Raw genomic sequence first — 108353 nt, forward strand, 5'->3', positions numbered from 1 at the left:
TGGCTCAGGCCTGTAATCCTAGCTACAGAGGAGGCTGAGATCTGAGGATCTTGATTCAGAACTAGCCTGGGGGATGGAAAGTCTGTGAGATCTTATCTCCAGTTAGCTAGCAGAAAAGCAGTAGTGTCCTGTGGCTCAAAGTGATAGAGTGCCAGCTTTGAGGGAGAGAGCGCCCAGACCATGTTCAAACCCCAGGACTGACAAGAAAAGAAGAAAGGAACATGGCTACTAGAAAAAAATAAAATACTAGCTGGATGTGCAGGTGGCTCACATCCGTATACTGGCTACTCAGGAGGAGGCTGAGATTTGAGGATTACAGTTCACAGCCAATCCAGGTAAACTGAGAGACTTATCTCCAATTAACCAACAAAAGGCTAGAGGAAACAGGTGTGTGGCTCAAGTGGTAGAATAACAGCTTTTATCCAAAAAAGTTAAGCAAGCTGGGCATCAGTGACTCACACTTGTATTCCTAGCTACTCATAAGGCTGAGATATGAGGATCACAGTTCAAAGCCAGCCAAGGCAGGAAAGTCTATGAGAATCATCTCAGATTAATCACCCAAAAGGCTGGTAGTGAATTTGTGGCTCAAGTGTTAGATCTCTTGAGCCCAAAAGCTTAGGGATTATGCTCTGGCCCTGAGTTCAAGCCCCAGGCCTAGTACCAAAAAAAAAAAAAAAAAAAAAAAAAAGCTACACACCAGGGGCTCATGCCTATAATCCTAGCAACTCAGGAGCCTGCAACTTAAAGATTGCAGTTCAAAGCCAGCCTGGGCAGGAAAGTCCATGCATGAGACTCTTACCTCCAATAAACCACCAAAAAATCCAAAAGTGGAGGTATGGCTCAAGTGGTAGAGTACTAAGTAACCTTGAGCAAAAGAAGCTTGGGGACAATGCCCAAGCCCTAAGTTCAAGACCAGCACCTGAAACAAAAATGGGTTTGAGGAATATGTCAAGCACTAGAGCCTTAAGTTCAAAGAAGCAAACAAAAGAACTGTCATTTACGTTTAAATATGATTCTCCTTTTTGCTTCCATAGCAATTTAACTGTAAAAGGGTTTTGTTTTGGTTTGGTTTTTTGGTGGTTTTGAAAGTGAAGTCAAGGGTGGATCACATCAGAATATCCTCGAGGTGGGCAGCTAGGATGGACTGGCAGAGACTGGCAGAGGCAGCGGAAAGAACCAGTCCTGTTCTCACCGGTGGGGACATACTCCACACCCCGGGAGCATGTTTCCTTGGACTTTGCAACGGCTTTTCAAAACAAACCAAAGAACAAGGCACAAAATGTTCCGAGGTTGCTTTTTATTCTAAGAATCCCATGTTGGCACCACAGCATCCCCCATACAAGAGCACCACGAGGATATTGGAGACCCCCTCCCTCCCAGGGATCCCCATTTCCCCAACCAGTCAATATGACTGAGTCTGCCATCAAGGACCGGCCTGGCCGTCCCAGAGTGGTCCCTCTGTGTCCTCAATTCCTCAGGCAGGCAAGAAGTGGGGTTCACACCATTTACCCTGGCATCCTATGCTTTCCCCAGGGACCATACCTCGCCCTGCAGTCCTGATCTCACAGAATATGCATAGCACCCCACTCAGATATAGGGGTTCTTCCCAGTCAAGGGCTTCTTTTCTGTCCACAAAGCTCCATGTGGCCCTTGCTAGATCCCCTTTGACCAGACACAGAGTGCTCAGAATCCTTGAGCCAAAGTCATGGTCATTGTCCTTCTCAGCCTGGGACCAGGCCCCAGTGGGAGGCTAAGAAGCTTCTGCATCCTCTGTGACTTGGATCAGCATGGTCGTTGCCTGCAGTGGGTAGTAGCGGCCCCGCCAGCCCTTCCAGAACATTCCCTTCTTACGCTGCTGCCGTTGATGGGGCATGGAATGGAAGTATTGGCCATTGAGGTTGGAGTGACCACAGGTGCCGAACCACCATCCACCTGCCGAGTCAGAGGACAGAGGACATGGTCAAGGCCCTGCATTCTACATGAAGAACAAAACTCTGGGAGTGATGGACAAACTGTTCCAAAGGACACCCAGATTGTGACAAAGTGGGGGGGAACATAGGGGGCCCTGGGTATCTCCCTAATCACAGGTAGTCAGCTTTTCTGCCTTGTGAACAGGGTAGTCTCACTGAAGATTCCTGGCCAGGCACAGTGCCTCACAACCTGTAATTCCAGCTACTTGGGAGGTGGAGATCAAAGGGATCATAATTCAAGGCCAGCTGGAGGAAAATGTTAGTGAGACCCTCACCTCAACCAATAAGTCAGACTGCCCACACCTAGCCCACCAGCCACATAGGAGGCTATAGATAGGAAGATCTTGTATCCAAGGCTGTATGTGGGCAAAAATGAGAGCCCCTACCGGAAAAATAACTAAAGGGAAAAAAAAAAGCTGTGGGCGTGGCTCGCTTCAGACCACAGATCAAACCCCCTCCTTTTTTTTTTGCAGGAAAAAAGAAAGAAAGAAAAGGGGGAGAAATAAAGTGATTTTATCTCTTCACAGAGCCAAAGCTTTGCCTCTGATTTTTATAAGAACCAGGTATGGGGCTGGGAATATGGCCTAGTGGCAAGAGTGCTTGCCTCCTATACATGAAGCTCTCAGTTCAATTCCCCAGCACCACATATATGGAAAACGGCCAGAAGGGGCGCTGTGACTCAAGTGGCAGAGTGCTAGCCTAGAGCAAAAAGAAGCCAGGGACAGTCCTCAGGCCCTGAGTCCAAGGCCCAGGACTGGCCAAAAAAAGAAAAAAAAGAAAAATAACCAGGTATGTTTCACCTTCGCCCCATCCCACAAATGTCTCCCTGAATTTTCCCAACAGCCTCACATAGCAAGTACCACCGTTCGACCCTTTTAAAGGCAAGACAAACTGATGCCAGAGATGTAATCAAGCAAAGATGTAATCAATCAAGCTTCACAGCTCCGTAAGAAGGTGAAGAGGGGACCTTAGGGTTGAAGACCAAGCTTGCTCACCAGAGAGGCTCTTGGCACAGTTCAGATCCCTTCGGAGGTCATGGTCCTGGTCCCATGTAGAGAAGGGCAGGGAGAGGCCATTGGGGGTGGCCACAGAGACGCCCAGCTCACTGGCTACAGGGGCAGTGAGCTGCAGGCTGTAGGCTGTGTCCTCGCCGCCCAGGTGGATGGGAAACCTGAGAGATTTGGCATTACCATCCCTGTCCTGAAGCTTCACAGTCAGGCGGCCACCTTGATCCCCAGTGATACAGTGCATTTTCTCCAGGCCCAGCCAGAAGTCGCCTGCAGGGGGAGATGCGGCCTAGTGAGGAGTGCTCTCCTCCCCAGACCCCTCCCTTCTTCCTCCCTGCCATTAACTCAGCCCTCATGCACCCACCTTGGAGGTCCCCAAAGCCATCCTTGTAGGCTTCCCAAGGCTGGTTGAAATCCACAGAGCCATCTTGGCGTCTCTGAATCACGGTCCAGCCCCCCTCTGTCCAGAGAAAGGTTCAGGGTCACCAGGAAATTCCCTCCTTAAAAGGGGATCACCTGGTGAATCTGTTGGCTCCCCAAACCTGAGATTCCCCTAAACCCATAGAATGGCAGGGAAAAGGGGCTGGAGAAAATCTGCAATGCCAGCCACAGGGATTAACTATAGAAAAGTCACTTATGGGGTTGAGCCCAGGGCCTTTGCACAAGTGTTCTACTCCTGTGCTATGTACAATTGCATTTTCTTTGTCGGTTGTAGGGCTTGAACTCAGGGCCTGGGTGCTGTCTCTGATCTCTTTTGGCTCAAGGTTAGAGCTCTTACCACTTTGAGCCACAGTTCTACTTCCGTTTTCTGGTGGTTAATTGGAGATAAGAGTGACATAAGAGTCTCTTGGGGACTTTTCTGCCCAAGTGGCTTCAACTGCAATCCTCAGATCTCAGCCTCCTGAGTAGCTAGGTTTACAGGCATGAGCCACCAAAGCCTGGCTACAACTACACTTTTTGTGTTTGCCGGTCCTGGGGCTTGAACTCAGAACCTGGGCACTGTCCCTGGGATTTTTTTGCTCAAGGCTAGCTCTCTACCTCTTGGGCTACAGCTCCACTTCCAGCAATTCTGGCACTTAATTAGAGATAAGAGTCTCACGGACTTTCCTGCCTGGGCTGACTTCAATCCATGATCCTCAGATCTCAGCTTCCTGAATAGCTAGGATTATACAGGCTTAAACCACTGGTACTGGGCTTGTGGCTGCATTTTAAAAGCAGCACCAGGATTGTACAAGGCAAGAAGGCTCTCTCCGTGAGCCAAAGCCTCCTACCTGAGGTCATCTCACAGTTGACCAGGAATGGTGGGGACCCCTGAGGCTGGATCTGGAAAAGTCCACTCTGCCGCTGGCCATCTTCAAAGAGCTCCTGGCAGTCCTTGGGCAGCCCTGAAAGCAGACAGAAGAGTTGATTGATGCAGGAGAGAAACCCCAGAGTCAGGAGACCGGCATGTTTGATGGCTGGGGAGGCAGTGAACAGTAGGTGAGAGGCAATCTCACTATCAGGACTCTGCCATCAATCTAGGCTCTTCTCTGACTCCCCATGGTCTTTGTTAATATAATCAACAAGGCACACTGAGGACTACTCTCCCTCCTCCCACATTGCACCTCCACTACCCCCTTTCTTTTGGGTCTAGTATCTAGGACTTGAACTCAGGGCCTAGGCTCTGTTCCTTTGCTGTTTTACTCAAGGCTAATGCTCCACCACTTGATCCACTGCTCCACTTCCAACTTTTTGCTGGTTAATTAATGAGACTCTGGAAAAGAGTCTCAAAGGTTTTCCTGCCTGGCTGGCTTCCAACCACAATCATCAGATCTCAGCCTCCTTAGTAGCTGGGATTATAGGCATGAACCACCGAGGCCGGCTATACCCCACCCTCACTGCACACTCAGGCTCTCTCCTATCTCCCCCGACCCTTCCTGAACCACAAGCCCTCCTGTCTTTATACATGCTGGTCACCTGTTCAGGAGTCTCTTTCCTCCTGTTTCTGGGTCCCAGCTTCTGATAGGATGCCTTTCCTTCCCCCCCTAGACCAAACTCTACTCAAGTTAAATTGGGGTGTCCCCCCTTTTCCCTCCCACCTAAAGGCCAGAGACACAAAGCAGCTCCCTCCCCAGCCACCCAGCCCCAGCCCCCCACCCTGGTCTTAGGCCATAGTAGGTGTCTTAATAAAAACTAGAAAGAAGGGAGCTGGGTAGGAGGAGGGGAGAGGGTGAGGCAAATGCTGAGCTTAGCACAAAGGACTTTGATTTATATAGTGGGGGGGGTGCTGATCGTGTCTGGGTGAGACTTGGGGTGACTAAGGCTCTGCCCTCACTGTGAGAAAGCTTAGGGAACAAGACTAGAGCAAGAAGGAGAGAAGGCAAGAAGGAACTTGATCTTGGCACTCAGGAAGAATCAGGAGGGCCCTTCCCCCCGACCTCTCCCCCAGCCCAGCAGGGAAAGTAGGGGAAAGGTGAGGGGGGAAAAAGGCGGGCGGGGGGGGGAACTCTCTACCAGTGAGTGTACCCCCCTTTCAGGAGGAGCCGGCTCTGAGCCTCAGGAAAACACTTTCCGGCTCCTCAAGCAGCTCCCCTTTTCCCTACTTCTCTCATCCTATCAGGACAGGCAGCTGGCCAAGCCACCAATGTGGTCAGCTTCACAGCCAGATGTTTGTATCCCTAGTTCTGAACTTTCCCCTACTTGGCTGGCCTAAGTCTGGGAGTCCCAAACCCTCACATCACCCTCCTTTGCTCCTCCATCATCTCTCCCAAGCCAAGACCTATGCCTGCTGCTCCCCCACCCCACCCCCAACTGCCCACTTCCCAGGATGATTACACATCTGCCTGTGGGGGAGGGGTGCATCCTAAAAAAAAAAAGCCTGCGGGGCTGGAAGCCAGCAACCAGCACTCCCTGGGTGTGAAGGGGGGGAGGGCAATCCAAACTTTCACCCAGTTGGCTGTGGACAGCCACAGATGGCGGGCGAGGTGACAGAGTAGACATGAACTTAGGGTAGGAACTGAGAACTTGTGTCAGATGGACACACATGCTACGGTTTGGGATGGGTGAGGGAGGACTTGGAATGTGCACAATAAAGGACCTAGAGATGCCAAAAAAAAAAAAAGGTTCATTCTATATGGGCATGTGTGTGCATGTGGATGTGCATGTGCAAATATATGTAGGATTGATAGGGACGTGGAGAACAGAAAGAGGATGAGGGCCCAAGAGTCTTGGATTTGTAAGATTTAAGTGTGAACCCTGGCAGATGCTGGTGGCTCCCACCTGTCATCCTAGCTATGCAAGAGACTAAGATCTGAGAATCTGGGTTCAAAGCCAGCAGGGGAAAGGAAAATTCATGAGAATCTTTATCTCCAACTAATCACCAAAAAGCTCAAGTGGTTCAAGTGGTAGAGTGCCTTGAATGGAAAAAGCTACATGACAGCACCCAGGCTCTAAGTCCAAGCCCTAGGACTGGGTACTGGGAGGTGGGTAGGGGGTGTCCCTCCCTTCATCCTCCCTAATATAGTTTAAGTTCTTCACTGTCCCATCCCAGCTTCAGCTAGTAAGGGAGAGATTTTCTGGGAAGAAAAGTGGGGTGTCCTAGCCAGAAAAGGTCAGGGCTAAGGGGGTTCTCCCCATTAGACCCTCACTGGTGAGCCCAAGAGACCTAAGGCAGGACTTCCCTCTGTCCCCTAAAGTGGGCCCCACAAGGAGAGGGGGACCAGGATGGAAAGTGGGAGGGGGTAAGTTGGTAACAAGGCTGGAGGACAGCAAAAAGATCAAACACTCACTGTGCAAGCTGGTGGCGTTGGGAGCTAGTCGAGAAGATTGGGCCATCTTGGGGAGCCTCTTTTTAGTGGTAGGCTGGGTCACTCCATTGTCTAGGTGATTGGGGGCCAGGAGGGCAATCTGAGCCAGGAGAAGAGGGTGGATGGGCATTAGATCGAATAGTTCTGGCTGCTGAGTTTAGATTTGTTTAGCTTGATGCCAACGGGGACAGGACCACAGGCCCAGCCTTGCCCGGCCTTGTCTGATCCTCCCCAGCGGGGCCGGGCCCAAGGTCGGGTACCTTGCTCTGCAGATGTTGGATTCTCAGGTGTTGTTTCTCCAGATGTCTTTGCTGCTGAGCCACTTTGAGGAACAGTTGCTGGATCCTGCCATTTTGAACTTTCAGCTGTGTCTGGGGAGGGGAGGAGGAAAACCAAAACTCACTGAGAACTTGGCCTCAGGTGTCCAGCCTCCCCATTCATCCTCCCCACTATCCATCCTTCCAAATGTCCATCCTTTTGAACCAAAGCAGAACCGGGAGAGCTCCAGGCGGGTCCCTCTCCCAGCCCTCCATCCACAGGCATGCAGGATTTCAGGCACAGCTGCACCCCGCAAATCCTCCTGGACCCCGCTCCTACCTGGAGATCGCGCAGGATTTCGGGAGCCACCTCGCCACCGATGGCGATGCCCGGACTATGGGGGTGCACGGGGGGTACCCCGGTCGTCTCGGATCCTCGGCAGGTCGGGCCGCAGGCGGCCAGGCGGCGCTCCAGGGCACCCAACTGCCTTCGGGTGTGCTCCACGTGTTCGTGCAGCCCGCGACCGAGCTGCAGGAGCCCATGAGCCAGCACGTTCATCTCCTCCCAGGACGCGAAGCGTGGGGACTCGGGCGGCTCCGGCAGCGGTGTCGAGCTGGCCTGGGCGCGCAGCAGCCCGGCGGTAGCTGCGCACAACATCAGGGCAGCGCCAGCTGTCGGGGAGCAGCGCATGACTTCAGAACACCTGGGCACCGGGGTGAGGGGAATCAGGGGGGAGGGGGACCTGATCGCTTCCAGATGCGACAAGGACGAGGACTGGACGAGCCCCGTGCAGCAGGGAAATCTGCTGGGGCGCAGATGGACGGAGAGGTCGGACAGATGAACAGATGGGAAAGACGGTGATCCCAAGCCTGCCGGGCTCAGCCTCCTCCACTGTGCCCGCGGCCCCCTTTTATAAACCGGGTGCGGGCTGGAGATTGGAGAGCAGGGGCGGGGCGCGGGCGGGACCGGGGCGGGGCGGGCCGCCGGGGGTGGGGTCGAGGCTGGTGGTTAGGTAGGGTGGGGGACTTCCAGGGGATGCAAAGCGGTCTCTCGCTCGCGCTCTCCCTCTCCAGGGGATGCAAAGCGCTCTCTCGCGCGCGCTCGCTCTCTCTAGCTCTCTCTCTCTCTCTCTCTCTCTCTCTCTCTCTCTCTCTCTCTCTCACACACACACACACACACACACACACACACACACACACACACACACAAATATCCGGGTTCCTCGAAGAACTGCCTGCAGCACCCTCCCCCTGCCCTGGGCGCCCCTATATCCAGTCCCCAAAGACAGGGTCGGGGGGGTGGGCAGCAGGAAAGGTCTCTACCTCCCCTCAGCGTGGTGGGGAGCTCCCCTAGGACTCCAACTCCCCTATTACTTTCCAGGGGTCGACAATCATTCGTTCACTCATTTATCACGCATTCATTTGTTCATTCCCTTATTCCTTTATTCACTCATTCATCTTGCATTCATTTGTTCATTCCTTCCCTTATTCATTCATTCATTTACTAGTGCATTCATTTATGCATGCATTCATTTATGCATGCATTCATTTATTCATTTACTGCTTCACACTTCCATTCATTCCACATAGAATTTTACCTCCCAACCCAGTTCCTAGTGGAATTCCCTGGATGTTGGGTGGAGACACCCCAGCACTCTGAGCTTGGAGCAGGGATAGCACTGGGACAAAAGAAGACCATGTGGTGGGCGCCGGTAACTCACACTTGTAAAGAAGTTGAGATCTGAGGAACTCATTTCCCCGACAACGGGAGACAACCCGGGACAACTAGGGCAGGACGGTCCTTAAGATTCTTATCTTCAATTAACCACTCAGAAAAAGCTGGAAGTGGAAGCGGTTCAACTGGAAGAGTGCTAAATTTGAGCACAAGAAGCTCAGGGACAGCACTTAGGATCTGAGTTCAACATGACATGAGACAACATGAATGAGACCTTGTTCTAAAGCTAAGCTTTTTTTTTTTTTTTCCTACACCTCCCTTCCCCCACCCACTCCCTTTTTACCCTGCCAGGAAGGGGAGTCTGGCCTAGAAAACCCTCTTGTCCGGAAGAACCACAGGACAGATTAACTGAAAAGAATAGTAATAATAATAAAAAAAATTAAGCCAGCAGAGTTGACTCAGCAGGCTGGAAGCCAGCAGCCAAGACTCAGGAATGTGAAAGTGCAGTCCCCAGTGGGGCCAAGACAGGCAGCCAGGAAGGGCAAGGAGAAAACCACTGGGAAGAGTAATGGTGACCAGCATCTGGACTTTCCACTCCCCAGTCTACCCTTGAGTGACAGACTATTTCAAGTCATATTAATCTCCAGCTCCCACCTCCTCCCACCCCGTAGTACCTCTTCCTAGGCTTCTGGCACTCAAGAAAAAAATGCTCAATGATTTTCTCAATCTACTGACATTTTATGTGTGCCATTCCTGGGGTTTGAATTAAGAATCTGGACACTGTCCCTTAACTGCTCAAGGCTGGTGCTTTTCCACTTGGTCCACAGCTTTACTTGTATCTTTTTAAGGATTAAGCAGGGATAAAAGTGTCCCATATTAGCTGGGTGTCAGTGGCTCACACCTGTAAGCCTAGCTACTCAGGAGGCTGAGATCTAAGGATCACGGTTCAAAGCCAGCCCAGGCAGGAAAGTCCTTGAGTCTCTTATCTCCAATTAGCCACCAGAAAACTGAAAGTGGTGTTGTGGCTCAAAGTGATAGAGTACTAGCCTTGAGCTGAAGAGCTCAAGGACAGTGCCCAAGACCAGAGTTCAAGCCCCATAAGCAATTGGGGAAAAAAACAACCAACCAACCAAAACTAAACAAAAAAACAAATGTTCCATACTATCCTGCCGAAGTGGCTTAGAACTATGATCCTCAGATCTCAGCCTCTTGAGGAGTTAGAATTACACGTGTGAGGGCTGGGGATATAGCCTAGTGGCAAGAGTGCTTGCCTCATATACATGAAGCCCTGGGTTCGATTCCCCAGCACCACATATACAGAAAATGGCCAGAAGTGGCGCTGTGACTCAAGTGGCAGAGTGCTAGCCTTGAGCGGGAAGAAGCCAGGGACAGTGCTCAGGCCCTGAGTCCAAGGCCCAGGACTGGCAAAAAAAAAAAAGAATTACACGTGTGAGACACTGGTGCCTGTCTTATTTATTTATTTATTTATTTATTTTTGGCAGTCCTGGGGCTTGGACTCAGGGCCTGAGCACTGTCCCTGGCTTCTTTTTGCTCAAGGCTAGCACTCTGCCACTTGAGCCACAGCGCCACTTCTGGCCATTTTCTGTATATGTGGTGCTGGGGAATCGAACCCAGGGCCTCATGTATATGAGGCAGGCACTCTTGCCACTAGGCCATATCTCCAGCCCGCCTGTCTTATTTTTTAAAGTGAGTATGACAAGATCAAGGGATTTCCTCCATATTATATCTCATGTATTTATATATTAACATTCATCAGAAGGAATAAGCTCTTTTTCCCTTTCCTAGTTCCTCCCCCCATCTCTATTTTGTTTATTTGTTTAGTTTTTGTTGACAGTCCTGGGGCATGGACTCAGAGCCTGAGCACTGTCCCTGGCTCCTTTTTGCTCAAGGCTAGCACTCAACCTCTTGAGCCACAGCACCTCTCTTGGCTTTTTTCTATATATGTGGGGCTGAGGAATCGAACCCAGGGCTTCATGTATACGTGGCGAGCACTCTACCACTAAGCCATATTCCCAGCCCCCATCTTCCTCTATTGACCACTTAGTGAGACTCCTTTTATTTTATTTTTTGTTAGATGTAGGGCTTGAACTCAGGGCCTGGGCGCTGTTTCTGAGCTCTTTTAGATCAGCTTCACTTTTGGTTTTTTCAGTAATCAATTGAAGATTAGAGTTTCACAGGGACTTTTCTGCCCAGGCTGGCTTCAAACCATGATTGTCAGATCTCAGCCTCCTGAGTAGCTAGGAGCCTGGCTCAGCCAGCACCTGGCTCAATGAGACTTCTTAGGCCATCTTCATCATACCTTGATGCAAGGTGATTTCATATGACTGAGGTAACTGTCTTTCATCACCAATCTATGGGCAGTTGAATGGAGACCAATTCCTGCCATCAGGAGACTTCAGCCTGGGGTGGGACATGGCCTAAGGAACCGGGCCTTTCTATCTCTAATCATGGAGGATTCTGGTGGGTGGATTAGGGGAAGAGGAACTGTCAGTACAGGAACTTCTTTTTTGTTTGTTTGTTTTGTTTTGTTTTTTTTTGGCCAGTCCTGGGGCTTGAACTCAGAGCCTGAGCACTGTCCCTGGCTTCTTTTTGCTCAAGGCTAGCACTCTACCACTTGAGCCACAGTGCCACTTCTGGCTTTTTCTATATATGTGCTGAGGAATTGAACCCAGGGCTCCATGTATACGAGGCAAGCACTTTACCTCTAGGCCATATTCCCAGCCCCAGGAACTTCTTACAATGAAAACACAGCAGCATATCAGCTCACACCTATAATCCCAGCATCCTGGCTACTCAGGAGTCTGAAATTTGAAGATTGTGGTGTGAAGCCAGTCCAGTCAGTAAAGTCCATGAGACTCTTATCTCCAATCACACACACACACACACACACACACACACACACACACACACACACACACGAGGCTATAAGTGAAGCTGTGGTTCAAGTGGTAAAATGCTAGCTAAACCTCAGGAACAGCGTGTAGGCCCTGAGTTCAAACCCCACAACTGGCACACACACACACACAAAAAGAAAAGGAAGAGCCAAGGGTTGAAGGTGTGGCTCAGTTGAAATAGCACTAGCCAATGAGTGAAAGCATCTTATACTAAGTTCCAGTTCTGGTCTGATCTAAAAAATGAAAACAAAGAGCCAGGGTCACCCCTGTAATCCTAGGTACTCAAATAGCTGAGATCTGAGGATCACAGCTCAAAATCAGCTCAGGAAGGAAAGTCTGTCAGACTCTTATCTTCAATTAGAGCTCTGGTTCAAGTGGTAAGGAGTGCCAGCCTTCAGTGAAAAGGCTAAGAGATGACACCCAGGTCCTGAGTTTAGGCCCCAGCTCTGGCACAGAAAGAAGGAAAGAATTAAAGAAAAGAGAAAGAAAAATGGATGGCTGTATGTGCGTACATCTGTGGGTCCATGCATGCCTACTTTCTCTTTCTGCCTGAGACATGAGAGACAGAGGGAGGGAGCACATTCACTCTTGCACACTCTGTTTTTGAGCCACTGAGGGTGTGTTGCACTTGGAATGTGTGCCTTGCCTTTTGGCCTTTTGCCCTTTCCTACCAACAAACCCCAGCTTACATAACTGCTGTCCACAGCTTCAGGAAACGGAACCCTGACTGAATGCTGTTATCTAATCTGTGGTACATATTCCAGTTTCATCTGTGCCCCAGTAGTGCCCTTTGTGGGTTCCTGGCCCATGTCAGAATCCCATCCAACTTTTTCTTTGGCTTTTTTTTTTTGTCAGTTGTGGGGCTTGAACTCGGGGCTTTGGTGTTGTCCTTGAGCCAATTTGTGCTCAAGGCGGGCACTCTACCCCTTGAGCCACAGCTCCATTTCCAGCTTTTTTGGTGGTTCCTCAGGGACTTTCCTGCCTAAGCTGGCTTTGAACCATGATCTCAGCCTCCTGAGTAGCTGGAATGACAGGTGTGAGCCACCTGTGCTCAGCTCTTCCCTGGCTCCTCAGGTATCTTCAGTTCTGCATTGTGCTTTGGGACAGTGACATTTCCAAAATGTACACACTGGTTGGTTGCAGAGCAGTTCTCCCTGTGTGTCTGTCTCTCTGATGTTCCTTCCCTCCTAGGCTTCCATCATTCATTTTTGGCTGGGATATTGTGTCCTTCTTGGTGCCTGATATTGAGAGTTACATGATGTCCCTTTGCCCATTCTTGGCAACACTCAACATGATCCTTTCAACCACATACTTTGACTCCCAAATGATGGGTGTTGTCACGGAGAAAGCACTAGCAGCTTGCCAGACACGGTGGGTCCAGTTTATAATCTTTGCCACTTGGGAAATAGAGATCAGAAGATCTTGGTTTAAGGCCATGATCAACAAAACCAAACTTGCCAGACTGCACCTCCACCAGTGTTTGGGCTCCATTATCCCAGCTGTGGTGGAAGCACCAATGGCTGGATGCAATGGCCTTTGCCTGTCATCCTAACAACCAAAGGCAAGCACAAATAGGAGCTCAGGCTGATGCAGGCATAATGTGAGAGTCTACTTTTTGAAAATAAGGAATGCAAGCTGGGTGCAAGTAGCTCACGCCTGTAATCCCAGATACTCAGGAGGCTGAGATCTGAGGATTGTCATTCGAAGCCAGCCAGGACAAGAAAGTCTGTGAGACTCTTTTATCTCCAATTAAGCACCAAAGAGCCAGAAGTAGGGCTCAGGTGGTAGAGTACTGGCTTTGAGCACAAAAGCTCAGACCAGCACCCAGGACCTGAGTCCAAGCCCCAGAACCATCACAAAATATCTATCTATCTATCATTATCATCATCTATCTGTATTTATATTTGGAAGTAGAAGGGCTGAGAGTGTGGCTCAAGTTGTAAGAGGCATGTCTCAATTAGAGGGGATGTGGCTCAAATGATAGGGGTACTGTTGGATTGGTGGTTCACGTGGAGGGGCATGGCTCAAGGAGTAGAGTGGGGCCCAAGTGATAAAGCCAAGCATGAACAAGGAAGCCAAGCAAGACCTTGAGTTCCTGAGTTCAAGCCAGGGTACCAATATATATATGAAAATAGAATATTTTATTAATGATCACCTTCAAGTTCAGTAAATGCAAATGTTTTTGTTTGACAAATAGACAAGTTTTTTGGCAGCTTTACTGAAGTATAATTGACATGCTATAATCTGTATATATTTCAAGTGCGCAGCTTAGTAAATGCTGACATATGTATTCTCTGTGAAATAATCGCCACAATTAAGATAAGTGATGGGGCTATCTCACCTAGAAGTTTTCTCATACTGCTTGAGAGCCTCTCCTCGCCCTTCCCTGCCTGCCAATGGCTCTGTAGATTACTTTTCATTTTTTAGAATATTATTATTATTTTTTGCCAATCCTGGGGCTTGGACTCAGGGCCTGAGCACTGTCCCTGAGCTTCCTTTTGTTCAAGGCTAGAACTCTACTGCTTGAGCCACAGTGCCCCCTGTGGCTTTTCCTATATATGTGGTGCTGAGGAGTTGAACCCAGGGCTTCATGTATGTAAGGCAAGCACTCTACTGCTAGGCCATATTACCAGCCATTTTTAGAATATTCTATGAACAGGTCATAGAGAGCTTCCACTTTTTTCCTGACTTCTTTTAACATGCTTATTTATTCCTGTTGGGGTGTGTACCAATAGTTCCTTTGCTTTTATTACTATATCAATAAATCTATCTATTTCTCTGTCATAAAAGACATTTGAGTTAATGATCATCTTTAGCTATGAGAAATAAAGGCGTCATGGGCATTCATATACAAGTTTGCCTTTGGATAACTTTTCACTTCTCTTGGGGAAGTATGTTTTTCAACTAATTTTATTATTGTTGTTGTTATTATTACTTTTGTATGTGTGTGCTGGTCCTTGGGCTTGACCTTAGGTCTTGGGTGCTGTCCCTGAGTTTTTTATTGCTCAAGGCTAGCACTCTACCACTTGAGCCACAGCTCCAATTTCAGCTTTCTTGATAGACCATTGAAGATAAGACTCTCACAAGGGTTGGGAATGGGGCTTAGTGGTAGAATGCTTGCCTAGCCTGCATGAAGCCCTGGGCTCAATTCCTCGGTACCACATAAACAGAATAAAACAGAAGTGGCATTGTGGCTCAGTGGTAGGGTGCTAGCCTTGAGCAAAAGAAGCTCTGGGACAGTGCCCAGGTTCTGAATTCAAGCTCGAGGACTGACCAAAAAAAAAAAAGTCCTATGAGCCAGGTCCTGGTGCTGGTGGCTCATGCCAGTAAACCTAGCTACTCAGGAGATGAGAGTTCAAAACTAGGCTGGGCAGGAAGTCCATTGTTGTGCCAAGTCGCGAAACCACCACCAAGAAGACCACCGAGACTCAGACATTCCAAAATGCAAAAGCAAGGCAAGGCTTTATTTAAGTGAGCTGCAACTCGGGCCTTGTCCTACCCACCAACACAGCGGAGGTTAGGAGGGAGCCCCGAGCTGTGATTACACAGGGCTTATAAAGGCAAAGAACAAGGTTACAACAATCAGCTGTTCAAGCAAGCAAGATTAGGACACAGGTACAAATCTGATTGGCTCAGGGTTCAATTCTAAAATGGGGCTCACATGGTAAAGTGGGGCCTGACTTCAAAGTCTGGCACTTCATCCATGAGATTTTTTTTTTTTTTTTTGCCAGTCCTGGGGCTTGGACTCAGGGCCTGAGCACTGTCCCTGGCTTCTTTTTGCTCAAGGCTAGCACTCTACCACTTGAGCCACAGTGCCACTTCTGGCCATTTTCTATATATGTGGTGCTGTGGAATTGAACCTAGGGCTTCATGTATGGGAGGCAAGCACTCTTGCCACTAGGCCATATTCCCAGCCTATCCATGAGATATTCTTATCTCCAACTAACCACCAGAAAACCTGAAGTGGTTCTGTGACTTACAGTGACAGAATGCTAGTTTTCACCTAAAAGGGCTCAGGGACAGTGCACAGGCCCTGAGTTCAAGGACCATGACTGACAAAATTTGAAAAAAGGCTCAGGGATTTTTCTGTCTGGTCTGGCTTCAAACCAGGATCCTCAGATCTCAGCCTCCGGAGCAGCTACAATTATAGACATGAGCATTGTTTATTTGTTTTGTTTTTGTTGCCAGTTGGGGCATGGACTCAGGGCCTGAGCACTGTCCCTGGCTTCTTTTTGCTCAAGGCTAGCACTCTACCTCTTGAGCCACAGTACCACTTCCGGCTTTTTTCTATATATGTGGTGCTCAGGAATTGAACCCAGGGCTTCATGTATACGAGGTGCGCACTTTACCACTAGGCCATATTCCCAGCCCCAGACATGAGCATTGTTAACCAACTTTTATTTTTTTGAGATGAGGTCTCATTGCACAACCTAGGCTGGCTTCAAATTCCTAGACTCAAATGATTTTCCGGGCTGGGAATATAGCCTAGTGGTAGAGTGCTTGCCTTGCATACATGAAGCCCTGGGTTCTATTTCTCAGCACTACATATATAGAAAAAGCTAAATGTGGTACTGTGGCTCAAGTGGTAGAGTGCTAGCCTTGAGCAAAAGAAGCTTAGGGACAGTGTACAGGCCCTGAGTTCAAGCCCCAGGACTGGCAAAAAAATTAAAATAAAATAAAATTATTTTCCTTGTCTCAGCCTCCTAACTAGCTGAAGCTACAGTGATGTACCACCACACCTTGCTATTTTATTATTGTACATTTCATTATTCAAATTCAGGGCTCATAAGTACCTAGGATTACAGACATGAGCCACCATCGCCCAGCTTCTACTGGCTTTTGGAGCTAGCTGTGGCTACCTAGCCCATGATAAACCTGGAGATCAAGATCTCCCTGCCTCACAGAAAGGAACTTCCTGAATAGAGTCCCAGGGGCACAACAGTTAGGGGAGAGACTCAATAAATGGGACTACTACAAAATAAAAAGTTTCTGCACAGGTAAGGACATAGCCACCAAACTAGAAAGACAGCCAACCATATGGGAAAGGATCTTTACCACCACAGCAACAGACAAAGGCCTAATATCTGTCATCTATAGAGAACTCAAAAAACTAAGCCCCTCCAAGCCCAGTAAACCAATTAGGAAATGGGCAAAGGAGCTAAAGAGAGACTTCACAAGAGAAGAGATAAAAATGGCAAAGAAACATATGAGGAAATGTTCAACATCCCTGGTAGTAAAGGAAATGCAAATAAAAACAACCCTGAGATACCACCTCACTCCAGTTAGAATGGCCTATACTCTGAACTCAGGCAACAACAAATGCTGGAGGGGGTGCGGGGAAAGAGGAATCCTCCATTGTTGGTGGGAGTGCAAATTAGTACAACCACTTTGGAGATCAGTATGGAGGTTTCTCAAAAAGCTCAACATAGACCCTATAGACCCTATGACCCAGCCATACCACTCCTAGGCATCTATCCTGAACAACAGGTCCCAAGATATCAAAAAGACATGTGCACTTCCATGTTTATCGCTGCACAATTCACAATAGCCAAAATATGGAAACAACCCACATGCCCCTCCACAGATGAATAGATCCAAAAAATATGGTACCTATACACAATGGAATACTACATAGCGATTAGAAATGGTGAAATATTGGTATTTACAGGGAAATGGTCAGAACTTGAACAAATAATGTTGAGCAAGACAAGCCTAGAACACAGAAAACAAAGGGGCATTGTCTCCTTGATATATGACTGTTAAGGTGGAGGGAGGGGGAGACAGTAGAGACCAGGTCTGCGAAATCAAAAACTTCTTGTCAAATGGTATTTCCCACAGGTTTGGGTCAGCGACCCAACATTATGTAACTAAAACCAAACAACTACTCAACATATAAAGGTCAAAAATAGACTTCTCAGTGGATCACAATAGCTCAAAAGCTATGTATGTACATTCATATAAGACTATTGTTGACATATTGTTAACTGTCAACATTACATTTAAAGCCCTAGGTGAATTTTCTTTGTTGTAGGCCACGTGGCTACTGTATATGTTCTTGGTACACTGTGTATTGTATATATGTCTACCTGACCTAGGGAAGGGAAAGAAAAACAGGGTGTAAGATATCACAAGAAATGTACACACTGCCCTACTATGTAACTGTACCCCTGTGCACAACACCTTGTCAAAATTTTTTGTTTAATTAATAAATTATAAAAAAAAAAAGATCTCCCTGCCTCCACCTTCCCAGCATCAAGATGACAGTCTGGTCATGAGAAATCTTGTATATTGTTATTTTGTGCACATATAATACTACCTGTAGGGCAAATTCCCTGAAGTGGGTCAAAGGGCATTCATACTTGTAATTCAGGCAAATGTTACCAAATCACCCTGCAAGGAAATTGGGCTATCACACACCAACACAGCCAGAATCTTGGCTCCAGCCCCCTCATAATTGTCACAACTATTTCATTAAGCATCTGGAGTCCTGCCAATCTGATAAGTGGAAAATGACATCTCACTCAATTTCTTTTTCCCGTTAGTCCTGGGGCTTGAACTCAGGCCCTGGGCACTGTCCCTGAGCTTCTTTTTTTTTTTTTTTTTTTTTGCCAGTCCTGGGCCTTGGACTCAGGGTCTGAGCACTGTCCCTGGCTTCTTCCTGCTCAAGGCTAGCACTCTGCCACTTGAGCCACAGCGCCGCTTCTGGCCGTTTTCTGTATATGTGGTGCTGGGGAATCGAACCTAGGGCCTCGTGTATCCGAGGCAGGCACTCTTGCCACTAGGCTATATCCCCAGCCCCCCTGAGCTTCTTTTGCTTGAGCCACAGCACCACTTCCACCTTTTTCTGTTTATGCGGTACTGAGAAATGGAACTCAGGCCTTCATGCATGCCAGGCAAGCACTCTTCCTCTAAGCCACATTCCCAGCCTCCTCACTCAGTTCTGATTTGCATCTAAATCCAAGATTACCTTTCCAAATATTGGATGGTCATTTTTATTTCTAGCTGTTAATGGTGTATTGTTCTTTTTCTTACTAAGATCCAGAATTTTTTTTTTGGGGGGGGGAAGATATAATTGTGATAGGAAATACAAGCATTTCATTCTTCAGTTTGTCATTTGTCTTCTCATTCTTTCTCCCTCTCCCTTTTACTCTTACCTTCCTCTCATTCTCCCTCTTTTTTTCTCCCCCCCTCTCCTCCACAGGATCTTGCTATGTAGCCCATTCTGGGCTAAAATCTGTCCTAGAATCTTTGACCCTCTTACCTCAGCCCTGTAGCTGAGATTACAGGGATGTGCTACCATGCCTGCATACCTCCATATCATAATGAGTCATACATCACCTCCATAATTAATGACTTGGTTTATGTTTGAGTGTGTATGTGTGTGTATGTGCACACATCTTGAACTCAGCTCTTACTTGGCTTTTTTGCTGAAGACACTTTTTTGCTCTACCACTTTAGCCACAGCTCCACTTCTGCACTTTTAGCTTTTTGTTGGTTAATTAGAAAAGAGTCTCATATACTTTTCTGCCTGGGCTGGCTTTGAATCACAATCCTCAGATCTCAGGATTTTAAAAAGCTACAGTACGGGCTGGGGATATGGCTTAGTGGGAAGAGTGCTTGCCTCATATACATGAAGCCCTGGGTTCAATTCCCCAGCACCACATATACAGAAAATGGCCAGAAGTGGTGCTGTGGCTCAAGTGGCAGAGTAGCCTTGAGCAAAAAGAAGCCAGGAACAGTGCTCAGGCCCTGAGTTCAAGCCCCAGAACTGGCCATAAATAAATAAATAAATAGCTATGGTTCCAGGTACGAAAAGTCCAAGGGACTTTTATCTCCAATTAATCAGCAAAAAAATCAGGCTGGAGGTATGGCTCAAGTGGTAGAATACCAGCCCACCAATCAAACAGTGCAAGGTGGAGGTCCTGAGTTCACGTGGGCCAAGTTAATTGTTTTTCAGCATACACTTCAGTGACATAAGGTACATTTTTTTTTCTACTGAAGGTATGTAAGAAGGGATCAAAAGAAAAAAATTATGCCAGCTGGGCATTAGTGGCTCCTGCCTGTAATCCTAGCTATTCAGGAGGCTGAGATCTGAGGATCTCAGTGCAAAGCCAGCCTGAGCAGGAAAGTCCTTGAGACTTTTATGTCCAATTAACTACCAAAAAGCCAGAAGGGTAGGTGTGACTCAGGTGGTAGAGCACTAGGTTTGAGCACAAAAGCTAAGTAGTTTTGTTAGTAGTTTTGACACTAAGTTCTTAGGAGTAATTGAGTTCTTAGAGCAGTAACTTTTATTAACTTCCTTGGAGTTTCCTAATTTCTTACAGTACACGTTGCTTTTACAGAAAATCAGAAATCACTTGGGGCAGGAAGGATTTGTCCTTGTTCCAAATTGTTTTTCTTACCTGGGTTTGGCTGGAGGAGAGGCGCCCTCTGGTGGCCGGTCGAGAACCGCGTGGGCGTGATACGCGCCTCTCGGCTTCTGTGAGACTGGGCTGTCCCTGCAGGAAGCCCTGGAGAAGGGGAATTCATTTGTCCAAAGTGGCAAGGACCCGAGTGGAAGTAGAAATAATTACCTACCCCTCTCTCTTCCTCTGTTAAGGCCATCTCATTTGTCTTACAGAAATTTATTCATCAAACATTAATCCCCCATGCCATTGTCTCACACCTGTAGTAGCTACTCAGGAGGCTGAGATTGGAGGATGGCAGTTCAAAGCCAGCCCCGGCAGGAAAAGTCCATGAGCCACAGTACCACTTCCGCTTTTCTGGTGGTTCATTGGAGATAAGAGTCTCACAGACTGTGGGGCCTGGGCTGACATTGAACCCTCAGATTTCAGCCTCCTGAGTAGCTAAGATTACAGGCCTGAGCCAAAGCACCTGGTCCTGTGATTCTTATCTACAATTGATTACCAAAAAGCCAGAAATGGAGCTGTGGCTGAAGTGATAGAGCACTAGCCTTGAGCAAAAAGCTCAAGGATGCAGGACCAGCACAAAAAATAACAAAAACTCAATACCAGTAGCTCATACCTGCAATCCTAGCTATTTAGGAGGCTGAGATCTGAAGGATCACAGTTTGAAGCCAACCATGGGAAGAAAAGTCCTTGGAGATTCCATCAGCAAAATAACCAGCAAAAAGCAGGACAGGAGGCATGGCTCAAGTCGTAGAGTGCCAGTTTGAGTTCAAACCCAGTACTATGAAAAAAGGGGAAAAAAAACTGGGGATATGAGTTGCTTGGCATTTGTGAGACCCTGATTCAATCCCCAGTACAAGTATCAATTTATTCGTTTTTTGTTTTTTGTTTGGCCAGTTGTGGGGCTTGAACTCAGGGCCTGAGCACTGTCCCTGTTCAAGGGTAGAACTCTACTACTTGAGCCACAGAGTCACTTCTGGTTTTTTCTACATATGTGGTGCTGAGGAATCAAACCAAGGGCTTCGTGTATGCGAGGCAAGCACTCTACCACTAGGCCACATTCCCAGACCCTACAAGTATCAACTGTCAACTGTTCAGAGCTGGACAAGGGTGCCAGGAAACTGAAAGGGTATGTCCCGGCCACCCAGGGGACCACATGGAGATAGTCACGGACAGGAGAAGAAGGTTTACAAGGAGGTTTATTAGTGGGACCATATCTTCCACAGGAGAGGGAACAACATGGCGTCTGCACCTTAGCCAAGTGGCAGCTTCTCTCTGGTGCTGAAGGGGAAGTAGATAGGTCTTAATGGTCTTAATGGTGAGGGGGAGTGGCTAATTCTAGGGCAGGGAGTTTAGGTGTGGGTGGATCTGGGAGCTAATGGGAGGAGCTGAGGACCTAAGGGGAGGAGGGGGGGGCGCAGAGGAGGGCATGCTAACATTCCCTCATTTGTTGTTTATTAATAACTGGGGAGGGATACCAGGCCAGGAGTATGGGTAGAGGTTGTTTCTTCTGGAGCTATTTCCTGCTGTAAAGGGGTGAAGTAGTCAGGGGTCCTTGATTCCTCGTTTGGCCGGGTACCATCCAAGAAGGGTTTGCTTGACAGTTTCGTTGGTAAAGGTCCTCATCATTTCCATGAGAATGGTTATCAAAGCTAATGGGTGTCATGGTCTCCTCTCTGGCTACCTCCTGCAGCTTGGGCACATCAAGGAGTCACTGGGGCTGAGGTCTTCAGGATCCAGATCTGCACTGGACAGAGCAGCGTAAGTGAAGCCTCCAGTTGCCCGTAGTAACAGGATGGCCTTGAACCGTAAGTTACCAGGTGGCATCCTGGGTGAGGGATGTTATCCTGTTAAAAGAGACTGTTGAAAAGGTCAGGCAAAAGGCTGACAAGTTTACAGGACCAGTTAACGTGAACTACATGGGAGAACACACCCTGGCCACAAGCCAGAAAAGTTCCATTTGAAGCATAAACCCAATTGTGGCCCATTACAAGGAAGGAGGAATAACTGGACTGGGGGCAGGGTGTGTTTAGGTTTTTTTTTTTTTTTTTTTTTTTTTACAGGGGCACCCGAGTAGTGGACTGGTTGGGTATAACCAGTCAAAGGCTAATATATAGGTATACAAATAGCAAGTAACAAAGACAAGAATGCAACTTTCTGTCCAGATGGAAAATGGACAGGTATGGACATTGGGTGAGTAAACAACTATTCCTCTTGATCTCCCGGCTCTGATTAATTTTGAAAGGGCAAGTTTAAATTGACTCCATTTAAGATTTGACTTCATCTCCTCTTACTCTTCTCCATGGTTCCTCGTTGTCAGGATTGACCTTGTCCTGAAGGTCTAGGTGCTCATTGCTTGGATAGCTTGTCCCAGTTGACATTCATGGGATTTGAACTCAAGGCCTGGGCACTGTCCCTGAGCACTTCTGTTCGAGGCTAGCACTCTATCACTTGAGCCACTTGGCTGGTTACTATGAGTCTCTTGAGCCAAGCTTTCAGTCTGGCTCTGCTGGTTAGTTGAGAGATGGAGTTTTAGAGGCATTTTTTTTTCTCCCAGGCTGAGTTTGAACTGATATCAAAGGAGTCTTAGCCATAAAACCCTTTTTATTTCCAATTAAAGCAGCAGGAGGACAGTAGGAGTAGAGCTTACCTACAACTTGTTGAGAATTGACCAAAAAATACTTGCCAGAGTTCTGCAATGACAAAACTCAGTAGAAGTGATAGGAGTCTTCAAACAACAACTGATTAGCACTTTAGAGTTCCTTGGGCTATTTAACCACTAGCATTGTGCCAAGAATCCAAACTTGGCACTTTTTGCTATTTACCAAAATGCATCTAACTGCAAAATAGCATAAAAACCAAATCATATCATTTAACATTACCAACAGGTAGAAGAGAACATAAATGAGTAATGAGAGGGCAACAGCTCAGGACAATGTAAAAGTCTCAGCTTCAGTGGATCTGAAGTGGCTTATGTCTTCCATCCTGAGTCAGCAGGCTTAGTTGGTCATGTGTGATGGAGGCTGGCAGGAGAGATGGGTTGGATGTGGGTAAGGCTGTAGTGGCATCTCTCAGAGTCCCTTGGATAGATTGTCACACCTCCTTCTGGGTTGCCTGCAAATTTCTACACAGACTGGTTAAAGACATTTGAAATCTCCCAGTATTCCCTGGTTGCTTACTCTGAGTACTCTGGCTTTTGTAGGCTTGTGCCCCAATGGTTAAAGCAGGGTAACAACTTTAAAAAAAGATCTATAATTCACACTTAGTCCTCATGTTCAAACCTTTTCCCAGTCACAAAATCCACACAAGGCTGGGGATATGGCCTAGTGGCAAGAGAGCTTGCCTCGTATACATGAAGCCCTGGGTTCAATTCCCCAGCACCACATATACAGAAAACAGCCACAAGTGGTGCTGGGGCTCGAGTGGCAGAGAGCTAGCCTTGAGCAAAAAAGAAGCCAGGGACAGTGCTCAGGCCCTGAGTCCAAGGTCCAGGACTGACAAAAAAAAAAAAAAAATCCACACAGACCAAAGGCCAACAATCAAGTCTGCTCTCTGCAGCAGCCACGACAGTTTCTGAGACATGGAGGGGGAAGACACCAATGCTATCCCAGTGCAAACCTGTGGCCACCAAACACAACTCTGATGCTTTTAACCTTGGAGTAAGAGTCACAGACAAGTCTTTTAACTTACTGCACACTTGAAGTCTCAGCTGCAACTCTGTCATGACAGGCCTGCTATAAACCTAACTCTAATCTTGGAAGTATACATAGTATTGAGTCTTTCAGTACTGAGCTACTTGAGGCAGGCAGAGCAGGAGCACTCTAGGCCTGTCAAAATCTTCACAGGAACACCACCAGTAATTCTTAGATATGGCTAGGCTGGACAGGCACCAGGAGACACCCACGCTGAGAAGGGTGCAGAATGCACTTCATTTGTTTCCTGAGCAATCTCCCATGCAAGAGAGACAGAATAAGGAATCACCAGTAGCGAAACCAGGCAGTTTGAGGACAGACTGTGGAGGCAACTTCCTGTAGCCATGGACCACCACAGTCAACGCAGCTAGCACACATGTTGACATGCATCCTGACTCACTATTAACTGCATCCTATTAAGCAAAATATCAATCCTAGGTCAGGAAAATCAAGGTCAGCTCCTACATTTGCACACTCATTCCAAAATGACTCTGTTTCCTTGATCTTAAAGAGTTTATGACAGCACAGGAAAGAAAATGGAGAAGCAAAATCTTAGTACCAAAGAATTGTCAGGATCAGATGTACACTTGACTTTTAACATAGATAGACATAAAGAATAACATGCTGGTTTTACATCAATGTACTTATGACATGTGCTACATATTTGAACCCTTTGGAGTTTTTCTTAGACACATTTGCTTGCACCCAAACATGATTAGTTTGGGTCTAAAACCAGGTTGGTTTTTTTTTCCTTTTGGCTTGGAGTCAGGTGACTGGAGTCAGGATTGCCTTCAGGCTGTTTATTGTGACTCCACCCACAGGCTGCCAGGATCAGTTTAACGCAAGACTTAAGTTAAAATAGTAATCAAAAGCAAGTAATTTTGAAACCATGATGCCAGTTTTTACATATTTTACTGACAGACAGATAGACACTTGTGCACAAGCTTTGGGGCATGCTTAGATTTTTTTTTTTTAATTGGCCATGTAAGTTTTCTGGAATTCCTGTGGCAAAATGACACTATTTTGCCCATATTTTAGAACCACATGGTCAGCTAGAAAACAAAAAAACTTTCCCAGCAAACAAAAATTTTCACAGATCATACGACGAGGAAATGCAGAAGCCACATTTTGAGAAACCAATTCAGCTCCAATGGGGAGGATGCTAGGACCAGAGAAGGTCCAGGAGACAGGAGACAGGCCACAAACAGAACACAGACACGTGGCATGATGTAAAGGCTGCAGAGCCGGCCAGAGCCTTAGCAGGCTCATAGCAAGACACCTTCACCTTTGCATATTTAAATTGGGGTGGGGGGGGGCAGGGTTACTATGAGCTTGAGTCTCCACATCCCTGCCAAGCCTCAAGCAATTTGGCACACTCATTACCTGGGAGGGGGGAGGACTCCACCTCCAAGAGTTTTTGGAACTTTGATGGAACTAAGATGGCACTTGTTATGTAGAGCCAGAGTGAAGAACCAGAGTAACTCCATATTGTACTAAGACCCCATTCTGTACCTGACTGACCTTACCAAAAGTCCTACCCCCAACCCCTCACTTCCTGGTAAAGACCATATCCAACTGTGAGTGTGATTTCCAGTAATTATGAGTGGAATTTTCAGTATCTAATCATGAGTGTGATTTCCAGTATTTGTGAGAGGGATTTCCAGTATCCAACTGTGAGTGCAATTTCCAATATCTAATCAAAACCCTGCAGCTGTGCACACATCCCCCCTTGCTACACCCCTATGGCTTAACCAATCAATTATTTTTGTTCATCAAACCATCATTTTTATTCTAAGAGAAATACATTAATATTGAAAATCAGTATTTTACAACTTACATTTCCCTTTGCCATTACATACAGCTCTCTTGTGACAAATGAAAAACAGTAACAACAACAATACTCTGAGGTAAATCAGATGGTGTTTTTTGGGAAAGCTGCGAAAGTCACTTTATTTTGGAATTAGTCTTTGCTTATTTATTGTGGTACTGGGGTTTTGAACTCAGGGCACTCTGGGCAGTCACTCCAATACTGAGCTGATACTCCAGCTCTTTTTTGCCCTGGTTATTTTTAGGACAGAGTCTTGACTCTACTTGGGCATATGTCTGGACAACAGTCTATTTTAGACTTCCTGTCACAGCTAGGATGACAGTGGGTACTACCATACCTAGCTGCTTCTGTTGAAATAAAGGCCTGGGGACTTTTCAGCCTGAGATAGCCTGGAACCATGATCCTGTTGATCTCACCTTCTCCTGCAGCTAGTATGACAGCAGTGGGTTGAGAAGGGGTTCTCATGAACTTTTTTGCCCAGGCTGGAGTCAAACTAAAATCCTCTTATTCTCAATCTCCCAGGTACTTAGGCACAGGCCATAAGGCTGAATTAGAATTTAGCCTTTAACTAAAACACAGCTTTGAAAAAGTATGTCATATTTAGTTAAAACAAATAGATACTTTTATTTTATTTTATTTTGGCCAGTCCTGGGCCTTGGACTCAGGGCCTGAGCACTGTCCCTGGCTTCCTTTTGCTCAAGGCTAGCACTCTGCCACTTGAGCCACAGCGCCACTTCTGGCCATTTTCTGTATATGTGGTGCTGGGGAATCGAACCCAGGGCCTCATGTATATGAGGCAAGCTCTCTTGCCACTAGGCCATATCCCCAGCCCCAAATAGATACTTTTACAAAGCATTAAGGTTAAGGTTATTAATGTGGAAAAAGGAGGCAATTATATATGCATAATTCTTGGAACTTTTATTACTGTAATGGCTTAAGTGTTTATATCTTCCCACTGCAAAACTTATTGGGACTTAGCCAGGTGCTGGTGGCTTACACCCAGAATCCTAGCTTCTCAGGATTGAGTAGAGACTGAGGAAATTGAATCTAAGGATCATGGTTCAAAGCCAGTCTGGGCATAAAAGCCCATGATACTTTTTATTTCCAATTAACCACCCCAAAGCTGGAAGTGGAGTTGTGGCTAAAGTAGAAGAGTGCTAGCCTTGAGCAAAAAAACTTAAGGACAGTACCCAGGCCCTGAATTCCAGTACCCGGACTTCTAAGATGTTGAGACCTAACTGCTTAGGCAATTTAACCAATCAATTTTAAATGTGTCGGTCCCTTGATCTGACCAATGAATCTTTCCAGATTCCTTCCCGCCACCAAAGGCACCAAACATGCTTTAGAATTATTTTTTTAAGTTTCCCGCGGTGTGTGTTGATTTGTTAAAAGATGCTATGATGTATGCTAAGTCCCTGCCTTCCCCAAAGAGGCTCAGGGCCTCTTAGCATCACCAGCGTGCTGAGTGCGTGGAGGACCGAGCTAGCTCGAAATAAATGCCTTTTTTGCTGCTTGCATTGGTCTTGGTTTCTGGAGGTCTTTCAGGGGATCCAAACTCGAGCATTTCAGTTAAAACCAATTCTGTTGTCCACCACGTGGCCAATGCTAGAGAAAGCTTAGGATTTAGCCAACAACAAGCAGAATTTAACAGAATCTCCAAGCTTAACAAACATCAATAACAAGAACAGAAAACCTTCCTTTGTGTCTTTCAAAGCAGATGTTAAACAAACATTGGTACCTTTGGAAACTGGTACCAGCCCATCACAAGCAGGAAGGCAGGCAGAGTTTAGAGTTTAGAGAAAGGCAGAGAGAGAGAGAGAGAGAGAGAGAGAGAGAGAGAGAGAGAGAGAGAGAGAGAGAGAGAGAATTCCATCTACCCATGCACTCATAGAAGTTATGTAAGTCCTGTAAAACATCAGGGGTCCAGTGTCCCATGAAGGGGCCACATGGAGTTCCAAATTTGATTGCATGAGGCTTAAGATTGGGCTCAAACTTGAGCAGTTTTCCTGAAGCATTTTAGACTGTCCCCAACCCTTGATGAGTGACCAGCAGAGCTGAACTAGAGATATCTACCAGTGTCCCAGTGGGGCTCTGTTCAGTTCACTCCAAAATGGAGTTGACTGTTAAGGAATAAACAGCTAATTGGAGTCATCACACCAACTGCTGATTCCCTTGACCTAGCCAGTGGTTTATGGTCCCTGGGAGTGGAGCTTGGAACTTGGTGCCAAGATTTCAGTCAGTGCAGCAGCCTGGTGGCCTTGGCCCAGTGGCCTTACAGAAAATCGGATCTGGCTAATGGTCTCTCACCCTGGTTGGAGGTTCAAATCCGTCATTGTTGTGGTGGATGGAAGCAGAGCTCTTGGTCAGGAGAAAGTTACCTCGGTGGTCCTCTGGGTGGGCTTAGGACAGCAGAATAGGTCCCCAGGGGGCAGCTTGGACCCCTCAGAAATGGGGGAGCAAATCCACTGGGGAACCTATCCCAGGTTTGACACCAATGAAAGGATATGTCCCAGCTATCCCAGGGGACCATGCAGAGATAGTCACAGACAGGAGAAGAAGGTTTATAAGGAGGTTTATTAGTGGGGCCATATCTCCCAAGGGAGAGGGAACAACATGGGGTCTGCACCTTATCCAGGTGGCAGCTTCTCTCTGGGGCTAAAGGGGAAGTAGGTAGGTCTTAATGGTGAGGGGGAGTGGCTAGTTCTAGGGCAGGGAGTCTAGGTGTGGGTGGATCTGGGGGCTAATGGGAGTAGTTGAAGACCTAAGGGCTGGGGGTGCTAACAAGGACAGCGGGACCACCTGAGAATGTGCAGTCTTCCATCACTAGTTGTGGGAAGCAAGGGATGAATTCAGCTCTTCAGGGTAGAAACTGACAGGACCAGAAACAGTTGCTTTTGGAGCCCATCAAGGGACTGGTGGGGACTCCTCTACCCTGATGCTGAGGCCTACAGGGCCCAAGCACAGCCTAAGCCTCTCCAGGGCAGCTGTGCATTCCTGAGAAGGGTGGGGGTGCTCAGGAGATTCCAGAAAGCCCTTCACATGGTGAAGAGGCTGAGAGCAGCTTTCAAGGGCTTTATGCGAATCGTGCAAAAGTTGGCAGCCCCTGGGTACCTCCTTCCCACTCTGGCCCTGGCCTAGCATAGGGTGGGAGAGAAGAGGATCATTTCTTGTCCTCCGCTGTAAGGTGTGAGGAAGGAACCCAGGAGGGAGGGCAGTGTTCTGCATCTCTTCTCACTCAGGCAAACTTCCGCCTCCCTGTTATGTCTCCCAGAGCCTTGCTAGGCTGGGACTGTCATATATGTGTATGTGTCTGTATGCCAGTCCTGGGGCTTGAACTCAAGGCCTGGGTGTTGTTTCTGAGCTCTTTTGTTCAAGGCTAGTGCTCTACTACTTGAACTAAAGCTCCACTTCTGGCTTTTTGTGGTTAATTGAAGATAAGAGTCTCATGGACTTTCTTGTCCAGGATGACTTCAAACCATGATCCTCAGATCTCAGCCTCTTGAGTAGCTAGGATTACAGACATGAGCCACCAATGCCCAACTATTTTACATTTTATTTTATTGCATTGGGTTGCATTTTTATTATTTTAAAATAGGGTCACACTATATAACCCAGGCTGGACTTGGGCTTGAAAACACTTGAGTGCTGAGATTACAGGTGTGTATCACCACACTAGGCTTAACTTGAGACAGTCTTTTATTTTTTAACATCTAAATCTTTATTAATGTGAGTTTTTTAAAAAAACAAAACAAACAAACCAAGCATCCATAGCAATGTGAGGATTTTGGCGGGGGTGCGGGGGGGAGAGGACATTAGAAGGAATTCTTCTCTACTGGTAGTAAAGTTCCAGGTTCATTCCATCATGGTTTCATAATCCCCCAGAGACACATGGTCCTTGAAAAATCGTGTACCATTTTTTAAGGACAATGTTGTTCCAACCGGTGCCAGTTTGGGCAGCAATCAATTTCTTAAGGTCTCGATGTTGTCATCGGTGTTTCACTTAACATGGACTTTCTTCCCCAGGCGGTCATTGCAAACAACCTCAATCATCCTGGTGGGAGCTCAAATCTCCTCAAACCTTCTCCGGACACAACAATCTCCTCACAGGAAACGCTTAAAGTCTCAAACTAAAGAAAATACTGGGGAACTGGAAGCTCCCTCCCCCTTTGTGTCCGGGCCATCCATGCTCTGCCAGTTCTTTAAGGTTCTGCTCCTGAAGTGGGCTTGAGGGAGTAGGCTTTATTTATGCCGCAGTCTGACTGTGCCCCTTAAGGGTGTATGTATTGGTACCTTGGTCCGTAGGATGGCCCATATTGGGAGGTAGTGGAAGCTTTAAGAGGCAAGGCCTACTGGAGGATGATTGGATCATTGGGAGTGCCTCACAGCAATCCTGACACAGTCTTGCAGGGTCACTAAAGAACCTCAAGCCCAGTGCCAGTAATTCATGCCTGTAATACTAGAAAAAATATAGCATAGCAAAAAACAAGACCGGAGGTATGGCTCAAGTAGAGTGCCAGCCTTGAGTGAAAATAGCTAAGGCACAGCATTCAGGCCCTGAGTTCAAGCCTAAGTACCAGTACAAAAGCAAAAAACAAAAATGAAAAAGAAAAGAAATTCAGGTGTGGTCTCTCAAGTCTATAATCACTACTACTCAGGAAGTAAAATTGGAGGGCAGGGCAAATCAAAGGTCAAGGTGGGCTGGGGATATGGCCTAGTGGCAAGAGTGCCTGCCTCATATACATGAGGCCCTGGGTTCGATTCCCCAGCACCACATATACAGAAAATGGCCAGAAGTGGCGCTGTGGCTCAAGTGGCAGAGTGCTAGCCTTGAGCAAAAAGAAGCCAGGGACAGTGCTCAGGCCCTAAGTCCAAGCCCCAGGACTGGCCAAAAAAAAAAAAAAAAGGTCAAGGTGTAATAACCTGTGGGGGCAGGGAAATCCCACCCCTCACTGTGTTATTGCCCAGGAACTAGGAGGGGGCATGGCATTAGGCTGTGTCAGGAATAAGGGAGGGGCAGCCTAGGACATCCCACCCCCACCCTCACAGCCAAGGTGGCACTTTTATTATTTGTTTTTGGCCAGTCCTGGGGCTTGGACTCAGGGCCTGAGCACTGTCCCTGGCTTCTTTTTGTTCAAGGCTAGCACTCTACCACTTGAACCACAGCGTCACTGCCGTTTTCTATATATGTGGTGCTGGGGAGTTGAACCCAGGGCTTCATGTATACGAGGCAAGCACTCTACCACTAGGTCATATTCCCAGCCCTGTAGCACTTTTAATTGGTCTGGACAGCCACACACTCCAAATTGGTCAGGCGATAGGAAGGGAACGAGGAGAGGAGATGTAGCATCTCTGTCAACGAGGAGAGAGGAGAGGAGGAGAAGAGCAGAGCAGGAGGAGGAGGAGAGAAGGCGAGTAAAGCGGAGTGGGAGCAGCTCGGCGAACAGGGCCAGCCCGAGGAACGGAAAGGAGCAGAAGCTGGCAGCTGCTGGAGGAGTGGGGTGGGGCCAGGTCGGCCAGAGGAGCAGTGGAGCCTACCCACCAGAGCCTGAAGCCTGAAGAGGAATCTGAAGCCTGAGGCCTAAGGGAGAGGCATAGGCCTGAGGAGGAGCTGGAAGTCTGAGGCCTGTGGGAGAGTCAAAAGCCTGAGGGAGAGGCCTAGGCCTGAGGAGGAGCTGGAAGCCTGAGGCCTGTGGGAGAGTCTGGAGCCTGAGGCCTGCAGAGAAACCTAAAGCCTTTGAGGAGGCTTGAGGCTTAAAGCCTGAGAAGAGGCGAGGCCTGCAGGAAGGAAGCTTGCTTCTCTGGAGGTTTGAAGGCTGAAGTAGTTGGAGATTAAGGAGTGGAGGTTCGGAGTTCAGGTCAGCACAGGTCTCAGGTCTGGGTTCTGGGTAGCTGCCCAGGACAAGGTAGTCACAGGCTAGCATTTGGAGATGGAAGGCTGCTCTGGTTCTGTGTTTTAGGTTGTAAATAAAATCCCTTTGTAAATAAAACCCCTTCCCACCTTCAGTTGTGCCTCAATGGATTATTCTCGCTCTCGGGATACAACAAAGGCAGTGCATGGGAAAAGTTTGAGAGGACAAAAATGTTTCCCATATCTGTCAGGCCATTGAGAGTAGGTCCATTTATGCTACATGTCTGCTGCCTTCGGCTGGTCTGGCTATACTGAAATTTCTGTATGAGCCTTAAGTGATGTAAATGTAAGAAAACTATTGACCAAGCAGGAAAAAGGTTCCTCATGCTTGACTTAAAATGAGTGTGATTACATGTGGTGGCTCATCCCAGGTATGTGGGAAGCATAAATAGGAGGATCACAGTCCAAAGCCATCCCAGGCAAAAAGCATGAGACCCTACCTGGAAAATAACCAAAGCAAAAAGGACTAGAGGCATATCTCAAATGGTGGAGTACCTACCTAGTAAAAGCAAGATATCACATATACAAAAAGGCACAGTAAAAAATAATGATAGAGGGGATGGGAATGTGGCCTAGTGGTAAAGTACTCACCTAGTATACATAAAGCCCTGGATTTGATTCCTCAGCATATATATGATTCCTCTACATATAAAGAAAAAGCCAGAAGTGGCACTGTGGCTCAAGTGGTAGAGTGCTAGCCTTGAGCAATAAGAAGCCCAGGGACAGTGTTCAGGCCCTGAGTTCAAGCCCCAGGACTGGTAGAAAACAAAAACAAACAAAAAATAATAATAGAATAGCTAGGTATTGCTAAATACCAGCGGTTCGTATCTGTAATAATGGCTACTCAAGAGGTTGAGCTCTGAAGCTCATGTTTCAAAGCTAGTCTGGGTAGGAAAGTCTGTGAGACTATCTCCATTTAACTACCAAGAAAACTGTAACTGGTGCTGTGGCTTCAAGGGGTTAGAATGCTTGAACAAAAATGCTCAGGATCTGGGTGCTGGTGGCCTATAATGCCTATAATCCTAGCTACTCAGGAGGGTGATATCTAAGGATCGTGGTTCAAAGCCAGCCCTGGCAGAAAAGTCTGTGAGACTCTTATCTCCAATTAAATTACGGAAAAAATCAACTAGAAAAAGCCAGAAGTGGCACTGTGGCTCAAGTGGTAGAGTGCTAGCCTTGAGCAAAAGGAGATCAGGGATAGTGCCCAGGCCCAGAGCTGAAGCGCAGGAATAGTGCCCAGGCTTTGAGTTCAAGCCTTAGAACTGGTACAAGAAAGAAAAGAAAGAAATAAAGCATCTGAGGTCTTCAAGCTGTAAGAATACATAGTTGCGCTCCCCAAAGTAGGGGGAAGAAAAGGTGGCCACGTGAGCAAAGTTTAGGAAGGCCATATGCAAAGGCCCAGTAGTGGGACAGACTGAAGTTCTTGTCAATTCATCCAGACTCTGGGAATTAAACTGTTAGTAACATGAGTCTCCTCGGAATGTACTGCGCAGAAAAATCTCTTGAATCCAGGCACTACCATCCCGGTCGGCTTCCTCCCCTTTTCAAACCCAAACTCCTTAGCCCTTAGCTGGACAACACTTGGCCACAGCTGGGACCCTCCCTGTAAGCCACGCCCATCTACAAGGCCACGCCCTCCCCACCCCGCCTTACCATAGGACAACTCGGAGAACTTCGGGCGTTGGTTGGTTGGCAGGGCCGTCCGTTCGGATCAAAGCATTGATAACCGGCCTCCAGAGCTTCGAGGGGGCGGGCTCCGGTGCCAGCGCAGCCGGGGCTGCCGCTTCAGGTACAGCACCAGCTTGCGGGGGGGGGGGGTGTCCTTTGGGGGTCTTGGGGGTGCTCGGGGCATGCACCCAGACAGGAGGAGAGTTAGGCACATCGCACATCCTGTCATTTTGCAGGTTCCGCTTGCTGCGACGGGGTGGACGCTGTGTCCTGCGGCCCGGACCCCCTCAAACCACGGAGCCCCCTAAGGTGGGTAGCAGGGCGAGAGGGGAGGTGTGGGGCTCTGGATTCAAGGGATCATCCCCCCGTTTTCCCCAAGAACCCCCCAGTACCTCAGCTGCCTATGGGACCCTTTCCCAGAGTCTCTCCGGAATCGCGGAGGGAACTAGGATCGTGCTGGTGCGGGGATGGGGCGGGCGGGGGGCGGGGTACGGAAACGGGGTTGGTGGGAGGGACGGACAGATGGACGGCCACCGGACCCGCGGACAATGGAGAGCGGATGGGACCGGCCCGGCGGCGCTTCCTGTAGGAAACAGCTCTGTCCCTGTGAAGCTGACCCGGTTGTGTGTTGGGGAAGGGGGTCGGTGCTCTGGTGCTCTGAGCTCGCCTCCTCCTCCTGCTGTCACCTACCCTCCGGCCGCCCCCTACGTCGTGGGTTCGAGGGTCTCATGCCAGCGTTTGGAGGTGCCACCACCCAGGCAGGCAGGCCCGCAGGTTCCCAGGACTGGGATGTGTTTTCTGATGGCACACAGCAATGCTTCCCAAAATAGGTCCAGGGGCGGACATGGGGGCGTGCGGCTTCGGCTCTGATGGCCTAATAAGGGGGTCTCAGGCTGAGGATCTGGATCCAGCACTGTCAGCCAGGGCCCGGGGCGAGGAGAGAAGAGGACACCTGCACGCCCTATCACTGGGAAGCTGGAGCCCCCTGGAGTGGTGGGCCTGGGTGTCCCCACACCCTCTGCACCCCCTGCATCAGGGAGACTGGCAAGGACTGACGAGTGCAGGCAGGGAGGGCCACACTCTGCTTGGGAGATGGAGATTCTTACTGTGTGTACTGATCCTGGGTCTTTAACTTGGGGCCTGGGCGCTGTCCCTGAGTTCTTTCCCACCCCTAAGGCTAGTGCTCTACCATTTGAGCCACAGCTCTACTTCTGGCTTTTTTTTTTTTTTTGTGGTCTCTCAGATGTGTCTGCCAGGTGGGCTTTGAACCAGGATCCTCAGATCTCAGCCTCCTGTATAGCTAGGATGTCAGGCACCAGCTACTCAGGCTGTGAAGAGGAATCTATGTAAAAAGTGGTCAAATATAAGTGGCCATTTGGGAACCTACACCACAAAGGCTCAAATCCTGCTTCTGCCAACTTTGATTGCTCTGTATGTGTCAGTTTCCCAACTGTACCACGGGGAAGGGAAAATGATAATAGGCCTGACCTTGGACAATTTAGCTAGGATATGTATACATACATATTTAAAGCTGCAATTAGCTCAGTGGCTCACGCTAATGCTCTTAGCTACCCAGAAATCAGGAGAATGGAGGTATAAGGCTAGCCCAGATAAGTTCACAAGACCCCAATCTCAACAGCAAAACCTTAGTATAGTGGTAGCCAGCCTGTCATCCCAGTCCCAGCCACTTGAGAAGTATAAAATAGAATGATACAGGTCTAGGCCAGCCCACACCCAAAAAGAGACTCTATTTGAAAACTAATGAACACAAAACAGAGATGGAGGCATGGCTTAACTGGTAGAGCACCTGCCTAGCAAGTGCAAGGCCCTGAGTTAAAGCTCCAGAACCCATCAAAATGGGCCTGGGAATATGACCTAGTGGTAGAGTGCTTATACATGAAGCCCTGGTTTCGATTCCTCAGCACCACATATATAGAAAAAGCCAGAAGTAGCACTGTGGCTCAAGTGGTAGAATGCTAGCCTTGAGCAAAAAGCAGCCAGGGACAGTGCTCAGGCCCTGAGTCTAAGACCCAGGACTGGAAAAAAAAAGTTAATATTCACTTATTCCTGGGGGGGAAATAAAAGGCAAAAGCAATACTTGTTATTTACCACCCTGAGGCCATTACAGAGCCCAAATCTGGCTATGGCTGCTTTGGCTAGTTCATGTCTTAGAGATGGCCCACAGCTGTTTTCTCCATGGCAGAGCTGATCTTGGTGGGATCTGGTCACCAGAGGAGGGGAATAAGTGGATCCAATCACACACTCTCTATGAGCCAGGCAGGTTCAGATCCCCTGTTTCAGGCTTTTTCCAAAACTCAGTTCTTCCCTGGCCATTTCCTGAAAACAAGTTTGGGGAAGCACTGGCTGTCCTGTTCTGTGCTGCCCTGCTGGCCAGCTCCTCACAGCCCTAGTGAGGAGACAGGAAGCAGCTGCCTTGGAGCCTGGAAGAGCTCCTGGCTGGCCTTGGGGTGGAGAAGGAAATGGCAAAGGTTCAGGTTGGACAGAGGTGGGGAGCAGAAGTGGGGGGAGGGTCCTCCCTCTCAAAGAGTAGAGGAAGTGACCACTGACCACTGAGCTGGCTAATGTGTGTCCAGACATGCAGGTGACCAGCATGGATGCAAGAGGCAGGAAGGGGTGGCTGGGATTGTGACCAGAAGCAGATGGGGCAGCGGGGCCCCAAGAGAGAGATGATGGATTGGGGCTGACTGATGGACAATGTGGGACAGGCAAATTGTGCATTTCTTGCAAGGGGTCGCCAGATACTAGGGAGAAGCAATCTGAGGGGCTTTCCCACAGTCTTTGGACTTCATGGCTCTGTGTCTTGGTTTTCTCCATCTGTAAAATGTGAACGTGAGTGGTAGTATTGCCCTTGCAGAACTGGAGGAAGGTTCATTTAATCAAGCACAGCAGGAAGTAACTCCTTTAAACCCATCTTTCCCTTCCAGTGCTCTCCCTTTCACTCTCTTCTTCCCTTCCCCCTCTCCTCTCTTCCTTCCCTTTGTGTCTTCCTCTTCTCTCTTCTTCTCCTCCCTTCCTCCCCTCCCTACATCCCTCTCCCTCTTGCTTCTTTTTTTTGGTCTCTGTCTCTCTTTATTCCCTCACCCCTCTCAATGCTATAGATAGATCCCAGGACATCCTGCATGCTAGGCAAGTGCTCTGTCACTTGAGCTACCACCCCTCCCCCCAGCCCTGAGTTCAAATGTTTGACTCTGCTATCACATTATTACACTATTCCATGTGACCCAGTCCCCCCCTCCCCTTTTCTTGCCAGTCCTGGGGCTTGAACTCAGGGTCTGAGCACTGTCCTGGCTTCTTTTTGCTCACGGCTAGCACTGTACCTCTTGAGCCACAGTGCCACTTCTGGCTTTTTCTGTTTATGTGGTGCTGAGGAATCAAACCCAGGGCTTCGTGTATGTCAGGCAAGCACTTTACTCCTAAGCCATATTCCCAACCTTCCATCACTTTCTTAGAGTCTCCATAATATCATTCAAGGAGTCATCCTGTCTTCCTCACAGCTGCAGCATTGGGTGCTTGTGGTTCCATTAATGGATGGATGGACAGATGGATGGATGGAGATTTTATATACACACACACGTGTGTGTGTATATATATATATATGTATTATATATATATTTGGTAGAACTGGGGTTTGAATTCCTTCTTCATGTCTGCTTAGATGGCACTGTATCACTTGAGCTATGCCTCCAGCCTTTTTTTTTTTTTTAATCAGTTATGGAGCTTGAACACAGGGCCTGCACACTGTCCCTGAACTCTTTATCACTTTGAGCCTCAACACCACTTCCAGCGCTTTTGGTGGTTCATTGAAGATAAGAGTCTCACGGACTTCCTTGCCCAGGCTGGCTTGGAACCTCCATCCTCAGATCTCAGCTTCCTGAGTAGTTGGGATTGCAGGCATGAGTCACCCACGCCCAGCTCCACCCTTGCTTCTTGCTGGTTATTTTGGAAATAAGAGTCTTGCAGACTTTTCTTCCCAGGCTGGCCTCAAACTATGATCTTCAGATCTCAGCCTCCTGAGTAAAGATTGCAGACATGAGCCAGAAGAACCCAGCTTCATTTACAAAGTCTCAGAAGATGAGGACAGTATCCTACGGCAGCCAACTAGAGACATTTCAGAAAGACGGGATTCGTTTATCCAGCCCCAAATTCCCCATCATTCTTGGAAGGGCCTCACAAAGGACTTTGGTTTAAGCAACCAATCAGAGGCACAATTCAACTTTGTTTTCATTTCCTTATGAAAAACAAAGTTCAAGAAATCCTGCTTTTTTGTTTATCCTTTTTTTGTTTATTGTTGGTGCTTTGCTTATTTGGGTCTCTTCTACCCTACTAATGAATTACTTTTCTAGCCTTTTGTTTTTTCAAAATAAAACAAGGGTTTTTTTTTTAAACTTTTTTTTTTTGTGGTATTGAGGCTTGAACTCAGTGCCCCGTGTTTCCTAGGTAGGCAATCTATCACTTTGAGCCCTTTTTTTTTTTTGCCAGTCCTGGGCCTTGGACTCAGGGCCTGAGCACTGTCCCTGGCTTCTTCCCGCTCAAGGCTAGCACTCTGCCACTTGAGCCACAGCGCCGCTTCTGGCCGTTTTCTGTATATGTGGTGCTGGGGAATCGAACCTAGGGCCTTGTGTATCCGAGGCAGGCACTCTTGCCACTAGGCTATATCCCCAGCCCCAACTTTGAGCCCATTTTTGCTTTTATTATTTTTCATATACGGTCTCATGTTTTTGCCCAGGCTGGCCTGGATTTTGATCCTCTTATTTGTAATTTCTGTGTAGCTAGAATGAAAGGGCTGTGGCTTTCCCCCCACCTCCACCCCACCCCCGATTTTTTTTTTTTTTTTTTTTTTTTGCCATTCCTTGGACTCAGAGCCTGAGCACTGTCCCTGGCTTCTTTTGTTCAAGGCCAGTACACTACCACTTGGGCCACAGCACAACTTCTGGTTTTTTCCATATATGTGGTATTGAGGAATTGAACCCAGGGCTTCATGTATGCGAGGCAAGCACTGAACCACTAGGCCATATTCCCAGCCCCCTACACCCAACTTTTAATGATTGGGATGGGGCTCTCAAAAATTATTCCCTGGCTGGCCTAGAATATTGATTTCCTCCTCTTGATATTACTTTCAGATGTAGCTGGGATTACAGGTGTGACCTACTGTCTTGCCTACATGAGGTTTATTGAACCCATGAAGAGCTTCTATCTTGTTTTTCTTAAAGCCCCACAGCTCACATGTTTATTTATTTTGCATTGAGGGCCTTGTGCACTTTGCTTGACTTTTTTTCTCAAGGCTGGTGCTCTACCACTTGAACCACAGCTCTATATACAGCTTTTTGGTGGTTAATGGAAGATAACAGTCTTGTGGGCTGGGCACTAGTGGCTCATACCTGTAGTCCTAGCTATTCAGGAAGCTGAGATCTGAGGATCTCAGTTCAAAGCCAACCCAATCAGTAAATTCCATGAAACTTTTATCTCTAATCACCAGAAAACAGGATGTGGCACTGTGGCTCAAAGTAATGCTAGACTTGAGCAAAAGAGCTCAGGGACAGCACCCAGGCCCAAGTTCAAGTCCCATGACCACAAAAAGATTTAAAAAAAAAAAAAGTCTTGGGAAGTAGAGCTGTGGCTCAGGTGATAGAGCACTATCTTTTTTTTTTTTTTTTGCCAGTCCTGGGGTTTGGACTTAGGGCCTGAGCACTGTCCCTGGCTTCTTTTTGCTCAAGGCTAGCACTCTGCCACTTGAGCCGCAGCACCACTTCTGGCCATTTTCTGTATATGTGGTGCTGGGGAATCGAACCAAGGGCTTCATGTATATGAGGCAAGCGCTCTTGCCACTAGGCCATATCCCCAGCTCTAGAGCACTATCCTTGAGCTGAAGAGCTCAGGGACAGCACCCAGTCCCAGAGTTCAAGCCCCAGCACTGAACTAAAACCCAACAACAACAACAAAAAAAAACCTGAGTCTTTAGGGCTGGGAATGTGGCTTAGTGGTAGAGTGCTTTGATTCCACGGCACCACGTACATAGAAAAAGCCAGAAGTGGTGCTGTGGCTCAAGTGATAGAGTTGCTGGCCTTGAGCAAAAAGAAGCCAGGATCAGTGCTCAGGCCCTGAGTCCAAGCCCCAGGACTGGCAAAGTAAAGAAAAGGTCTCATGGACTTTGCTGCCTGTACTAACTTTCACCCATGATCTTCCTGAATAGCTAGGATTGCAGGCTTGAGCCACAGTGCCCAGCTTATACTTGGGTTCTTTTTTTTTTTTTTTGCCAGTCCTGGGCCTTGAACTCGGGGCCTGAGCACTGTCCCTGGCTTCTTTTTGCTCAAGGCTAGCACTCTGCCACTTGAGCCACAGCGCCACTTCTGGCCGTTTTCTGTAAACGTGGTGCTGGGGAATCGAACCCAGGGCCTCATGTATACGAGGCAAGCACTCTTGCCACTCGGCCATATCCCCAGCCCCTAGTCTTGGGTTCTTGATTCTCTTCCTTTAATAGCTTTCCTGCTTCCTTCTGCCCAGGTTGGAACCTGGGAGTCTCTACGTTTATCCTAAGCTTCAAGGAGGGGGAAGGAGTGGGCCTGTGAGGAAGATGGATGAGTGTGAAGAGAAAAGCCAGAGGGACAGAGCTGGGACCTCCCACCTTTATTTCTCTGGGGGCTTTTTTTTTTTTTAGGGTGTGGCTGGCAGCTACTCCAAGAATCATGGCCAAGTTTGCTCTGAATCAGAATCTGCCCGGTGAGTGTGTAAAATGGGATGTGTATGTGCCCAGACCCACAGCTGGTGTGTACAGCCCAGCAATGCCTCCTCCTCCTCCTCTTTTCTTCTTTTTGTGCCAGCACTGAGGCTTGAACTCAGGACCTCACACTCATTTGGCTTTTCGGCCCAAGGCTGGTGTACTATCACCTGAACCACAGTTCTACTTCCAGTTATCTTTGCTGGTTAACTGAAGATAAGCCTCTTGGATTTGTCTGCCCAGGCTGGCTTTGAACCAGGATCCTGATATCTCAGCCTCCGGGTAGCTAGGATTACAGGCATAAGCACATAGCTACAGATATTTTTCTTTACTTCTGTTTTTTTTTTTTTTTTTTGTCCAGTCCTGGGATTTGATCTCAGGGCCTGGGTACTGTCCCTGAGCTTCTTGAACCACAGTGCCACTCTGACCTTTTATGTTTATGTGGTACTGAGGATTGAACCCAGGGCTTCATGTATGCTAGGCAAGCACTGTATCACAGAGCCATATTCCCAGCCTATTTTTCTTTTTTGTTTTTTGCCAGTCCTGGGCCTGAGCACTGTCCCTGGCTTTTTTATGCTCAAGGCTAGCACTCTGCCACTGAGCCACAGCGCCACTTCTGGCCGTTTTTATATATGTGGTGCTGGGATATCGAACCCAGGGCTTCATGTATGTAAGGCAAGCACTCGTGCCACTAGGCCATATTCCCAGCCCCCTATTTTTCTTATTGACTTCTATTTAGAAAAGTTCTTGGGTCTGGATAGATGCTCAATAAACGCACAATTGCATGCTTATTTGAGGGCAGATAGCTGTGAGGACTTGGTGGGTATGCATGTAGATATACATCGTGGGAGAAAGGGGATGGGATGCCTACTTCTGTCCCTTCTCTCTGAGGACTCCTGGGCCTGATGCGCCTTCCCCCCCACCATGTCACACCTGCAGAATTGGGCGGCCCTTACCTGTGCACGGTCCCCTCCGGGAGTGCCCGCAGCCAGAGCTCTCCTTACTCGGTGGAAACACCCTATGGTTTCCACTTGGACTTAGACTTCCTCAAGTACGTGGAGGAGCTGGAGCGCGGCTATGCGGCCCGCCGGGCACCAGCACTGCCGCCCCATCGCTGTCCCCGCGCGTCCCGGCGGGCCCTCGCGGGGGTGCGCAGCCCAGGAGCCTGGACCTCCAGCGAGTCCCTAGCCAGTGACGACGGAGCAGCTTTGGGTGCTCTCTCCCCACGGGCATCTCCAGGGCTCTTGTTGCCATCGCTGTCACCGAGCGCACTCGTGCGCAACCCACGAGTCGAGCGCACGCTGCTGGAGACCAGCCGGCGCCTGGAGCAGACGCAGGCTCACGAACGCGTGCTCAGCCCTTCCCGCTCGGCCCCGCGCAGCCCACGTGGGTCCCGCTGCGGAAGCCCCACCCCAAGCCCCGTCCCCGCCTCACCGGGCCCCACCCAACTGCAGCGAGTGCGCGAGCAAATGGCCTTAGCGCTGCGGCGCCTGCGCGAGCTCGAGGACCAAGCGCGCGCGCTGCCAGAGCTCCGGGAGCAGGTGCGCGCCCTGCGCGAGGAGAAAGCGCAGCTACTGGCCGTGCGCGCGCAGCAGTCAGAGCCTGACGGGGAAACCGAGGCACGCCCTGACAAGCTCGCCCAGCTGCGGCGGCTCACCGAACGTCTGGCCACCCCTGAGCGTGGAGTCCGCTCCAGGGCCAGCCTCCGGGCTGACAGCTCCGACGGGTTGGCTGCAAGACGCAGCGAGGGCTCGCTCCAAATCCTAGACGGGGCGGCCTTGATCCGCGATGGGGCGCCCCAGATCCAGGAGGCGGGCACCGAGGCTCTGTCCCAGACTCGAGAGACCGGTACACAGGCTGTGCCGGAGATCCGGGAGGCTGGCGTGGACGCCGTCCCTAATACCGTTGAGGCGGAAGCGTGGGTGACCGAAGCGCTGCTGGGGCAGCCCGAGACCACTGAGCGCGAGCTGGAGCTGCTGCGCGCCAGCCTGGAGCACCAGCGCGGGGTGAGCGAACTCCTCCGGAACCGATTGCAGGAGCTGGAGGAGGCCCACGAGGCGGCGGAGAATGAGGCCGGGCGGGCTGGGTCCCAGCCTCGTGAGGCCACCACCCAGACCCTCTGGGTTTGTGCCGAGAAGACCACGCAGACCGAGTCTCCCGCTGAGACCTCCTCTTTGGAGAACCTGCCTGGACCCACGCCTGGGCACAAGGTGGAGGCCCCCCCCGGTGAGTCCCTGACGTGCCACCCCATTAGATGAGCCCTGGTGAGCTGGCTGCAGGATTCAAACTCAGAGCCCACATCTGATCCCTGCCAGGCACCCTCAAATCCATCATGAAGAGGAGAGACGGTATGCCGGGTGCCCAGTCCAGCCCTGGACCCAAGAGCCTGAAGTTTGTGGGGATCTCCAACGGAAAGTGAGCAGATTTCCTCCTTTCCCAATGGCCACAGCTGTGGGGACATAGACGGGCAATTGGAATCCCAGTTGTTTCTCTGGTCGCCACATGCTCTAGGGCCGTCCTCAATCTCCTTGACTATAGAAGGGGGACAGTCACTCCACCCCTCGATGAGCCCCCTGAGGATGCTCAACAGATGCCCCTCACCCTGCCCTCAGGTATGAGAGTTCATCCAGTGAGGATGACAGCGATAGCGAAGAAGGCAACGCTGAACCCACCCAAAACAGTTCTTCCGACTCTGTGGAAGAGAACAGTGGGGAATCTGACTCAAGCACCCCCGGTCCTCCCAAGGAGGAGGATGCCAGGGACCCCGAGCCTGAAGCACAATCAGAGCCTCAGCCAGAGTCACAGGAGAGGTCAGTGGTTCCAGAAGCCTGTGGGGGAGGGGGGGGAAGGGAGGCTGCCCTCCTTTGGATCGCCCCAGCTTCCTCCGGAGCCTTGTCTCCCCCTCCGCAGGTGCGAGCTTAGCCCGCGGTTGAGGGAGGCGTGCATCGCTCTACATAGGCAACTGAGCCGGCACCGCGGAACCACCCGCAACGGCGTGAGTGTAGGGGAGCCCCTTTGTGGGGAAGGGGTCCCCACCAAGGCCTTTCCCTGCCTTAGGGGAGCGCACCCCATTCCTAGAATGTGAATTTCCAAGTTCAGGCGGTCCTGATCCCAGGCTTTCCAAAGCGGTCTCTGCCCTAGGGCAACCACAAATATTCCCTTGATTCCTACCCTCACCCCCTCAAAATAAAAAGGTGTACTCAGCCCAAAGCACCCCCCTCAAGGACTCCCATAGGGCAAGTACTCACTGCTTCCCCTGAGATCTCCCATGAATTGTTTCCTCTCTGAAAGGGGTGTGTGTGTGTGTGTGTGGCACCAAACACTCTGCCTGGGTTCCGGAGGTCCCCCCTACCACCAAGATACCCAAAGGGGCCTTCACCTCGCCCCCTAAATCAGCCATTCTGCCCTGGACCACCGTGGGCACCCTTGTCCCCCGGGCACCCTGCAGAGTGCCGTGCGTCTGGTGGCCCAGGAGTGGTTTCGAGTGTCCAGCCAGCGGTGCTCCCAGGCCGAGCCCGTTGCCAGGATGCTGCAAGGGGTGACAAGCCTGGGACCGGAGCTGCTGGCACACGTGGTGAACCTGGCTGATGGCAACGGGAACACAGCCCTGCACTACAGCGTGTCTCATGGGAACCTGGCCATCTCTAGCTTGCTGCTGGATACGGGTTAGAGCCACGAAGAGGGCGAGGTTTGGGGGACCCTGGCAGGGGGAAATGCAGAAAAGGCTAACGGGCAGAGGGCACCACCCGGCTTCCCTCCAGTTAAGATTTCTTCCTGGCTGGAGATTGCTAAAGGTTCTGTCAGTCCTGGGTTTGATCAAGGCCCGTGCACTGTCCTTGACTTTTTTTTGTTGTTCAAGCCTAGCATTCTACACTGGAGCCACAGCTCCACTTCCAGCTTTTTGGTAGTTAATTGAAGAGTCTCGGACTCCTGTCTGGGCTGGCTTCAAACTGATCCTCAGATCTGAGCCTCCTGATTAGCTGGGATTACAGGCACAAACTGCTGCTAAGAGCTTTTTGATCACCGCAGCCTCAGTTCTGCACTGATACCAGCTTTGGGATGAAATAGACTTCAATTAGGGAATGGCCACTCCTCCCTCCTTGTGGAGCTGGGACAACACCCTGGAAACTGCTATGTAGGTAGTAAAAGCTCAAAAAAGGCCAGGCCCTCTGCCCCTTAATCTCTAGCCTCTATGGGAGGTACTTACTTGATGAGGCACTGACCACACCTCCTCAAAGCACTGGGGTGCTCTCCCAGCTCAAGCCTCTGCTTTCATCTGTTTCCCCTCTGCAGCAGGGAAGTACTGACACCAGTAGACTAGGGTGGAGTGGACCACAGGCACCTAGGGTTTGAACTCGGGGCCTAGACACTAGTTGTTTTGCTCAAGGCTAGCACACCACCACTTGATACATCTCAACTTCTTGGTGATTAATTGGAGCTAAGTCTCATGGACTTTCCTGCTTAGTGTCTTTTTTTTTTTTTTTGCCAGTCCTGGGGCTTGGACTCAGGGCCTGAACACTGTCCCAGGCTTCTTTTTGCTCAAGGATAGCACTCTGCCACTTGAGCCACAGCGCCACTTCTGGCCATTTTCTATATGTGCTGCTGGGGAATCGAACCCCCATGTACACAAGGCAAGGGCTTCATGTACACAAGGCAAGCGCTCTTGCCACTAGGCCATATTCCCAGCCCCTAGTTTCTGTGATCATATCTCAGCCCCCTGAGAAGCTTGAATTACAGGCAGGAGCCACTGACATACCTTCTTACAAGATAGACATGTCAATACATAGTTGAGGGTTCTAGAGGAACCACTAGAAGCTAGTCTTATAGCTCATAGTAGGGAAATCCACAATCCAGACCTGAACCAGGTTTAAGTAGGGAGGGACCCAGGCTGCACTTTTCTCCAATGGAACAAGGACAGCAAAAACACTCAATACCTCTTCACTCAACCAGATGTGCACCAAGCACCTACTTACATGCCACACAAGTCTTTGAGGGAACAGCTCCTAAGACCTCACCAGCCTTAAGTGGGAGCCAGTGTTGGGGAGAGCACTGAGGCCAAGGAAATAGGGCTTGACTACCTCTTGTCCCTCTCAGGGATCTGTGAGGTCAACCGGCAGAACCGAGCTGGCTACTCGGCGCTCATGTTGGCTGCACTGACCTCTGTGGGGCAGGAGGAGGACATTACTGTGGTCCAAAGACTCTTCAGCATGGGTGATGTCAATGCCAAGGCCAGTCAGGTACGTGGACGACCCCACTGACCAAGAGTCACTTTTTAACTTTGGGAGTGAAGGCTAGCCTGACCTCTCCTCCCATCCTCTGCTCCAGCTTGTGTCCTTTCCAATTCCCAGACAGGACAGACAGCCCTCATGCTGGCCATCACCCATGGGCGCCAGGACATGGTGGCAGCCCTGTTAGAATGTGGGGCCGATGTCAACATGCAGGATGCAGATGGGGCCACTGCGCTGATGTGTGCCAGCGAGTATGGACGCCTGGACATTGTTCGGCTGCTGCTGGCCCAGCCAGGCTGTGATCTTGCTATCCTGGACAATGTAAGCTGTCACCAGGGGGTGAGCTTGGGGTCCTGTGTGCCCACTAGTGGCTTAAGGAATTAATGTTCCTCTGTTCCTCAGGAGGGAACCAGTGCCCTGGCCATTGCCCTGGAAGCTGAGCAGGATGAGGTGGCAGCTCTGTTGCATGCGCACCTGAGCGCCAGCCATCCCAATTCTCAGGTGAGTGTGGCCAAACTAACAGCATCTGGGTTGTTAAAACCAATCATATTGAGGATGCTAAAGCACACCCCAGCCCCACCTTCCTACAGAGGATTCTCCAGCATGCCTAGGACTTGATATTTATCCTGTGAACCCCTATGAAGGATATGCACCTCCAGGTTCTGAGACCAAGAAGGCCCTAAGAGGAAAATTAACCTTAAGGTCATACCTAGTCTGCTGGTCAGCTACTGCTCTGTGCCCCTTACAGACTGTCACAGGATACAGAGCTCCAGGCCCAGGGGAAAACCACACATAAGGGGTAGAGTCTACTTGGACGGCAAGTCTCAGGCTATCCATAGCACATTCACTATTCACCTGACCTACCATCACCCTGCACCTACCCCACTCTAGATGAGGAACTGGAGGCCAAGTGTTCCTCCAAGAGACAAGGCAGAGTTGTAACTCTAACCGACACGAACCACAATGAAGGGTGGGCTCTTCCTTCACAGAAGGGCCTCTGCCAGATGCCACATCCACAAGCCTAGGGGGGCTGGGAATATGGTCTAGTGGCAAGAGTGCTGGCCTCATGTATACATGAGGCCCTGGGTTCGATTCCCCAGCACCACATATACAGAAAATGGCCAGAAGTGGCACTGTGGCTCAAGCAGCAGAGTGCTAGCCTTGAGTAAAAGAAGCCAGGGACAGTGCTCAGGCCCTGAGTCCACGCCCCAGGACTAGCAACAAAAAAAAAAACAAAACAAACAAACATAAGCCGAGGGGGTGAAAGCCCCCCATCCCTGCCTGTGGGAGACTGAAAAGAGCACCTCTTCCCTTCTCTCCAGAGCCAGTCACCCCCAGAGTCCCCCACAACTACACCTGCTCAAGGAGAATGCAGTGATCATGGAGAGGACTCCCAGCCTGAGTGATCAGCCACCAGACTCAACTCCAGAGGTCCTCCCAGCCTGTGCCTCTGGGTCAGATCTGTGCTTAGGTGCTCGGTGCAGTGCCAGGGAAAGGCTCACCTAGAACCCACCAAAGCGGTGGGCTAGAGGAATGGCAAGGCCCCTGCCCCACCCACTGCATTAATTTTTCTTTTCCTAATAAAAGCCTTTCTATTAAGCCTGTTTCACCAGGGGAGGAGAGAGGCGGGACTGGGGACACAACACAGGTTTCCCTTGTCCAGGGAAACGCATTCTCAAGGCTTGTAAAGAGCCTACACCAACTTTTGAAGCCAAAGGCCAAGAGAAATCCAGCCAGACAATGTTTAAGCTGGTATTGTGTCTCACATCTGTAATCTCAGCTACCTGGACGCAGACAACAGTAAGATAAAACAAGTTAGGCAATAAAGTCTGCAAGATCTCATCCCAACCAAGCAGGATATGAAAGGCACACATCTGTTATCCTAGCTAGCAGGAATAAAAGAATCGAGGTCCATATTGGCCTGGGCAGAAACTGAAGACATTAGTTGAAAAAAGTAAAGAGTTGCTGCCAAAAATTAAAAAAAAAATCCCACAAGTTGCCATACAATACAAACACTTTATTTAACAGTTGCAGGTCATCCTGAGGGCCAAATGGGTGTATATCCAGGACCCTGTAAACAGACATAAGCATGAGCTGCAACAGACCCCCGGACAATGGGCAGAGTCCCTCTTGCCAGTCTCTGCGGTTCCCTTGTCTATCCTCAAACCCTCAAACCACGGGTTAACCAAAGATCTCACAGGGGCAGGTTCTGCACCCACCAGCACCGAAGTTCAGCGCAACCTCCGAGCTTCTCGTTCGGACTCCAACAGCGTGAGTACGTCGCCCTCCCGCACCGGGCCTTTCACGTTGCGGATGATCGAGCGGCTGGTATCATCCATAAATTCCACGCGTACCTACGAGCCCACAGGGAAGGCAGGAATAAGTTAAGACGGCTATTAGTATGGGGTGAGAAGTACATAAGAACTCAGACCTGAGGTACTTTTAAAAGATTAGAAGCCGATAGAAGGAGCTGCTGTATGCTCAGATGCAATAGCAGCGTCTGGGAAAGGGCTAGGTTCTCCCTGACAGGAACTACTGCTCAGGTTCTATCTGCCAGGGATCTGTAGTAGGGGGTCAGAACCCAGGAACTCGTCGGGGCGCCCAACACTCACCTGCGTGCACTGTCCCTGCGAGCCGGTCCTGCCCAGCACTTTGGTGACCTGGAGAAAAGAAGCTACAAGTCAAGCCGGGCGCCGGTGTCTTACGCCCATAATCCCGGCCACTCAGTAAATTGAGATCTGTGGATCTCAAAACCAAGCTAAGCCAGGCAGGAAAGTCCGAGAGATTTATCTCCAATTAACCCGCAAAAAGTCGAGGGTGGAGATGTGGCTTAAGTGGTAAAGCGGCAGCCTTGAGCACAAAAGCTCCGGAAATAGAGCCCAGGCCCGGCGTTACAGCACCAGGGCCGGCACACACAGAAAAGGAAGCTACCCTCAGATCTGGCTTACTCCGCTTTCCTGCTCTCTTTTTCCCTTTCCCAGGGCCCCCAAAACGGGCTTCCTCCTCACCCTAGCCAGTTTGATGGGCTGCACACGACTGGTGTCCATAATGGCGGCGGCGGCGGTGGCCTGGCGGAGAGGAATCACGTGCTCCGGGACAAGTATTTATACCATGATGTAGCCACGCCCACTTCCGTTCTCGCGACACAACGTGTGTAGTTTCCCAGAAATACCCGCGGTGGAGACGTCACGGCGTCCTTCAGCGCGGGTGGAAGATGGCTTCTGCTACTACCATCATTCAGAGGCTGAGGAACTGGGCGTCCGGGGTGCGCAGGGCGAGCAGGGCACCGCTGGGGAGGATGTGGGCTCCATGGACCCTGAACCCGCTCCTCATCACTCACCTCAACCTGACCCTTGCTCAATTCGTGGGGGTCTCTGGGATCCCGAGCCCGCCTCGTCACGGTATTGGTCAGGGATCAGCTCTGGCCTAAGGATCTTCCTCGAGCTGCCGACCTTCGCTTTGGATTTCCTGTCCCTCGCTTCCCTCTCCTGCATGATTCATGTCCCTTTCCTTCATCTGCCCATGCACGAGCCACCCCTATCCTCTCGTGGAGTACGCTGCAGGCTGGCCCCGTCTCCTCTCGTGGGGTGCCCTGCAGGCTGACGCTCTTTCTCCTCTCGTGGGGTGCCATGCAGGCTGGCCCCGTCTCCTTTCGTGGGGTTCCCTGCAGGCTGACTCCCTGTCTCCCCCTCGTGGGGTGCCCTGTAGGCTGACCCCCTTCTCTCCTCCCACAGCAAAACCTGCAGGCGAAGCTGCAGCTGCGCTACCAGGAGATCGCCAAGCGGTGAGCAGTCCCCACTCGCTGCCCCCCACCCCACCCCCCGCTGTCGGGCCTTTTTATTCCTTCACCCCCAAACCGATCTGGGTTCCTTAGACCCCTGGGACACACTGGACAGAGATCCAGCTATTTGCCCGGTGATGGAGGCAGAAATCTTACTGAACTTTGTGTGAGTCCACCCCTCATTCATTCTGGATTGGAATAAGGAATTCTGAGTCAGGTACTTCATCCCCAAACACGGAAGGGAAAATAAAGTTAAATCTTTCTGACAGTCACTTCAAAACTAGAAACTGACAGCTAGGGGTTGAACTCAAAAGTGTCCTGATTTAGGGGCTGGGGATATGGCCTAGTGGCAAGAATGCTTGCCTCGTATACATGAGGCCCTGGGTTCGATTCCCCAGCACCACATATACAGAAAATGGCCAGAAGTGGCGCTGTGACTCAAGTGGCAGAGTGCTAGCCTTGAGCAAAAAGAAGCCAGGGACAGTGCTCAGGCCCTGAGTCCAAGCCCCAGGACTGGCCAAAAAAAAAAAAAAAAAAGAAATGCATAAGAGAAATGCTTCCTGGTCCGTATGCAAGAATTTGGCATTAAAGACTCCTAGACTTTTTATTTTCAAAATGAGAAATACAGGGTTGGGAATGTGGCTGAGTGGTAGGGTGCTTGCCTAGCATTCATGAAGCCCTTGGTTTGATTCCTCAGTACCACATAAACAGAAAAAGCCAGAAGTGGCGCTGTGGCTCAAGTGGTAGAGTGCTAGCCTTGAGCAAAAAGAAGCCAGGGGGCTGGGAATATGGCCTAGTGGTAAAGTACTTGTATGCAGGAAGCCCTGGGTTCGATTCCTCAGCACCACATATATACAAAAAGCCAGAAGTGGCGCTGCGGCTCAAGTGGCAGAGTGCTAGCCTTGAGCAAAAAGAAGCCAGGGACTGTTCTCAGGCCCTGAGTTCAAGCCCCAGGACTGGCAAAATAAATAAATAAAGAGAGAGAGAGAATTACAGCTGGGCATTCATGTGTGTAATTTTAGCTACTCAAGAAGCTGATATCTGAGAATCACATTTCTTTTTTTTTTTTTTTTGGCCAGTCCTGGGCCTTGGACTCAGGGCCTGAGCACTGTCCCTGGCTTCTTCCCGCTCAAGGCTAGCACTCTGCCACCTGAGCCACAGCGCCCCTTCTGGCCGTTTTCCATATATGTGGTGCTGGGGAATCGAACCGAGAGCTTCATGTGTAGGAAGCAAACGCTCTTGCCACTAGGCCATATTCCCAGCCCCTGAGAATCACATTTCAAATAAGCCTGGGCTGACAAATTCATGAGATTTTTTTTTTTTTCCTCCATTTAGCCAGCCAAAAAGCTGGAAGTTAACTGGGAGACAGCAAGGAGCAGGGTGACATTGCCCCAAAAGAAATGTATTTACCTGACTTAAGAAACTAACTCCTGGGGCTGGGGATATAGCCTAGTGGCAAGAGTGCCTGCCTCATATACACGAGGCCCTAGGTTCGATTCCCCAGCACCACATATACAGAAAACGGCCAGAAGCGGCGCTGTGGCTCAAGTGGCAGAGTGCTAGCCTTGAGCGGAAAGAAGCCAGGGACAGTGCTCAGGCCCTGAGTTCAAGGCCCAGGACTGGCCAAAAAAAAAAAAAAAAGAAACTAACTCCTCTGTACCTTAGCCTTTATAAAGGCAGTTTTTTGTTTGTTTTTGTTGTTTTTGCCAGTCTGGGGACTTCAACTCAGGGCCTGGGCATTGTCCCTGAGTTTCTTTTACTCAAGGCTAGCACTCTACCACTTGAGCGAGAGTGCTACTTCGGCTTTTTGTGTTTATGTGGTACTGAGGGATGGAACCCAGGGCTTCATGCATGTGAGGCAAACACTCTGCCACTGAGCCACATTCCCAGCCCTTATAAAGGTAGTTTTTATTTACTTATTTTATTTTTTTGTTGGTCATGGGGCGTGAACTCTGGGCCTGGATGCTGTCCCTGAGCTCTTCAGCTCAACGCTACTGCTCTATCACTTGAGCCACAGCACCACTTCTGGTTTGCTGGTGGTTAATTGGAGATAAGAGTCTCACAGCCTTTCCTGCCCAGGCTGGCTTTGAGCAGCGATCCTCAAATCTCTGTCTTCTGAGTAACTAGGATTACAGGTATGAGCCACCAGCACCTAGTTTATAATGACAATTTTTTTTTTTTTTTGCCAGTCCTGGGGCTTGAACTCAGGGCCTGAGCACTGTCCCTGGCTTCTTTTTGCTCAAGGCTAGCACTCTGCCACTTGAGCCATAGCACCACTTCCGGCTTTTTCAATGTATGTGGTGCTGAGGAATTGAACCCAGGGCTTCATGTATACGGAACGAGCACTTTAACACTAGGCCATATTCCCAGCCCCATAATGACAATTTTTAAAAAGCTAGATGTTGAGCTGTGGGTCACATTGTAGACCATCGCCTCAGGTGAAAAGTCCAAGGGAGAGTGTGAGGCCTTGAGTTCAAGCCTGAGTACAGGCACCCACACAAAAAAAAATCCAGGATAGAAGAGTTACGGTAGTGAACACCTGTAATATCTCTACTCAGGAGATTGACACAAAAGGATTTAAAGGACGGAGGTTGGGGCTGGGAGGGTGGCTCACCACTTGCCTAGCATTCTTGAAGCCTTGCCTTTGATTCCTCAGTACCACATAAACAGAAAAAGCCAGAAGTGGCACTGGGGCTCAAGTGGTAGAGTGCTAGCCTTGAGCAAAAGAAGCCAGGGACAGTGCTCAGGCACTGAGTTCAAGCCCCAGGACTGGCAAAAAAATAAATAAATAAAAATAAAAGCCAGGGGCTGGTGGCTCATGCCTGGTTCACACCTGTAATCCTAGTTACTCGGGAGGCTGATATCTGAGGATCTTGATTCAAAGGCAGCCTAGGCAGGAATGCTCATGAGACCTTTTTTTTTTCCAATCCTGGGGCTTGACCTCAAGGTCTGGGCTCTATCCCTGAGCCTCTGTTTGCTCAAGGGTAGTGTACTACCACTTGAGTCACAGCGCCCCTTCTAGCTTTTTCTGTTTTATGTGGTACTGAAGAATCGAACCCAGGGCTTTATGTATGCTAGGCAAGCATGTTACCATCAAGCCAACATTCCCAGCCCCCCATGAGACTTTTATCTTCAACAAACTACCAAGAAAGCTGGAAGCGGAGCTTGGCTCAAAGTGGTAGAGCAGTAGTCTTGAGCAAAAGAGCTCAGGGACCAGGCCCTGAGTTCAAGCCCCACCACTGCCAAAAAAAAAAATCATATCTTTGTGATGTTTTCTCTATCTTTTTTGCCTTTTTCCTCTTTGGCTGGGAAGCTCCTCTTTTGTTAGGAGTTCATTTCCTTTTAAGGCTTCTGGCTTCTTGCAAAGTTCAGCCAGAGTTGAGCATAAATGGGGACTGAGCTTTGTTCTAGCCTGTCTGGATCCAGGAAGTTTTGGCATCAAATGCCTTGGTAGTAGGAAATGCAGACACCTGGCAAGGCTCCAAGAGCTAGGTGTTCTTTGGGTAATAAGCCTTGATCCCAGCAGGTTTCTCAAAGAGTTCCTGAGATAAGAGGAAGCCAGGGCTTCTGTGGCTGGCCCTTGGGACCAAAGCCAGCCAGGCAAACTCCAAAAGCAGGTGCAGTGTGGGCTGCTATCCAGGGATTTATAGGCTCTAACTTTTGCTTTGTTTTGTTTGCCAGTCCTGGGGCTTGAACTCAGGGCCTGAGCACTGTCCCTGGCTTCTTTTTGCTCAAGGCTAGCACTCTGTCACTTGAGCCACAGCGCCACTTCTGGCCATTTTCTATATATGTGGTGCTGGGGAATCGAACCCAGGGCTTCATGTATACGAGGCAAGCACTCTTGCCACTAGGCCATATTCCCAGTCCCCTGGCTTCTTCTTGCTCAAGGCTAGCACTCTACCACTTGAGCCACAGCGCCACTTCTGGCTTTTTTCTATATATGTGGTGCTGAGGAATCGAACCCAGGGTTTCATGTATACAAGGCGAGCATTTTACCACTAGGCCATATTCCTAGCCTTATAGGCTCTAACTTTTGGATGCGGGGTGGACACCGTCTGGTAGTCTGGTTCTCTGGTTTCCTGAGTGTCTGATGGTCACCAGAGAAGGTGAGATTAGCTGCCAGGCTCAGCTGTGGGTTGAGGATGGAAATGTGTTTCCACCTGTCTCTGCTCTGGGAGCATCACAGTGTGCCTGCCCTCATGACCTCCCATGTTCAAGACATGGGGAGGGTGTATGTTTGTTTTTTTTTTTTTTTTTTTTTTTTTTTTTTTTTTTGGCCAGTCCTGGGCCTTGGACTCAGGGCCTGATCACTGTCCCTGGCTTCTTCCCGCTCAAGGCTAGCACTCTGCCACTTGAGCCACAGCGCCGCTTCTGGCCGTTTTCTGTATATGTGGTGCTGGGGAATCGAACCTAGGGCCTCGTGTATCCGAGGCAGGCACTCTTGCCACTAGGCTATATCCCCAGCCCCAATGGGGAGGGTGTATGGAAAGACTTGGCTTTGTGGCTTTGTAACCCTTTCATGTCCAGAGCAGGGTCTGCTATCCCTCCCCCAGGCTCACATATGTGATGGTGTACCCAGGATACCTGCAGCCTTCCACCCATGCCCCTGGCTGTAGACAGTGAGACGATTCCTTGGTTTGCCTCAGTACCCATGTTCTTTTTCCTTAGGACTCAGCCGCCTCCCAAGCTCCCTGTGGGCCCCAGCCACAAGCTCTCCAACAATTACTACTGCACTCGTGATGGCCGCCGGGAAGCCGTGCCCCCCTCCATTGTCATGACCTCCCAGAAGGTGTTAGTGGCAGGCAAGACGGCAGAGAGGTGAGGAGCTTCAACAGCACCTGTCCACAGTCCTGCATGGATCTCCTATCATTGGCCCTTCCTCCCCTCCATCTCCTGTATCAATTAGCTAAGCATGGTGGTCCATGCTTATAATCCCAGCACTTTGCAGGTTGAAGCAGAAGGATCAAGAATTCAAGACCATCCTGGGCTTCAGTAAGACTCATTCCCAAAAAAGGAAAAAAAAGCATGAGGGGCTGGGAATGTGGCTCAGTGGTAGAGTGCTTGCCTAGCATGCATGAAGCCCTGGGTTCGATTCCTCAGTACATATAAACAGAGAAAGCCAGAAGTGGTGCTGTGGCTCAAGTGGTGGAGTGCTAGCCTTGAGCAAAAAGAAGTTCAGGGGGCTGGGAATATGGCCTAGTGGTAAAGTGCTCACCTTGTATACATGAAGCCCTGGGTTCAATTCCTCAGCACCACATATATAGAAAAAGCCAGAAGTAGCACTGTGGCTTAAGTTGTAGAGTGCTAGCCTTGAGCAAAAAGAAGCCAGGAACAGTGCTCAGGCCCTGAGTTCAAGCCCAGGACTGGCCAAAAAAAAAAAAAAGCATGAGGCACTGGTGACCCAAGCCTATAATCCTACCTACTCAGGTGCCTGAGATCTAAGGATTGTGGTTCAAAGCCAGCCTGGGTAGGAAAGTCTGAGAGTCTTATCGCTAGGAAACTACTTAGGAAAAGCTGGAAGTGTGTGGCTCAAGTGGTAGAGCACTATCCTTGAGCAAGAGAAGCTCAGGGACAGTGCCCAGGCCTTGAGTTCAAGCCCCAGCACTGGCAAAAGAAAACAAAACAAAACAAAAAATGAAGAAACTTGAGAGAGACTGGAATAGGGCAGAGGTTCTGTTAGTTTTGTACTGTTCTCTGGAGACCTGCCCTAACATAAGTCTGTCTTCTTTCTTCCAGCTCAGGTGTGGTAGCCATGGAGAAGAAGGCCATGACTCCTGCTCCACCCATGAAGAAGTGGGAGCTGTCCAGGGACCAGCCTTACCTGTGACTATGCCTCAGGCCATCTGGCCATGGCCCCAGGGCCACGTGACTTCTTTTCCTCTCCAGATTTTCTCTGGGGTGAATGTGACATAATTTATAACAAATACATATGGCTCTATATCACTTCTGGGTCTTGTTTTTTTAATAGCATTCCAGGTCTCTCAGCCTCTTGCCTCAAACTCCCATGTACCATCATTCCTAACCTATCTTATTTTTTTTCTTGGTTTTTTTTTTTTTTTCGGTTGTAGAGTTGTTGAACTCTGGGCCTGGGCACTGTCCCTGAGCTTTTGCTCAAGGCTAGTTAGTGCTCTACCACTTTGAGCCACAGCCCCACTCCAGTTTTCTGGTGGTTCACTGGAGATAAGAGTCTCATGGAGGGGCTGGGGTTATGGCCTAGTGGCAAGAGCGCTTGCCTCGTATACATGAAGCCCTGGGTTCGATTCCCCAGCACCACATATACAGAAAATGGCCAGAAGTGGCGCTGTGGCTCAAGTGGCAGAGTGCTAGCCTTGAGCAAAAAGAAGCCAGGGACAGTGCTCAGGCCCTGAGTCCAAGGCCCAGGACTGGCATTAAAAAAGAAAAAAAGAAAAAAAAAAAAAGAGTCTCATGGACTTTCCTGCCTGGGCTGGTTTTGAACTGAGATTCTCAGATCTTGGCCTCCTAAATAGCTAGGATTACAGACCTGAGCCACTGGCACACAGCTCTATTTTTTCTTTTTCAGTGACCTCAGCTTATGTGGATTTGGGGTGAAGCTGATGCTGAGTCTTCCCGGGGTGACAGGCTGCCTCTGGGCAGGTCATCACAGGCCTTCCTGAGCCAGATAACATGACACTGTTGCCTAAGGTGTGGGGCCCAGTTACCCTACAAGGACAGAGCGGTCCCTGCATTCCAAGTAGGACAAAAAGCATACAGGAAGTGGTGCCCATGGATGAAGGAGCCACAAGGTGACCAGTGGAGAGAGAGAGAGAGAGAGAGAGAGAGAGAGAGAGAGAGAGAGAGAGTGTGTGTGTGTGTGTCACTGCTCTGTGGAACAATTCAGTACGTGCTGAGTGGCAAGAGACTGAGACTGTCAACCTCTGAGGACTAGAGTGACAAGAGAAAGATGACAGCTCTGGAGCAACTGGCACAATTGTCACCAGGTGCAGGCTTTGCAGGGGAAGTGGGATTTTGGTCAGGAGATGCATAGAGCATCAGGAGAAACCTGCAGGTGAGGTGGAGCCTTAGAGGCCTCCCAATAAAATGCTCTGACTCTGACTTGAAATTTGGTGAGGGAGTCGGGAGGGGAAGGGGTTTGTGTGTGGGGGTGTTCTGCTTGGGGGCTAAGCACTGTTCTGAATGGTTCCTGTCACTGTCTGAGCTCATTCCTGTGCCAGGTGCTGTTGTGAGCTCTTTCCATCCCTGGTTTTGCTTGATTCCCAGAGCAATTTTTGGTGATGTTTTAGAGAGACCAGGAATTGGCTCAGCTCACGGAGCTGGCTCTGAACTCCACTGCTCCCTCAGTTTCTATCCCTGGTTCCCTAACACCTCCTGCACAGTGATCCTGATCCTCAGAGGCAGCATGTTCCTTCCCTCCCTGCCAGGGTAATTCTATTTACCACCCTTTCCATCCCTCTGTGATCATGGACACCATTCCTCCCCATGTGGGCAGTCATCTTTATCACTTTCCATCTCTCTGATTCTAGAGGTATCTGGGAATCAGAGAAACTGTTCAAAACAAAAATAAACCTAATGTTTCACAGTGAAGCATGAGGCTGGATGTGGTGTAATCCCAGCTACTCTGGAAGTGGAGATGGAAATATAGAGGTTCAGGACCAGTCCAAGCCAAAATACACACACACACACACACACACACACACACACACACACACACACACACACACAAATTAAAAAATCCTGTCTAGTCTGGTGGTATATGCCGGTAATGCCAAATAACTCAGGAAGCATAAGTAGGAGGATCAGGAATCCAAATCTGGCCCGGGCAAAGTGTAAGATTCTATGGGTGGGAAACAAACTAAAGTAACAAGAGCTAGGGGCTGGGAATATGGCCTAGTGACAAGAGTGCTTAACTCATATACATGAAGCCTTGGGTTCAATTCCCCAGCACCACATATATAAAAACAGCCAGAAGTGGCGCTGTGGCTCAAGTGGCAGAGTGCTACTCTTGAGCAAAAAGAAGCCAGAGACCGTGGTCAGGCCCAGGACTGGCAAAAAAAAAAAAAAAAGAGCTAAGGGCATGATTCCAATGATAGGGCAATTTTGTGAGGCCCTAGGTTCAAACCCCAGTACTGCCAATAAAAAATAATGCTAAGTATAGCATCAATCTACAAATAAAACCCTTTCTGAGAAAGCTAGACTCCTGAATGCTGCCTCCTAGGAAACAGGCAAACACTTGGCCTTTTGTGGTAAAGCTGTAAAATGTCTGGGGCCCTGTTGGGAGTCACTCCTGGCTTCTGAAGGTAAGATGACATTTTCAAAAGGAAAACCCTAAGCCGGTGACAACTCAGGAGACAGATATGAGGATCAAGTTCAAAGCCAGCCAGTGCAGGGAAGTCTGAGACTCTGATCTCCATTAACTATCAAAACTCTGGAAGTGGGGCTGGGGAGATAGCCTAGTGGCAAGAGTGCCTGCCTCGGATACACGAGGCCCTAGGTTCGATTCCCCAGCACCACGTATACAGAAAACGGCCAGAAGCGGCGCTGTGGCTCAAGTGGCAGAGTGCTAGCCTTGAGCGGGAAGAAGCCAGGGACAGTGCTCAGGCCCTGAGTCCAAGGCCCAGGACTGGCCAAAAAAAAAAAACAAGGGCTGGGGATATGGCCTAGTGGCAAGAGAGCTTGCCTTGTATACATGAGGCCCTGGGTTCGATTCCCCAGCACCACATATACAGAAAACGGCCAGAAGTGGCGCTGTGACTCAAGTGGCAGAGTGCTAGCCTTGAGCAAAAAGGAAGCCAGGGACAGTGCTCAGGCCCTGAGTCCAAGGCCCAGGACTGGCCAAAAAACAAAAAAAAAACTCTGGAAGTGGCTGGGTGCCGGTGGTTCACACCTGTAATCCTAGCTACCCAGGAGGCTGAGATCTGAAGATCACTGCTCAAAGCTAGCCTGGGCAGGAAAGTCCATGAGATTCTTATCTCCAATTAATGACTAAAAAGCCATAAGTGGTGCTGTGGCTCAATTGGTAGAGTGCTAGCCTTGAAGGAGAAATTAAAAAAGAAACCTCAAGCACAGTGCTCAGGCCTTGAGTTCAAGTCCTCAGGACTAGCATACATGCACAAAATAAAATAGCTGGAAGTAGGCATGTGGCTTAAGTGGTAGAGTGCCAGCCTTGAGCTAAAAATATAAGGGACAGCACCCAGGCCCTAAGTACAAGTCCTGGTTCTGGCATCAAACAAAAAAGGAAAAGCCTATTGGGCTGGGGATATGGCCTAGTGGCAAGAGTGCTTGCCTTGTATACATGAGGCCCTGGGTTCGATTCCCCAGTACACATATACAGAAAATGGCCAGAAGTGGCGCTGTGGCTCAAGAGGCAGAGTGCTAGCCTTGAGCAAAAAGAAGCCAGGGACAGTGCTCAGGCCCTGAGTCCAAGCCCCAGGACTGGCCCCCCCCCCAAAAAAAAAAAGCCTCTTGCCTCCTTCTTGTGTCTTCCTTTTTCTCATCCGCGCGTCCCGGTCTGCGGCAAGATGAGCTCCATCAGCACCGGGGTGCCCGGCTGCTACTGACTCCCTTTCCGGAAAGGACATTGATGGACAGCCCCTGAACAATCCCTGGCAACACCTTCTGCTGCAAACCAACAAGAATGCGGATTCTAGAAACTAAATTATGACCTGTCAGCCTCTACCTTCTCTCCAGATGGAAGAGTTTTTCAAGTTGAATATGCTATGAAAGCTGTGGAAAATAGCACAGCTATTGGGATCAGATGTAAAGATGGCGTTGTCTTTGGGGTGGAGAAGCTATACTTTCTAAACTTTACGAAGAAGGTTCTAACAAATGGCTTTTTAATGTTGATCGGCATGTTGGAATGGCTGTAGCAGGTTTGTTGGCAGATGCCCGTTCTTTAGCAGACATAGCAAGAGAAGAAGCTTCCAACTTTAGATCAAACTTTGGGTATAACATTCCACTAAAACATCTTGCAGACAGAGTGGCTATGTACGTACATGCTTACACACTGTACAGTGCGGTTAGACCTTTTGGCTGCAGTTTCATGTTAGGGTCTTACAGTGTGAATGGTGGTGCACAACTGTACATGATTGACCCATCAGGTGTTTTATATGGTTATTGGGGCTGTGCCGTTGGCAAAGCCAGGCAAGCTGCAAAGACAGAAATAGAAAAACTTCAGATGAAAGAAATGACCTGCCGTGATGTGGTTAAAGAAGTTGCAAAAGTAATTTACATAGTACATGATGAAGTTAAAGATAACACTTTTGAACTAGAGCTCAGTTGGGTTGGTGAATTAACCAAAGGAAGACATGAAATTGCTCCAAAAGATATAAAGGAAAAAGCAGAGAAATATGCTAAGGAATCTCTGAAGGAAGAAGATGAATCAGATGATGATAATATGTAACATTTCAGAGTCTGTTATAAATTTTGGTCACAGTCCCATGTAACTGTTTAACCCAGTGGAGTATACAGCTTACTGACAAATTTTCATTAAAATTTTGTTTTCTAAAAAAAAAAAAAAAAAAAAAAAAAAAAGAATCTCATAAACTTTCCAGCCCAGGCTGGCCTGTAACCATAATTCTCAGATCTCTGCCTCCTGAGCAGCTAGGATTACAGGCTTGAGTCACTAGTGCCCCGCTGGCTGCCATATTAAATAAGATCAGCAACATTTGCAACCTCGTACACATGGAATGAGAAGTAGTAGTGTAGGACACAGAGTTCATTGAAAACTCTAGAAGTGACTAATTTCAAGTAAGCTCTATTAACCAGGCAAGATTTTTTTTTTTGCCGGTCCTAGTGCTTGAACTCTGGGCCTGGGAGCTGTCCCTTTTGTGGTTACTTCGAGATAAGGGTCTCACGGCCTTTTCTTCCCGGGCTGGTTTCAAACCACGATCTTCAGATCTCAGCCTCCTGAGCAGCAAGAATTATGGGCCGTGGGAGGCCCGGCAAGGACCCTAGATGCTCTCGCACTCTGATATTTATGGTAGGCGCAGCCGCGGGCGCCTCTCGAGCGGAGGACCTCGAGCCACGCCCCCACTCCCTGTTCTTGCGCGTGCGCAGAACTGAAAGTGGGGCCAGCCGGTACTTCGTGGGGTGGTTGGCTGAACGGCTGGGGCGGTGTGACTAGCGGCTGGATGGCGCGGGGCGGAGAACGACGGACGGTGGCTCTTAGCCTAGCGCTGCGGCTGCTGTTTGGCTTCGGACTAGGCCTAGAGGCCGCCCCAACTCCGGTCACGACCCAGACCCCAGTCCAGGACCCAGGTGAGTGAGTCCTGGCGTAGCCCGCCGCAGCCCCTTTAGCGACTCTGCCCCGCCCTGTGCGCGCCGGGGGCGCCTCGCTATTGGCTCCGGCGCCTGTCCATCTTGGGGCACTCCCCCTGCACGTGGGGTTGGAATTCTCGCGCCGCGAACCGGCGAGCCTTGAATGGGGTGGGGGACGGCTAACCCGAGTCGTTAACTATCCCGCGCACTTCCCACCTCAACTCCACACACCTGCCGGGCTCTGCCTTGTCCCCCACTGTCACCTCCAGGCCGCCCTTGAGCGCTGCGCGGGTGTGGGCCAGGCTGGTAGCTGGCACCGCGTAGCCCGACCTCCAGCCACGCAGGGCGGCAGGTGGGTCACCTGGCGCCTCCCCGCTGCCAGGTACGTCTTCAAAAAATAAAAATAAAAATACCTTCGCCCCTATTCCCAAGGCCTTGTGGCTTGTTTCTTGAGCAACTTAGAACAACTCTCCCAGATTCTGCTTGGCTTTGTGCCTTAGAGAACGAAAGGGCCTTTTTTTACGCCCAGCTACTCTGGGGCCCTTGAGTGGGATCTCTGCCCACTCCAATCCCAACTTCACAAGTTAAAATTGACCCTTGTGGGGGGCACGTTCACCCTGACCCAAGTTGTATTGGCTCAGGTTCAATCCTTCATGCCTACCTCCCTTCCACCCCTTTTTTGGCGTGACTAGGAATTGAGCTGAGCGCCTCATGCTTCCTATAAACCAGGCGCTCTACCACTTGATCCACACTTCCAGCCTCCTCCACTGGTTGTTTTCGAGGTAGGCCTGAGCTGGAACCTGGGCTTCTCATGTCTCTGGTGATGATTGGTCTGCGTCTAGTCTTTGTGCTTCCCCCATAGCTGGGATAACATTGTGTACCTTGTGCCCAGCCATTGGTTGAGATGGGGTCTCCTGGACTTTTATCCTCAGGCTGGCCCTCCATCCACAATTCCCTGATCTCCACTTATCAAGTAGCTGCGACTACAGGCTTGAACCCCACCACTTGCCTTCCTGCCCTTTTTAACTGGAAGTCACCCCTTAAAGTCCCTGGATTTTAAAGCCAAGTATTCTTGGGTCTTCCAATGAGAATGAATTTGTTGTTGTTGCTTTTTGCTGGTCCTGGGGCTTGAATGCAGGGCCTGGGCACTGTCCCTGAGCTTTTTTGCTCAGACCTAGAACTCAACCAGTTGAACCACTGCTCCACTTCTGAGATGAGTCTTGCAGACTTTCCTACCCAGGCTGGCTTTGAACCATGATCCTCAGATCTTAGCCTCCTGAGTAGCTAGAATTATAAGAACTGTCCGCTCCGAGCCAATGTTGCATTCATTTTAACCGAGCACAAAACTCTACATACAGAGTAGGAACTCTTATGTGACCTGTTGTCCAGGCACTGCCCAGGGTAGGGGCAAAAGGTCACACAGCCCTTACCTGTACTCACTGCCAGTCTATAGTTAGACTTGTTTTTTATTTTGTTTTTGAGACAGGGTCTCCCTTTATCACCCAGGCTATCTTAATCTTCCTGCCTTAGCCTCCAGAGTGCTGAGATTACAGTCATGTACCACCACACTCAACATTGCCACTGGTTTAAAGAACCTTATAAAAGTAGGAAGGAGAGGTTTGTGGGTTTCTAGTGTGCGCCTTTTACAAATGAAGAGACAGGCTGTGAGGGTCTGTGCTGCTCTGTGACACACTACAGAGGCACACTTCAGAAGACCAAGGAGGGAAGATCCACAGATGTCAGGGTGTGAGTTGCTGTGCCAGGAAAGGCAGTGGCTCCTGGAGGCTGCCAGACCCCTGGGGCCAGGGAAGGAAGCCAGCTCTGGCTGTCTCCAGCTCTTCCGGGCTCCACAGTGCTCAGGGGCTGTGTGATCTGCAGGTATAGTTAGGCAGATAGGTCTGCGAGGGGACTGGCTGTGGGGACGGGTGCATGGACAGCTCAGGGTCCAGGCCCCACTTGTGCCCCGCCAGGTCAGCACACAGCCCCAGCTTTCCCTGTCCAGAGTCCAGGAAGGCCCAGGTCTCATTTGACTCAGCTCAGACCCTCTGATCTGCTGTCCTATGTGGCAGAGCACTGGGCTGGGTCATGAGGTCGCAGCCCTGACCTTCCTTGTCAGTGGGAGGGTGGATATTGCCCCTGTTGTTCAGTGGGGGAGGTGGAGCCTCCTGTGTCTCTAAGAGGGGCATGGGGCTCCTCCCTGAAGCCAACTGGATTTGGAAGCAGTAGAAGAAATCCCAAATGCAAAGGTGGGGGAGGGAAGCCCCTTCTAGGCAGGGGTGTACAGGAGAGGTGGAAATGAGCCAGGAGAGGGCCAGGGTGGAGGGAGCTTGAAGAGGAGGAAGGTTGTGGGAAGCAGCTGGGATAGAATAGGTTCTGTTGACCTTGCCCATGAGCCCATCCCAAAATACTTTGGGGACAGCCCCTTCCCCTACTTTATTCTTTCATTTTTTATTTATTTTTGCCAGCCCTGGGTCTGGGCACTGTTCCCGAGCTGCTTTTGCTTTAGGCTAGCACTCTACCACTTGAGCCACAGTGCCACTTCCAACTTTTTCCATTGATGTGGTACTGAGGAATCGAACCCAGGGCTTCATGCATGCTAGGCAAGCACTCTACCACTAAGCCACATTCCTAGCCCCATTAAAAAAATTTTTTTTGACAGAGTCTTGGGTTTTGGTCAAGGGCTAGGCTAAACATCAGTCTTACTATGACTCCTGCATAGCTGGGATTACACACATCACGGGACCCAGCTTATTGACTGAGATGAGTCTCATCAACTTTTTTGCCTGGGCTAGCTTTGTATTAGATCTTTCAGATCTGTGCTTCTTGAGTAGCATGGATTACAGGTGTGAGCCACCACACCTGGCCCTCCTACAGTTTGTTTAGCCACTGAACTTGGAGGATGCCAGAGTGGGCCATCTAGCTAGCTATTTGGAGCCTGGTAAAGTTTCTAGAGTTGGTGAAACCTGGTTGGGGACTCCCAACTCTGCCCTAGCTTTGTGGATTCCTCCTTTAATATCTTCTATGAACTGGAGATTGTAGCCACTCTACCCAGTAGGGGTCTGTGAGGCTGTGGACTTCTACTTTAACAAAGAGCAGTCACCAGTGTCAATGCACCCCCCAGGACCTGGCATGACCCTTGCTGATTCAGTCCAGAACTGAGACTGAACTCAGGGCCTGAGCGCTCTCCCGTAGCCTCTTAGTGCTCAAGCTTAGCACTCTACCACTTGAGCCACAGAGCTGCTTCCAGCTGTTTCTGAGTAGTTTATTGAAGATAAGAGTCTCATGGACTTTTCTGCCTGGGCTGGCTTCACGCTGATCCTCAGATCTCAGCCTCTTGAGTAGCCAGCATTACAGGCAGGAGCCACCATTGAGGGCTTGGGTGAGGGGATTGGGATTCGTGTCTTCCAGGCCTCACTGTGCACCCCTCACAGGTCTTGGCAGCGGCTCGTGCCCGTCCACCAGCTTCCAGTGCGGTACCAATGGCTACTGCGTGCCCCTCACCTGGCGCTGCGATGGTGACAGGGACTGCGCAGACGGCAGCGATGAAGAGGAGTGCAGTGAGTGGCCACGTGTGGGGGCCGGGCTTGCGCGGGGCGGAGTCACATGAGTGGGCTGAGTTTCAGTTCTGACGTGAGGGGGTCTAGCGGAGCCTCTTCCCAGGCCTGGCCTACTGGGACCTAGGCTCAGGGACCACCTGGGCGGGCATTGACTGGTCCTGTGTCCCAGGGGTCGAGCCGTGTGCCCGGGATGGGCAGTGCCCACCCCCCTCTGCCCTCCCGTGTTCCTGTGACAACCTCAGCGGGTGCCCTGGTGGCATCAGGGGCCCACACAACTGCAGCCAGGGGCTGTGCCGAGTGGATGAGCTGCGCTGCGCCGTGACCGAGGCCTGCATCCCTCACACATGGCTCTGTGACGGCCACCCCGACTGCCCTGACGCCAGCGACGAATTTGGCTGTGGTTCGTACCTGAGTACAGGCCGGCTGTTGAGTCTGAACACTCACCCCTGCATCTTCCCAACGCCTGCCCCTGGGGGAGTGGGTAGGCTGGGATGAGGTGTCCCTCCTCAGCAGAGATGCGCTCAGGGTGGGTCCATGAGCCCCAGGGCTCCCCTGGAGCCCCTGTGTGTCCCTTCCTCCAGTACCTACTTCCTGGTTTATTGCAGAAACCGGCCTAGACACCAATGAGACCATCCAGGGAGGGAGCGCCACTCCCACCCCTGTCACCCTGGAGAGCATCACCTCCCTCTGGAATGCCACAGCCACCCTTGCAGGAGACCAGGCTGGAAGCCCCAGTGCCTATGGGGTTATTGTGGCTGCTGGTAAGACATAGACAGACTCCCTATGACTACAGCTAGAGGCAGGCAGGCAGCAGATGGCTTCTGCTTCCACCTCACTCTGTTTATCTGTCTGTCTCCCCAGGGGTGCTGAGTGCCATTCTGGTGGCTGCCACTCTCCTCCTCCTGTTCCGCCTTCGAGCCCGGGGGCACCTGCCCCCCATGCGGCTGCTGGTGGCTGTGAAGGAGTCCTTGCTGCTGTCAGAACGGAAGACCTCACAGCTCTGAGCTCTGCCTCCTGCCCGGTCTGGCAGCCGAGGAGACATGCGGGCCGTTGCTTGCTGCCATCCCGGCCCTCAGAGACCTGAACTCTTCTGCCACCAAGAGCCTTGAACCTGAGCTCCTCCAGGTGTGGTTCTGAGGCTGAGGGTCCTCACCGCTCCTCCCCTTGGATGCAGGAACCTGGATGGACAACAGGCAGGACCACAGCCAAGCCAAGGAGCTGGCCCCCAGCTGCTCCCAGACTGTTGAACAGTTTTGTTTAGACACTCCTGCCATCCTGTCACAGGGGGTGGCAATTAAAGTTTCTTCACATTTCTAGCTGCCCATGGGCCTCTCTCTCCCCACTCACCTGGTCAGCCTGAGGGCTCTGCTGTCCCCTCCTTCCAGAGGCATCAGGACTCAAGGGTCTGACCCTGGCTCCACTCAGCCACCTTGCTTGTTTCTGGGAGCACCGAAGTGGGACCGGATGGCGAGGTGGTCTGTATTCACAGAAGACTTCATGGAAGAAGAGTTCAGATGGTGCCTCCCTCACCCCTGAGTTGGGGGACCCTCATTCAACATGGGTTTCCCCCCTGGAAAATGGAAACTGGGCAGACTGGCCTGGCCTCTGCTCTAGACTGTTTTGAATGGTAGGCTTAGGTTAGGCATGGTGGCTCATGGCTGTAATCTCTGCTACTGAGAGGGTGGCAATCTGGGGGATTGACAATGAGTTACCCCTCAGTAAAAAGCTGTGTAGTAGTGTGCGCTTGTCTCTTAGCTCTGCAGGAAGCATGAATAGGTGGACTTGCAGTCCAGACTCACCCAGTTGTAACTAACTGTGAGACCCAATCAAACATAAGAAACTAGGCTGGGAATGTGGCTTAGTGGTAGAGTGCTTGCCTAGCATGCCTTGCCTAGTCCGGGGTTCTATTCCTCAGTACCACATAAACAGAAAAAGCCAGAAGTGTTACTGTTGCTCAGGTGGTAGAGTACTAGCCTTGAACAAAAGAAGCTCAGGACAGTGCCCAGGTCCTGAGTTCAAGGTCCAGAACTGGCAAGGAAGGAAGGGAGGGAGGGAGGGAGAGAGGGACCAGTCCCGGTGTTTAAGGCTCACATCTATACTCCTAGCTACTAGGAGGCTGAAATCTGAGGATTGTGGTTTAAAGCCAGCCTGGGTAAGAAAGTCCATGAGACTCTTATCTCCATTTAAACACCAGAAAACCACAAGTGGAGCTGTGGCTCAAAATGGTAGAGCACTAGCCTTGAGCACAAAAGCCCAGTGTACCCAGGCCCTGAGTTCAAGTCCCATGACAGACCAAAAAAAAAAAAAAAAAGAAACTAAAAATTAACATCAGTGGCTCACATCTGTAATCACAGCCAATCAGGAGGCTGATATCGGAGAATCAGCCCAGGCACTAAAGTCTCTGAGACTCATATCCAATTAACCAGCAAAAAGATGGAAGTGGAGCTGTGACTTAAGTGGTAAAGCACCAGTCTTGAATAAAAATATAAGGGGCTGGGAATGTGCCTTAGTGGTAGAATGCTTGCCTAGCATGAATGAAGCCCTGGGTGTGATTCCTTAGTACCACAGAAAAAGCCAGAAGTGGTGCTATGGCTTAAGTGGTAAAGTGCTAGCCTTGAGCAAAAGAAGCTCAAGGACAGTGCCCAGGCCCTGAGTTCAAGGCCCAGCACCCAGATCTAAGGTTCAAGCTTTAGTACCATTCCCCTCCTCCCTACACCAAAAGTAGAAGTAAAAACAGGCTGGGGCATCGTTGGAAGAACACCTGCCTAGTAAGCCCAAGGCCCTGAGTTTTAACCTTCAGCATCACCAAAAAATAAGTAAATAAAAATGAGGATTTATTGGTGAGGCCCAAGGACAAGATATACTGGTACTCCTGGGGTTGGGGGAACAATATGCCAGGTAAGTTGCTCACTGTAATCCCAGCTGCTTGGGAGAGACTTTGGAAGGATCTAGGTTCAAGGTCAGCTTGGGCAAGAAGTTAGCAAGACCCTCTATTTATTTATTTGTGCATGCATGCCCTGGGGCTTGAACTCAGGGCCTGAGCACTGTCCCTGAGCTTCATGTGCTCAAGGCTAGCACTCTACCACTTGAGCAACAGCACCACTTCTGGCTTTTTCTGTGTATGTGGTGCTGGGGCTGGATATATGGCCTAGTGGCAAGAGTGCTTGCAGCCTATACATGAAACCCTGGGTTCCATTCCCCAGCATCACATATATAGAAAACGGCCAGAAGTGGCGCTGTGGCTCAAGTGGTAGAGTGCTAGCCTTGAGCAAAAAGAAGCCAGCGACAGTGCTCAGGCCCTGATTCTAAGGCCCAGGACTGGCAAAAAAAAAAAAAAAGATAATCTCTGTGTATGTGGTGCTGAGGAATTGAACCCAGGGCTTCATGCATGCTAGGCAAGCACTCTACCACTAAGCCTTATTCCCAGCCAAGACCCCCATTTTCACCAACAAGCTGTGCATAGTAGTACATAGCTCCATGGTAGGCATAGGTAAGAGGATCAAGGTCCAGGTTGGCCTGGCCCGTGAGAAAATTAACTAAAGCAAAAGGCACTTGCAAGCATAGCTCACATGGTAAGAGTGCTTGTGTAGCAAACAAGACAGAGTTCAGCCCTCAGAACTGCCAGAAAAAGTCAGAAACCACTTTTCTGATGGTTTCTACTGGAAGGAGAGGGTGTGGTGGGGTGAGCAGGCTCAGGGTTGGCTGGTTTATGTAATTTCTGCATGTTGTAGTCACAGGAGTACTGTGTCTTGCCTGCCACTTGGCCCTGGTATAGGACAGGTGGAAAGTGTCCCAATGCCCAGTGAAGTAGACTACAATGGGTGACCTGCATGTGGAAGGCCTGCTCAGGCAGGAAGTAGTTTCCTCTCAGAATGATCTAGCCCAGGGAGTGTCGGGGAGCATGTCCCTGGACTGGTCTGTGAGTTTTCAGGTGCTCCAGCATGACAAAATACAAAAAAAGTTAATAGGCTGGGTGTGGCAATCCTGGGCAAAAGTTAACCAGATCCTATCTTCAAAACAAGCTGAACATAGTGCATGCCTGCAATCCTAGCTAGGTAGGAGGTGGTGGTAGTGTATGCCTGTTATCCCAGCTAGGTAGGAGGTGGTGGTAGTGCAGGCCTGTAATCCTAGCTAGGTAGGAGGTGGAGATGATCGTTGAAGGCCTGGGCAGTTAGTGGGAGGCTGTATCTGAATAATGAAAAGCAAAAGGACTTGAGGTAAAGCTTGAGCAGTAGAGCACTTGCTCACATTTGTCCACCAAAACCTTATATGGGGTTGTAGGAATGACTAGAGCTTCCTTTTGCAGAGAGGAGGCACCCTAGAATCCTTAGGGGTAGACAGGACTCCTACCAGCTGATGCCAGTTATCCCAGCAGTAGGGGAGCAACTGGGGTTCCACAAAGGGTATTGGGGCTCTGATGTCTGGTAGGGAAAGAGCCTGTGGTCATGGATGATAAGAGGCGGGTGGAGAAAGATCAGTTGCATACGAGGAGGGCTTCCAGTATGCAGCGGCTATGTGTGTGTGTTCATGTGTGCATACTCAGGCATGCATATGTACATTCATGTCAGTCCTGGGCCTTGAACTCAGGGACTGGACATTGTCCCTAGGCTTTTTGGGTGATTATTTGGAGATAGAGTCTCACAAACTTTTCTGCCTAGGCTGGCTTCAAACCTGGATCTTCAAGATCTCAGCCTCTTGAATAGCTAGGATTACAGGTATAAGGCACCAAACCCTGGTTTAGCAGTTACTTTTTTTTTTTTTTTTGCCAGTCCTGGGGCTTGAACTCAGGGCCTGAGCACTGTCCGTGGCTTCTTTTTGCTCAAGGCTAGCACTCTACCACTTGAGCCACAGCACCACTTCTGGCCTTGGTGCTGAGGAATTGAACCTAGGGCTTCATGTATACGAGGCAAGCACTCTTGCCACTAGGCCGTATTCCCAGCCCCTAGCAGCTACTTTTTAAGGAAAAAAAAAAAAAGGTGTTCCCTTGACTCTTGCTTTGTTCACTTGGCCAGGGGATGTGTCAGACACACATGGCAGGCTGTGAAGCAGATACCTGGAATGTGGAGTTTTCTGGGGTGCTGTCTCTGAGTGTTGTCAGTTCTTCCTGTCATTCTCTGGGGATAAGGCTCGTTGCTGTCTGGTGCCATTTGTGTCCCATGTCACCCACTGGGGGCTGAGGTTCAGGGGCATTTGAGGAGCCCGTGGCTTGAGTATCAAAGGTCCTGGCACATGGAGGGTCGTGTGTGTGTGTGTGTGTGTGTGTGTGTGTGTGTGAGTGTGTGTGTGAGAGAGAGGCATATCACAGCATTGCTCACACATATCCTTTGTTCAGGAAAATTCACGTGATCTAAAGTTAACCATTAACATCTCCAAGTGTACAATTTGTTGGAATTTAGTATAGTTTGTGGTGTTGGGCAACCAAAATTGTGGTTCCAAGAGATTTTCCTTTTTCTCATTTTTATTTATTTATTTATTTTTTGGCCAGTCTTGGGCCTTGAACGCAGGGCCTGAGCACTGTCCCTGGCTTACTTTTTGCTCAAGGCTAGCACTCTGCCACTTGAGCCACAGCGCCACTTCTAGCCATTTTCTATATATGTGGTGCTGGGGAATCGAACCCAGGGCTTCATGTATACGAGGCAAGCTCTCTTGCCACTAGGCCATATTCCCAGCCCTTTTTCTCATTTTTTAAAATTTAATTTTATTGTCAAGGTGATAGGGGAGTTACAGTTATATATGTGAGGTAGTAAGTATATATATATATTTTTTTATTTTTTTTTTTTGTCTGTTGTGGGGCTTGAACTCTAGGCCTGGGCACTGTCCTTGAACTCTTCAACTCAAGGCTAGTGCTCTACCACTTGAGCCACAGTGCCACTTCCAGTTTTTCTGGTGGTTAATTGGACATAAGAGTCTCATGGACTTTCCTACTTGGGCTGGCTTTGAACTGCGATCCTCAGATCTCAGCATCCTGAGTGGCTAGGATTACAGGTGTGAGCCACTGGTGTCTGGCTTTGCATACTTTTTTTTTTCTTGGCCTGTCCTGGTGCTTGAACTCAGGGCCTGAGCACTGTCCCTGGCTTCTTTTTGCTCAAGGCTAGCACTCTACCAACTTGAGCCACAGTACCACTTCTGGCCTTTTCTATATATGTGGTGCTGAGGAATCGAACCTAGGGCTTCATGTATGGCAAGCACTCTTGCCATTAGGCCATATTCCCTGCATACATTTCTTTGTTTTTTGTTTGTTTGTTTGTTTGTTTTGGCCAGTCCTGGGGCTTGGACTCAGGGCCTGAGCACTGTCCCTGGCTTCTTCTTGCTCAAGGCTAGCACTCTGCCACTTGAGCCACAGCACCACTTCTGGCCATTTTCTGTATATGTGGTGCTGGGGAATCGAACCCAGGGCCTCATGTATACGAGGCAAGCACTCTTGCCACTAGGCCATATCCCCAGCCCCCTGCATACATTTCTTGCCAAACTTGTTTCTCATTTTTTTCTTTCCCTTTTGGTGATTACTGAGAGATTGAACTCAGGGTCCTATGCTTGCTGGCAGGTATTCTACCCCTTGAGCCACAACTCCAGCCCAGATTTTTTCCTGATTAATTGGAGATAGCATCTCAAGGACTTTCCTGCTCATAGCCTGGCCTCAAACCATCATCCTCTGATCTTAGCCTCCAGAGTAAGTTGGAATTACAGATGTGAACCACTATACTTTGCCAGAGATTTTAATCTCCCCCAAAGGAAACCCTACATGCATTAGCAGCCTGTTTCCATCCCCTCCCCTGTAGCAGCCACCATTTTTTTTTGTTTGCCGCCAGTCCTAGGGCTTGAACTCAGGGCCTGGACACTGTCCCTGAACAACTTTTGCTCAAAGCTAGCACTCTACCACTTGAGCCACAGCGCCACTTTTGGCTTTTTCTTTTGATGTGGTGCTGAAGAATCAAACCCAGAGCTTCATGTATGCTAGACAAGCACTGTACCACTAAGCCTCATTCCCAACCCAACAGCTACAACTTTCTTTTTTAACTTAGTTGTGGGGCTTGAACACTGGGCCTGGGCACTGTCCCTAAACTCTTCAACTAATGCTCTACCACCTGAGCCACAGTGCCACTTCCGGTTTTTCTGGTGGTTAATTGGACATAAGAGTCTCTTGGACTTTCCTGCTTGGGCTGGCTTTGAACTGCAATCATCAGATCTCAGCCTCCTGAGTAGCTGGGATTATAAATGTGAGCCACCAGTGGTTGGTAGCCACCACTTTCTGTACCCAGGGAGTTGCCTGCTCTGGATATTTCATAGATACTGAATCAGAATTGTAGCATATGTGATCTTTTATGGCTGCCCTCTCCCTGAGTGGAAACCCTTCCAGGTTGAAGTTATAGCCTGTGTCAAGCTCCCACTGTGTAGATTAGCCATGTCTTGTTCGTTCTTCAGTCAGTAAATATTTGTTTCCACTGGCTGTGCTTAAAAGGTTACATGAGCTGGGCACCAGTGGCTCATGCCTGTAACCCTAGCTACTCAGGAGGCTGAGATCTGAGGAATGTAGTTCAAAGCCAGTCCATACAGGAAAGTCTGTATAAGGCATCTCTAATTAACCACCAGAAAAAAGGAAGTGGTATTGTGGCTCAAAGTGGTAGAGTACTAGCCTTGAGCTGAAGAGCTCAAGGACAGCCAGGTCCTGAGTTCAAGCCCCACGACTAAAAAAAAAAAAAAAAAAAGCTATGTGAACTAGAAGTCACATAGGTTGTTTAGTTTTGAGACAGGATCTCACTATGTAGGCCAAGTTGGCCTGGGACTTCAGATCTCCTGTCGGATTATTTTGCCTTTGCTGGCTTTGAACTGTGATCCTCAGATCTCAGCCTCCTTAGCAGTTGGGATGACACATTCTGATTTCTGTCCTCCCTCAATCCTCCTGATCCCCCTCATCCCTCTCAACCACTGCTCATCCTCCATCACCACAGCTGCTTTATCTGCTGTGACCTTATCATCATTGTCACCTCCTAGGGTCATAGCCCGGGGTCACAGCCCTTTCTCTGCCACATTCTCTCCCTGGTCATTTATTAGAAGTGGGCCATTTCTGTGTTGGATTAATCCTGATGCCCTTAGTAAGTGGTGACTTACTCAAGTCATGAAAGTGCCTTCAATGGAAACAGTAGGCCAAAGTAGAAAATTTAAGAATATATTAATGCTTTTTTTTGGTGCTGTTAGGATTTGAACTCATGGTCTCCCACTCACTTAATTTACTTAGCTGGTGCTCTACCCCTTGAGATATACTCCAAGTTCAGCTTTTGCTGGTTATTTTGGTGATGAGTCTCACAGACTTTTCTTCCTGGACTGGTCTGGAACCACAATTCTCTGGATTTCAGCCTTGTAAGGAGCTGGGATAACAGGCATGAGCCACCTAGCTTCTTTGTCTGTCTTTCTTTCTCTTTTTCTTTTACTTTCTCTCTCTCTCTCTCTCTCTCTCTCTCTCTCTCTGTGTGTGTGTGTGTGTGTGTGTGTGTGTGTGTGTGTGTGTGTGTGTGGGCATTTGAACTCAGGGCCTGGGCACTATCCCTGAGCTTGTTTACTCAAGGCTAGTGATCTATCCCTTGAGCCGCAGCTCCACTGCTGGAAGCTAATTGGAGATATGAGTCTCACAGACTTTCTTGCCTAGGCTGGCTTTGAGCCATGATCCTTAGATCTCAGCCTCCTAAGTAGCTTCCTACAGGCATGAGCCACCAGCACCTAGTAGTTTCAGATTTTTATGCATTTTCAGCATCATTCATGATAGGCCAAGGCATGCCAACAGTCTGAGTGTCTACCAGTGGATGAATAAAGCAACAAAATGTGGTTCATTCAACCACATGTGTGCCTTGGATTGTTTAATAATTACAGCTCTCTCCTCCTGCTCCAGATATTCCTCAACTTCAAACTAGGACTGTGCCTCTAAGCAGCAGTGTGTACTTTGTCTCTTCTCTTGGCATCTGCCTGGATTGTATAACACATCTCCTTTCTCTGTCCTTTCTCTGTCCTTCACAATTCATACAATGGCATACTATTCAATCATTAAAAGAAAAGAACAAAACTTCTGGGCACTGGTGGCTCATTCCTATAATTCCAGCTCCTTAGGGAATGAGATCTGAAGATCACAGTTCAAAGCCAGCCCCCGCAGTAAAGTTCATGAGACTCTAATCTCCAATTAATCATCAAAAATAATAAAGAAAGACAAAAGTGGAGCTGTTGCTCAATTGGCAGAATATCTAACCTTGAGTGACTAAGTTCAGGGATGGTGTGCAGGGCCTGAATTCAAGGCCCAGGAGCAGCACAAAAATATATAGAGTTTCCGTTTGGGTTTGTTTTGGAACTAAATAGTGGTGGTGGTCACACAGAGGTGTAAGTTTTACCTCAATAACCACAAGCAGAGATGGAGACGCAGTCATACATTTGTAAGCTGGTGGAACAATCCAGTAGAAAATGAATGGGATAATTTGGGGGGTGACTCCTTGTTCCAGCAAGGTGGGAAGACAGAAACTTGAGAGACTGGGTTTCTGGCAAGTTGGTTCTCATGATCAAGAGCAGGTTGGCCCTGTGCAGGTTGGCTGGTTGGTGTTGAGTGCAGCGTCTGTGGAAGTTGCCCAGACCATCACATCCTGCCACAGGATTGGCTGTGGCACCACTTTGGTGAAAGAACACGGTGCCACACAGACGACCACAGCTAGATGGCGCCCCAGCCCTGCCCCGCACCCTCCAATCCCAGGCTGCCTGCTGGACACCACTGTTGGACTTGCCTGCTTGGTGATTTTCCTCCATCTCTGTACATTTGCTGTTCCCCATCAGGAGTCCTTCAGCTTTGTATTACCTTTGTTAAACATATACACAATTCAAAAAAAGTATACAGGCACACAACCCATAGTGACATTGCATTTAGTGATGACTTAGAATAGGGAGGGGTCCCATCAAGAGAATAGTGGAGGAAGGGTAGCTCAGGGGTGAAGTGCTTGCCTAATATGCACCTGTCTGACTTTGATCCCTAGCACTGAAGAGGGAAAAAGATAATGGAGCTGAACACTTCCCCTTGTGTGGTGACATCATATCCCCATTACATCATAGCCCCACGTCATAGCACAGAATATGGCTCACATGCTTGTGGTAATGCTGTTATAAATAAGTCTATTGTGCAGTCTTACAGGTATTTCAATAGGCATTTTCCTGCATGCTAGCCATAGTATGGCTGGCCAGTTTTTCCTATTTAAGAATATACTGGCTGGGCACCCGTGGCTCAGACCTGTAACCTTAGCTACTCAGGAGGCTGAGCTACTCAGGAGGATCGCAGTTCAAAGCCAGCCCTGGCAGAAAAGTCCATGAGCTCTTCTACCCAATTCAGAAAAAGCCAGAAGCGGTGTTGTGGCTCAAGTGGTAAAGTACTAGCCTTGAGCACAGAGAGGCTCAGGGATAGCACCAAGGCCCTGAGTTCAAGTCCCAGGATCAGTAAGGAAAAATAAAATGCATTGAGGATCTAGTTATGGCAGTGTATTTCCTTAATCCCTGCACTCTGAAAACTGAGGAGGAGAAGGATCCTGACTTTAAGACCAGACTAAACTACATAGGGAGACCATGTCCAAAAACAGAATGAGGGCTGGGAATGTGACGTCATAGTAGAGTGCTTGCCTAGCATGCATGACGCCCTGGGTTCAATTCCTCAGTACCACATAAACAGAGAAAACCAGAAGTGGCGCTGTGGCTCAAGGGGTAGAGTGCTAGCCTTCAGCAAAAAGAAGCCAGGGACAGTGCCCAGACCTTGCATCCAAGCCCCCAGGACTGACTGAAAGAAAAAAACAAAAACCACAACGAGGGGCTGGGAATTTGGCCTAGTGGCAAGAGTTTGCCTCGTATACATGAAGCCCTTGGTTTGATTCCCCAGCACCACATATATAGAAAACGGCCAGAGTGGTGCTGCGGCTCAAGTGGCAGAGTGCTAGCTTTGAGCAAAAAGAAGCCAGGGACAGTGCTCAGGCCCTGAGTCCAAGGCCCAGGATTGGCAAAAAAAAAAAAAAAAAAAAACAATGAAAGAAAACAAAGTGGTTGGTAATGTGGCTTAGCAGAGAAGAGCTTGCCCAGCATGCATGAAGGCCTGGGTTCGATTCCTCAGCACCACATAAACAGAAAAAGCTGTAAGTGGTGCTGTGGCTCAAGTGGTAGAGTGCTAGCCTTGAGTAAAAAGAAGCCAGGGACAGTGCCCAGGCCCTGAGTTCAAGTCCCAGGACTGGCAAAAAAATTAAAGAAAACAAAGTGATAAACTGCACATAACACAAGATTTACTAGCTTTACCTTTGTGTGTGTGTGCATGAGCGCATGGCAGTACTGAGGCTTTAAACCTCAGTAGTGGGCATTATTGGTCACCTTTTTTCACTCAAGCCTGGTGTTCTACCATTTTTTTTTTTTTTTTTTTTTGGCCAGTCCTGGGCCTTGGACTCAGGGCCTGAGCACTGTCCCTGGCTTCTTTTTGCTCAAGGCTAGCACTCTGCCACTTGAGCCACAGCGCCACTTCTGGCCGTTTTCTGTATATGTGGTGCTGGGGAATCGAACCCAGGGCCTCATGTATACGAGGCAAGCTCTCTCGCCACTAGGCCATATCCCCAGCCCCAATGTGTTCTACCATTTTTTTTTAAATTTTTTTTTTTTTGCCAGTCCTGGGCCTTGGACTCAGGGCCTGAGCACTGTCCCTGACTTCTTTTTGCTCAAAGCTAGCACTCTGCCACTTGAGCCACAGTGCCACTTCTGGCCGTTTTCTATATATGTGGTGCTGGGGAATCGAACCCAGGGCGTCATGTATACAAGTCAAGCACTTTTGCCACTAGGCCATGTTCCCAGCCCCTGTGTTCTACCATTTTAACCACAGTTCTACTTCCAGCTTTTTGGTGGTTAGTCTTACAGACTTTCCTTCCTAGGCTAGCTTCAAACTGCAATCCTCAGATCTCATCATCTAGAGTAGCTAGGATTTCAGGCATGAACCACCAGTGCCTGGACTTTGTTAATCTTTCTGATTTTGGCAGTATTAGGGGTTTGAATTCAGGAACTCAGACTAGTTAGGCCGGTGATCTGCTACTCAAGCCATGCCCCCAGCCCTACTTAGAGCTTTATGGAGCTTTTTGGATGTTCCTATGGAGAATGCTCAACTTTGGCCTGCATTTCAGTCCTTGCCTCTTGCTATTGGTGTCTGTGGCTGAGGCAAATCCTTCTTTCCTTATGAGTCTTCTGCAATTTCCACTGGGGTTGATCACTTCTGTTATTCCTCTTCCTGCTTTGGCTTGAGATTTGTTTTTTCTTTCATGATATGATATTACATCCATTCTCACCACCCCTTCCTACTCCTTTGGTTCTGTCTCTGTCCTGACTTTTCTTCTCCAATTTGTCTTCCCTCTGTGTCTTTCCATCCCTTCTCTTTTGTGTGTGCAGGGCCTGGGGCTTGAACTAAAGGCTTGGGTGCTGTCTGAGGTTTTTTTTTGCTCAAAGCTAGTACTCTACCACATGAGCCATAGCTCTGCTTCCCAATTTTGTGTAATAAATTGCAGATACATCTCACACTTTTTTTGTGTGCATAGGCTGGGCACTCTACCTTGGAGATAAGTTTATGTTTTTCTGCCCTAGCTGGCCTCAAGTCTTGATCCTCAGATCTCAGCCTCCTGAGTAGCTAGAATTACAGGCCTGAGCCACCAGCACCCAGTTTCTAGGGAAACGCCTGATGAAATCCCGAACTCACGATGGGTTCCCTGTGGGAATTTGAACCTCCACCCAGAGCATCTTCCACTGTCCTCAAAGAGTCTAAAGGAGGCCACAGAGTGGCTTTGTGGATGGTTTCAAGCAGAAGCTATGGGAACAGGCGTGGGTCTTCTCTCCACCCTCCTTCCTGGTCCCTGACTGCTATGTGACATTAGGCAAAAGTTTTCCTTTCTGAGCTTGGAACCATCTTGTCTGTAAGCTGGCAAAGGATGGTCCTGGAGCAGAAGGAAGTGGCTGGCTCAGTATGCTAGATGGGCTGGGGTCATCGAGGAACAGCAGAGTCTCCATGCCTAGTTGCTGTCTATGGCCCTGCCAGAGGTCACCCACTCAATGATCCTGGATCTCTCTGGGTCTCTGGGAAAAGAAGGAGCTGGGACAGGACCCACAGTTCACAGGAAGACAATTCAGTTCCATTCTAGTTTTATTGGATGTTGTGCCAGGGCTGTTGGTGGTAGCAGTGGGTGTCTAGAGTCCTGTTATCTCCGGAGACTCTTGGCTAGTTGTCCCGAGGGATGGAAAGAGGATGAGCAGAGGGAAGGGGCTAGAGACAGATCATCAGCCCTCCTACTGATAGGTGGGGCCCTCCCTGTCTCAGCCGAGCTGGCCCAAGCAAGGGTTTCCGCTCCAGCCCCACACAGGTAGTGCAGGGGCTGAGGACAACCCCTCATGGCCAGTCTTCAAGCTGGCTATGTGGTTGGGATGTGCCCATTGGCCAACCGCCCAGCTGCCCGATTCCGAGGGCCATTGCTGGGCTCAGTCCCAGGCCCTTGAATCACCCCATTCTTCAACTGTGGACCTTTGAGTGCCACCTCATCATCGGTAGAGTCAGATTCTTCTGCATCACTGCGGACATCCGATCCCACCTGGGGAAATAAAGAGAAGGAAGTTGAGGGGGCAGGAGCTTATGGAGGGTGTGGCTTATCTGGGTGGAGCCAAGTGGATGGGGCTCAGATTGTGGGTGGAGCCTGGAGTGGGTGGGGCTCAGAGTAGGGAGGATTTTGGGGTGGGGCTGGGTGGGGCTGGGCAGGGCAGGACAGGGCAAGCTAACTCTTGGGCAAACCATACCTGCCCCTTCCCCAGGACGTTGTAGATCATGCGCAGGATGAGACAGAACCAGTATATGTGTAACACCTGCAGCATCATCAGAAGCGCGTTGAAGAAGTAGTAGGCAAAGAAGGGGCCACTGTTCTCGATAGACTCAAACCACGTGCTATAGATGATCCTACGGTAGGAAGGATGAGGTTTTAAAACGGCTTCACCTCTTCATCACCAAGCTTTGGTCCTGCTAGACTCTAACTTGCTTAGTCTGCACTGCTCCCTCCCTCTCTTCCTCCCTCCCAATCTGCCTCTCTCCCTTTCCCTTCCTTCTTTGGGAACAGGTCTTAAATCTGAAGTCCTGGATGGGCAGACCTTGGAATGGGTGGGGCTCAGAACAGGGAGGAGCTTAGGGCTTGGCTGGAGTTTCCCATGGGGCTGTATCTGATCCTCACCCAACCCCCCATCTGATTCCTGAATGCTGGGATCACAGGCCTGTGCCACCACACCCATCCTTCCTTGACACTCTGGCTGCCAGCTCCTATATTTTCTCTTGAGACTCCTGGAAAGTGCTGGCTGCAGGGATGTTGTGTCAAGGTCAGGGACCTCACACCTCCATTCACTCATCTTATAACTGGCCTGCCAGTCTCCTGTCCAGGCTTTCCCTAGTTCTCCTCTCAGGCCCAGCACAGAACAGCTGGGCCCCTGATGCTTCCTTGATGCCCCTGATGCAGTTCCTCCGGGTTTGTTTACTAGCACATTCCTGGTGGCATGTCTTTGAAACTGCCCACTACTCACCAACACCCAACCAATTCCTTTGCCTCTGACCTGACTCCTGTCCTCCCTCTTCCCCATCCTAGCTTCCTACTGTTCCTCTTGCAACCACCAGAGGGCACAAACATGTCCAGTTTCTTAACCCTTCTAGGTCAACAGCCGTTCCCCCCTCCATCCCCATGTCCCTCCAGGTAAAAACAACCCAGTCAGGTTCTCTCAGCAGCCTATAAGGCTCAAGACAACTTGCCTTGATCACCTCTTCCTCTTTTTTTTGGGGGGGGGGTGTGTGGTGGTCGAGGGCTTGAACTCAGGACCTAGGTGAGAGGCACTGTCCCTGAGCTTTTTTGCTCAAAGCTCCTGCTCTACCACTTTGAGCCACAGCTTCACTTCTGGTTTTCTGGTGGTTTATTGGAGATAAGTGACTCATGCACTTTTTTACCTGGGCTGGCTTTGAACCATGTAAGATTAGAGGCATGAGCCATCAGCACCCCACTCCTTCCTTCAACTAACCCTACTTTTTCTGCTTCGCTGGCTCTGCTCCAGCCACTAGTTCTTACTGTTCTTCTAATATTTGGAGCACAGTCTAATCTCAGTGCCCTAGCACATGCTGTTCCCTCAGTCTAAACCAGTCATTCTCTCCACAATCCAGTTCTCCATCCTTCTTACCTCTGGGATTTTACAGAAGTTGTGTCCATTGCCAGACACACCCTTCCCTGCTTTCTGGAAGAATCCCAGCCCACACCTCCAGCTCTCAGGTGCAGGGCATCAAGGGGTGCGGCTGAGGCTGGCCTGAGATGTCAGACATGCTCCTCCACTTCCCTAGAGCCCCAGGAGGGCTGACTTACTGTGTGGGGAAGATTATGAGGCGGGTGAAGAAGAAGACGGCAGAGAAGACAAAGAAGACAGCAGTGCACGCTGACCCATAGCCCGCATAGCTGAGCATCTTACCGACCTGCAGAAGGTAGCACAAGAAATGGGCTCAGCAGTGGGGCAGGGGCGTGACTGGACCAGGCCATGAGTGGAAGAGAAGATAAAGGTTTGGACTAGTTGGTCTCATTTTCAGAAATGCTGAGAGAGAGAGAGAGAGAGAGGAGAGAGGGGGAGGAGTGGAGAGAGGGGGAAAGAGAAGGAGAGGGAGAGAGGGAGAGGGAGGGAGAGAAGGAGAGACAGAGAGAGGGGGGAGGGGGAGAGAGAGAGAGAGAGAGAGAGGAGAGGTGTTCCCAAAGAGGCTGAATGAAGGGGCCAGCCTTCTGCTCCTAGGGAGATGGAGGGGGCGGGCCTCATGGCCTAGGTTGGAGAGGAGGGACCTCACCTCCTAGGGAGAATGAGAGGCTAGGAAAGGGTTGGGGCATGTAGGCTCCTCTTCTAGAGAGACTCTGGAGGCCTCTGGTCCAAGGATGACAGGGCAAGGCAGGGCCTCAAGTCCCAGATGGGCTGAGAGAGGCGCGGTCTCAGTCCAGGAGGGCTGGGAGAGGTGGAGTCTGAGTCTTACTCCAGGAGAGCTGGGAGGGGCGGGGCCTCATCTCCAGGGGCTCCTGGGAAAGCCAGGTGTGAGTGCTGGACAGGTGTGCCTACCTCCAGCAGGTAGTCAGCTGAGTCGTGCAGCAGCAGCACTAGGCTGCCTATACGCAGCAGGTTGGAGAAGTAGGAGAAGCTTAGCAGGGTAATTGTCACGAAGTGATGGATCACCTGCTCGCTGAAATCCTGTAGGAGATGGTGGGCCACAGCCATAGCAAAGCCAGAGCTCCATTCCATCTCCCTACCCCCCCCCCCCATCTCAGGGGATCATGTGCAGACACCAAACCCCATGCCATCTGAGGGTGGTGGTGAGGCCACCAGCCCCACCCCAACTCCCTGTCCAGAGAGACTGAATGGCATTCCCTCCAGCCCATGGTGACCCTTCCCCAGCGGGGCTCCTGGCTTGTCTCACCTTGCGTTTGATGTCAAAGGGCAGTGTGATTAGCAGTGAAATGTAGAAACTGAGTTCCAGAAGGTACCACCAGTACAGTTCTGGCTGCAGGGTCTAAGACAGGACACAGCAGTTAGCTGTGAACTCTCCTATCAGACAGGAACAGACTCAGGAACTGCCAGGTTTGCTCCAAGCCAGGGCACTTGAGACCCAGTGAAGGAGGAAGGAGTGAGCTCCCCTGCCTTGGAGGTAACCAAGGACCAAGGTGAGTGGTGTGGCAATTCTTGTTTGAGTTTCCTCCTTCCCAGGTCCTCATTATTCTATTTTTATTTTTGTCAGTTGTGGAACTTGAACCTGGGGCCTGGGCACTGTCTCTGAGTTTTATTGCTAAGGCTAGCACTCTACCAACTTTGAACTACAGCACCACTTCCTTTTATCTGGTGGTTAATTGGAGATAAGAGTCTCACGGACTTTCCTGCATGGGCTTGTTGGGGACAGCTGTGCCTTTAAGAGGCCACAGCTGGCTTTAGCCCATCCCCTCTTCTTCCGCCTTTAACAGGAAGAGAAGCCCCCGCCCCTGGGGGGCGAACATGTGCATGCCATCATGGCAGGGACTTCTACAGAGACCCAGCTCTTGGGGGGCTGTAGTCCCCGCCCATAGAGGAAGTTCGTGACATCACCATGACGCACATGGTCTTTAGCCTATGACTGGCCCTTTGGCCAGTCCCCCTCCTTTCCCGCCATTACCGTTATATAAACCCCCTCCCAATTAAATCCTGTGAGACCAGTTCAACCATCAGGCTGTCTCCTCGGAATTTTCTTCCTGCGTCTGACACGTGATGGGGGCTGTCGGGGAAGGGGATTTTGGCATTTCTCCTCAACTCAGCGAAGTCCACAAAGATACGTCTTACTCCTTCTGCCAGTGGGAGGGATAGGGCTGAGTGTCTTTCATAGTTTGGGTTCAGGCATTTCCCCCGGGAGATAGGGGAAAAGGGGGTCCAGCGCCCCCCAACATGGGCTGGCTTTGAACTCCAATCCTCAGGTCTCAGCCTCCTGAGTAGCTACCAGTGTCTGGCCTCATTATTCTACAGAAGAGTTAAAATTAGAGTGCAGAATTGGGGGTATGATGTTGGACTGTAGTCACAAGAGCCAAGTTCTCTGCCTACTTCCTGCCACTTACCTGCTGTGGGTAATTTTCCCAGCATTTTTTCACAGTCCACATCCATGGCTCCTAGAAAGAAACAAAGGTCTCAGGCTCTCAAAGGTCAAAAGTTTTATCCTGGGTGTGGGACCTCCCCAATAGGGTTTCACTCAACCCTGCTTTTTCCTGCCTTGTCCTATCTCTGCCTGTCACTTCTCCATGGAGTTTTCATTTCTGGATGCTTTTCAACAGGAACGCTGGAAGGACAGGTGAGCGGTCAGATATACTCACATGGTAGAGGATGGAGATGCCACCGGTGAAAGAACACAGGTAGAAGGCAAACTTCCAGCTGCAAGGAGGGAAGTGGTGAGGGAGCAGCCACAGAGCTGACCACACTCCCCTATGCACAACCCCCCTCCTTCTCTGGGTTACCTGGCTTCACAGAATTTCTTAGACAGGCGGGGCCTTTCCTGGTTCCTTCGTCTCCGGAACCAGCGTTGAGTCTGGCGCAGGGTGAGCCCACACTGGGTGGCCAGGAGGGCCATCTGAGCCTGGGGAGGGGATGATGGAGACAAGGTTACAGGGTCCCTCCTGGTGGTGGCTTTTCCCACTCTCTTCCTTAGATACAGGACCTGGCTCTGCTTCTCCCTCCCCTGCAGCCCCAGATGTTGCCTGTTGGGGTAACCTTGTCTATTGGTTTGTTTGTTTTTGCCAGTCCTGGGCTTGAAATCAGGGCCTGGGCACTGTCCCCGAGATTCTTTTGCTCAAGGCTAGCCCTCTACTACTTAAGCCACAGAGCCACTTCCAGCCTTTTCTGTTAATGTGGTATTGAGGAATCGAACCCAGGGCTTCATGCCTGCTAGGCAAGCACTCTACCACCAAGCCACTTTCTCTACCAACCTTGTCTATTATAGAGATTTTGAGAGAATTGCCCAGAACACAGACCACGCCCTGATCACAGATCGACTGGCATTGAGTGAATGGGGGGAGGGGGATGGCACTAGGAATGTGGCCTACTGGTAGAGTGCTTGCCTTTTATACATGAAGCCCTGGGTTCGATTCCTGAGCACCACATAAACAAGAAAGAGCCAGAAGTGGTGCTGTGGCTCAAGTGGTAGAGTGCTAGCCTTGAGCAAAAAGAAGCCAGGAACAGTGCTCAGACCCTGAGTTCAAGCCCCAGGACTGGCAAAAAACTAAAAACAACAACAAAGAATTAATCTGGGGGGGAGGTGTGCTGAGAGTGTGGCTCAGTGATAGAGAGTTTGCCTAGCATTCATGAAGCTCTGAGTTTGATTCCTCAGTACCACATAAATAGAAAAAGCCAGAAGTGGCAATGTGACTCAAGTGGTAGAGTGCTAGCCTTGAGCAAAAGCCCTGAGTTCAAGCCCCAGGAGTGGCAAAGAAAAAATAAAGAAGAAGAATGAATCTGGGGCCAGGTGCTGGTGGCTCACATCTGTAATCCTAGCTACTCAGGAGGCTGAGATCTGAGGATCGCAGTTCAAAGCCAACCCAGCAGGAAAGTCCATGAGACTCTTATCCCCAATTAACCACCAGAAAACCAAAAGTGGCACTGTGGCTCAAGTGGTAGAACACTAGCCTTGAGCTGAAGAGCTTAGGGACAGCACCCAGGCCCAGAGCTCAAGCCCCACAACCGAACAAAACAAAACAAACAAAAAACGTGGGGTCAGTCCAGCCAGAGGAGGCTTTCTCAAGAAGAGTAAGGCAGGGCTGGGAGTATGGCCTAGTGGCAAGAGTGCTTGCCTCCTACACATGAAGCTCTCAGTTTGATTCCCCAGCACCACATATATGGAAAACGGCCAGAGGGGGCGCTGTGGCTCAAGTGACAGAGTGCTAGCCTTGAGCAAGAAGAGGCCAGGGACAGTGCTCAGGTCCTGAGTCCAAGGCACAGGACTGGCCAAAAAAAGAAGAAAAAAAAAAGAGTAAGGCAGATGAGACCTTCATCCAGCTATGGCATATAGGCCCTGGCTCAGACCCAGCCCATTCAGCTGCAAGACAGGAATGGAAGAAAAGTCACAAAACTGGAATAGTCAGGCACTATCCATCCCCCCCCACACACAGGGAAAACAATTGCTCCTGTCCTCTCCATCCCAGAATTCAGGATTCTGCAGGATTGTGCAGTTGGGCCTCGTATTTCACTGAGGGGAGGCGGGGCCTCACATCCTGGGAAGAGGTGAGGCCTCATATCCCAAGGAACCCCCCAAGGGGCGGGGCCTCACATCTCAACTACCTGGCAGGGCTAGGCATCAGACAGGGGGTCCTAAGACTGAAGCGAGAGGAGACAAGGCTCCCAACTACCAAGAGGTCCCCTGGGGCCTCAGCTGTCAGAGAAGGTGGGAATTCCAGCTGGGTACCCCAGCAAGCGGACTACATACATCTCATCCCTGTGCTGGGTCCCCAGGTCAGACCTGTGTGGCCACGTGGAGACAGGGGGCGTGTCTCACCTCCTTGGGTCTCCTCCCGGTTTTGCGGAAGTGTTTCTCCAGCGTGGCATTGGGTTTCGCATGCCTCCTGATCTGATCTCGCACGCCCATCCACCGGCCCAGGGGTAGGCCCACGAATCTGGGTGCAGGAAGACAGAGTCCATCAGAGCCTAATAGGTGAATGGGACTGTGAGCAGATGCCACTGGAGTGCATGACAAAGGCGGAGGAATCAGCCCAGAGCTAGCATAACAGAGCAGGATGTGGAAAGCTGGGGGAGGGGGGAACAGGTGGGGAGGGATGGAGGGGAGGAGGAGACCCAGAGTCCCAAAGTCCAAGAACAGGACTCAGCTTTCTATTGCTTCTCCTGGCCTCACACCTTGGGGGTGAGGGAGTGGGCTGGAGGATAAGATTAAACATTGGAGGAAACATAAGAAAGGCAGCTTGCAGGGCACAGCAGCCCTCTCCTGTAATCCCAACTACTCAGAAAGTGGAGATCTAGAGGATTACCGTTTCAGGGCAGCTTGAGCAAAAATAATGGGTCTAAATTTTTTTTTTTAAGTTTGGGGTATTGGTTCACACCTGTCCTTCCAGCTATGTTGGAAGTATAGAGGATGACTGTAGTCCAGGCTGGCCAGGGGTTACATGTAAGGCCCTATGTCAAAACAAGAAGAGGGTGGGTATATGGCTCAAGTGGCAGAGTGACTGCTTTGCAAGCACAAAGACATGAGTTCAAACCCCAGTACTGCCAGCTAGGAATTTTTTTTTTTTTTTTTGCCAGTCCTGGGCCTTGGACTCAGGGCCTGAGCACTGTCCCTGGCTTCTTTTTGCTCAAGGCTAGCACTCTGCCACTTGAGCCACAGCGCCACTTCTGACTGTTTTCTGTATATGTGGTGCTAGAGAATTGAACCCAGGGCTTCATGTATATGAGGCAAGCACTCTTGCCACTAGGCCATATTCCCAGCCCCAGTTTTTTTTTTTTTTTTAAGGACGGTGGCTTTATTGCTCTTTAGGATGAGATAAGTAGAAGCTGAAGGGGGGAATGAAGAGTTAAAAGTAAACCCCATTTTCAGGCAGCCCCCGTTTTGTTGTCTGAGCAAACCTAGGGCAAGCTTATTAGGGCCCAGCCAGTCAAGAACTCTAACCGCCTGGGAATGCTTAATTCTAACTGCCCCTAGAATGCCTCGAACCCTGAGCCAATCAGATTTGTACCCATAATCTTGCTTGCTTGAATACCTGATTGTTGTAACTTTGTTTTTTGTCCTTTATAAGCTCTGTGTAATCGCAGCTCGGGGCTGGCTCCCAACCTCCGCTGTGTCGGTGGGTAGGACAAGGCCCAGGCCGCGGCCCCGCTTGAATAAAGTCTTGCCTTGCTTTTGCATTTCGGAATGTCTGAGTCTCGGTGGCCTTCTTGGTGGTCGTTTTTCATGACTTGGCATAAGACCATAGTGCCACTTCTGGCTTTTTCTGAATAGCTTATGCTTTAAAGGATTATTGCATTGTTTTAAAAACGAACTAGAGTTAAAAAAGGATTTCTCAGGGTTCTTTAATTAGCAGTCAAAAAAAGTGGGTATCTTAATAAATTAAGACTTGATTTAACAAAGGGCAAGCTGGAGTGAACTCACTAAGCCCTATGGAGTCAGGATGGAGCCAATAGAGAGGGCTTTCTTTTGTCTCTTGTTTTCAGGTGAACTTTGGAAACCTGGTGGTAAAAATGAATGATTTGACTGGACTAAATGGTTAAAAAGTTTATTTATCTGATGTGATTCGATTCCTATGCTATTTTTGTAATTTGGATTTTCAAGGATATACATTAAACTAATGGGGATAGAAGTAAACTCTCATTAACTCTATGTATGTAGGCAGAAATGGCAAAATGGGCCAACGTTTCTCACTAATTTATTGGAAAGCTGAATGGATAAGTATTTCTAATTCTGTAATTGTAATTCTTTTTTTTTTTTTTTTTTTTGGCCAGTCCTGGGGCTTGGACTCAGGGCCTGAGCACTGTCCCTGGCTTCTTTTTGCTCAAGGCTAGCACTCTGCCACTTGAGTCACAGCGCCACTTCTGGCCATTTTCCGTATATGTGGTGCTGGGGAATTGAACCCAGGGCCTCATGTATATGAGGCAGGCACTCTTGCCACTAGGCCATATCCCCAGCCCCTGTAATTCTTGCATTAAGAAAAAATTGTCATTTGAGTTCAAAGGTCTTCATGCCATGCCGTAACTGGGACTGAAGACAAAAAAAAAAAAAAGAGGTTTTTTTTTTTTTTTTTTAAAAACAAGCAGCCGGGAGGCAAAAGGCGGCACCTGGTTTCAGAATGCCTGTAAGCTTCAGAGTTTTTTTCAATGCAGATAAAAGCCAAAGTGCTAGTGTTAAAGCAGAGGTTAGTAAAAAAAAAAAAAAAGGCTTTGGAAATCAAGAATACATTTCTAGATAAGAAATTTGAAATTTGGAAGTAAAATTGTCCTAAATGATTATTGCAAAGTGAGAAAAGGAGAATTATGGCTACCAAAATGTTTAATTGCCATTCCAGTTTCTCTGTAGGTTTTTTGTAACAGTTTCCAGCAGGCCCACAGAGGACAGGTGATTCCTACAAGTTTGTCAAGATCTAACGTTGGCCCTTAATAAGTTCCAGGTAAGAGCATGCTTAAAAACTACTGTGTGGACCACCTTGTTGCTTTTAATTGGAGTAAAGTGGCCTCTTGTAAGACTCATTGATCTGAAAGCTGCGGTTCGAAGCCAGCCCGGGCAGAGAAAGGTCCCTGTGAGAGACTTGTCTCTAATCAGCCAGCAGAGTGCTGGGAACGGAGTTGTGTGGAGCTCAAAAGTGGTAGGGTGCTAGTCTTGAGCTGGAGAGCTGAGGGACAGCACTCAGGCCCTGAGTCCAAGTCCAGTGAAAAGTCACTCCTCCTGGGACGAAAGTGGTGGAGCATCCAGAGGCAGTAAGCCACTGCTTGGATGGCAGAGATGGTGTCAGATCCTAGAGTCACTCCTGTTTGGCCTTTCAAAAGTTAATCAAAGCCAGGAAGTTCTAGAAGAATAGTTCGTAAGCATGCCTTTCTAATACCCATGTCTGTCTACTGGGCAGGAACTTGCCAGTCATCTGTGATAGTGGGTAGTAAGGGTAAGTGTCAAATGAGAGGATAGTTTAAAATCCCAAACCCCCGTATCTACTCAAAGCCTTGACTGGCAGTAAGAATTTTAAGCTGATACATCTGTTCAGGAAAGAAAGCTTGTAGACCTGAGATTGTGTCCTTATTGAGATCTGTTAAAGGCCTGCAAAAGTAATGTAGACATTTTTTAGGTAATCAGAGATCAGTTCTCTAGCCAGTCAGGAAAAAGCTTTTACAAACTAGAATGTTAAAAGGCTACACTGCGATAGCCCAAAAAGAAGTCTGTATAGTTGAAAGTTAAAATGTTGAATGTAATTTCCAGTTTGGAGTAAAGCTCCAAATGGACATCTGACCCTGCAGCCCATTGGTAAAGTAGACTAAGGTTATAGGTTCCTGGCTAGGTAAGGTCAACGTCCCTGAGTCAGCATGAAGAAGTTATAGAAGATGGATGATCTTCGCCCATCAGCCCCCCATTTTAGGACCAAGGGACCAGAGTTGTTTTTGGGAAAATGAGGCATGGAAAACAAAGGTAACAGTATAGACTGCACCTGTGAGAAATGGTTACAGGCCAAGCCGCCTATGTTGGTTTAAAAAAAAAAAAAAGAAGGAAGTGGTGCTGTGGCTCAAAGTGGTTGAGGTCTAGCCTTGAGCATAAAAGCTCAGAGACGGTGCCCAGGCCTGAGTTCAAGGCCCATGACCAACAAAAAGAAAAAAAAAAAAAAGAATCCTAGCCTTATTGGAAATATCTGATTTAAACTTATTGCCCTGGCAAAATGACCCAAGGGCCATTGATTGCCTAAAGCTGTCTTGACTTTCAGTGATGTGCCAGCCTGAAAAAGCTAGTCTGCTTAAGAAGGAATCAGGAAAATACTAGGAAATTTGACTAAAGTTAGGCTTTAGGTTAACTTTTAAGCTTCTCTAACCAGTCTATGGAGAAAGTTGCAGGTAACCCAGCAGAAGGTGTGACATTCTAATGGAACCACTACCACTGCTGCCTGACACCACGGCCCCTGCCCATTGCATTTGAGTGAGGATCAAGGACAGTTTAACAGTCATCTGGAATAATCTACATCTTCAGATGAGACTCTTATCATACGCAGCTGACAGGCTGGAGAGTCACTTCCAGGCAATGCCTGGGGTGGGAGGTGTGTCCAAGAGTATTAAAATGTGTCCAGATGGATTAGGGTGTGACCTCAGAAGAGAGGGAGGTAACTGCCATCAGATGTGCCAGGTACCAAGGTAACTGGACAGAGATTTAAACTGCCGGGGGCATCTTCATGGAGCCCTCCTGGGGGTAGATCTTGCAGATGCAACTAACCAACCTTAGGCACTTGGAGGAACTAGAAACTGGAGAAATCCACTCTAGAATAGTTGGCTTATGATATAGAACATAGATATAGAATATAGATATAGAATATAGAGATTATAGATATAGAATAGTTGGCTTATGATAGTTGGCTCTGGTCTGGCTTCTTAGGAGCAGCAGTCCCATTGGACTGACCGGTACCACCTCTTTGTCTTCAACAGCCTGTGGATGGAGTCACAGTAAATTGTCTTGATGTAGTTGAGATAAACCGGAAAATGTAGACAGTTTAAAACTCTAGTAGCAAAGAAGCCCCAGGAAATGTAAAGAGGAAGGTTAGTATAGAAAGCCTTGGAGAAAGGGATAGAGAAATGGTTTCCTCCGGATAAGAAAGGGATTTAAAAAGTATATTGTCACAGAATGTTCCAGTAAGTCACTGATGGTGTGAGGAAGAAGAAGATGGTGTGAGTGGGGATATGTTAAATTTTATAAGACACAGATTATAAAACTGTATAAGGAAAGACTTTAGAGAGAGAAAACAAAAATGTTTCCTTTAGATTAAAAGGTTTTGGCATGTTAAAGGTGAGAAAGACAATCCCTAGAAAGTGAGTATGTAACAAATGGTATCAGTATGTCTTAAAATTAGAGCATATGAGTAAAGTTGGTATGTAATCAAATTGGCTATAATATAAATAGGGTCAGAATTGGGGCTTTGGTGTAAAACTATGTTTATCTGTACCTGTATCTGCAGGGCTAAGGGACTTGTGTGATGTCATCTAAATGTTATTCCTAACTTGTAATCGCATTTGTTATGAGCTTTTATCGCCCCCTCAGAGCCCTATAGCAAGTCCACCAAGAGATCTGGCTCAAGCTAAAGGCCCTTTATGAGACTGGACCTCCTCCTGAGCCACACCCACTACCAACTGAGTAAAGCGCCACCACAACTTATGGTATTGCGGGCACAATACCAATCTATCCCTACCAATTTTCAGTGAGGATCAAACTAATAAGCAAGGAGAACCACGACTGGTTCTCAAGTTACCTATCAGAAGGGGGGAATGAAGGGGGTGGGATGAAGAGTTAAAAGTAAACCCCATTTTCAGGCAGCCCCGTTTTGTCTGAGCAAACCCAGGGCAAGCTTATTAGGGCCCAGCCGGTCAAGAACTCTAACTGCCTGGGAATGCTTAACTCTAACCGCCCCTAGAATGCCTCGAACCCTGAGCCAATCAGATTTGTACCCGTAATCTTGCTTGCTTGAACACCTGATTGCTGTAACTTTGTTTTTTGTCCTTTATAAGCTCTGTGTAATCACAGCTCGGGGCTGGCTCCCAACCTCCGCTGTGTCGGTGGGTAGGACAAGGCCCGGGCCGCGGCCCCGCTTGAATAAAGTCTTGCCTTGCTTTTGCATTTCGGAATGTCTGAGTTCGGCCTTCTTGGTGGTCGTTTCTCGACTTGGCATAACAAAGCCTCCTCATGGGCGGCCAGGTACCCTTGCCCTTTACTAAGCTGAGTGCTCCTAGGGTAGGAGAAAAGTTAGCCTGCTTCATTTGATGGTTCCACCCCCATGGACCTCCCATTCCAGAGGAAGATTTCAGGTCAGCACCACTTTGCCCACTAGGTGGCACCCAAGGCCACAGAGAGGAGCCACAAGGCAAGCTGTATCAGTCCCGTGTCACTGGGGTCAGGGCTGGAATTGAGGGATTTAGAGGGAAGCAGGAACCACTAAAGGAGAGGGTAAGGGCAGGTCTTGGAATCAAGACTTAAAAGAGCCATAGAGAAGACTGTGCAAGAGCTGAGGGAGAGGGGTGACAAAGAAGGTGGCAGAATGGATGGGTATGGGGGTGAGAGGGGGGACTATGGGGTGGCAGGCAGGCTGTAGGGGAGAACATTTGAAGGCACTGAGGGTCATTTGGGCTTTCAGGTCGGGGAGGGCCTGGCAGGTTTGATACCAAGGCTGTGGGGAGGGGATCATTTTGCTCAGAAGAGGGAATGCCCTCAGGAGAAAGGAAGAACCCTGGTTCTTGGCATTCTAGCACCCAGAAGGCTGCAAGATCAAGGCCAGCCTGGGCTTCACAGCAAAGGAGGGTTTGGGGAAAGGATAGGAGACAGCCTTACCCATAGGGGACATCAGGAGGAGAGTGTGAGGGCTCTGTTTGTCTGGTACTCTCTCACCAGTGGCTTCTGGCCTCTACTGCACTTAGCAAATCCAGGGTCCCCCCCCCCACCCCCACCCCCGGTCTTGTTCTGTGAAGGTGGTGATGGCATAACCCAACCTGATCTGTGTGTGGCCCCTCCTTCCCATAAACCAGACAACAGGGATCAGGAGGAAGTGGGTGGGGCAGCCACCTGGGACCAGGGAAGACAAGAGTCCCACCCCCTCCCTCCCCCACAGCGCAGGCAGGAGCCCACAAACACGCATGCACAGCCCAGCAGACCCACACTCACCTCTCGAAGATGAGGCGCACGGCCACCAAGGCCAGCGCCAGAGGCACAGCTGGCAGCATATGCCGAGGGTGGGCGAAGACCAGGCCATCACGGTCCTCCATCTGGTCCCATGTGCTGTTAGGTGCCAACCAAAACTTGTCCTGCCACAGCCACTCCATCAGACTGGACAGCATGGTGTAGACACAGCCTGTGACAAGCACTCTGCAAACAGGGTGGGAAGGTGACTGGGCTGAGTCTCTTGTGCCACAAACCCACCCTTCTCCTCCTCCACTCTTCCTCTACCCCCAGCTAGAAGGTAGACATACCTGCCACCCATGCCTACCAGGCCTCAGAGGGGGGCAGGGCCAGGGCCTGTAGGAGAGTGTTATATTCCTTCATGTACCTGTCCATCTGTCCATTCTTCTACCTGTCCATCTATCATTCATGCACACATCTATTCAGTATCCATCTCTCCAACCACCCACCCATCCATCCACCAATCCATGCATTCATCTTTCATTCATTCATCCATCTATTCACTCATACACTTATCCACCATCCATCCATCAATCCACCTAGTATCCATCACCCACCCACTCATCTATCCATCCATCCACCCATTGTTCATTCATTTATTCATCTATCTACCCACCCATCCATCATCCATTATCCATCCATCTGCATCTACCCATCCATCCAGTCATCCATCTGGCAGCAAATGTTCTGGGTTATCTTGTTCTGTACATGGTAGATTGAAGCCCAGATTTCAGGACACAGCAGGGTAACAAAGCTGACACATTCCTGGCCCCGGTGGAAGTCACAGCTTTGCAGGGAAGGCAGCCAAAGATGAGTAAACAGAGTCATAAATACCAGAGGGTACAGGGAGGTGTGATTTTCAAATATGGTGACAGAGCTTCTCTGGGGGCGCCACAAAGAGGTTTATGCAGAAAAGGAGGGGCCTGGGTAAGGGGCTTTCCAGATCATTAGTAAAAGGTGCAAAGGTCCTGGGGCAGGGAAATACTCAGGGTGTTGGAGGGCCAGCAATGAGGCCCATGTGGTTGGAGCAGAATGAACTAGGGAAGACATAAGGAGAGATACATGTGCTAAAAGCACAGAGTGGGGAGGGGATCCACAGGGAGTAATTTAGATTGTATCTCTTAACCTACAGCACAGTGGGTTTTTTTTTTTGTTTGTTTTTGTTTTACAGTGAATGCCTATAAGCCCAAATGCTACCCCTTCACATTCTGTCTTGTTTGCTTCACCACACCTCTGCCTGTCCATCAGTCAGTCCATCTAGTTTGCTTGGATGCATTTCAAAGTTAACAGGAGACATGCAGTCTAACAATCACTTCTAAACATCTCAGCAGGCAGATCATTAACTAGGCTTGTTTTCTTTCAAGGTAAGATTTAGTAGTGTGAAAGGCAGATCTGAAATCTATGGATGTTAACTTTGTAGAAATCCGTGACCATGACCAGGTAATGTAATCTTCCCCTCCATAAACCCCCTCCCGCCCGCAACTCCCCTTCTCTCTTTCTCTTTCCCTTCCCCCCCCCCGCCCCCCCTTTAGACAGGTCTCATGACACAGTTCAGACTGGTCTAGAACTCATTATGTAGCCCAGGCAGAACTCACAGGTGTTAATCCAGATAAACTAGGGAAAAATGAAAAATGGTCAGCTGATAGCAAATACAGGAGAAATTCCAGGGAACAGGGCTGGGAAGGTGGCTTAGTGGTAGAGTGCTTCCCTAGCATGTGTGAAGCCCTGGGTTTGATTCCTCTGTACCATATAAAAAGAAAAAAGCTCAAGTGGTAGAGTGCTAGCCTTGAGCAAAAAGAAGCCAGGGACAGTGCTCAGACCCTGAGTCCAAGCCCCAGGACTGACCAAAAAAAAAAAAAAAAGAAAAAAAAAAAAGAAGAAAATGCTTAAGGGAAAAATGTCATTTTAGGGGAAATGAAGCCAGACAGACTAGGGAAAAATGAAGAGTGGTTAGCTTATAACAAATGCAGGAGATATTCCTTCATGTACTTCCCTTAAGATGAGGGGAACACAGTCATTTTAGAGTAAACTTAAGGAAACTGAGGCCTGGTGAAGGCAACACAGAAATAAGAGCCATCTTTGCTTCAAAGAGAGACAACAGGATACATCCCTTCCTGAGGGATGCATTCCTCACTTCAAGAATGAACACTTGTTTGACGGGATGTATGCTTTCCTGATCTGTGTTATGACAAGATGCATTCTTACCTAGAAACTCAGAAAGTAACACCAGGTGTCAGAGCAAAGCAAAAGCACTTATCTTTGCCTAACTTTGAAGCCAGATCCCCAGCCTTTACCCTATAAATACCCCAGCAGCCCAAGGAGCCATGTGTGTCTCTATGGGTCTGTCTCTGAGTCTCTATCTTCCTATGAGAGCACCCACACTCTGTAGAGAGTGTGCCCCTGCTCTTCTGCTTGTCTGTCTTCTTTTTGTCTGTTTGTCTGCTTTTCCTGCTTGCTTACTTACTCAATAAAGTCCTACCAAGTTTTCTCACCATTGTAACTTGTCCAGAAATTCTTATTCTGTAATGTAAGACAAGGATCCTAAGTGAAAAGTCCCTACATGTAAAGAGAAACTTCACGAGGGGCTGGTAATGTGGCTTACTGGTAGAGTGCTTGCCTAGCATGCATGAAGCCCTGGGTTCGATTCCTTAGCACCACATACACAGAAAAAGCCAGAAGTGGCTCTATGGCTCAAGATGTAGAGTGCTAGCCTTCAGCAAAAAGAAGCCAGGGACAGTGCCCAGACCTTGCATCCAAACCCCCAGGACTGACAAAAAAAAAGGGAAACTCCACAAAATCTCACCTCCATCAGGTGACTGGTGAACACCACCATGACACTCAGCTAAATATAAATAATTTTTATCAGTTAAAATGAACTCATGTCAGGTGCTGGTGGCTCACACCTATAATCTTAGCTACTCAGGAGGCTGAGAGCTAAGGATCATGGTTTGAAGATAACAAGGGCAGGAAAGTCTGCGAGACTCTTATCTCTATTTAACCTCAAAAAAAAAAAAAAAAAAGCTGGAAGTGGGGCTATGGCTCAAGCAGTACACCACCAGACTTGAGGGAAAAAGGTAAGCTACAGTACCCAGGCCCTGAGACCTGCACAAGTCCCAAGAGCAATACAAAAACAAAAACCTCACAGTGTCACAATGGCAGGAGGAGGAGGAGAAAGGACGGGAGGAGGGGGAGAGGGGAAGAAAGAGAGGAGGAGGAGCTAATCAAATAGAGACTGTTGAAGGTTGGGTGTGGTTCTGCAGCACAGAGCTTGCCTGCCATTCTTTTTTATTTTGTGCCATACTAGCCCTTGAGCTCAGGGTGCTGTCCCTCAAGGTTAGCACTCTACCTCTTGAGACACATCTCCACTTCTGGCTTTTTGGTGGTTCATTGGAAATAAGAGTCTCACATACTTTCCTGCCCAGGCTGGCTTTGAACTGTGATCCTCAGGTCTCAGCCTTCTGGAAGCTAGGATTATAGGTGTGAGCCACTACCAGCAACTGGCTAGGTGGTTGATCTTGTTGGCAAAGGAAACATCTTTAGCAACAGGCAAGGTCAGCTCAATCCTGTGCACCCAGTGAAGTTCAAGGGCAAGTCCGGCCTGGTATATCTGCCCCCCCCCCACCTGTCCAAGCTTCTAGAAACCCTGTATCCCTTGGCTTGTGGCCCCTTCCTCTTCAGAGCATAAGCATATGGCCTCATTTTGTCTCTCTTCGGCTTTGCCACAGTCAAGGCAATGGCAGGCCATGTGCAGCCTCCTTTTTTGGGGACCCTCTCTCACCCATTTGACAGACCTCCCTCCCCCCCTGCCCCTGAAAGATCCAGCCAGCTAGTCAAGGCTTGATATAAATCTCAGCAGTCCGGGCTCCTGTCCGTGTCCCCAGCCTCAAGGCCCAGCATTTACTGCCTGACTCTCAGTTCCCCCCATCTTCACACATCCTAGCCTTGAAAACTATACTGTACTCATGATGGCTGTAGAGAACACAAACTAGTAGATGAGATGGGCAAGTCTTTATCTTCATGGGGGCTTGTGTGCCTTCTTTGTCTTTGGTTAAAACTCATGCATCCTTCAAAACCTAGCTTGGTTGTCACCTCCTCCCACAGGTACTCATCAGTTGCTTCCCTCTTTTGAATCTGGTGCAAGCACCTTCCTGCAGCTCTGCCTCCTTCCCCATGACATGGAGAGTTTGTCAGGCAGTCTTTGAAATGTATGTGGAAGTGGAGGGGGTTGAAGGATGTAGAAGCCCTAGTTAGATTCTAACAGAAGCAGGCTCATTCACTTTGGAGCCCAAGTTTAAGGAGAAATGGAAATAAAGCTTCCTTTTTTTCTCTCTCTCTTTTCTTGGTGCTGGTGCTGAGGCTTGAACTCAGGACCCCATCCTTTAGCTTGTCCACTCAAGGCTGACTGGCACTCTACCTACTGGAGTTACAGCTCCACTACTGGCTTTTTGCTGCTTACCTGAAGATCGGAGGGTCACAGATTTTCCTGCTTAGGCTGGCTTTGAACCTCAATCTTCCTGATCTCAGCTGCCTGATTGTCTGGGATTACAGGTGTGAGCCACTGGCACTGCATATTGTGTTTTGCCTACAGCAACCCCTCTCGATTGTTTTCTCTTCCCCCCCCCCCCCAGGTCCCCATCCTGATTGATCAACAGCTCTCCCTGAGGTTCTTCATGCCCTCTTCATACATAATTGCTCAGTGTTTTAAAGTGATTTCCCCCTACCTTTCCTCTCTTAATGTATAAATGAGTCATTCTGTGGTTTGGGTGGAGAATAGGGTCAGCAGCCAAGCAGATTGGCTGCACTCCCAGCGCTAATGCTTCAAGGCCCTCTGAGGAACGTTCACTTCTTCCCCCATTGGTTGGGACAGTAGCCTTCTCTGCAGCATCAAGGCAGCCCAGAGCCTGTGAGCAAGGCCTGGACTAAAAGACAGGTTCAGGTGTGGCTGCATCTGGGTGTTTCTGGCTGGTGAGGAGCCTCCTGAGGGGAGGCTGAAGAAGGCATTTCTCCTCCATTTCTACTTTTTCTTTGGGATCTTGAGGTCCACTGTTTATTTTGGGTAAGAGGAACATCTTCCTGGGCCTCAACTGTCCAATCTGGTAAATGGGTGTAGTTGACACTCAGCTTTAGCAGGTTATGGCACAAGCTGGGGGTGGGGGGCAGGACACAGGGCAGTAGCTGGCATAAATTCCACAGTGACCCGTTCTGTATCTGGTTCCATTCCTGTCCTCACTCCTTTACCAGGTATGTAACCCTGGGGGCAGGTGAATTGGCCTCTCCAAGTCTTAGTTCCCCATCTGTAAACAATACCAGCAATAGCTCCTTTTACTTGGAGAGTCTGCTGATGGATGCCTGGTGTGGTCTGGGCATAAATGACTCCTGGTGAATGTGAGGAGAGAATGGGGTGGTTATCTAGAAAGGGCAGGTACTGGTATGGAAACTTCTAGATGTTTTGGTTTCTTTCTTTTTTTCATTTGATTGTGGGGCTTGAACTCAGGGCCTGGGCGCTGACCCTGCCTGGGTCTCTTTGTGCTCAAGGCTAGCATCTGCCACTTTGAGCCACAGCACTACTTTTGGTTTTTGAGAGGCTAATTGGAGATTAGAGTCTCATGGAGATTGTTCTATCTGGGCTGGCTCCTAACCCCGATCCTCAGATTTCAGCCTCCTGAATAGCGAGGATTATAGGTATGAGCCACAGGCCGGCAGATGTTTCCATTTCTACATAATCCTTTCCTTTTCTCCTGCCATGCTTAGCATTAAACCGAGTCATGTACACACTTAACAAAATGTCTGCCATGAGTAACATCTCCAGTCTCTTTTTATTTTTTATTTGTGCCAGTCCTGGGGCTTGAACTCAGGGTCTGGGCACTGTCCCTGAGCCTCTTTGGGCTCAAGGCTAGAGCTCTCCCACTTGAGCCACAGCTCCACTTTTGGTTTTTGTTTTGTTTTGTGCCAGTCCTGGAGCTTGAACTCAAGTTTAATCTATGATTATTCTTCTAAGATGGGGGTCCCACTATGTAGCCCAGGCTGACCTAGAACTTGCGATCCCTCTACCTCCACCCCATTCTCTCTCCAGTGCCGGGAATCAGAGGTCAGGCTATCTTGCCTGGCCTTTCTTGGTGATTCGTCCTATGGTTCCAGAACCCTTCTCCACCTTTCCTTCAAACTGTGGCTCATGATTTCCAGCAAGGCTGGACCAGGGCAGCTGGAGGGAGGTCACTTGGAAAGTCACCAGATGGTGGCTGTTCCAGGCCTTGCCTTTATTCTTTTCCCAGTGCCCCACCCCCTCCAGGCCAGCTCTGGCTCCCAGCTTCCCTGAGCCCCTGCCACCTGGGAGGCCGCTGATAATCCTTTTTAAGACTAAAAATAGCCCTGCACAGGGAGAAGGAGAGTGAGAGAGAGAAAGAGAGAGAGAGAGAAAGAGAGAGAGAGAGAAAGAGAGAGAGAGAGAGAGTGTATGGAGGCCCAGCTAGGAGTGGAAGAGTCCCTCACTGCTTCCTTGGATTCATAATACCCTCTCCCCGCTCCCCCTCCTGCTCCACCTCATCAAGGCTGTGTGTGGATGGACCTTTATTTCGTGTGTGTGTGTGTGTGTGTGTGTGTGTGTGTGTGTGTGTGTGTGTTTAATCTCGGAAACAGAACTTCCCAAGAAACTGTTGAAAAGGGAAAACTGATTTGGAGCTCCCCACCCCCACCACACACACCCACTCGCTCAAACCCTAGTGGCCCCCCAGCAGTCTGGCCTGCTGCCCTGGGTCACTTGATTCCTGTGGTCTGGCTGGGGCCATTGTTTGTAGACTGACCACAGCCCACCTCTGCACTGGGCCCTGGCTCCAGCCGCACCCTTGGGGAATGCTCTGACCTACTAAGGCAGCCATCTTCCCCCAACAAAGACCCCAAAGAAAGCCCTAAATCTAGGCTCTGCCTTGCCCCCAGTCCCTCCCATTTTGGCATCCTTCTGTCTTCCATCTGCCCTCCCCACAGCTCAATTCTTAGCTGCTTACCAGGCTCTCAACTCACTGACCTACCTGTCCCAGGGTCTTTGCATGTGTTACTCAATGTGAAAGATTAATGGTGAAAGCCTAGTGAGGTAGTGCACACCTATAATCCTAGCACTCAAGAGGCTGTGATAGGAAAATCATGAATTAGAAATCAGCTGGCCGGGGGGTGGGGTGGTGGTGGTGGTGGTGGTGGTGGTGGTGGGTGGGTGGGTAGGGGCTGGGAATGTGGCCTAGTGTTAGAGTGCTTGCCTTACATGCATGAAGCCCTGGGTTTGATTCCTCAGCACTACATACACAGAAGAAGCAGGAAGTGGCACTGTGACTCAAGTGGTAGAGTGCTAGCCTTATGCAAAAGAAGCCGAGGGACAGTGCTCAGAACTCAGTGCTGAGTTCAAGCCCCAGGACTGGGGAAAAAAAATCAGCCAGGGGATCCATAATGAGAATGCCTCAATATTTGGGGAAAAAAAAAAACAACCATGGGGACACAAGCTCATACTCTCAGATACTTGGAGTTCAGTCTGGGGCAAAACATTTGCAAGACCCTCCATCTAAACAAAACAAACTAAGAAGTATAATACCAACCTAGATGGAAGGCACAAATAGGAGGGTCATGATCTGAGCCTGACCTAAGACATGAGACCCTATCTGAAAAATAACTAAAGCAAAAAAAAAAAAGAAAAAGAAAAAAAGGGCTGGGGGCGTGTGAGGCCCAAGTGGTAGAGGGCTTGTTTGCCAAGTGCAAGGTCCTACATTCAAATTCTAGTACTGCCTATGTATAAAATGCATATACATACATATATATATATATATAATGCGTATGTATGTATGTGTATATACTTTTTTTTTTTTTTTTTTTGGTCAGTTTGTGGGGCTTGAACTCTGGGCCTGGGCACTGACCCTAAACTCTTCAGCCCAAAGCTAGCACTCTAACACTTGAGCCACAGCACCATTCCCGGTTTTCTGATGGTTAGTTAATCTCTTCTGGTGATTAATTGGAGATAAGGGTCACACGGACTATCCAGCCCAGGTGGTTTTGAACCTCGATCCTCAGGTCTCAGCCTCCAGAGTTGCTAGGATTACAGGCTAGGATTATATGCCATTGAGATTGCTGATTCGCTTCCTTAACTGCATTATCTTGTAAATGTTGCTGAGTTTGATAGTGTTTCAGTGGAAGTGGTTCCCTAGACAACCTTAGGTGTGGTTCAGTATTATTCTCTTCTGGGCTCACATGTCACCTCAAAGGAGACTCCTCAAACAACCAGAGAAGCCACTTTTATCTCTGGTTTCTGCCTGTGTTTACTTCCTCCTCAGATCTGTATTTGTTTGCTTTTTGTTGTTTCCCCTCTAGGGCTTGAACTCAGGGCTAGGGGGTGCTGTCCCTGAGCTTTTATTTATTTGGGACTAGCTAGCACTCTACCACTTGAACCACCACTCCATTTTTGGCTGGTTAATTGGAGAGAAGAGTTGCACAGGCTTTCCTGCCCCAGCTGGTTTTGATCATCAGATCTCTCAGTCTCCTGAATAACTAGGTTTATAAGTGTGAGCCATCAGTGCCCAGCCATATCTGTTAGTATCTATACCTGGGCTTTAACCCCACAGAAACAATGAACATTGTTCCATCCTCTTGCTGTACCCTCACAACCTTCGACAGGCTGGCACACCAGTTGGTGCCAACTCAGTGTTTGCAGAGTACTTGAAGGAATCCATTAATGACAGATGGAAGGGCTGGGGGTGTGGCCCAAGTGATGGGATGTGGCACAGCTGCAGTGGATATGGTTCAAGCGGTGGTATATGTAGCTCCTCTACATAACTCTTGGTTAGCAGAGAGGCAGGTGGGTAGGCAGCTGGACTTTAGCTTATGTGAGTGAACTTTAAAAAAAAAATTTTTTTTTGCCAGTTCTGGGGCTTGAACCCAGGGCTCAGGCACTGTCCCTGAGCCTCTTTTTGCTCAAGGCTAGTGCTCTACCACTTGAGCCACAGCACCACTTCTGGGTATGAGTGAACTTTTAAAAAATAGATAGAACTGGAGGCTGGGCTCAAGTGGTAGGATGCTTAGCAAGCACAAGGTCTTGGGTACAAATTCCAGCACAACCAAACAAAATAACAAGTTTTTCAAAAAGTGGGGCAGCTGGGAATATGGCCTAGTGGTAGAGTGCTTGCCTCGTATACATGAAGGCCTGGGTTTGATTCCTCAGCACCACATATACAGAAAAGGCCAGAAGTGGTGCTGTGGCTCAAGAAGTAGAGTGATAGTCTTGAGCAAAAAGAAGCCAGGGACAGTGCTCAGGCCCTGAGTTCAAGCCCCAGGACTGGCAAAAAAAAAAAAAATCATCTTCACTTGTGGGCAAAGTTGGTTTGATCTCTGTCCTGCCCTCCTGTAAGGTCAGTCCCTGGAAGGCTCCATGTAGATGCCCCCACCTCATTAAGTCTTCACCCAGTTACCTGGGTAAACAGCAGACCTGAAAGCAGTTACCTCCCCTTTCCCTGAGGTCACATCCTAATCCACCTGTCCACACCCCTTGCCCCTGCCCTAGATAAGGCAGGGCTGGGTGGGGGGTCGTCCCTTCTCTCCCTTCTTTCCCGCCATGGATCACCTCCGCCACAGGCCAGCAGTTCAGTAATAAACTTTCTCTCCTGCCTGAATACGATGTGATGTTCTCCTTTACCTGCTACCTACTTTAAAAACCTAACACCTCCCTCTCAAGAAAGCCCATAACTATCCCACCCTTAGGAGCTGGGAAGCCTGGGCCTCAAGATAAAAAGTGCTTTACATAGCAAGGGAAAGAGCCAGGGCAAAGCCCCTGTGGGTAGGAGGTAGCTTCACAACACTTGGGCAACCCTTCCCAGATCTGCCTCTGCCAGTAGAGTTGTCATTAGACTGCAAGCTCTGGCCCCACACACCACCTAAGCCCTCAGATGCCAGGAGCTCAACACTGGACTTGTGGGGTGTTTTTTTTTTTGTTGTTTGTTTTGCAAAAGAGTCTCCTCATGTAACCAAGTTGGCCTTCAGCCCCATATCTTTCTGCTTCAGCCTGTTGAGTGCTGGCATTACAGGTATGCACTATTGTGCCCAGCTACTACGTGGCTGTGATAGCCATTCAGATAGTAGGAGCATTGACAAGTCTGTAAACATATTAATAGTAAAAATGAAAAAACTTAAGAACAGAGAGAGAAAAAAGATTAAATCAAAATGTATGTGTGGGAAATGGTAAAATTGAACAAACAAAAACAAAAAACACTAAATAGGGCTGGGAATATGTCCTAGTGGTAGAGTGCTTGCCTCGCACAAATGAAGTTCTGGGTTCAATTCCTCAGTACCACATATATAGAAAAAGACAGAAGTGGTGCTATGGCTCAAGTGATAGAGTGCTAGCCTTGAGCAAAAAAGAAGCTCAGGGACAGTGCTTAGACCCTGAGTCCAAGCCCCAGGACTGGCAAAAAAAAAAAAAAAAAAGGTAAAAATGAACAGGGACAATGGCTCACACTTATAATCCCAGCTACTTGGAAGGTAGAGATTAGGCAAATGTTACCAAGGACTCCATTTCAACAAATAAGTCAGGTATGGTGTGGTGTTGTGATGTGTGTGTTTGTAATCCCAGCCACTTTGGGAGATACAGGTAAGTGGTCACCCTGGGCAAAAAGTGACTCACTATGGAAAAATTAGTCTCAAGCAAATGGGAATGGAGGCATAGTGCAAATGATAGAAGAAAGGGCCTTTCTAGACAAGTGGGAAGTCTTGAGTTCAAACCCAAGCTTGGGGGAGAAGGTGGCAGCTTGTACTCTCAGTACAAATAGAGAAGATGATTCTCTGACCGGCCCCACCCTTCTGGGTATGTGGACAACCACTGGGATGTCACAGGCTTTGAAGGAATCTGTAAGTAGCTATGAGTGACCCCATGGCTGGCCTCTAGGAAGTTACAGTGGGTACCAGATCGGAAGAGGCTGAGAAGGTAGACAGACCTGCCAGAGTTATAGGGTGCAGGTATCTCTATGTAAGGAATGAATAGTTGGGTGTTGGTGGCTCATGCCTGTAATCCTAGCTACTTAGGAGGCTAAGGTTGGAGGATTATGGTTCAAAGACAGCCAGCCTGGGGCAGGAAAGTGGGAGACTCTTATCTCCAATTAACCACCAAAAAGCCAGAAATAGGGCTGTGGATCAAAGTGGTAGAACACTAGCCTTGAGCGCAAAAGCCCAGGGACAGTGCCCTGAGTATAAGCTCCAGGCCTGGCAAACAAACAAACAACCGAAAGAGAGGGAGAGAGAGAGAGAGAGAGAGAGAGAGAGAGAGAGAGAGAGAGAGAGAGAGAGAGAGAGAGGATGGATAGTGATTTTTGTGGTTGTTGTTTGGGGGGCCAGGCCTGATGGGACTGCCTGATCGGACAGAAAATAGGAGACCTACAGCTCAGGAGCAGGAGGTGATAAGGAAACCAAGGTGGACAAATTCCGAACATTGATTAGAGAGAAGAGGAGAGCAGGGAGGGAGAGAGGACAGGCCTGCTCTGTTCCAGAGGAGTTGATGGGGGGAGGAGGCAGAATGAGGCCATGAGGAAGCTGGACTTTGGAATTTGCAAATCTGGAGGTGGATAAGGGCTCTGCCCCGGTTCTGCTGGGTGGCTCCAGAAAAGGAACCAGCGTGGGAAGGGGGTCTATTTTCAAGACAGTAGCAGCCATGGGCTGCTACAGCCTCCGGGCAGGAAGGAGCCAATACTGGACCGTGATTTCTATAAATTTTCCTGGCATGTGGGCCACCCTTGGCTTGTTAGAAAGGACACTACAGTCCCTTTGTACCCTGAGGCATTATTTATTTGTTTATTTAAGTTGTGGGCTTGAACTCAGGACCTGTACACTGTCCCTGAGCTCTTTTGCTCAAGGCCTGCACTCTACCACTTTGAGCCACAGTGCCACATTTGGTTTTCTGGTGGCTCATTGGAGGTAAGAGTCTCATGAGGACTTTCCTTCTGGAGCTGGCTTTGAACTGAGATCCTCACATCTCAGCTTCCTGAGTAGCTAGGATGATGACAGGTGTGAGCTACTAGCTCCTACTGTTTGTTTGTTTTTGTTGTTGTTGTTGTTGTTTTGTCTGTAGGAATTTGAACTCCAGGCCTGGGTGCTGTCCTTGGGCTCTTCAGCTCAAGGCTACCACTTGAGCCACAGCGCCACTTCCAGTTTTCTGGTGGTTCATTGGAAATAAAGAGTCTTACAGACTTTCCCACCTGACCTGGCTTTGATCCTCAGATCTCAGCCTCCTGAGCAGCCAGGATTACAGGTATGAGCATTATTACTGGTACCTTGCTCCACATCATCTTTTAGAGAGGCCTTGACCACCTCCAAATTGAACCACCTCATTCTTGCCATGTTTCTGTGTCACTTTCCAGCGTCTTTAGACAAAATGAGATGCTTCTCCAAGTCTAGCTTTTGGCTAGATTGTCAAGAAACTGCAACAGAGATTCTAGTGCTTCAGGGAAACTGAGGCACTGGATCCCCAAGATTATAAAAGAGGTTGCAGAAAACTGGAGCTGGACCCGACCCTCATCTCAGCTGACTCCAGAACCTGGGACCTTATTCTCATTTCTATCCATTCAGCTTAGTCTTTCATCTCATGAACATTTATTTTATTTTTATTTTTTATTTTTTGCCAGTCCTGGGCCTTGGGCTCAGGGCCTGAGCACTGTCCTTGGCTTCCTTTTTTTGCTCAAGGCTAGCACTCTGCCACTTGAGCCACAGCGCCACTTCTGGCCATTTTCTGTATATGTGGTGCTGGGGAATTGAACTGAGGGATTCATGTATACAAGGCAAGCACTCTTGCCACTAGGCCATATCCCCAGCCCCCTCATGAACAATTATTTGTCACCTACTTTGTGCAGATGCTGGCTTCAACCCCAAGTGTCTCAGCAAGGGGACTTGAATTCAGGGCCTGGGCACTGTCCCTTACCTTTTTTTTTTTTCTCAAGGCTGGTGTTCTACCACTTGAATCACTGGCTTTTTGCTAGTCAACTGGAGATAAGAGTCTCTTAGATTCCATCTGGCTTTGAACAGTAATCCTCTAGATCTCAGCCTCCAGAGCAGCTAGGATGAACATAGTATATATTTGTTAGTTTGTTACATTGTGTCTAATGGTGACTCCTGCCTGGCCAGGAGAAGAGTGCCCCTGTGGGGCACAGAGGCCACCATTTGAAAGCAAGGCATCAAGAAAACTTCCTTGAGAAGGTGATCTTTGGCAAGCATAGAGTGAGGGTGGAGGAGGAGATTGGAAAGAAGCCAGAGGCATAGAGCAATCTAGCAAGAACTACAGCCACTGAAAAAACCCTGGGGCAGCACACAGTAAGGGATACAACACTGGGGAGAATGGAGGGAGGGAGGGCAGGGAGATGACAGCCATCAATCAATGTCACAAATATCTTCCTTGGAGAAGTGAGACTCAGAAGCTAAGACCAAGGTGGGGGGGGGGGGGGCTGTCTCTAATTTATAGAGGAACAGAGAAGGGCAGCCTTTAGCTGGAACCTCAGTTCCTCAGACCCTTTGATTTCTGTACAGCATTTGGGGGGCCAAATCCACCCAAGTCAGAGGTGTGTGCAGATGCCCATGTCTGTGTGGGGTACAAGGAGGAGGTGGTGGTGAGTCCTTTCTCTTTTACTTAGGAAGTGAGTCCTTTCTCTTTTACTTAGGAAGAGGTGACTACAGGCTGGTGACTAGGCAACGCTTAAAATACACCTGCCTGGCCAGGCACCAGCGGCTCATGCCTGTAATCCTAGCTACTCAGGAGGCTGAGATTTGAGGATTACAGTTCGAAGCCAGCTCAGGTAGGAAAGTCCCTAAGACTTTCATCTCCCAACAAACCACCAAAAAGCCAGAAGTGGAACTGTGGCTCAAGTGGCAGAGTGCCAGCCTTGGGTGAAAAAGAAAAAAGGCAGCACCTAGGCACTGAGTTCAAGCCTTAGTATTGGTGCAAAAAGACAAATACACTTTTAACTGCTTGGCTTTTGTGAAATTGAAAGGCTCAACCATACCTGTCATCCCCTAGTATTTCTGGGCCCCAGTCACCTGCCACCTCAGTTCTTTGTCATGTCTTCGGCTTTGCCTCCTCCTCCTCTTCCTCCCCCTCCTTCTTGGCTTGCTCCTCATACCTCTTTCTTTAGACTGAAGGAAGAGAAAGGCTTCTTTATGCTTCCTCTAGTTAGAGTCAGCCTATGGGAACCTACTATTTTTTTTTTCGTTTCTTGGTGCTGGTCCTGGGGCTTGAACTCAGGGCCTACGTGCTGTGCCTGAACTCCTTTGCTCAAGGCTAGCGCTGTACAGCTGAGCCATAGCTCTACTTCCAGCTTATTTGGTAGTTAATTGGAGATAAGAGTCTCACGGGCTTTCCTGTCCCAGGTGGTTCTGAACTGTGATCCTCAGATCTGAGCCTCCTGAGTAACTAGGTATGAGCCACCAGCACCCAGCTTTATTATTATTTGATTTAATTTTGCAGTGCTCGGGGATGGAACCTAGGGTTTCTTGCATAGTAGGCATGTGTTCTACCACTGAACTCTATTTCAGGTCCCCTCCCCTTCCTCCTGCCCTCCTGAGCTCTGGGTTCCCGGCTTGGCCCTACTCTGTTCTGTCTCCCAAACCCCCTTTTCCCAGTCTCTCCACTGGTCCAGCTTCATCACTGGACCAAGACAGCTTTCTCCTCCATCTTGTGTCATGGATCCTGTCCCTACTCCCTCCCCACCCCATGCACCACACTTCTCCCTTCTTGGACTCAGGTGATTCCTCTGGGTTTACTACCCTCCACCCACAACCCCTGCCAGTCATGTGCTGTGCAGTATTTCTGTGATGTTTTAATTGCCTCTGTTTACCAGCTGGTCATTACCGGTAGGGCCTTTTGTGCTCTGTTCTTCCCAGGTGTGGTGATGAACTCTAATTCCATAAAGTCCATTTTACAGGGGGACAAACAGCACGAGTTGATAAAGTCACTAGCCCGAGGGCCGCTGAGCTTGTTAGCATGGGTGAGGGGGAGGCAGGCACAAGTCTAGGCAAAGGACAGCCTGAGATGCCCCATCAGAGAGAAGGAAGATTCTTCATGGTGCCTGTTCCCAGTGCCATCCCCTGGGTGGGAGGAGGAGACCTCGGCCAGTCCCTGTCATCTGTATTCATCCCAGAAGCTCCTGAGCCAAGAACTCACTTTCATGCCAGGAAGTGGGCCAACCAAACTCTTTACTCAATCTGCAGATGGCTTGGGGTCAAGGTAGAGAGGTCATGAGGCTGGGGTGGGGGTGCTTCGCTAATTTCTGAAGAATGGGCACCAGAATTTGTCTAGCACTTTCCCAGCATTAACACGTCTAGGGACAAATACAATCTACCCATTTTCAGGTGGGAAGGCTGAGGCCAGTACAATGAAAATAGATCCTAGCTTATGTCCACTGTCTTTATTCTCTCCTTCATTCGGAGAAAATGGTTGCTATCTGGCTGATCTACAGGGACCCAGGGTGTCTGAATGGGGTTCATAGTACCCCTTGTTTATTCTCACCAATGAGATGCTCCCAGGGCTGGAATCAGGCTCAAAGGCTGAGGGCTTCCAAGGCAACTCCCAAATCCAGGATTCCTATCTGGGAGTGTGTGTGTGTGTGTGTGTGTGTGTGTGTGTGTGTGTGTGTGGGGTGTGTGTGTGGACCCTGCCAGTCTATACCAACTCCAATGGAGACGACCCTTCTGTGCTCCAGTGCCTGAAGCCTTGTCCCCTTGACTGGGGATTGGGGCAGCTCATAGGTTTTGTAAGTCATGATAGGCCTTCAACTATGCAGTATTCCATCCCTGGTATGTATGTCTGTGGGGAAGTAGGGGCTGCTCCTCCTCAAATCATCCCAGCCCTGCAATAAAATGCCCCTCCTTACTTGTGGGTTCCTAGCTCAGAAATCTCCATGTGACATGCTGCATTTCCAGTCAGGCAGGAATCTATATAATTCCCTCCTGTCAAAATGAATTTCCAACTTGCTCACTTCCTATCACAACTTCTGCTGGGGTCCTGGCAGCCTCCTGCCAGGTCTTTTTCCAACGGTTCATTCACAAACCAGCTGCACGATCCTTTTCTTTTTATTCCCCTTCCTTCTTTCCTTTTTCCTTCCTTCCTTCTTTTCTTTCTCTCTCCTTCCTTCCTCGTTTCTTTTCTTTCTCCCTCTCCTTCCTTCCTTCCTTCTTTCTTTTCTTTCTCCTCTCTTCTCCTCCCTCCCTTCCTTCCTCCTTCCCTCCCTCTCTCTCTCTCCCTCTCCTTCTCTCTCTGGGTCGTGTTACTTGTTTGTCCCAAGTCCCCTGCTACCCAGGGCATCTCATCACCTGCCAAGCCCCCTGGTCCACCCCTCCTGCTTCTCATCCTCCCTGGGGAGGGGAGGTTTGCTCACAATACACTGGCCTCTTTTCTGCTTTGTAAACACACTGGGGGGGGGGGAGGGCGAGGATCTTGCTGAGCCCCAAAACGCCCTCGCTGGCGGATCCAATCGGGCCTGACTGGCAATCTCCCCCCCTCCGCCCCACTCCCATACACACACCAGGCCTCCTCACAGCATCTCCTCTTCCCCCCACCCTTGGTTCCCTGTATTCATCTTCCCAGCACCGGCCACAACGGTACGATTCTCTTCTTTTACGCACAGGGCTGTGAGCTCCGAGGGCAGGGCCCCGGCCCCGTCCCAGGTCCTGGCACGTCGGGGGCACCTAGCGGGCGCTACGCACTGACTCCCGGGCGACCCGCACGGAGGCTCCGGTGGCGCTCGGCCCGTTTACACATCCGGATTCCCCCGCGTCACCGGGGCCATCAGAGTCCCCGCTCGCTCCTGCCCGTTTTGCAAAGACGCATCTTCGGACACTTGCGTGCTCTTGGGCAGCGGGACTCACTTGGGGAGGTGGCCCGAGCCCCGGAACTGACAGGAAGCCCGAGGGGCAATCGCGGTGGGGTGATGGCGGGGGACGCAGCGGCCCCGCGTCCGGGGGCTGGGCCGGGTCCGCCATGGCTCCCTGGCTGCGGAGGCGGAGCCCCAGCGTTTGCGCATTCGGGGGGCATCGGAGCGGCGCAAGGCGCTCGCTTACCTGGGGGTGCAGGCAGCGGGGTGCAGCGAGGGCCACGGTGGGGCGGACACACGCGGCCGGGCGGCAACGCACCCGGAAAAGCGGCGGACACACGCAGCCCGCGCCAGGCAACCGGACTCTGCTCCCCGCAGGGCCTCAGCCCCGAGCCCAGGGAAGAGGGCAGGAGGGGGGCTCGGGGAGAGGCGGGGCGTGCGGCGGGGCGGGGCGAGGGCGGGTCTTCACGGCACTCTGGGCTGGCCTGGCCACTGCGGTCCTGCCCGAATCCCCACTCTGCCCCTCTGGGACCAGCCCTTGGACTCTGCCCCCAGCCCAGCCCCTGTCCCGCCGGGCTCCGCCCCCAGCTCTGCCCGGTGCTGCCTGAAAGCGACCCCGACACACGCTTCGCCTCCCCTGGCTCCGCCCTCACATTCCGCCCCACCAAGTCCCGCCCGCGTCAGCAGGCCCCACCCCACAGCAGCCCCGCCCACGTCACCAGACTCGATCTCTATGGCCAGGCTCCGTCCTAGGCCCCGCCCACATCGCGGAGACCCACCCATACAGTCGTTTGCGTATAAATCCCCGCCCACCTCTAGCCCATAGCCACGCCTCGAGACACGCCCAGCTGGAGCCCGGCCGCACATTTGGTGCACGCACTTCTGTGTTCCTTCTTTTCATCCGGCCGCCAGAGCTAAGCGTTCCACTCCTAGCCCTGTCCGCAGCGTGTCCCCGCGGTGGCCCCG

At 49.5% G+C, this 108353-nt stretch overlaps 6 protein-coding genes and 2 pseudogenes across 6 annotated transcripts; 4 read left to right on the forward strand and 4 right to left on the reverse strand.

Annotated features, from left to right (window-relative positions):
* Positions 1–1277: 1277 nt before the first annotated feature.
* Angptl4 (angiopoietin like 4) lies at positions 1278–7894 on the reverse strand. The gene is made up of 7 exons (XM_048342092.1): positions 7360–7894; positions 7023–7133; positions 6745–6862; positions 4249–4362; positions 3342–3437; positions 2966–3247; positions 1278–1932 (listed from the first exon to the last, which is right to left on the reverse strand). Exons 1-7 carry the CDS (start codon positions 7708–7710, stop codon positions 1751–1753), a joined length of 1254 nt encoding a protein of 417 aa, XP_048198049.1. The 5' UTR covers positions 7711–7894; the 3' UTR covers positions 1278–1750.
* A 21452-nt stretch (positions 7895–29346) lies between these two features.
* Positions 29347–29661, reverse strand: LOC125347935 (annotated as a pseudogene).
* Positions 29662–33196: 3535 nt separating this feature from the next.
* Positions 33197–46672, forward strand: Kank3 (KN motif and ankyrin repeat domains 3). The gene is made up of 12 exons (XM_048342098.1): positions 33197–33234; positions 33350–33422; positions 39790–39851; positions 40789–42075; positions 42165–42264; positions 42462–42659; positions 42760–42844; positions 43298–43514; positions 44944–45086; positions 45198–45398; positions 45480–45578; positions 46400–46672. Exons 3-12 carry the CDS (start codon positions 39818–39820, stop codon positions 46481–46483), a joined length of 2448 nt encoding a protein of 815 aa, XP_048198055.1. The 5' UTR covers positions 33197–33234; positions 33350–33422; positions 39790–39817; the 3' UTR covers positions 46484–46672.
* A 404-nt stretch (positions 46673–47076) lies between these two features.
* Positions 47077–48212, reverse strand: Rps28 (ribosomal protein S28). Its single transcript, XM_048342101.1, has 4 exons — positions 48086–48212; positions 47690–47737; positions 47297–47431; positions 47077–47148 (listed from the first exon to the last, which is right to left on the reverse strand). Exons 1-3 carry the CDS (start codon positions 48122–48124, stop codon positions 47309–47311), a joined length of 210 nt encoding a protein of 69 aa, XP_048198058.1. The 5' UTR covers positions 48125–48212; the 3' UTR covers positions 47077–47148; positions 47297–47308.
* Positions 48213–48225: 13 nt separating this feature from the next.
* On the forward strand, positions 48226–54801 carry Ndufa7 (NADH:ubiquinone oxidoreductase subunit A7). Its single transcript, XM_048342099.1, has 4 exons — positions 48226–48342; positions 48812–48861; positions 53527–53676; positions 54595–54801. The coding sequence occupies exons 1-4, from the start codon at positions 48292–48294 to the stop codon at positions 54683–54685; spliced, it is 342 nt and encodes a 113-aa protein (XP_048198056.1). The 5' UTR covers positions 48226–48291; the 3' UTR covers positions 54686–54801.
* A 3554-nt stretch (positions 54802–58355) lies between these two features.
* Positions 58356–59324, forward strand: LOC125347658 (annotated as a pseudogene).
* A 198-nt stretch (positions 59325–59522) lies between these two features.
* Positions 59523–64966, forward strand: Cd320 (CD320 molecule). The gene is made up of 6 exons (XM_048340644.1): positions 59523–59537; positions 59820–60093; positions 63525–63650; positions 63820–64050; positions 64256–64411; positions 64512–64966. Exons 1-6 carry the CDS (start codon positions 59523–59525, stop codon positions 64652–64654), a joined length of 945 nt encoding a protein of 314 aa, XP_048196601.1. The 3' UTR covers positions 64655–64966.
* Positions 64967–76803: 11837 nt separating this feature from the next.
* Positions 76804–107916, reverse strand: Cers4 (ceramide synthase 4). Its single transcript, XM_048342102.1, has 11 exons — positions 107635–107916; positions 90562–90762; positions 83722–83839; positions 81692–81810; positions 81551–81608; positions 81299–81349; positions 80140–80232; positions 79785–79913; positions 79055–79161; positions 77466–77622; positions 76804–77263 (listed from the first exon to the last, which is right to left on the reverse strand). Exons 2-11 carry the CDS (start codon positions 90732–90734, stop codon positions 77087–77089), a joined length of 1182 nt encoding a protein of 393 aa, XP_048198059.1. The 5' UTR covers positions 90735–90762; positions 107635–107916; the 3' UTR covers positions 76804–77086.
* Between the last annotated feature and the right edge of the window lie 437 nt (positions 107917–108353).

This window comes from Perognathus longimembris, chromosome 3 (genome assembly GCF_023159225.1).
Source record: "Perognathus longimembris pacificus isolate PPM17 chromosome 3, ASM2315922v1, whole genome shotgun sequence".
In the NCBI taxonomy this organism is placed as follows: Eukaryota; Metazoa; Chordata; class Mammalia; order Rodentia; family Heteromyidae; genus Perognathus; species Perognathus longimembris.

Bases quoted from the DNA above. Each gene is read 5' to 3' on its own strand.
- Kank3 (XM_048342098.1), top strand. From the start codon at position 39,818: ATGGCCAAGTTTGCTCTGAATCAGAATCTGCCCG. The intron at 45,087-45,197 runs GTACGTGGACGA...TCCAATTCCCAG, and splicing joins TCAATGCCAAGGCCAGTCAG to ACAGGACAGACAGCCCTCAT. The intron at 45,399-45,479 runs GTAAGCTGTCAC...TCTGTTCCTCAG, and splicing joins ATCTTGCTATCCTGGACAAT to GAGGGAACCAGTGCCCTGGC.
- Cers4 (XM_048342102.1), bottom strand. From the start codon at position 90,734: ATGCTGTCCAGTCTGATGGAGTGGCTGTGGCAGGACAAGTTTTGGTTG. The intron at 83,840-90,561 runs GTGAGTGTGGGT...TCCTGCACCCAG, and splicing joins GTGCGCCTCATCTTCGAGAG to ATTCGTGGGCCTACCCCTGG. The intron at 79,914-80,139 runs GTGAGACAAGCC...CATCTCCTACAG, and splicing joins CCTTTGACATCAAACGCAAG to GATTTCAGCGAGCAGGTGAT.
- Angptl4 (XM_048342092.1), bottom strand. From the start codon at position 7,710: ATGCGCTGCTCCCCGACAGCTGGCGCTGCCCTGATGTTGTGCGCAGCT. The intron at 4,363-6,744 runs GTGAGTGTTTGA...GTCTGCTTTCAG, and splicing joins CAACGCCACCAGCTTGCACA to GGCTGCCCAAGGACTGCCAG. The intron at 1,933-2,965 runs GTGAGCAAGCTT...CTGACTCGGCAG, and splicing joins CTGTGCCAAGAGCCTCTCTG to GTGGATGGTGGTTCGGCACC.
- Cd320 (XM_048340644.1), top strand. The intron at 63,651-63,819 runs GTGAGTGGCCAC...CCTGTGTCCCAG, and splicing joins CAGCGATGAAGAGGAGTGCA to GGGTCGAGCCGTGTGCCCGG. The intron at 64,412-64,511 runs GTAAGACATAGA...CTGTCTCCCCAG, and splicing joins TGGGGTTATTGTGGCTGCTG to GGGTGCTGAGTGCCATTCTG.
- Ndufa7 (XM_048342099.1), top strand. From the start codon at position 48,292: ATGGCTTCTGCTACTACCATCATTCAGAGGCTGAGGAACTGGGCGTCC. The intron at 48,343-48,811 runs GTGCGCAGGGCG...CTCCTCCCACAG, and splicing joins TGAGGAACTGGGCGTCCGGG to CAAAACCTGCAGGCGAAGCT. The intron at 48,862-53,526 runs GTGAGCAGTCCC...CTTTTTCCTTAG, and splicing joins TACCAGGAGATCGCCAAGCG to GACTCAGCCGCCTCCCAAGC.
- Rps28 (XM_048342101.1), bottom strand. From the start codon at position 48,124: ATGGACACCAGTCGTGTGCAGCCCATCAAACTGGCTAGG. The intron at 47,738-48,085 runs GTGAGGAGGAAG...TCTTTTCTCCAG, and splicing joins AGCCCATCAAACTGGCTAGG to GTCACCAAAGTGCTGGGCAG. The intron at 47,432-47,689 runs GTGAGTGTTGGG...GTGGGCTCGTAG, and splicing joins CGCAGGGACAGTGCACGCAG to GTACGCGTGGAATTTATGGA.